Source organism: Nycticebus coucang, chromosome 13 (genome assembly GCF_027406575.1).
Source record: "Nycticebus coucang isolate mNycCou1 chromosome 13, mNycCou1.pri, whole genome shotgun sequence".
Taxonomy (NCBI): domain Eukaryota; kingdom Metazoa; phylum Chordata; class Mammalia; order Primates; family Lorisidae; genus Nycticebus; species Nycticebus coucang.
This window is the reverse complement of record NC_069792.1, coordinates 7,384,545-7,506,440: the sequence shown is the minus strand read 5'-3', so window position 1 is coordinate 7,506,440 and position 121,896 is coordinate 7,384,545. Positions and strand designations below refer to the sequence as shown.

The 121,896-nt window shown below is 39.1% G+C and overlaps 2 protein-coding genes across 5 annotated transcripts; one reads left to right on the top strand and one right to left on the bottom strand.

Moving 5' to 3' along the window:
• Positions 1 to 19,722: 19,722 nt before the first annotated feature.
• On the bottom strand, positions 19,723 to 24,943 carry CHCHD7 (coiled-coil-helix-coiled-coil-helix domain containing 7). 3 transcript variants are annotated; one of them, XM_053559365.1, is made up of 4 exons: positions 24,873 to 24,943; positions 22,240 to 22,309; positions 20,650 to 20,748; positions 19,723 to 19,856 (listed from the first exon to the last, which is right to left on the bottom strand). In XM_053559365.1, the coding sequence occupies exons 2-4, from the start codon at positions 22,291 to 22,293 to the stop codon at positions 19,752 to 19,754; spliced, it is 258 nt and encodes an 85-aa protein (XP_053415340.1). In that variant the 5' UTR covers positions 22,294 to 22,309; positions 24,873 to 24,943; the 3' UTR covers positions 19,723 to 19,751. The 3 variants fall into 3 exon arrangements, with proteins under 3 accessions (XP_053415340.1, XP_053415339.1, XP_053415338.1); XM_053559364.1 differs by lacking the exon at positions 24,873 to 24,943 and adding an exon at positions 24,415 to 24,861; XM_053559363.1 differs by lacking the exon at positions 24,873 to 24,943 and adding an exon at positions 22,003 to 22,082 and having other exon boundaries at positions 20,650 to 20,790.
• A 465-nt stretch (positions 24,944 to 25,408) lies between these two features.
• Positions 25,409 to 68,382, top strand: PLAG1 (PLAG1 zinc finger). 2 transcript variants are annotated; one of them, XM_053559361.1, is made up of 4 exons: positions 25,409 to 25,588; positions 63,576 to 63,674; positions 66,093 to 66,451; positions 66,970 to 68,382. In XM_053559361.1, the coding sequence occupies exons 3-4, from the start codon at positions 66,210 to 66,212 to the stop codon at positions 68,225 to 68,227; spliced, it is 1,500 nt and encodes a 499-aa protein (XP_053415336.1). In that variant the 5' UTR covers positions 25,409 to 25,588; positions 63,576 to 63,674; positions 66,093 to 66,209; the 3' UTR covers positions 68,228 to 68,382. The 2 variants fall into 2 exon arrangements, with proteins under 2 accessions (XP_053415336.1, XP_053415337.1); XM_053559362.1 differs by lacking the exon at positions 66,093 to 66,451 and having other exon boundaries at positions 25,416 to 25,588.
• Positions 68,383 to 121,896: the final 53,514 nt, after the last annotated feature.

Sequence of the window (121,896 nt, the reverse complement as noted above, 5' to 3'; positions counted from 1 at the left end):
TTCTTATTCTCAGTTTTCAAGTGGGCAAAACAGCTGGGATTAAATTATTTCTAAAATTACCTTGAGTATTGAAAGGCTATGATTCTATGATTCTATGATTCTATAACCAGGAAAAGGAGAAATAATCGTACACAGTATAACAGGAAATCAGGAGTGGAGAAATTTTGAAACTCAACGGAACGTAGGGACGATGCTCATGAATAATAAATAACATGGGTTATTTTAGGGTTTCGATGCAGAGGACAGAAGAATAAGACTCCCTTCATACTAACTGGTGGGATAGAAGTCGATAATCACAACAGGCTGGTAGTTGTGGAAGACGATAAATGAGTTAATAAAACAACCAGGACTCGTACCAGCTCTGGTTGAATGACACATCCCCAAATGCTGTAATTAAATACCTCTGAAATGAAATTCTAGCAATGAGTAAGCTTTTCTTCCTTTATACTTTCAATAACTTAAGTATAGTAGTTGTTTAGGTTACTAGATCAATGGTTCTCAAAACATGGTCTACCAGTCTAGACCAGACATCAGAGCTTTTCAGAGTAAGAAGGGAAGGGTTGATGAACAAGTCCAACTTGAGAAAAGTAGGAATCCAGCTGGTTGAGTGGCTTGTCAAAGGTCACATGAATGGCACAGGGGGCTCACTCCTGGGACTTCCAGCTAAGTATCTCACCACCAGCTGGTTCATCCATAAAACCCTTCTGACATACCAGCCAGCAACGAGTGGGTCTCTGGTGCTCTTTTTGAAGCAAGGGCCATATTTTACTTCCTATTCATGCCTCTGAGACGGCTGTCACCTCAGGCAGGTCCTGTACAATGACACCCTTTGCAGTACTAGAGTCATTTTACCACCCTGGCATGGGGGCCAGGATGGACCCCGTTCCTCCCTGGTATGAGTCCCTCTCCAAATGCCCTAGTGAACTTAGTCTCAGGCAACTCATCAGACACGACCATTCACTACAAGTGTTGTCTATTTTTTGAAATGGTAGCAGGAGAACAAGGCTACATATTCCTCCTGGGGCTTCTCTCTCCATCAAAGTATTCTCTGGAAATTTGGAAAACGAAAAAGTCCTTGCATTATAGCACCTTGGACATGTTCTGAATTCAAACTAATATGGAAAAAAAAAAAAAAGCCAATCCTCCTACACAAACACTCAACAGTCTGTCTCTTCTCTGGACTTGCCCAGGTAGAGAACATGAAGTTAAGGGGTACTTACATGATGGGAGATAACTCCCTTCATCCTAGCTATTGGCAATAATAAAGATAGGACTTACTGCCCGACATGGTCGTGGTGGTTTTTGTTTCACTGTGTTGGAGCAGAACAAACATGCCATGCCTTTGTTAGCCTCTTGGGTTAACCCTTCAGACCAAAACAGGTGAGAGCTAAACTTTTGCATTTCCCTCCTCCTCTGTATAAGACCTCTCTCTCCAAAACCTTGTGATTCAGATAGACAGCAACAGAATCTGTGGTCACAGAACTCTTGCCATATTTTTTATGAAAATAATACAAGGATTTTTACCCAGTATGAAGTAGTATCTTCTGGACAAACGAGAACGTGATTTCCCAGATCACAATGTCAGTAAGTTCTTGCTAATCATCTGGAAAATTCTTTAAATGTGACTCCAGGCTTTTCCAGGTCTCACAAGTTCTTTTATTGTCCATAGTAGTCCCAGGAAATGAAAGGAATTCCTCACCAATTCAAAAGTTTGAGAATTCCTGACCTGGAAATTCGGATTTAGAAAGACATAACATCTTAGCCCTTTTTTCTAGAGAGTCAAGACCTATAATTTAATTTGTGAGATCACTCACAGGAAGGAGAAACGGTAGAGTCGTGGTTTTTGTTTTCCTGGTTGGGAAAATCAGACTATCTGAATCTGGCTCCCTATTTTTTAACTTACTAGCTGTGTGAACTTGGGCAAGTCACTTCGTCTTGAAATCTCCTTTAGTGTGTTTGTGAAAATAAATTTGATAACCGATTTAACAACAAGCAATCAATATATTTCAGCTATTATTATAAGTTCTGCTGGGAAGGTAATGTCACGTAACATCTAGGCTTGAGAGTTGTGAAATTATATGGCTTGAGTTAAAAATCCTGGCTTCATCTCATACTAATTATGTGACTACGGGCAAATTATTTAACCTCAAAGTCATGGGGTTTTCTTCCATAATATGAGAATAAAGATTGTTATAAGGAATAAAAAAGAAGAAAAAGCCATGTATCCACAGAAAGTATGTGGCACAGTACTTGGTGTCTACCAAGCATTTTTAAAATATTTGTTATTGTTATTAATATTAATGTAGTAACAGCAGTAACAGCAGTGGTAGCAATATTGCTCTACTTGGTAGACAACTCGTAATTATTAACTGTGGAATATCTCTGAAAAATGTTCTTGGTAGGATTAATGCTCCCATTCCTGTGTAGAGGTCATTATAAATACCCATCTTCACTGAACAGGGCAAGTACCTTTGAAAAAATGTTCTGGATGAAACGAAAATGAACCACATTCAGTAATATTCCACTTGGGGACACATTTTCCCCCTCTGAGTTGTTCCATTTAATTTATTAAAAATCTTTTTTGCGCTGTTTTAATAGTTGGGATAATTCAAAACAGCAATTCCTGCCAATATTTCTCATTTAAAATTTTTCACTGGCCTAATATTATAAACTTTATAGTATTTGCCTAAAGTCGATTTATTCTTAAGAGGGCTTTTATATAACAGATGTGCACTGAATTTGAAGTCAAAACAACATGAAACAAAATATATGTTAACATCTCTTCCATCTATTATCTTGGGAAGGATATTGTGGCCCTGGGCCATTGCGGAGTAAGTTTTTAATCTCAAATTTCCTCATCTGTGAAAATAGGGACCTTAGTATCTTCCCTGTCTGTCTTCCAGAGTTATTAGTGGAGATCAGATGAGGAAAACTTGGATTGAATTGTAATTGAAGTTGGTATACAAATTTAAGTTATTCTTATTTCAAAATGTGGGTTCCCTCATCCACGCAAACGCTAGTTCTTAGATTTTGTTTGCACTAACTGAAAAACAACTTACTTGGTTATTTTGGTGTAGTACCTTTACCTTCCTCAGAGCCTGAATTTGCTTTTGGGGGTTGGGGGGCAGTTTCAGAGTATGCCTTAAGGTATTTGGGATACAGATCCAAACTCTGAAAAATAGGGGCTGTGCTCCCATAGGGAGCCTTTTACAGACTCCTGTAAGGAATGTTCCTAGGCTTCCTCAGAGCTGTGCACTCACCAAAATACATATTAATATGATAAACCACAATGGATTTAAGTGTTTAAAGTCAAAAATACACTTTTAAAAATAACTACTGAAGTTGGCCGATTGAGTAATAATACCTAGACGCTGAATTAAATTTGTTTAGAATAAAACACAGAGTGAACTTTTTCATTTTAACATCATACACTAAAGCAAGGAAACCAAAGAGGAAAAATACTATTCCATGAAACATTTCCTCCTTTCTGCATTAAGGAACAATTGCAACTTGTAGCCGAGTTACACGGGCAAACCAACACACCCTGAAGTCTCCGTGAAAATGTTTAGATTCAAATTAAAATTAAATATACTTTCTTTGCCCCTGGCTCTGTCTGCTTTTTTCTTTCACTTACTTTTTTACATCTCCTATAACCTGGTGCCTAGAAAACCTTCTGCCAAAGAATCCTCCAAACTTGAAAAACGATTGCAAAAGAAGTCGGGTGCCTATTTTCCACTTTATTTTTTTTTTGTAGAGACAGAGTCTCACTGTACCTCCCTCGGGTAGAGTGCCGTGGCGTCACACAGCTCACAGCAACCTCTAACTCTTGGGCTTACGCGATTCTCTTGCCTCAGCCTCCCGAGCAGCTGGGACTACAGGCGCCCGCCACAACGCCCGGCTAGTTTGTTGTTGCAGTTTGGCCAGGGCTGGGTTTGAACCCACCACCCTCGGCATATGGGGCCGGCGCCCTACTCACTGAGCCACAGGCGCTGCCCCCTATTTTCCACTTTTTCCCCTGTTTGCTTGTCGCCGTTGAGCGCAGACTCTCTTCCTTTGCTGATGCACAGTGCCTGGTGCACTAGCCAGGTGTCTCCACTGTTTTAATTCGAGTGGAATGTTGTGAAAGATTTGGATGTGAGCAACTTCGTGTGTGGGTGGACTATGTAGGGTGAGCTCCAATATTGTGAAGTGTGGAGGTGACGTTGTCTCACTCACTTCATTCAGACATAACTGCCTCCAGCGTATTCTGGGAAGCAACATAATACACTGTTCAGTTATTTGGTAAGCTTGCAAGCACCACCTTGGAGCATCACAGGGGAGAAACCCTGTTTAACTAGACAACTGGTTCAGAGAACTCTTATGGGAGTATCGTGTCTTCCCATGTTCACAGTGCTCAGATGAAAGGCTGACTTCCCGGGTAGCACCTGTGGCTCAGCAGGTAGGGCACCAGCCCCATATACTGAGGGTGGTGGGTTCAAACCCAGCCCTGGTCAAACTGCAACAAAAAAAAAAAAAAAAAAGAAAGAAAGAAAGAAAAGAAAGGCTGACATCCCACCACGGGCAGCCAAGGGTCCTGGTTCCTCCTGCACTGGGTCTTTAGTCCAGGGGTGGGAACTGGGGACAGTACCCCAGTACGGCATCAATTTATAGCAGTAGATCAGAGTTCGACACCTTCTCCCTGTGACTGAAAGGGGCCATCCATATTTTGAAACTTGGGCTCATCGAGCATGTTTGTCTCTGTGGAGGTAAAGGTCTCCTAAATAAGGGGGTGGCCTCCGGCAGCTGGAGCAATAAGTGGCATGTTTCCTATAAAGGAGGGAAATATTTCTTCCTTTCACCTAAAACTGCATTACTCCAATTTCAAACTAGTGTCTTCATTAATTCACACCAGCCCTCTATAATCACACATGCAAGCTTGATCCTGAGTACTGGGGACAATATCCTGAAGAAAAGTGAGAAACAGAGGCAAGAACTTGACATCATAACAGAGAACAAACTGGATTCTTTACTTAGGATCTTAGAATCCCCTGTGGGAAGAGATTATTCTTCAACGATATCTGATGTTCTATAGATTCAAAATTGAAAGTGTTTTTGAACTTCACGCTCAGTGTTTACGTCTGACAATACACCTGTTCATGTCCTGCTATCTGCTGTCTGTAGATTTAAAGTTCATTGCACTTTCTTGGTCCTGACATCCCTCATGTCTTTTGCTGCCTGGTTCCTGGAAAGTATTGACACTGCCATTTACTGGTGCATTTTCATTACCTCAATAAATCTGATTTCCAAGTTTTGCTTTACTTTTTTTTTTTTTTTTTTTTTTAGACTGGGTCTTGCTCTGTTCCCAAGCTGGAGCACAGTGACATGATCATAGCTCACTGTAACCTTGAACTCTTTGGTCAAGTGATTCTCCTGCTTCAGCTTTCTGGGAAGTTGAGACCACAGGTGTGTGTCACCACACTCAGCTAATTTTTTAAAATTAATGTTGCAGAGAGGGTGTCTTGCTATACTTCCCAGGTTGGTCTTGAACTCCTGGCTTCAAGCAATCCTCCCTGTTCTCATGTAGATATTCATATGACCTCTTTTATTTCCACATCCTAAAACCCAGGAGACATTCATTAGAGAAGTAAAATCAGAATAGTAAGACGCAAAATCATCCATTCAGGCAGAGACCCTAAGCACTACTTCCAGGGAGGAATGAGCTTTGCTGTTCAATACAAGCAACCACAACCCTCACCCCAACACCCTCTAAGCATCCACCCCAGATCCTAATATGTTATTTAGCTCATTTATTGTGTCTATTGCAAATTATCCATCTGTCCTCTATCACATAAGTTCCACAAGGGCAAGGATCTTTGCCTATTTTGTTTAGCAATAAATCTCAGTTCCAAGGTTGGTGAAACACATAGCAAGTACTCAATAAATACTTGTGCACAAATGAATAACAGGTGTTGAAAGACAGGTGCTCTTCTTACCCTCAGATTTACCCTGCTGACTGCTAAATCTTTTCCTTGGGTGCTTGCTTCTTCATCTATAGGGGCAAAGTTGTGGCAAAACTTTAAATTTTGTCCATGTCATTCTTCTCTCTCTCTTTACCTTCTTCCCACATTCCCCATTGCCCAGAACTTGATTTAATCTGAGCACACCCATTTCCTTGGCCCACCCGAACCCCTACTCTTCCAGGTGCCCTCATTTCAATATATAATGCGTTCACTCTCTTGGTTACATACGCTTGCTAAGTAAATCTATCTCATCATTTATTTTATCATTTGGAGAAGTATTAAGAACCTCATTTCACTTATACACTGTTGATGGGATTGCAAACTAATACAGACCTTTTGAAAAGAAGTCTGGAGAATCCTCAAAGAACTAAAAGTGGACCTTTCATTTGATCCCTTAATCCCATTACTAGGTATCTGCCCTAAAGAAAAAACTCATTTTACCATGAAGACATTTGTGCTAGAATGTCTATTGCAGCTCAACTCACAATCACCAAGATGTGGAAACAACCCAAGAATCCAAATGCCCATGAACTTACAAATGGATAAACTATGGTATGTATATATCATGGAATATTACTCAGCCATAAAAAAAGATGGTGACTTTACATCCTTTGTGTTTACCTGGATGGATTTGGAGAACATTCTCCTAAGTAAAGTATCACAAGAATGCAAAAGCAGCATCCCATAACATGAAACTAGTAGATAAGTAATTACATTCCCATACAAGAAAAAAAAAAAAAATTAAATTCAATGGGGTGGGGAAGGAGAGGACACAGGGGAGGAAGGAGGGAGTCTGGATGTTCACAGGGTAGCGGGGCATATGGCATACCTCCTGGGTGAATAGCTCAAATACAACTTGGACTTTACCTATCAAACAAACAATATAACCTAATCGTTTGTACTCATACATTAATGTGATAATTTTTTAAAAAGAACCTCATTCAAAAGGAAGATCTCTTTCAAATTAATTACTACCTTTGGAAATAAACTGCTGTCTTCTTGAGGATTAACGAGCTTCCAAACCATACAATCGTATCCAGCTCCCCTCTCCCTTAGAGTACTCACTCAGCACTTAAGAATTCTAACTCCGAGGATGGGAGGAACTCAACAACACAGAAGAAGGTGGTACTGATCTACTGTTTCAGCAAGTAAAAAACAAAATATAAGATCCCTGACTTTCCAAATTCGAACCCTCCTGTTATTCAAACAGACATTTCATGAGCATCTCACCATTGCTGGCCAGTGTGCCCTGGTGCTTACTAGGGTCCAGCCACTGTACTAAGCATTTTACAGACCTTATCTTACTCAATGTTCACAATCGCTCTCCGAGGCTGGCATTTTATAGTTGCCAAAACTCAAGACTTTTCAATGTAATGAATTCATTCAAAGCCGACAGTAAGAAGTAAAGTGCAATCAACACTCTAGCCAGAAAAACACCAGTGACACACCTCCTATGTTATACCTTCTGTCCTCAGCTTTCCACATGCTCCCTCCCATCCCTCTGCGCCAAAGTTAAAAACAATTAAGTCATGGAATTAAAAAGGGAACCCGGGAAACTGACCCCAGCACGAATCTATTTTGTACCAGGTCTGAGGCACTGTGAGGGCTGGGAGGGGCTGCAGGTGCACAGCCAAAGGTCAGTGGGAGTAGAGAAGAGCCACCGGCCTGGGGTGCTGGTGTGGTGGTGGTGGTTTGGATCTGCTTCCCGGAGAGGTAGAGACTGTAGTCTATTAGAGTTGTGAAAGACTTTCTTCAAAAGTGGGAATTATACACAGAGGCTGTCAAGGGTTTGGAATGCTGTTCTACAAGATGTCAAACTATATATTCACAGTGAGAGGAACAGGGAGACAAGGTAACACTCAGGTTTACAGTATAAACCCAAACCCACCCATGTAGATCCACAACTCCCCAGGTCTTTAAGGTGCTTGGGTATGTGTGAGGACGCTTTTTAATAAACGACAATGACAAAAACCAACCTTTTTATCCAGGAAAAAAGGTCCACTTTGTAGATGATCAAGGCCTTTTGCCCTATGTTTTCTTGATATTTCATGACAAAGATTCTGTCATCCCTCACTAATTCATGTCTCCCAATTACTTCAGTAGCAGAGGATTGGGGTGGGAGGGTTGACAGGGCTCACAGAGTCAAACATTCTGAAAGACTTCCTAGAGTCCATGGAAAGGTTTGGTGGAGAATCAGTTACCCAGTCAATCGTACTGGTTAATTTGTAACTTCCTCCTAGAGCAGCTGGTCATGGTGGCTCATGCCTATAATCCTAGCACTCTGGGAGACCGAGCCAGGTGGATTGCTGCTCAGGACTTGAAACCAGCCTGAGCAAAAGTAAGACCCCATCTCTACTAAAAGTAGAAAAAACTAGCCAAGTGTGGTGGCCCACACCTATAGTCCTAGCTACTCAGGAGTCTGAGGTAACAGGATTGCTTGAGTCCAAGAGTTTGAGGTTGCTTGAGCTCTGATGATGCCATGGCCCTCTCTACCCAGGCTGACAGAGTAAGATTATCTCAAAAAAGAAAAAAGAACCTGACTTCCTCTTGGTTCCTTTAGGAGGACTCCTAGGGCTTGGGGGAGGAACGTGAATCCATCTCAAGCCTGCTTGTTGTGGTCACTAAACATAGCGCCATCAGAACCAGAAACATTGAGCACAAAGCCCTAGGTGACTTTTGTAGACTGGCGAAAGTTTTTGTAAGGGAGTAGATCTTTACATGCAATTTAAGAGTTTTTTAAGGAAAAAAGCATGTATTCCAAAATAGACGTTGCATTTGCTTATATATAACTGGATGTGATAAAATTAGACAAATCAAGTTACTTAAATGGACTCTTTAATTTTTCACCTTCAGTTTTTATTTTGCAGAGGAAAAATAAGAGAATATCGTTTTTGTCAATTGCTTTGTTACAAAAAGGAGATGAAAAGAGACAGGCTTATTTTACTTTTCAATTATAAACGCGGTAAAACTCTTCATTGGGAAGTTTCCATATTACCAGTGGTTTCTGTCATGGTTACTCATATCCCTCAGCTTGTGACAGCCTGGCAACTGTGGATGGCGGTGTCTGTGAGTTCAGAAGTAAGCCCGCCTGCCAGGTTCAGACTCCGGAGCCCAGGAGATTTTTCTCAGAGCTGCTGGGCTTTTTCTCTGACAACTGGATGGTGCTATTGCACAAGCAACCTGTGGATTGCGACCCCCTTTTAACAATGAAAATACATTGCGGCATTAGGAAAGTTGAGAACCACTGTCCTAGAGTATAAACTTTCTTGCTTTTCCTTCTCCTACAAAAGCCTTTTATAATACAGTAGAACCTCCATAGTTGACCACCTCTCTACACTACCATCTCCTTACGTTGACCTAATTTTCATGGACCAAACGTGCACCACACAGATGTATGGGTACGGGAGGTCTAGTTCCTTATGCTGACCACCTCCATATGTCGACCAGTTTGTTACAGGCCCTGGGTGGTCAACTGCATTTGTGTACAAACTGGGTAACAAATGGTGTAATAAACAGTAATTTGAATTAGCAGCCACAGTCAGGATCTGCAAAGGAAATGAGAGCCATGGATGGCGCCTGTGACTCAGTGGGCAGGGTGCTGGCCCCATATACTGATGGTGGCGGTTCAAAACTGTGACAACAAAAAAATAGCCGGACGTTGTGGCCTGTAGTCTCAGCTAACTCGGGAGGCTGAGGCAAGAGAATCACCTAAGCCCAGGAGTTGGAGGTTGCTGTGAGCTGTGTGACACCACAGCACTCTACCGAGGGTGATAAAGTGAGACTCTGCCTCTTAAAAAAAAAAAAAAGGGAAATGAAAGCCATAAGGGGATAGTCTCCGGCCTGAGAAAGGAGGGAGGCAGACTGCAAGGGCATCCCATAGGCAGGCCGTCTAAGCTCTGGGAGTCACAGTCTTGCATCTGCAAAGCAGGAAGAATACGGACTGCACGGGTTGTGGTGAGTTTTTGACAGGTTCATGCTCCTGACGTCTTATCAAATGCTGCAGGTACTACGCAGCTATGAAAACCCTAACAGCCTCTGCTTTTGCAATTTAATAGGCGTAACAGGTAGAGCCCGTGTCCACATGCGGAGCAAAATGACAGGGGCCAAAATGAGTGGCGTCACCAACAGTTCTCTGTATTCAGTGCAAGGGCGCAGGGAAGCGGGAAGGTGGGGAGAACTGAGTGAGGCTGAACAGGCACTTCAGGAACTGGCCCGGGACAGGCAGAGTTCACACACAGAGATGTCAGGGGGACTGGTAGACTGGAGGGGATTTCTGAAGAGACCGAAGCTCAGCTACTGCAGAAGAGAGAGGAGAGGGCAGGGGTGGGGGGACGGTCTAGCCTAGTTCGCCTTAGCTGTGTGTGTCATGCCCTGAATGTTGATGGATAACACTGAGGTTCTTCTCAGTGACTTGGTGAACGGGTCCAGTTCCTTTGATAATCTCTCCACCACCCCTGCGAAATTTTTCTCACTTGTCACTGGAGACTTCAAGAGTATATGAAGGAACTGGGATAATGGAGCGTGGATGAGGGGAAAATTATAAGGGGAGAACATTCAAATTATATAATAAACTGTGAAAGTAAAGTAACTATAAAATACAGAACAATCAATCTAACTTTTTTATAACCTTTCTTAGCAGAGGTGGAGAGAGTTTTTTAAACTGATTTTTTGGGGACAGGAGGAGGCTTACGAGGGGATTGAGTAAGAAGTTTGTAGTAGTTGATGTTCTGATTTTACCAGAGCTAACCAAGAATTACCTGAGACTTTCACCTATTACAAACAAATGCAGTATCTATCTAGACACATTTCAAACATTAACAATATCTGCTTGCACAACACAGGGAAACCTTCTTTGGGTTTCACAACAACCTACAGGTTATTTTTTAAACACATATGTCCCAGAAGGAAAGGAGCTAAGTGATGTTTACTCAAGACCATCCAGGTATTTTTTAATAACAGGCAGGACCAGAGCCCACACCCAGAGAAGTGAGTTGCAAGCACAGCACTCTGTCCACACCCTGCTGTGTCTTACCTCTGTGTCTGAAGGGGGACTTTTGGTTTAGGTTCTGGCATCAGGATTTTCAAGTTCATTGTGAGTGATCATCTATCCTTCAGGACGCATTGCCATCCGCAGCCACGCCTGGCACTCCACTGGGCCACACTTTCTTTTTCTCAGTGTCTCATAAGTCTCTATCATTTCCTCTCCTCTTCCTTAAACGTTCTCATAACTTGCTACCTGTCCCTCAACCCACCATTAATGAAGCACAAGGCTTTGAATAGAACCTGACTTCCACCTGGTCATGGTGGCTCATGCCTATGATCCTCGCACTATGGGAGACCAAGCAAGGTGGATTGCTGCTCAGGAGTTGAAACCAGCCTGAGCAAAAGTAAGACCCCCATCTGTACTAAAAATAGAAAAAACTAGCCAAGTGTGGTGGCCCACACCTATAGTCCTAGCTACTCAGGAGTCTGAGGTAACAGGATTGCTTGAGTCCAAGAGTTGGAGGTTGCTGTGAGCTGTGATGATGCCATGGCACTCTACCCAGGCTGACAAAGTGAGATTATCCCCCCTCCTCCCACCAAAAAAAAAAGAACCTGACTTTCTTTTGGTTCCTTTAGGAGGACTCCTAGGGCTTGGGGGAGGAATGTGAATGCATCTCAAGCCTGCTTGCTTGTGGTCACTAAACATAGCGCCATCAGAAGCAGAAATACTGAGCACACAGCCCTAGATGACTTTTGTAGACTGGCGGAAGTTTTTATAAGTGAGTAGATCTTTACATGCAATTTAAGAGTTTTTTTTAAGGAAAAAAGCATGTGTTCCAAAATAGACTTTACATTTGCTTGTGGAATAGCACCATCCGGTTGTCAGAGAAAAAGCCCAGCAGCTGAGAACAATCTCCTGGGCTCCACAGTCTGAACCTGGCAGGTGGGCTTACTTCTGAACTCACAGATACCGCCATCCACAGTTGCCAGGCTGTCACAAAATGCAAGGTACCCTATAGGTTTTTCTGACATGAAAAACCATGACAGAAACTACTGGTAATATGGAAACTTCCCAGTGAAGAGTGTTATTGCGTTTATAATTGAAAAGTAAAATAAGCCTGTCTCTTTTCATCTCCTTTTTGGAACAAAGCAATTGACAAAAACTACATTTTATTCTCTTATTTTTCCTCTGCAAAATAAAAACTGAAGGTGAAAAATTAAAGAGTACATTTAAGTGACTTGATTTGTCTAATTTTATCACATCCAGTTATATACCCAGCTATTCGAGGTATACAAAAGGAGTGCCACAGCAGAGAGGGAGGGGCATGAATTCTGACCCGAGATTCTAGGAAGGTTTCTGAGAGATTGATGGCACGGAGGTTGAGCTTGAACAGACCCAGGGCATTAAGTTACATGGGGATGAACAGTCAAGGTCAGAAAATAGGCTACATTAGGAATGGTGTATATACATGCAGGGGTATACAGAAGGAGCATCCCAAACCCGAAACCCAAAATCCAAAATGCTCCATTTTGATGCCAACGTGATGCTCAAAGGAAATGTTCATTGGAGCTTTCTGGATTTCAGATTTGAGGTGCTCAACTGCTAAGTATAATGCAAATAATCCAAAATAAAAAAAAAAAATTCAAAATATGCATAAATACTTCCAGTTCCAAGAATTTCAAATAAGGGACACTCAGCCTATAGTTATATATTTTTATTTCTACCTGCACTGGAAGTTGAGGTCACGGAGGACAGGGGCTGAGTCTTGTACACCTCAAAACAAATCCCTCCAAACTTCCTCAAACTTGTTCCCTTCATAAATGTGCCGGGAACTCAGAGGACCTTGTAAGCCAAGAGAAAGAATGTAGGTGTTAGCCCGACACAGCGAGCAGGTCTTGGGAGTTTTAGACAGGAGAATTATTTCATTTGCATTTTCTAAAGATTTGCCTGCCTGTAGTATAGAGAAGGAATTGGCATAGGGCAAGAATTTGATAGGGGAAATCAGGCAAGATGGTTGTAGCGTGATCCAAGATCATTGTAATAACCTGCCAGCCTCAGTGCCTCCAGAATTTTTTTTTTATTTTACTTTTTATTTCAAAATATTACGGGGAAGAATTATTTTTCTAAATACAAAATAGATTGACACTGTCCATCTTAAAACCCTTCATAGCTTTCTCTTACAGAGTCTAAAATATCAAAGAGCATTCAGGGCCCTTCATAATCGGAACCTGTTCTACCTGACTAGGGTTTTTTTCCCTCTTCATACCTCTCTTCGCACACTCTGGCTTCAGTCTGTAAGGACGGCTCCTCCCTTGTGGTGGGCGTATATGCCCCTTTGTATTTATGAAGGCTCTCAGAAGTTTCCTTTTCTTCCTTGGAGCATAGTGGAGGGCAGTGAGGGTCCAGACAGTGACACAGTCATTCGTGTTCCTCCATGGTGGTTGTCCAGCATTGTGCATAATATAGACATTTGGCGGTATTTGTTTAGCAGAATTGAACTGTAATAGCAGTAAATTAAATTCTTTGGGTTTCATTTAATATTTATTGAGCACTGTAAGCAGAAAAGATTGGTTCATTTAATTCCATTGAAAGGTAAAATGCTGCACAGAAATTTTTAAAAAGCCAAAACAAGCTAAAAGATAAACTAGGGAAAATATACAGAATATATGACAAGAGGCTGTTTATGTGAGAATAAACTGACCTGCTACTCTTCAGAAAGATACTGCTTTGTCAATATCTGCAAATACAGAATCCTTTAATCTAGAAATTCCACTCTGATTGGCCAGGAGTTCCTGGCCCACTCCTGTAATCTCAGCACTCTGTGAGGCTGAGGCAGGAGGATCACTTGAGCTCAGGAGTTCAAGACCAGCCTGATGAACAAGAGCAAGAACCTGCCTCTACTAAAAATGGAAAAATTGGCCTGATCATACCATATGCCTGCAGTCCCAGGTACTCAGAAGCGTGATTGCTTTCAGCCCAGGAGTTTGAAGTTGCTGTGAGGTAGGCTGACACCATGGCACTCTAGCTCAGGAGACAGAGCAACTCCGTCTCAAAAAAAGAAAAAGAAAATTCCACTCTGAGAAATTTATGCTACATATAAAAACATGCACAGGCAAAGACCCAACTACAAAAATTATAGTTGCCACCATGTTCCTAACTGTATGCTCATTACCAGATTCCCTCAAGGATGGTGTACCACACAAGACGAACTGTAGCCGCTGAAAGAAATGGAGTAAATGCACAATTGTAGACAGAAAATTATTCCACATTATATCATTAAGTGAAAAATGCAAGGTATCCTATAGTTCATGTACTATGGTGTTCATTTTGTGTAAAACAAGTACACACGGACAGGCTTGTAAACACATGAAAAATCTTGACAATGCAACATTGGCTGTTTCTGGGGAAGATTTATTATACATCATATATATCCTTTTGCATTGTTTGAACCTGGTTGTTTTTCAATGTGTTCAGTGTTTAAAAGCCACCACCTTTCCAAACACACACATTTTTGGATCATTAATTACACAATAGAAGCATACCAAACATTATGCCTATAACCAGGAATGCGATGGCTTACGTCCTCCCTAAGTTACAAATACTGTACAAGATATGATTCTCAGAAGGGCTGCTTTTATGTGCAGACACAGTGCACTGCCCTTCCCTGTCCCACTGAGAATCTAACAAGATGCTTCCTACAAGAGAGAGAAGCCCTGGACACAGTAAAACACCTTCTGCATATTTTACTAATTGATAGCTAAGATCCAAGGCTGGGTAGGGCCTGTGGCTCAAAGGAGTAGGGCGCTGGCCCCATTTACTGTAGGTGGTGGATTCAAACCCGGCCAAAAAAAATCCAAGACCTATCTGATACCAAAATTTCTTATGGCACCCACTACCATCTATTTTTTTATTTTATATCACCCTTGGTAGAGTGCCGTAGCAACACAGCTCACAGCAACCTCAAACTCTTGTGCTTAAGCGATTCTCTTGCCTCAGTCTCCCAAGTAGCTGGGACTACAGGCGCCTGCCACAACGCCCGGCTATTTTCTTTTTGTTGTTGTTACAGTTGTCATTGTTGTTTAGCAGACTGGGCCGGGTTCGAACCCCCCACTCAGTGTATGTAGGCGGTGCCCTAACCACTGAGCTACGGGCACCAAGCCCCACTACTATCTTTAATTATCAAGTCAATCCACTTCATCTCTCCTAGAATAGAATCTTGGAAAGAGAAATATCACAGTGGCAAATTTAACAGTGATGAAAAGAAAAACTCCTGAGACTCTGCCCCTCAAAAGTGGTGCAATAAAATCTTGAACCATCAGGTTGTAAGAAGAGCACACTGAAGTTGTCAGCATATGTATAAAGATGCAAACTAGGAATTAGAGAATTACTATAGACAAATTTAAAGTTGAACCATTTTGCCTGGTGGAGCCATTACATATAAATACACGTCCAGGATTTGCTGATCAAAAATCCCCATTAATCAGTTTATCATCAAAAGCACTTTATAATGGTTTAACAAAATCTGGCATATGTACACCATGGAATACTACTACTCAGCTATATATATATAAAAAAAAAAATGGTTGACTTAGTATATTTTGTAACAACCTGGATGGAAATGGAGACCATTTTCTAACTGAAGTACTGCAAGAATGGAAAAACAAACACCACATGTACTCGATACTAACTTGGAACTAGTTTATTAACATTTATGTGCATATAAGGAAGTAAAACTCAAAGGAAATCAAGTCAGAGGGGTAGTCACACTTACAACTATGACTTACAAAGTACCAAAGCAAATTATGTAACCAAAATGTGTGTATCCCTGTAATACTCTGAAATTTAAAAATAAAAATAATTAAAACAAAATAAAACCAAAAAAAAGAAGCACTTCATAGAAAAATCACAGACACCAATCCTCAGAGAGCGTTGCCATTACTACAAAGCTACAGAAATTAAGACAGTGTGGTGCTGACCTAAGAATAGATACGTATAGATCAATGGAATAGAGTTGCAAGTCCAGAGATAAACTCTCCCAAATATAATCTGTAGATTTGCAACATGGGTGCCAAGATAATTCAACTGGAGAAAAGAAGCCTTTTTCAGTAAGTAGTGCTAACTGGACAGCCATATGTACAAGAATGAAGTTGGGCTCTGACCTCAATACACCAAAATTAACTCAATAGAACAGACATAAACGTAAGAGCTAAACAGGTGCGAATCTTTGTGACCTTGGATTAAGCAATGCTTTCTTAGATAGGACACCAAAAGCAACAAAATAAAAAATGAAGTAGAAACAAAAGTTTCACACAATTTGTGCTTCAAAGTACACCATAAAATAAAAATACAAGCCACAGAATGAGAGAAAAGTTTTACAAACCGTGTATCTGATAGGAGACTTGTATCTAGTATGTAGTTTACAATTCAATAATTAAGTAACCCAATGAAAAGCAGGCAAAGGATCTGAATAAACAATTCTCCAAAGACCATTCACATGTACAAACGGCCAAGGTGCTGGGCGATGTGCATGTTACCATGCTCAACGTCCTTAGCCCTTAGGAGAAGGCAAATCAAAACCAAAAGGAGACGGCAGCCACACCCACTAGGATGGCTATAATCAAAGGCAGGTAAGTGTTAGCAAGGATGTGGAGAAACTGGAACTCTCCTACCCTGCTGTGGGGACTGCAAAATAGTGCATCAATCTTAGAAAACTGTTTATTTCGCAAAAGGTTAAACGTAGTTACCATATGATCCAACAATTCAATTCTTGGGTGTATGTCCAAAGGGAAATGAATGTCTACATAAAAACTTCTACAAAGTGTTCAAGAAACAGCATGACTCTTAATAGTCAAAAGGTGGGAACAATCCAGGCGGCGCCTGTGGCTCAGTGAGTAGGGCGCCAGCCCCATATACCGAGGGTGGCGGGTTCAAACCCAGCCCCGGCCAAACTGCAACAAAAAAAAAAAAAAGAAAGAAAAAAAGTGGGAACAATCCAAATGACCATCACTGGATTAACTGATAAATAAGGTGTGATATATACACACAATGGAATGCTCTTCAGCAAAAAGGAATAGAGAACTAATATGTGCAATGACGTAAATGAACTGGAAAACATTAGGCTAAGTGATAGAAGCCAGTCACAAAAGACCATGTATTATGATTCCATTTATATAAATGTCCAGAATAGGCAATAACATAAACAGAAAGTAGATTAGTGTTACCCATGTGTTGGGGGGTTGCTATGAGGACAAAGTGGAAAGGGCTCATGGCTGCGCAACCTGTGAATACACAAAAGATCACTGAATCACACACTTTTAAATAGATGAGACAGGTATCTATAGTATATGAATTACATCTCAATGAAGCTGTTATTTTTTTTTAAGTTTTTTTATAGAGTCAAGTAAAAGACCAGTCTGTTTGTGCGGACTATTGTGCGCCATAGTCCTAAGAGTTGGGCTTTGGTGGTAGCTTGAACCCTTGGTCTGAGCCCAGAAGCTCCAAATCTACAACTCCCTGCACAGCCACTGGTCAGTGAGCTACAGTCTTTGAACCTAAATCACCCTCCACCCAGAAGCTAGTGGGCAGGAATACCTGGTGGTAAGGCAGGCAATGAAACAAAGATGGTTAAAATAAGTAAAACATTTGAAAAGCCAGGCGTGGTGGCACGTGCCTCTGCCTATAGTCTCAGCTACAGGGAAGGCTGAGCCAGGGAGGATCCCTTGAGCCTAGGAGTTTGAGGCTGCTGTGAGCTGCAATGAGCTTCAATCCTGTCACTGCACTCCAACATGGGTGACACAGTGAGACTCTATTTAAAGAAAAAATTTAAGAGATATGTGAGGACAATTAGTCACAGGATAAACGTTGATACTGGTATGTACATTCAAAGACATAACATTAAAATTCCTAACATGGGTTAGGAATTCGGTTTTCACATGGTTATATATTAATTCTTTTCAGTCCTATTTTAATCCATCATATTTATAGCAATCTATACAAATCAAAAGAATTTCTGAAATAATTCATTTTTTATTCAAATAAAACCAATTTAACAATTCAGGTCGTAAGGCTTAAAAACTTCTGAGCTGGGTTCTAGACTCATAGATAGTTTACTGTCAGCAGCCATTAAGATAATAAATACTCTTGGGGGCAGCACCTGTGGCTCATGAATAGGGCCCTAGCCCCATATACCAAGGGTGTCCGGTTCATATCCGGCCCTGGCCAACCTGCAACAAAAAAAATAGGCGGGTGCCTATAGTCCCAGCTACTTGGGAGGCTGAGGCAAGAGAATCTCCTAAGCCCAGGATCTGGAGGTTGCTGTAAGCTGTGACGCCAGCGCACTCTACTGAGGGTGACAAAGTGAAAAAAAAAAAAAAAAGATAATACTCTTGGCTGGGTGCAGTGGATCGCTCCTGAGATTCCAACCCTTTGGGAGGCCAAGGTAGGAGGATCACTTGAGGCCAGGAGTTTAAGACCAGCCTGGGCAACAAAGCAAGATCCCTGTTTCTGTAAAAAATAAAAATAAAATAAATAATACTCATGATCTAGGACCAGATAAAATGGAGGAACAGGAAGCTTGTTTTCAAGTACACATTGTTTTGTTAAATAACATGTCTATATAAAACTATTTTGTGAATAAAATAGAGCTGCATTTTAAAACACAGTTGGCACAGGATAAATTTACCCACAATTTACCCCCAGTCATCCTATAGAATATTGTCCTTGTTTTTATGTCATAAAGTGAAGTTAGGCTCTGGTCTCATGCCAGTGCTGAGTTCACCTGATGAAGCCCCCCCTCCCCACACCCTTCCTTGCTCAACTCATCCTGCAAATAGAAATCCTACTTCTAGCAGTGGTGTCCAACCTTTTTTCTTCCCTTTCACACTCTAGAGGAAGAACTGTTGGGGGCTACACATTAAATACACAAACACCAAAGAAACCTGCTGAGCAAAAACAAAACAAGGTTTGTGCATAATTTTTATGATATTCAATACCATGTAGATGGCCTACGGTCACAGGTTGGACACCTTGTGAGGGAATCATTTTCTCTTTTTCACATTAATATAGCTCAAGGACTGATATTACGGCTTCAGAAGGCTATCCATTATTCAAGGATGTTAGTCACAGAATTTTGTAACTAAGCCCCTTAAATAAAGAAATAAAAGAAAACCAGTTCTGTTTCAGGCCATTTATTTTGGATAACACATTCCCCATCCCCCTGTTCTTCTGCATTAGTGAATGTACTAACCTTACTTAAACAAAGTTATGTAAGACGGGTTTGAGGAATAGGCCTGTGATGTGAGGCCCACCACACAACTTACCTTACCTTTCCAGTCTTGCCCCATCACTCCAGATCAAACGATCTACAGGCTATTCTTAAGCATGATTCAAACTTTCCTTCCATCGCATTATTGCTACCACCATTTCCTTTAGTGGAAAGACTGCCCTCCTCTCAGCCCCCATTCAGGCTTGTTCACATCTTACTCTTCTTTTGAGACCCAGTAGAAAAGCTCAACTCTGACGGAGCCTCCCCTACTGCTCCCTTACCTCTGGAAGGCGTGTAGGCTCAGTGCTGCAGCCCTGCCCGGAGTGCCTACCATCGTCCTGTCACTGAGAGCAAGTGCCCAGGACACCGGCTGACTTAACTCCATCTCTCCTTGTACAACACAGATCTGCATGGGTGAGGCCTGTAAAGTCTTAAAAGAGTACCTCAATCATTTATTAAAAATATTCATCTGCTTCTAAGTTACATAACCAATTTTAATGCAACTTCAATAGGGCATCTTTCCCATTGCTCCCAAGATTTCGTCCCTCTCTGCTGCTGTAGGCATAGATGGCTTCACTCCATCCTGTCTTCTCTGGACCATGATAGAATTCTGCGTATAGGCATAAAAAAAGAAGAAACCAAAATCAGTCATGTATTAAATGCTAGTCATTTGCCAGTAATTGGCTATTGCTTCCTCAAAAAGGAAATTCTAAAAACCAAGTTAAAAAAAAAAATCCAAAACCTAATTATAGACTGCAGATAAATGTTTTCAAACGACTGACAATTAAATAGAAGTGGTTATTCCCGTAGGAACACACTAATAGTAATTGGGTTGAGGATATACTACTCAAGTACAAAGCACAAGAATATATAGATTCCACTAAGAAGTGTCACTAAATAATTGCTAAATGAAACCAACAGTGCGTTTAGCAAAGAGAAAGGAAATTGCTGGGCACAGTGCTCAGGGAAACAGGAATTATATACCAATATCTTAAGAGAAATGGGACCATTGTAACTACCATGATGGCAGAGGGAAAGGAGGAGGCAGAAATAGAAGTCTAACATGGTATGTTATAGCAGAGGAAATTACACGTTCTGTTCATCTCCAGGAAAACTAAATTCATAGCCAGGCTATAGTGATAATACTACAGATACTTACATACCTAGAAAGACCCACCTATGTCAAAATTGCATTCCTGTAGCTTAGAGTAGGGTGAGGCTGCTAACAAGAGCTCTTGAGGATCTTTAAGATTTAGAACTAAAAGAATACACACAGGATAAAGTTGAAAGGTTCAGTTTCCCCATGGCCATCACTGGGAACCGACTGTGGGTATTGACTAATTTCAGGCCTCAGTTTCAGCCTAAGATGGGTTTTAACACAAAGCTAGTCAAGCAAGGCTTACCCAGAATTTCCGACAGTGTTTGTATTTCAAGAAGTAAATGGAACACTTTTCCCGGTCATAGTTATTTTCATCCATACATCTGGTAGAAGCATCAGATTCCTTAAATACATGAGAGGCATCATTTAAAAGGTAGAATGAGGTCTAAAAGAAACAAAAAACTGAAGTTGCTTCCCCCCATAGCAAATAATGTGAAATAGTTCACTTTTGTTCATTTTATTGGGTAGACACTAACAAAAACTAAACAATCCTGCCAACTCACTCTGCTCAGACAGATGTCTCCCTTTTCATCTGAGCCAGTTTTCTGAACATCTGATCCAAACCATTGACTGAGATCAATTAATCCAGTAACTGTTTAATAAGAAACTGAGACGGAGTATATTATGTCCAGAATCACCGCTGTGCAGCTAGACCCTGTTTCCCGACTCCCAGTACAGCTCTCCCACCTTTCCAAATCCTCACTTGTACTTGAATGTTTGATTGCAATGCTTGTTTCAAGATTCTAAGCAAATTGCCAGTAACTGGTGTACAACAAGGCAACCTACATTAACACCATTCATCTCAATGAATTTTTGGCTTTCATTTACTCATTACACAAGTAAATACACTATTACATAAGCAAATTTTAAGAGACATCATTAATATCTCTTCAAAATAAAAGTTAGCAACACAGGGCTATGCATTCAAAAGGACGGTAGGTGCCACCCGGGGATTAAACTTAAGCTGTTTGAACTGAAAGTAGATTGAATAACTAACTTCAAAGTGATAGGTAAAACTCTGAGTCATCTAAAGGAAAGCTTTCACTAAACAGGTAGGCAATGGCTTGACAGATCTAAGAACATTTTCTAAAGAGATTTATTTACTAAAGGTAGCTGTTGAGGGCGGCACCTGTGGCTCAAAGGAGTAGAGCGCCAGCCCCATATGCCAGAGGTGGTGGGTTCAGGCCCAGCCCTGGCCAAAAATTGCAAAAAAAAGGTAGCTTTTGAAAACTGACCTAATATGCAGAACAAAGCTAAATTTCTATACCAAATATTTAATGCTGAGATAATGGCTGCGAATTGGAAAATGTATATGAGATAATGGAGCGTAATTTTCATAGTACCAATATAATGAATGCATTATTCAAGTTCAGCAAAGCCACAGTAAGTATTGCAAGTTGTACCAAATAAATGCCAATAAAAGCTTGTTATTAAAACAAAATATTGTGTTGATGAGACACCTTTGTGAAAACCTTCCAGCTTTGAACAGGCTAATTCTATTATCAGCTCGTTGTTCTCAGCCGGGTTATCTCAAGGACACGATGAAATTATTGCTATTAAAACAATAAATTTCAGTGACAATATAAAAATGTCATACCTTCCAATTTTCCATGTTTGGACTAAAGATTTTCCTCAGTGTTACACATGCTTATCTTGTTTTACAGCGACAACTAGACACTTGCTTATTATACAAATACAAGAAATTAAAAGATGAATCTTTGTTAGCAAAATCATGAATATCTAAAAATACTCTAGTGAAATAACATGCCAACCAGCAATATTTTTTTATATAGAAATAAAAATACTCATGAAAATTAAAAGCAAATCAGCCTACCAACAAGCAAGGATTTACATCAGGATCTCTAAGCCTCCGAGTTACCATGGGCATCGTAACAGTCTTCTTACTGACGATAGAGAAAAAAAGAGTTATACGATGAATGACAAGAAATCAATAAACCTCGAAAGCCCAAAAAGTACTTGAAAATTTAATTTTGGCACAATAATCATTTGGTGAGGAACATGTATCCTCTGCATGTGAGAATAAAAACTTGGAATTTTTTTTTCCTCTCCTTGTCATGCTTCAACAGAAAGGCCATATATTGAAATTCACCTATAAAAATTTGATTATGATATCCAATAAGAAAGACAGTTCAACTATAATTCAGTTGTACTTTATTCTTAAGTTAAAGCAACTAAGTGTACTAATAAAAACTAAGAATACAGTGTGCATTCTAACAATTACTTCCTTATTATACACTGATCAATATACAAAATAAAAATGAAATAATTTAGGACAGCCCACATTTTGCAAAAGTATTTACCAACTAAAGTACACGAATGCCTACTATGTGGCCAATACTAGGATAGTCAATATGCCAAAAAGCCAACTTATTGTTTACTTGACATTTCAAAAAGCCAGATGACAGTTCCCAAAGAGCCGATTGGTTATTCCAGGTCAAGTCATATAGTTGGGTAACAGTATGCCAACTGCATCTCCGAATATAGTTGTTCTCTATAACGGAATTTAACTGAAATTGGTATGCTTATTGTCTTCAAAGGAATGTTGTGGAAAAGATAAAATTCAAAATTCAATAGTGGAATAATTATTTCAAAGTGACTTTTGTTTCAACATATTGGTATACTATTGATGAACCACACACAAATATTTTTAAATGCTCTTAACTAATATTAAGGAGCTGATCTAGCTTGTACTCCTGAATCCTGTTCTATTGTAATCATTCTTCTACCTAAAAAGATTAATGGTTTAAGTGTGACCTACAAAATCTGACTGAATTAAATTGGTCAGTGTAACAAGACAGAGGTCAGAATTCTTGTATGAAAGAATTCCTTGCTCAAGGAGAGACCACTGAAAAATGAGTCATGTTAATAGAAATGACGTGGGCGGCGCCTGTGGCTCAAAGGAGTAACTCAACGGCCCCATATGCCATAGGTGACAGGTTCAAACCCAGCTCAGGCCAGAAAAAAGAAATGACGCATATTCAGGAAAAACAACCAAACCTGGTAAAATCCTATTCAGTGGAGGTATTCTCAACCAGAATCACCCAGTCCAATTTCTTCTCTTATGGGAAAGAACAAGATGTTCTTTTATGATTTTCATTGAACAATACTTGATAAAATGCAGCCAAAAGAAACACGTTGGCAAAAAGGAAATTCAAGCAGTTGTTCAATTTTTATATAAAAGTTTCTTCCTCTCCCGAACTTAATTTTTTTGCCAGTTTGACTTCTTCTAAGAGAGATGATAGTACTAGGTAAATTCACAGCTTTCTTTTTTATGTCTGTCCTATGATGTGTGAACAGTGAACAAGTATCAGAGGCAGACAAACTTATATTGAAATTCAAGTTGCGTGCCTTACATTAAAATATTCTACCCTGTACTTTGTTATCATCATCAGTTAGAAAAACAAAACCTAGGGTAACAACACAGATACTCGGATCAGGCATGCTGCTTGAATTTATTGACATTTCCTTTACCTTCCGGATTCTAAACACAAGTCCCCTCCTTTGCATGAATTCCTCATGTATTAACTAGACATGAAGAGGAAATGTCAATTTACAGTGAAGAGCCAGGCTGAAGGACAAGATCCAATGCTCTGTTACAGAGGCCTTATCTACTTACTTTTTGAATATACTGAACAAATGTTACAAGATTCTACCACTAGCAGAGGAGAGCCAGAAAGAAAACCAAAGATCTGAGGCAGGGGCTACAACCACAGTACATTTGAGAAATAACACTAAAATCCACTCCACAGAGCAAACTGCTTAGTCAAGCAGTTCTTCATTTCCCATCCAATGGTTCATGTCCCCACTCTTTCAGCAGCTTAGAAAGGGAAGTGGGAAGGGAACGTAACTGACCACGTCCACGCCTACACGCCGGTTGGATCCCACACCCGGTCCAAGGCTCTGCTAAACCGGGAAGCTGACACACACCACGCCGTTAACCCACTGCTGGGGCCAGAGGGGCAGGGACAAGAAGTTAAGGGTGGCATACCGAGGGGGGAGGGGAGATCGAAGGAGAACCTGGAGAGAGGCGAATCCTAGGCCTCGCAGCCTTCCGCGATGCTGCCGGTCAGCGTCTAATCCTGAACCGCGGGCACAGGTGGACACACCTTGCTTTGCCCTGCGACGGTGCGAGAGAGGCAGGGGGTGAGAAAACGCGAGGTACTGGGGGTGGGGACAGGCGATTGTGCTTCAAAGGCTGGAGAACAGGAAGATGGAGGACAATCTCGTGGTGTCCGAACGAGGCAGGGGTCACCTTCCTCGCCCCCAGCCGGAACAGACTCGTATGGCCGGTGGAGGAGGTCAAGAAGGGCCCGTGCTGCGGCGGAGCCTGACAGGAGCGGCTCCACGCAGCAGAAGTGGATCCGGGCCCCGTTGCAGCCCAGGTGCGCCCGACTTTTCCCGCTTTGCCTTCAGCCGCCGCGGAGGGAGGGGAGGGGGCCCACTCACCTCGGGCAGCTGCTTCGCCAGCGCCCAAGCAGTCTCCAGCTCCAAACACGTCAATGGCTTGCGAAGCAGGACCTTAAGTACCGCGCATCCGAACATGCTGCCCCCGCACCCCGGCGGCCGCTCGCCCAATCGGCGCACACCGCTGCCAGACTGACAGCTGCGCAGGGCACTGCGCGTCAGGGGCGGGCGGGCCTCGCCCCGCCCCATCTGGTGGAAGGAGGACCGAGGAAGGAGGAGTGGGCGGGGCGGTGCCCGTGGCCCCGCCTCTCCCCACCCAGCCGCGCCCCCACACACACAGGAGCCCGCCTCTTAACACTTCGGTTTGACGGACGGCACGAATGACCAATCGTCTGGCCTTCTTCTAGCGGCGGCGTCACCTAGTGGCAGGCCCCAGGGCAAAGCGCGCTTGGGAGGCGGGCCCAATGGCGGGCGGGGGGCGGGGGGCGGGCCAACAGGAGGCGGGGGCGGTGGCAGAGCAGGCCGGGGGAGGCGGCAGTGGGCGCGACGTCGGCGGCGGCGGCGGCGGCGGCGGCGGCAGCTGCAAGTTGGGCTGCAGGGGCAGCGCATACACTACAATGGCTGCTGGAAAGAGGCGTAAGGAAACAATTTCCAGGCCCGCCGCGTCCAGCCCGAAATATGAGAAAAAAATTATTAGAAATTCCGCGGGCGGTGTAAAGGCGGCGGACGGGCCGGAGGGAGGATGTTAAAGCCCCGCGGTGAGTTCTCCCGGGGTCCCGGGCGGCGGAGAGGCGTTTAGCGGGAGAAATATCAGGGTTATTTAAATTATGGGACTAGCTGAGGGGGCAGAGGAGCAGCGGCGGCGGCAGGAGGAGGAAAAGTTTGTGCTACTCTCAGCCCCTGCTCAGGACCCCAGAGAGAAAAATAATAATAAAAAATAAAATAAAATAATTAAGTGGAGCTGCGAGGACTCCTGAAGTGGCTTCTGACAGGGCAGGGGGCGATGCGGCTGGGGACCCGAAGGTGAGGTCGGTGGGAAAAAAAAAAACACCCTTTATTCAGGGTCTGGAAAGTTTGAAAAGTTTTCCTCCTCCTCCTCCTCCTCCTCCTCTCTGGTGCTGTGAATATTGTGACAGCGGCAGCGGCAGCAGCGAGAGCGGAAGACATTAGAGACCCGAAAAATAAGGGAAAAATTAATATAAATTCAGTTTTGAGAGTAAACTCTCCGCATTTTCCACCAAAACATCCCGGGGGAAGGTCTCTTCCCAAAGGGCCTGGCGGAAACCCGCAGTCGGCAATATTTGGGGGGCACTTTGAGTGACTTGGGGTAACTTTGCCCCTTTTTCAAAAGAGGTTTTTCTTTTCTGGAGAAATGAATTTGTTTTTGCCTTTTCCTCAGGTGGGCGAGTCGGGGTCGGGGTGCGGGGTCTGCGGGGAGGTGTGAGCCCGGGGTGTGTGGCTGCGAGGGGGGATAGGGGGAGGGGGTGCTAAATGAAAGCAGGAGATCGGCACAGAGCAGGGACAGCTTGTTGTCAGTATCATAAACAACCAAAATGGAGGGAGAACTCAGGCATATAACCAAATAAAAATTTTTTAAAAATCGCAAAAAAATCCCTAAAAATCCGGGATGCTCCCCCTTTTCTCGCTAAAGGTAAAAGTATGTACCGCCTTTCCCCTGAAGTCCATTTTGACTTTGCAGGGACCAAGGAGTTAATATTTATTTATTTTTTAAAACTTTCGAAGGGCAAAAGCCTTTTATAACTCAACCGACAATGAGAAAACGTGAAAATCCGATGCAAGCGAAGCAGGGGGAGGGAGGGGGGAGGTGGAAGTGCAGAAACTACTAAACTTATGGGTAATGTGGACTGATCTGAGATAAGGTAAACACTATATTTGCTATTTTATGACTCTTTTTTAATGATCTTTGCGGGGTTTTTTTGGTTGGAAAAGAAGTGATGCCATTTTCTTAATAGAGTTAATGTGTGTGATTGGAAGAATAAACCTTTCCGGCTTTAGATTGCATTTTCGTCGCATTTATGCTTCAGGTTTTGTTAGTGGCTCCCTCCTTTCTTTAAACTGGGCTCTACAGAGGAGGGGTGGCGAGGTGATGTTGCACAGAGAGACTGGAGTGCAAGACTGGAGTACCTTTTGGGGAGGGGTGGGGAGTTGCTTGGTTTCGCCCTTCCTGACACGTTTGCTTCACCTGTTCGTCCTTACTAAAGAATGTTAAGCTGAACTTTTCAGGGTTTATGTATATAAAAGGATGGTGCCTCTTGCATCACATTGATGTTAATGGGAAAGTGCTGCTGATGTTGGTTCCACGTGGGATATGGGACAGAGCAGGGCATTTTAAAGGGACAGCTTCTCTTTTCTTATGGTTTTCATCACCTACCCAGAATCACTGTCTGAGGACCAAAAGCAGAGGTGCTGGGGGGGGTGGTGATGGAAGAGCCTTCTCTTTCCATTATTCCAGTGCACCCACCTTTAGGAGTGATGGAGGGAGATGAGGGATAAACAGGCTCCACAGGAGATGGATATGTGTGTAGATTAGTTGTTCCAATCTGTTCTTTTGTGTAACAAGCCCTCCCAGGAATTTTTCATGTTACATTGCTTTGCTTTGGAAGCTGATTTTGGAAGGAATTTTGGAAAAATGGAAATAGTTTAAGGTGTGTAGTGTGATGGTATAGCACTATTGAACAGTTATGAATTTTGTGCAGTGAGATCAAAGAGATGTGTATGCCCATAATGTGATTTTACAGCCATTTTGCAGAAGCTGTAAAATACCTAATATTCAGTTTGGTTTAAGGTATGTTGAGGGCTTCTGGTTGAAAATTATAGACAGATTTCTTAACATTGTAAGCAGTAGGCATTTCTTTGGAGGGAGGAATCACACACACCAACATGAAAAAGTTTATGTATATATCCATTTTTAAAGCCCATCCTATACATGTGGTGTTGCACCTTTGAAATGAAAAGACTTTAAAATCCTGAGACCTATCAGTTTGCATCTTCTCAGCTGAATTTATTTGTGTTATTACACAGAAAGTGTTTACAGATCATAAACTACTATTGGCTCTTATGTTTTCAATTTTCACAGTATTTTTAAAATTTAAAATGTATAAGTAGTTAGCCAGTCTGAGAACAAGGTTGATCTTGAGTAGAAATTAATGTTCCATTTTCCACAGGCATATGGAGTTTCTGAAATAAATCCCCATTTTTCTTTGCTTTTATGATTTTATAGAACTGGATTAAAATGAGAGCTGAATTTTTAGACTTCTTATACTGTTTTTCCTGTCATACTCTACAAATTAATTTGTAGTCTATTGTATGTTGACAACTGAGCTCTTCTCTTCACCTTTCTGTAAATATCTCCATAACAACATTATGTTGGCATAGTGTTTGAGTACATCATCTTGTGGTTTCTGATTTTGGAAGCAATTACAACTTTCTAAGAACTCATTAAAAAGTGAGTTAATCCCGTGACCCACACATAAATCAAAATCGATTGAACTATCAATGGAAAAGAGAAACTACTCCCCCCCAAATAATCTCCAGTCCAGAGGATTCAGAATACTGTAATACTTAAAAATACTTGGAAGTTTATCTTCCGTTTTCACTGTGTTTTGGCTCAAGACAGTTACATTGACTACAAATAGTCAGAATTATTCTATGCATTTAAAATAAATAAGTTTTAGATTTCGAATAGTTGCACTTTGGCAAACCAGATACTAATATTAATAAATTCAGTCTTTATAAAAAATGAAGGAAAAGTATTTCTTCTAGTTGTACTTAGGTCATTTTGTTATTCAGATTGTTCAGACATGATTGGTTTATTGTTAACCTAAATAAAAGTGCTGGTATTGTCATTTTTTTTTCTTACATGGGATGGTATAAAACTTCGTTCATGCTTGGGTGTTACACAACTGGCTACTTGTCTGTATTAGAAAATGCACTCAGAGTGCACAAATAGAAAATTTGTATTCCTCAGAGAATCTTAAGAGTACAACGCAATATCTAATTTGAATTGATGGTATTGAGCTTTTTGCTACCTTAGAAATACTACCTGTTAAACGTCCTTTGTCTAAAGTTTGCTATTAAATTATACCAATTTATAGAAATAATGTAATGTTGTGTACTTAAAAATCTCTATTTCAGTTAGAATCAGAGAAACCTCATAGATTAAGATTCTTATTTGAAACTTACATGCTTAATTTTGCTATTTGAAATTCTATAGAAAATTTTGCTGTGGAAGATAATGTATAACTGTGGTTTACTGCTGATAAACTTTTGTATCTGGATTTTTATACAACCAGAATATTTTAATAAATAAGGCATTTTACAACTAAATAAATTAGCGAATTTGCTTTTATCAATATAGCTTAAAATTTTAAGGATTTTTTTTGTGTGTGTGTGTTTTAATATTATACAAAGCTGGGGGTGGGGAGTTTCCTTCATTTTTAACATGATCCTTATATACATTTTGGTTTGGTGTTCTGCAAATTTTTCTTTCTGAGGATTAAACTGTTGTTCCCTAAATTAAATGTAATGCTCTTGTCATAACTGAGATTTGGAAAGCCAGATACATATCTATAGCTATCTTTGATGCTTTGTGTTAGTAATCATTTGCCTCTTAAGCTATATAAGCAAAATGATCATTTCATCTAGGAATATTTTAGTAAATTTTATTTAGAATCCTATTCTTGGGAAAATTAGGATATGTGGAAAATTACCTGTTACACTCATACACCTATGGGAAAAAAGTTTTACTGAGGAACTTTACTTTTACACTGCCTGGAATACTTAGTCTTTTGTATGTGTTTGCAAATGTATAAGAAATAAATAGAAATTTTTTCTATTTATATTGATAACGTCTCAGATTGTTTCGTTAGTTGAGTAAGGGAAGAGTTTCAAAAGGAGAGAAGTGAATTGGTTCTACAAAATCCAAAATAGTGAATGTGTTGAAGGTAAAAGAGCTGTAAATCATCTCTTAAGCCATTTTTAAATCTTTTAAGAACCTGATAAATGCCTTTTTTCAAACATAGAATGCTTTCAAAGTATATCAGTCACTTCTAAAAAACAAAGGAATTTTAATTTCTTTAATTTTAACAGGAATTAATATAGGTAGCATATTTAACCAATTACTAAGTGTTTAGGTAGCCATGGAAAAGTATTTACAAATAAGTTAAATGTGAGGGCAGGATACATCGGATTGATGAACTTTAAAGTTAACTGTGATTTTATTTGATGCATGAGAATTTATTTCTATTTTAACATAGGAACACTTTGGAGGTAACTATTTTTTTGCTTTTGGTGTTTATTTCATTACCTAAATTTTTTGAAATTCCCAAACCTGAAATCCACTGTTAATACTGTTCATTTTATATCAGAGCAACTTTTTTATCTCATTGCACATTTCATTTGAAAATTTAATTTGAGAAATTAAGTGAAAATTTTTAATTATTTTATAAAAGTATTGGTGTATAGTTATTAATGTTTGAAGTTAGGAGAAATAAATATATGTGTATGAAAGGCTAGAAGAAATTTTTACAGAAGCATAATATGAGTTTTACTTTTAAATCAATTAGCCTGCTGCCAGTGGTTTGCATTCTCCTCAGTGTATACAGTTGACCCTGCCTCCTCTTTACAAGGTGGTATTGGGCAGGATTTGATGATATGCTACTACCAAAGGCACTTGAGTGTTTTGTTTTCTGATTTTGTGGATGTATTGGTGTTTGTTGTTGGTAAGGATTTTGCTTCTTTAAAATAAATACTTGTCAGAATATTTAAAAAAATTATAAAACAGAAATATCACTTTTGAAAAGTGAGGTGGTGTGATCGATACTGTATTAAAATTGTTAGTATTTAAAAGTCCCTGGATATCTTATAAACAGAGTTAGTTACTGCTGGATCATGGAATTAAAACTAACCACAGTGTGTTTTGGGAGTTTGAGATGACTGCCTAAGAAATGTATATGAATATGTAGAATGAATAAACGTAGGCAGTTATGTCCTAGGTTAATAAGACAATTTGCTTAAAATATTTTCTTACATTCAAAAAGTGGAATCTTTTCCTAATCTAAAAACATAGAAAACCTAGAAATGTGAAGGTGTTAGAAAACAAAAATGGTTTTTTGGGTATCTTTTAAAAAAAAGAGTTTTAAAGATTGAAAATATATAACAACAACATCAGTGTGAACCAAAATGTGCAAAATTGATGGTAAAGAACTAGGTAGATAAGAATTTCAGAACAAAATAGCAATTATGATACATTCAGAATTTAGCTTATATGAATTAAGAATAATCAACTACAAAGTAAAAATTATAAATATACTTTTAAAATGAGAGTGATAATTGGGGGAACCTATCAGAATATTTTTAATACAAATTACTGGTTTTATAATAACCTTTAAAAAATAAGTCCCCTCCTTATCTTCTTCAATTTGGATTAAATTAATTTAAATTCTAAGAATAATTAGTAGTGGTTATTTGGAATTCTTTTTAAAAAATAAGAAAAAATCATTTTTTGCTATTTTTAAAAAAGATGTTAAAGATTGTTTTACAAGTGTACCTATGTGAAGTGTTCTGAGAATTTCAGAAACTACTGAACATTGCTTTCTTCATTGTTCATCAAAAAGCTTAAACTTTCCTTTAAGTTATTGATACAAATTTTAAAACCTCGTTCTTAGAATAATTTGCTTTGTGGAGTTTCTTAGAACAATTTAAATAATTTCTTACAGACTTGATAACATTTAAAAAGCTTTTCACAAGATAAAGATAACATTTCACCAACAAAGTTCTTAATTTCTGGAATGTTTTTTAGGTGTATGCTGCTGATAAAAGGAATTTTTCTTTTCCCTTCTGTTAATTAGTAATTGATTTTCTAAAGGAGAGTCTAAGCCTATGAGTGTTATGGTCAGGAATAGAATTTGCCTTTAGTATTGGAAAATCTTTTGAGAGTAGAGGAGGCATCTTTTCTTAAAAGGCAGTAATGAGTCCTCTCCCAATTGTAAATGATTGCCATTACAGAGTCTTCACTTATGCCTTTTCTGAGGGAAAGAGCCTCATTTCAGACTTTTAGTCTTTAAGTATTTGAGTAACTGTCTCACCCACCTTTGGAATTGCACCCATACAAAGTTGCTATCTTTTAATTTCTGAATATGAGAATATTCTCTGAATAAATACTGCCATTAAAGGACTGCCATCTGACTTTAAAAAGACATACGTATCTCTTTAATCAATAATTAGACATTAAAACCTTTAACTTTAATACACCTTTTGGCGACTGTGAAACTAGAAATCAATTAGAAAATGAGGAAGTTAGCCCCTGTAGCTAAAGGACAAAATTAGAAAGTGTTATCAATTTTGTTCCCTTGAAGATACATTAATAACTATTGATTTAATGGTTCTTGATCAGAAAAATTTAGGAAATTGAACCTGGAAGCTTAAGATAGTTCAAGTGTGCAGGTTCAAAGTAGCACCAGTTAAATTTTAGTCTGCCAGATTTTCCCCAGTAACTTAATTTTATTCTTTTGTATTATCTTAGTATTAGTATTACATAGAGCCCACAACACTTTTCATAATACTCTAAAAGAGTTATAGTAAGTTTTATTTTTATCAACTTTAGGCAATGGAGTGGAAATACTGTTTTGTATGAGAGTACATTTCCTTTCTCAGGCTACTTTTTGTATTTCCTAACATAATTTCTCTTAATTATTGCATTCCAATGAAGAGAAATTAGCTCTGTTACTTTAAAACTAAATTTGTTATTTGCAATTTATGAAAAAGTTTTCATTTTATGTATTTGTGTAAGATCTATTATAACTTTAAAACTAAATGTTAATATGACTAGGGTATCTGGTGATAGGATACATCCACTTTCCTGTACCTTTAAAATTGTTTTCGAAATAAGTCTGAGAAAATGTTTTTCATGTGTTACGCTAATTGCTATTCTCTGAGGTAATTTAATTGAGTAAAATTTCAATCTAGATTATGTTTATCTTCTAAAAATAGTAATAGTGTCTTTGAAAATCACTCTTGGAATTCATATAATAAAATAGGTTAATTATACCAAGAGCAGCAGAAGCAGCCCTGCTGGTTATTTAAAGTGTATCAAAGAAGGAAAGTGCCGGTGGGAACAGGGCACTGCAGACAGGAGTTAGTGGCATTTTACGCTTTTCTTTTTCTTGCTTCATAAAACTTGAACATCCTCAAAGCTAACACGCAGACAGATAGCTGTCTTAGCTATGCTCTGTGTGAAGTACCTGTATCATGTCCAGCTTTTGATGGAATTTACTTCAGTTTACTACTAAAAAAATATATAAAAGAAATATTTTTCAGCAACAACTTGGCATGTATCACATTTTAAAATATACTATATGTAAAATATTTTACCATAATTGTTTACCCAAGTCCAAATGAAAGTAAATTATCAAATAATAAATTTAATTAGATATAGAATAATAAAGGCTGTAAAAATTTAACTGAATAACTTGATTCGCTATTGAAATACATGGAATTTTAATTGAAATAGTTGTTTTTGTATGTGAATCTATTTTGTGTGCCCTGAAGTTTGTAAACAGAGTTAATGCATATAAATCGGTGTATAGATGTTCTTAAGCATCTTTTGACAGTTAACAAAAATATTATTTTTCAAAAGCATGGCCAAAATTACTTCAAAGATCATAATATCTTCAGTTATTTTAGTTGTTTTTCAAAGACAAATGGTGGGGGGAAATGTGCTAGTTACTCAGTTGACTATTGTACTTGAAAATTTTAATTGCCAAGAATTTAATACTTTTAGTGATATTTTACTTTTTCCAAGTACTGTTACAGATAGTTTTCCTTAAAAAGCCTTTCTTTTTGGACATTTTAACCTAATGCCTGCACTTCCTATCCCATGATTGCTCTTGTGAGATTGCTAGTAATCAGACAGTTATTTTAGAACTCTTAACTCTATAACTGCTTTTATTTAATAGGAGAATTCCTGTTCCCAAGATCATGTTATTCTTAAAAGAAATTCCTATCTTGGAGCACTTTTAGTAAAGCTTGGGTTATTTTTTTAAAAATATACCAGAGATACAACTGCTTTACTTAAACGTTGGATCTGATGTGATGCCTGAATTTAATCATACCCAGGTCACCTTTTATTGGTCAGTGCAGAAAAAGGAAGAGAAAGCAATTTGTTGTGAAAGAGGTGCAATTGATCACATTCCGAGGCTGACTCACAATAACTTTTCTACAATGCCTGCTACCTCTTCCAGAATTCAAAGGAATTTCCTAATTAAAACCAAAATGCCCATATGTCTTAAGAAGTTGTTTTCCTAATCAGGTTTCAGGCACACTGGTGTGCCTCCACTGGCCCTTCCCAGTGTCTTTGCTGTCTGCGTGTGTTTGGTTCTCAGTGCTGCCACCCTGTGTTTGGCAGTGTCTCTACCGCATGTACTAATTTCGTGTGCTTTTTCATCAAGCAGTAACATCCCAAACCACTTGTGGAAAATGAGCAAACGTATTAAAACTAACATAGAAGCTATTGTGGTATGCTCTGCTTCTGTGCTTAATGCTATACTAAATCTAGATTTTTTTTTTTATTGCACAGTTCGAAGTGTGGTATTCAACATCCAAAGGTGAAATTTGGACATTTTTAAAGTAAATCTCTTTATCTGTTTCATCCATCATTTCTCTGAAATAAAGTAGAATTGGACTAGTATTTTAAATCTAGCTTGAAATTGATCAAAATTAAAGCAGATGTTATGATCCTTTAAAGATGAAAGATGTTACAAGATTTTAATTTTAGCCAAGTTTTAGTTAAAAGTTTTTCCTAGTAAAAACAAAACCAAAAATGAGCACAAAAAATAGACTGTTTCTGTTTAAAAGAAAAAGAAACTTAACTTGATTGGTTGAATTTTCTCCTGAATCATTAGCCAACATGACTTTTAAATTATATCACCCAAAATATTTTGAGTACTAATGCTATGCTTCAGCCATAAAATAAATACTTTAACTGGATCTCAGTCTTTTCTTTTTACCTATATTATCTCATTTAATTTTCACAGTAATCTTGTGAGACAGGAAGTGCAGGGATAATGTGTATACAAGAAGCAGTAATTTCAGAAATCAAAATTCTGTTACTTTTTTATACATAAATCTTTAGAATAGACAGATCATAGAATTATTATAAACTAACATGCTAGCACAAACCTAAATTATATCCATATTAAAGGTAATATATCTATAAAGTAATACATTTGTTGCAAAAATTAAAAATTCAGGCATAATGTTGACAGTAACTCAAATTAGAAAGTACTATATGTCTACTTATTTTTCAGCTATACAAAAGGAATTAGGGGAAAAGTAATAAACTTATTAAGTTAAAGGAGATTTTTAAAAATATAAACCTAAACTTTGTTTTGCAGTGAGGACCTTAAATAGGCACAATTTTAATTTTTGCTTTATGCAAATATATAGCAAAGCTATCTGATTTCAGAACAAAGAATAAACTTTTTTCCCCTAATTTTTGAATAGTCTTCATTTGATAAACAATGTAATTCTATATGATGATACCTGAAAATATGCTTTGGTTAATTTTAGATGTTAGGCAAAAATATCACTGATGAACTTCCACCTAGGAGAAGTAAAAAGAAATTAATGTAGTATATTGTCCTGATTACTATAAAATTCCAACTTCAGGATCTCCATGTTATTATTCATGTGATTATTTTCTTAGGTTTGGGGGATTTAGAGATTCTCTCTCTTTCCCTTTATGTCACCCCCACCACACACACAAATACTAGTTTCACATTTTTTTATACTTGATTGACATGAGAAATGTAATTAATTATTGAATCGAGAGAAAAGTTGTAAAAATTTTTCTGCTTTCTTCCATTATTTAAGATTAGATCTGCTAAACTTATTTTGATAAATAAAACAATATGAGAGTTGTAAGAACTTGTCTAAAATCTTGTGACAATTACAGCCTCCAAGTTTCTTGCCTGTGCCCACCTCCAGAGAACTATGCTGCTACTTAGAATGATGAGTAGTTATTTTATCAGACATTGATGTCTTCTGCAATAAGACAGAATGTCGTTTGTTTTTGTTCTGGGTCCTGTTTATTAAAGCTTCAAATTTCTCTGTATAGGAGCCAGAAGTGGGAAAGAGTCCTTCATGCCATTCTAAGTTTGTTTATATTTGCCCTCTACTTTTTCCTGGCCTTCTTTTATGCTTTTTTAGATGGTGGGCTAATATACAGAAGAGATCACAAAGTAGTATACAGTAGAACCTCTGTAGTTGACCACCTCCTTAAGGTGATCTAATTTTCCTAGAGGAGACATGCATCACATGGACATGTCAGTACAGCAGGCCTAGTTCCTTAGGCTGACCATCTCCATATGTGGACGGTCAACCTACAGAGGTTCTACTGTATTTTAAAATGCCAGATGAATGGCACAGATAGTAAAGTCTATACATACTTAAGGGAGACCGAGGTGGGACTTGAGATGGACTTTGAAAAAGGTGTGGGTTAGGAATATGCATAAAGAAAGGGTATGTTCAAGACAGGTGAAAGGAATGGTTTTAGCAGAAGTTAGGAGGCAGAAATATCCTGCCACAGCCACCAAGACGATTCTAACAGGAGAGGATGGTTCATAAGGGAATAGTGCAAGGGCAGCTCGAAAAGTATGCTGAGGCTGATTGTGAATGAACCTGGATTGCCAGTCTGGGGAGTGTGCACTGTGTGCTGTAGAGGACACCTTAGCTTTTTTGAGCAAAGGCAGATGAGTTAGGAAAATTAAGTGAATCTAGAATTACAGAAATGCGAACATATTCCACATTTGACGTGGTGGTCTGCCGCCACGAGGAGGACCCCGGTCTATCATAAGCATTCTCACTCGCACTCTGGACTTGATTTTCAAGTGCCTGTTTGGCATAGTCTCCTGAATGGGTGATTGACAGCTCTAACCCTTAGCATCCCTACAACTAGCAATTCAGACTTGGTAATTTTATAAACAGCCATTTCATTCTTTTAGGCCCCCAGTCATGAAACCGCCTCTTCTATATTCAGTTGGAACTTTGGTCGTAGGTTTAATACTACTGCTATGGAGATATTAACAAATGGGACACGTAGAAGAAGGGGACAAGACTGAGCGGATAAAAGCCTCGCGGAAGAGGTGCGGGGAGAGCAGGGACCGGGAAGGGCAGGGTGCGTGGGCCGAGCGTGCGCAGGTGTACCGCCTTCTGTCCTCTGCTGAGCGGCAGGGTGTCCGGGGCCACAGTGATGGCAGGGAAGGCTAGAGACGGGGTCCCCAGATACTGGACTTAGATGCCACACTGGAGAGGTCGTATTCTGTTGAGAGAGGAACCCCCTGAGATTCAGGGTTGGGTTTCTAAGGATGTAAAGCCATCTTTCCTTGCATCTCCATTTAATCCCTCTTATTATTCCTCTTACCACCATATTCTCAGCAGTTAATGTTCTCTTGAAATCCTCCTCCCCACTGTCTCATCAAATTTTTGCCTAGTTCCCAGAGAAGCCTGGGGCTGCCCAGTGCCTCCTTACCTCTGGGTTCTTCATGGAGGTGCCAGCCCTCCTGTGGGGGAGGGTGGCAGGTTGGACTAGTTGGGAGTCAGCTGGTTACTCCAGCCCCTCTTGGGTCTCTCTGTTGTCATTCATCCCCCATTCTGCGGTTTCCCATCTCTTCCTCTCTACCTTCTTCTCTCACAAAAATAAATAAATAAATTTAAATATACCTTTGAATTCATCCTTCTCTCTCCCTGAGTATCTTTCTCCCATTGGGGCAGACTTCCTGGAAGAGTGGTCTGTGTGCAGTTTGTTCCCTTTGGCCTCCCTTACTCCTTAACCATCCCGTACCCTTATTTTGAGCCTGCATTTGAAGAGAACATCTCCAACAGTCCCCCCCACCAAGTACCAAATCTAATGCCATTGTGCCATCTTCCCCTACTCGGCCTTTCTGTGGTATTCTGCACAATCTTGCCTCTGGTTTTTCTGGCTGTGCTGTTCCTTCTCTGGCACTTCCTTGACCCTTTCCTTTGATCGGACCCTTTCTTCCACCAGTCCTCAATTCCCAGCATTTTGGCATTTCCCAGGGTTGGCCGGGTTCCCTGGTCTGCATCTTCTCTCAGACTTCCACCCAGCCACAGCGCACCGACTCCCATCTCCACCGTGCCTTTAACTTGTAGCTTTGTGTGATAGCGCCTCAGTCTATACCTCTCTCTAAGGCTCCCATGCCTCTTCTTCTGTTTACACTAACTTCTCCACACTGTCTACAGGGCAGCTTTCCTTCCATCTCTTATTCACTCAGCAAACTTTACAAAGTGCCTGCCACAAGTCAGGTACCATGCCAGTTACTAAGCCAGATCCCACCCTCACTGCACAAAGCAGACAGTGGTGAGCAGAATTCTCCCACATTGTGGCAGGGGGAATGAAGGAAGTAAGAAGGAATGCAAAGATAAAGAGTTCTGTGGCCCTAGGGGGTAAGCAACCCCAAGAAACAGTGACTAGGAAGACCTCTTGTTAAAGGAACCTTTGTGTGGTGCTCTGAATGTTAAGGAGCTAGCCAGAAACAACCTGGAGGGAAGCTTCCTGAAAGAAGCTCTGACCTGCAGGAGGAGCTCTGCATACTGAAGGCCCAGGGGGGAGGCAGGGGGTTGGGCCAGAGGGCCAGTCTGTGGGAACGGCTTGGGCTCTTTTCAGGCCCCCAGCCCAGAGTGCTGTAGAGCTGCTGAGCAGAGCCTAAGTTGTCCTTTGTGGGCTGGCTGTCACCTCCAGCCTCATCCTTATCTGTGCCATCCTCTGCATGTGGTCCAAGGGCCTGGGTTACCCCTTTTCTTTCCCCCTTCTTTGCTCCTTGGGGAGCTCTGTTGCTGGGGTGTTCCTTGCCTGCCTGCCTTAGCTGTGGTGACACCTCCATGCCTGCACAGCCACGCCCTTCTCACCTGCCCTGGAGCTCTGCTCTAGCCTACTCTGATCTGGACTGACCTCTGGAGGGTAAGGGCCACATGCTGTCCTCCCCACTCTATCTGAGAATGGGCCACCTAAACACTTGGAGAGGAGTGTTCCATTTTCAGGGGTGATCGAGAGAGCCAGCTGTAGTGCAGGGAGGCTGAAGGAAGCTTGGAGCAGCAGTCAGGGCTGTGTGATGAGAGTCATCCATCCCAAAGGGTGTTCTAGGAAAGCATTAAGCCCCCCAGAGAGGGCAGCAAGAAGAGGCCATTTGGCGGCAGCCAGCCTTCTGCTAGTTGGGATGTGCCGGACAGCAAGGTGAGGAGGTGTGCGCGGCTCAGCTTGTCCCTGCTGCTCCCCACCCACCCTGCGCCTTCCTCCTGTCATGGCTGAGCCCTGTCCACCACCTGGCGAGCCAGCCCTCCCCCAGCAAGCCTTGCGATGTGGCTGCAGAGAGAACTACACATCCCTCCAGACACAAGAGGGGAGAAGATGCACGTACCCAGAGCCTCCAGAGCCTCCAGAGCCAGGAGAGACTCAGGATCCCAGAGGAGGTAATCATACTCACAGTGCCGCTGACAGGGACGTGCACCTGGGGACCGTATGTGTCTGTGCAGGTGTTTGCCCTGTGCTCGTGTTCGTGTTTCAGGAGAGAGACGCACCCCCACTCACACCCAGAGAGGGGAGAGAGAGAGGTACAAACAACTCTGAGTCTCTCCCCTGCCTGGAGGGAGATCCCAAAGCAGGAAGGATGCTGACGTGCTCACTGGGATGGGCTGGAAAGTAACGTCAAGCCCTGGATGAGGGTGAGAGAGTGAGTGACACACAGCTAGAAGGAAGAAGGTGGGAGAGACACAGGCAGACTGAAGAAGGGCAGGAGAGAGTTACACTCACACAGGATGAGAGGGATGCCACTGTCACTCGCAGTGGAGGAGAGACTCTTTAGGCTCACCAGGATTGGGAGAGAGAATGCACACAGAAGCATTCCAGAGGTGGGAGAGACACAGACGGCCCCTCAGAAGAGAAAGCCTCCCAGAGAGGAGGAGAGAGGGATACGCAGAGCAGGGAGGAAAGACTGAAATACACACCAGTGTGGTGGGCCCTCCGAGCACCCCCCATGTGTACACACATCCTAAAGGAGAGGGATGTGTAGCCCCGTGGGAAGCAAGACAGCAGGGCAGTTCAGAAGGGGGTTGGCGCGTGTGTGCACACACAGCAGCACCCACTCCTGTCAGTGGAGGAAGGCGTGCATGTGTGCACACGTGCTGGGGGGAAAGGAAGGCAGACAGCAGGCAAAGAGGCCACCCCCCCATAAAGGGGAGAGACTCGGGCCATCAAGGGCAGTCGGGGAGACATTTGCACACAAGTCACCATGCCTGCGGTGTTTGCACGGAGGCACCTGTAGCTCTGGACTGGAAAATGCCCACAGTGCTATTTATTTCCTGGCTGTGATGTGTTCTGAGTCTCTGCTGGATTTAGAGAATCCTAAGACAGAAGTCAGCAGTTGGCCACTGAGTCAGCACGTGGTCTCTGCCTAGCCTCACTAAGTCACATATCCAGACAGAAGGCCACTTTGCATTCCTTCTGTCCTGAGTAAAATGCTGGAAATACGCCCTGTAGGTATCTTACATTCAAAAAGAAGAGTTTTGTTCTCAAAGTATAATGTGCACGTGAATAAATCATTTGAGAAAAATGATAGTAGATATAAGAATTCTTTGTTTCAACCAACACAGTAGGTTATTACCAGGAACACCAATACTCATACACCACTAGTCGCTGAACTTGTCACCATAGTGACTAGTCTTGTTTCTTCTGTCTTCTGACCATGCCTATCCCCTGTCCTGGGACTGTTTGGATACAAAGCTGTTTTTGTGTCGTGTGTGCTTATGATTATGTGCCTTTGACTTCCCAGTGCCCTACTTGGGATTCTCTCTTCTCCCCAGAAGCATCCTTGCAGGCCAGCTCAATGGTACCTGATAGCCCTGAGCACATGTCTGTCTCCTGTATCCACGGGACTAGGTCTTCCTGGCTTGGTATCACCCCTCACCTGCACGCAGCAGGCACTCAGAAGGTTTTGTGAGGCTTAAGCGGCCTGAGCTATAGCAGTTTGAAGGAAAGACTTGCATTGCCGGTCCTGTCTTCTCACCAAGCCAAGGCTCCTCGGGGGCTAGTTCCCTCGCACTGTCTTTTGTTCCCCACAGAAGTCAGGTCCTTCAAGCTTCAGGATCTCGTGTTCCCTTGGAGTTGGGCTGTGGTAGCTACAGGCAGGGGAACCTGCTCAGCGCTGTCTCTGGCCAATAGGTGAGGATGTGGGGCCTCCTCTGTCTGTCTGACCACCTGCAGCCTTCACCAGCCCCCGACACTGGCTCCTGAGTTATGGCTCCACCCGTCTACCCCATCCTCTCTGGCCACCTGTCCCCTGCATGTTTCCCCCCCACACTGGCCCAAGGATGCCGGTTAGCTTCTGTGAAGAGTCCAGGTGGTGTGCCAGCTGGCTGTGACTGACCTGGTAAGCGGAAAAGCAGGGTTACCTGGGGCAGTGTGATGTGCTGCCCTGTGCTTGCTGTCCAGGGCACTTATGCAGTGATGCCTTTACTCCTTGCCTTGGTTCCCTAAAATGAGTACTATCGTTTCTTTCTGGTTCACAGAGGAAGAAAGCAAGGCATAGATAATTTAAGGCATATGTATTAAAGGAGATAATGCCTGGGAAATATTCTCCGTGTAGCACCTTGTTCATTTAAGTGCTCAGTCAGGGTTTTGTTGTCTGTTCTAAATACCTCTGTTCCCCCTATTTTATGAAATTCTAGATAATAATGATAATGGTGAAAATGGTTCTCTAATAGAACAATCTCTGATATTGGGTACCTTTGCCCCAAGTTTGCTGAGAAGATTGAGTCTATCAGTGACACACTGACAGCAGTCAGCTCTCTGACCAGCCACCCTGTTGGCACGTTCACCCCTACTTTTTTGGCTGCTGAGCAGCTCTGCCCTCCTGCCCGAGGGTCATCCTCTCTTCCCTACCCCATAAAATATGAGGCTGTGTTTGGCTCCACTAGCTTTCTCCCTTCATCTAGTGGAGATGTTCAAGATAATCCAGATCAAAACAGCTCAAAGCCTTCCCTTGACTTTGCCATCCCTGACCAGCCATCCTGTTTCTCCTATAGTCCTCCAGGTGTTCATCTCCTCCTCCCAAACCACACCAAGTCACTCCACCGAAGCAGCTTTGGCAGTGGTCCCTTGGTGGCCCCCTGCCCCACACGTGCACACACACACCCCGCCGCTGAGGACAGCACATGCCTTGCCTGCTCCGTGACCGGGCCCCTCCCTCTGTATGGCCACTGCCCCACGAGCTGCCACGTTCTGTCCCCTCGCAGCCTGACACAGCTTCTTCATCTTGTCACGCTTGTTTGTTCTCCACCTTTATTTCAGTTAAAAAATACTCAGTCCCTGTATGCTAAATAATTGCTTGTTGGCCTAAAAGTTAAAAGCCCACTCTGAGAGTATTTTTTCAGTACAGTAATTTACATGCTGAAAGGCCATGACTACTAAAGATATTTTTTACTGTGTTACTTGCACATCAGTCTTGAACTCAAAGAATTAACTGGCTTCAGTGGTGTAGACTGTCATTGATAAGCTTGTGGCCTTTGTGGTATAATCAAGGGTTCAAAAGTTCCCGGAAGCTGAAAGCATCATAAATTATATGTAAATCGTTTCTGACTGTGTCACTGTCAACTACTTTTTATTAAGCACCCACAGAGTTTATAGTACATCTGTGTATTAGTTAACTGTAGGGTTTAGTGTAGTGCTACATGTAGAAAATTTTCAACCTTTTATTATAGAATATTTTAAAGATATACAAAAGTAGAGAAAATAGTAGAATGATCCTCATAGCCCTCACCAGTTTCAACAGTCCTCACTCGATAGTCTTATCTGTCCCTTACTCCTTCCCATCCCCTCTCCTGTAGACTATTGGGCTATGAAGTTATTTTATATCATTTATATATTTTTTGGTATTTCCAAAAAGTACAGACTCTATTTAAAGATATGTTCTCATACAATATAATTATCACACCCCGAGAGAGCTGTAGTTCCTTAATAACATCAAATATCTGGTAGTGTTCACGTCTCCACAGGTATCTCTTAATTTGTTTAAGAATTTGCATGATCCAAATCCAATAAGCCCCATGTCTGTAGTTAGTGTATATGTCTCTTACGTCTTTTTTGATCCACAGGGTACCCCTTCTCTCTTTTACCCCTTAAAATTTATTTTTTGAAGAAATAAGATGTGTTTGGGGCTTTTTTTGTTCATTTTAGTTTCTGTCCTGTAGCATTTTCCACAAGTGTGAGTTTTACAAATTGCATCCCTGAAGTATTTTTGGCATGATCTGATGGCCCCTCTGTGTTCTGTAAGATTCCGGTTCTTGTTTTTGTCTGCACATGTGTTAGAGTCTCCTAGAAAGAAAAGTTGGAAAGATTCAAAGTGGAAGAAAGTATTGAATTCAGTATCAGAAGTGATCAACATAATGTTGATCCAAATATAGTAAATAGAGCTATATGGTATCTTATTTCTGGTGTAGTATTAGTGTTCCTGTAATAAAAAACACATTAAATACTAACAGATATTTCCTTCTGGAATTTTCTTCTTTAAAATTCTGTAATACTGGCTAGGCACAGCCAGTGCCTGCAAAGTGCAGCCCTAGCACGTTGGGAGAAGGAGGCAGGACACAGCCTGAGCAACAAAGCAAGACCCCATCTTTACAAAAAAAATTTTTTGAAATTAGCCGGGCATGGTTTTTTTTTAAATTAGTGCACACCTGACGTCCCGGCTACTGAGAAGGCTGAGCAGGAGGATCACTCCAGCCCAGGAGTCTAAGGTTGCTGTGAGCCCTGACTGTGCTACTGCCCTCCAGCCCGGGTGACAGAGCGAGGCATTGTCTCTAAAAAATAAAAATAAAACGATGTAATACTTTCAAAAATTAAATTGGGTTCATCTTTGTTTTATATTCTACTTTTTAAAAACAGCAGTGTTTAAAAGTTTGTTTATTTCCCATGTACTTAAATGTCACTTCAGTGACAAGCTAGACCTTGCACGAACACTGATGTTATTTAATAGCCTTCCCCAGTTTTTGGCCATGTAGGTTGTTTTCAGTTTAATCTTTTAGTAATGCAGTGACGAATGGCCTTGTGCATGAATCTTCATGTGTATCTCAGGTTATTTTCTTCAGTTAAATTCTTAGGTGTAGAATGAATGAGCAAAAAGGTCAATGCCCTTCCCCCCCCCCCCCCCCCCCCCCCCCGCTTTGGCTTAGCAATTGCCAGTTTGTCCCCAGGGAAGGCTTCCAGTTGCCAGTCGTACTCGGGAATGCCCATATCCTTAGCCTCCCCAACATGGGCCATGATCACTTAACACAACCTTGCCTCTTCTCTATGCTTTTTGATTTCTCTCTTATGGATTTGTCTTTCATATATTTTCGCCTCTTAGCAAACACCCCTTGTTGGCATCATTACATTTGCCTCTGACAACTGGGGCTGCTAATCTTTATTGCAGCAAAAATTCCAATAACCCAGCTTGCTATCGTTTTGCCCAAAAGATTGGTACCATGTGGGAGCCCTTGGTTTGCACCTGGCTATAAAGTACATGGTATGTGTGAATTTGCAGCATGTACTTTGGCTATTCAGAACCTATGCTCCTCCTTTGTGGTTTTAACCCCTGTGCTATCGGTCACTGATAAGTTGCCAGATAAGTGGAAGATCATTGTACATTACTACTACAAGCTCCCCTTGAGGTGTGTGGGGCCTGGGAGCGCTTGCTTGCCAAACTCTGAATTAACCAGAATTGGAAAAGTGGTTAAATTAAAGAGGTAATTATTTACATTACCCAACTATTTGCCTTTTTTAAAAAATAAGACTTTCAAACTAGCACCTCTTTTTGTACCTTTAAGTATTAACTATCAGTTGAGAAATCTGAAGCACTGAGACTATGAAAAAGTCATAATCAAGATAGTCTGAAATTACAGTACATACTAAAAATACCTCATGTTTGCATAATGCTTTGCAAAGCGCCATCATCGCTGTCACTCAGCCACCCCACCCTATGAATTTGAGCCTTAAAATGGACCTTGATGACCATAGCCTCTATCCTCACCTCCTCTTAGTACTGCCCTCCTGCCATGACTGATGCCTTCTGCACCCCCTTTTCTGTTGCTCTGGGCCCTCTGGTCTCTGTTGACCTCCTCTGCCCTCCTGCCATGACTGATGCCTTCTGCACCCCCTTTTCTGTTGCTCTGTCCCCTCTGGTCTCTGTTGACCTCCTCTGCCCTCCTGCCATGACTGATGCCTTCTCTGTTACTCCGTCTCCTCTGGTCACTTGTTCCCTGCTATCACGCCTGGCTCCTGCTAGTGCTCTAGGATGTTCTGCTCCACCAGCCACCTGCTATACCTGCCTTGCAATGCCCAACCCTGGAAGAATCCTCCTTTACTGGGGCCTCCAGATGACTGAGGACAGTGAAGTCGTGCATGTAAAGTACACTTGAAATGACAGCATGATGGCAGGTTCGAATCCAGCCCAGGCCACTAAACAACAATGACGGCTGCAACCAAAAATTAGCCAGGCGTTGTGGTGGGCGCCTGTAGTCCCAGCTACTTGGGAGACGGAGGCAGGAGAATCACTTGAGCCCAGGAGTTGGAGGTTGCTGTGAGCTGTGATGCCGCGGCACTCTACCCAGGGCAACAGCTTGAGGTTCTGTCTCAAAAAAAAAAAAAAAAAAAATGACAGCGTGAGTCCAGGGCCTTTGATTTGGCCCTCGTTTACTCTTCAGCTCTTGGGAATGTTCCCTCCCCTCACCTTCATGTCACATAGCACTAAACTCCTGAGTTCCTCAAGCACCACAGTCTTCATTTCCCATGCTGTTTCCTCTGGTGGAATGTTCTGACCTGTCGTAAGCACTAGGCCAACACCTGTTCATCCTTGAAGACTGTGCTCAGATGTCACCTGCTCCTTGAAGCAAAATTAATCACTCTGTCCACCTCCTCTGCCGTGAGCGGTCTTTGGCTCTGCATCAGCACAACCCCAGCCTTCAATAGCTCTTGTGCCCTGGGTCCCCCTGATCCATTATCCTTTCTCAGGCTTTCCCACTCCTCCAAATCCTTCCTTATCAGTATTTCAGCATGACAAACCTTGGGGAAAGAGGGAAAAAAAACAGTGACAGAGCACTTTGCTGGGGTGTGTACTGGGTGCTTCAGCTTTCCTACAGGACAACCTTTCTTCAACCTCAGGCTTCTATTCTGGTTCCCCTAAAGTAGTTCTTTTCAAGATTACTAAAACTTACATATTACTCCATCAGAAGGGAGAAGGGCCTAGTGCTTACCCTGCCACAGCCTCCAGGACACATCCTCATCCTTTGGCTGCCATGACCATCGCATGTCCTGGCCTTTCCTCCTTGGCAGGGGCATTCCTTCCTCCTTCCTGCTGGCCTCCCTCTTTTGTCCACTCTCCTTTCCTCTCTCCACACCCCTGCCTCACCCTGTGGCATCTTGCCATTGCCCTCACCCTACTCCTCAGAACTGTGCCGGTTCCCCACTGACCTAAACAAGCTGCTGTCCACGGTCTTCCCAGTAGTGGCGGTGGCTTAAATTCTTACTGAGTGCTGCTCAGTGTGGTATGTGCTTTACACACAATGTCAGTTATTCCTCATACAAATCTTTATATCCTCGTAACAACCCTGCAGGGCTTGATTATCTCACTTTATAGCTGAAGAAACGGAAGCTTAATAAACATAATCATTTACCCAAGGCTGCAGAGCTAGTCCACTTGGCCTGTGGTCACCAGGAGTGATTGCTTCCACACACCCAGCTGAGTCTGACCTCGCCACAGATAGAGCCACAGCCTGCTCTCATCTTCCAGTCTACTCCAGCCTTGCCTTTCCACAACCCTACTCCAGCTTTTTTCCTCAGGATACCAGTCAAGGGAAGAGAAGCCATTCGCACCCTAATCTGTGCTGGTCCTGCCTCCTCAGCCCTCCCCGCGTGGGTTTTCATCTAACCTCCGTCCATGCCCGGTTCAGTGGGCCTTTTCTTCCCCAATTCACATCACCAGAGCTTACAAGAATCTTTATATTCTGTGAATTCCCATTGTACCTAATGTATTTTGTGGCATTTTCTACTTTCTATTTTGTATTACCAATAATTATAAATTATGAATATCTTTTTGCGATACTTCCCTTACTAGATTATGGTTTCTTGACAGTAGAAATAGTGACTGTTTAATCTTGATAGTTAAACAAAATGATAGAGACTTATTTATCCATAAGTTTGTTCATATAGCCCATTCCCAGACCCTCTGTGCAGGTAGAGGGGCCTCTGCTGGCCTCCAGAGGAAGACGAACTTTCTAGATACGACCACAAGATGGCAACAGTGACTACGGTGTCCTGGTATTTGTTGAGGGTGGACCAAGTCAAGAAAGAAAACATCATCCTGATTACTGGATACTTAAAGAAAATTTACAAGAATTTCCAAATTTAAAGCATTTTGCCAATTCCTAGTCATCCACAGAGGTAATCATACAGATTGGACAACTCTTTTCTCCCATGGATCCCTTTGGCCAGCGGGATGGAAAGCTCTCCTCTTCATTCAGCAGATATTGGAGTGCCTCCTGTGTGCACCCACTATTCTAGGGCTTTGGGATACAGAAACGGGCAACAAAAGGCAAGATCCCTGTTCTGATAGAATTTATATTCTGTGGCCTTCATTTGGACCCAATGGAAGATATTGGAGACAGAACCAAGAATTTCTTTGCTGGTTTTTTTTTTATTTCATTTCATTTCATTTCATTACTTCTGAAGTCATCTTTTCCCCTTTCCCCCAGCAAATGGTTTTCATTTCAACAAACAAAAGGACCATTGACGAATTTTATTTAAGCCGTGATTATCTGTGGCCTTTTCCCTGCTTCCCACTTACCCAGAAGTGGGTAATCAAGAATTGACTGTGTGTTCTCTTTATAGTTACAGATATTAAGGTTCTGAAAGGTCAAAAATCCTGTCTAATGTAGCACAGGGAAACATTTGAGAAAGTACATACTCAGGCCTAGGTATCATTCATTCCTTTATGAGCAAGTGCAGAAAAAAATTTAAAGCAAAAGAAAAAAAAAATCCAACAGGTGCTCATAGGTAACTTTGACATGCTTTGTGTTGGTGCTTAAAGGTAACCATTTGACGAGGTGTACCTCATGTCGATTTACGTAGTTAAAATTATGTCTAGTGTTTAGACACGTTTCTTCAAGAGGTAAGCAAGCTGTGTAAAGATAATACATATATAATAATTTAGAAGTATCAAATATCACATGTTGCTTATTTTAAAACTATGACAAGTATGGCGGTGCCTGTGGCTCAAGGAGTAGGGCGCCGGTCCCATATACCAGAGGTGGTGGGTTCAAACCTAGCCCTGTCCAAAAAAACTGCAAAAAAAAAAAAAAATCTATGACAAGAAACTGTTAGAGCAACCCCCTTGTAGTATGAGTCTTCGTTGAGTAGTCATTTCTTTCCCATGTTGGATCCCTATCTCCACCCTGTGCCTTGCCTTCAAACAGAATCACTCCTCCAGCCGGGATCTGCAAGGAATTGATAGTTCCACACAACCTCTTGCCAAATTTCTCTTCAGTTTCAGGGGGATGAGGATGAAGGATTAATTTGAAAGGACGGAATGGAGAAATCCCATGTCGTAAAACCCAGTGTAGAATTTTGGAAACTACGTACTCAACAGAGTTGTTTTTGTTTATGTTTTTTTCTCTTATTTAACTGTTTTGTCTGATTTTTTTGTAGTCATAATATTTTCACAGGTGCATTATAATCTTGTATCTACCACAGTTAATTGACAGAGGTCAGTCTATCCTTGGATGGTCAATAATCATTTTAGCCAAACTACTGTTCAATTTAAAATCCAAAATGATTACTATTCCACATGGATAAGCTTTATTTTTAGCTGTGATTTGGGTTTGTGTATGACTGTGGCCACCATAAAGTTTAAGATAAACCCTGCCTCTGCCACAGAGACAAAAAGATGAAAAGTCTGCTACTTTACCCGTAGATCTCACATTATCTATGAGTGCATGCATAATCTTCTTCACGTGAAGTATGTTCATTGTGTATCCTTTAAAGATTCTAGTGACTATGATTCCATATAAGAACCTGTGCTGGGGAAAAAACATATTTTATTTTTGTAAGTCCACATCAGGCCATTTCTGGACAGCACTTATTTCTGAGTAACACCCTGAATAGAATAGCTTTGTATTTTGGAGCTCTCAGAAGCATGCTAGACACTTCATACATACATTCCTTTGTTTAATTTGCATAGTACTGCAGAGGCAAATGCTCAGGAAAGATGAAATTGTCCAAAGTCACACTGATAGGGTCAGACAGGATTCAAACCCGGTGCTGATGATTAAAAAGCAAGTCCTTCACTTCTGGGCTGCTCTTTCCCTGCACTTCAGGCTCTGAATCAGGGTAAGGATTTGTGTTTTGAAGCTCTCTCCAAATTAAGAGTTTTGAGAAAACAGTGCAGAGGTGATTTCCAGAATAGTATAGCCTAAGATTGTTGAAAGATCCCTCTGTGACACGTCTCTGTATCACAGGGAAGAGGACCAAGATCTGGGGGCAAACCAAGGATGTGTCATGTAGTAGAGAAGGGTCTGCCTAGGTTCTGGCACTGAAGCTTCAAGAATGAGAATCTTGGAACTTCTTATTGATGGAAGCTTCAAGAATGAGAATCTTGGAACTTCTTATTGATGGATTTGAACCCCACTTTGTTAATTACCTGTCAGCAAACATTGCAAAGGCTTAAGTGACTATTTAATTTAGGAAGGTCAGGTTTTGTTTTAAAAAATACTAACTTCGCCTGCAAGTGGCTCATTCCTGTAGTCCCAGCACTTTGGGAAATTGAGATGGAGGATCTCTTGAGTCTTATTTTAAGACCAGGCCCAGCAACATAGTGAGACCCTGTCTCTACAAAAATAAAAATTAAATTAGCTGGATGTGGTGGCATGGCTACTCAGGAGGCTGAAGCAGGAGGATATCCTGAGGCCAGGAATTGGAGGCTACAGTAAGCCATGATTCTGCCACTGTACTCAGGCCTGGGCAACAAAGGGAGAACCTATCTCTTAAAAAAAACAAACAAAAACAACAACAAAAAGCAAACAGTTTTTCTTAAGTAAAAAATGTTAAAATGTTAACCTAAATAGAAATTGAGAAGAGACTAAGCATTTAATTCTGTTTCAGAAAGCAACAAAGGCACACAAAGATTTTCTAAATGATCTAAAATTTAGGTCAGGTATGGGACTAAGGGGAGCAAGTTGATCGTCACCTGCATTTAGGACAATTTGTACATTATTAGAATAATGCAAAACTGTCACCCCTGGTGGTATGACTCAGACAAGGCTCCTCCATCCATTTCTGATCTCATAGCTCCAGTTCTTCTCTCTTTTGATCTTTGCTCCAAAAATAGCACAGCTCTTGAAGTTACCCAGACCCACCAAATAGTTACTGACTCCCTTTGCCTAGAATACCTGCCCATGCGTGGCTGATAGTTAAGTGAATTAATCAAAGGCAGGCCTACCAGGTAGCACAGGACTTCTTTCTTTTTTTAAGGTGACTACTAATAAATAAAAGGGCTATGCAGAGATTGAACTGTACTACATTTCAGTAGGTACCTTCTTTGGTATTTGATAAATGGAACTTACCCCAGAACTATTTATTATCTGTAGGTCTCAGTTCCAGTCAGAGTGTATTCCTGGAATCTTTAAGTCGTGTAGTATGATATGCCAGTCCATAAAGTAACAGGTGAGCTGCTTGGCTTCTTCCAAGTTCAACAGCTGAGAATGTAACTCTAAAAGCCGCCTCGATATTTATCCTTCCTACTAAGGATTGGATGCAACTCAACCTTAGGCCCATATTCCTCTCATCTTTTTTTCTCCCTTTTGAATAGAAAGAAGCAACTTTGGTCACTGTCCTTAAGATTTCGGCTTATCAGCTCCCAGTAAGTTAGAGTGTATACTTCAGTAAATTCATACGAGGATTTGTATCATCCTCATTAATTTTTTCTCAATATGAAAACTGCCATTTTGTGGGCTTTTTTTTTTTTTTACAGTTTTTTGAGGTATGATGTTTTATAAATGACATAAAGCATAGCGTTTGCATAATGGCAGCATTTTTGTACATCCTTGAAGTAGTCATCACAATCCACACAGTGAGAATTTCCATCATCCCAAAAGTGTGCTCGCGTCTTTTTATGATTACCTCCCTGCCCGGCCTTTTGTACCCAACCACTGATCTGCTTCCTGTCACTATGGAGTAGTTTATGCTTTCTACACATTTATATAAATGGAAGCCTGCAATATATACGCTTTTTGCCTGACTTCCTTCGTTCAGCATAATATTTTTAGTTTCATCTATATTACTGTGTGTATCTATAATTTATTCCTTTCACTGCTAATTGGTATCCTATTATATGAATCTACAACTTTTACTCATTTACACACTGATGGAAATTTGGGTTGTTTCTAGTTTAAACTATTACAGACAAAGCTGCTGTGAATATTCATGCGCAATATTCATGTCTTTGTGAAGACATGAATAAATACATAGATGGGAAATGGCTGTTCATATGGTAGGCATATGTTCAGCTTTATAATACATTGCCAAGCTGTTTTCCAAAGTATTTGTACCGTTTTTAACTTTTCTGTCCATGGTGAATAAGAATTTCATTTGCTTTACATCCTCACCAGCACTTAATGCAGTCAGATATTTAGTCTTTTTAATTTTGGTCTTTCTAATGGATGGAGAGTATTATTTCATTGTATTAATTTGCATTTCCTAATGACTGTTGATGTTGAGCATCTTTTCATGTGCTTTTTGCCATCCATATAATTTCATGGGTGAAATAGCGACACGGATCTTTTGTTCATTTTTTAATTGTATATTTTATTTTCTTATTGTGACTTTTGAGAGCTCTTTATATATTCTGGATACAAATTCTTTATCAGATAGATGCTTTACGGAGATGTTGTTCTAATCTTCCAGTGGTTTGTCTTTTCTTTCTCTTAACATTGTCTTTTGAAGAGCAGTTTTAAATTTTGATAAAATTCAGTTTATCAATTTATTTTATGGGGTGTACTTTTGATGTTGTGACCAGGGAATTTTTAACTAAATTTTTGAATGTCGCAGTGATCTTTCCTGTTTTCTTCTAGAAATTTTAAGTTTAGGTTTTACATTGAGGTTCATGGTTTGTTTAGAGTTAAGTTTTGTCTGTGGTGTGAGATATGGTTTCAAGTTCATTTTCTTGGTATATGGACTTTAAACTTTTCCAATAGCATTTGGTAAAAAAAAGTATTTTTTTTTTTCCTGAAACAGTGTCTAGCTCTGTTGCCCAGGCTAGAGTGCAATGGTGTCATCATAGCTCACTGTAGCCTCAACTTCCTGGGCTCACACTGTCCTCCCACCTCAGCCTCCTGAGTAATTGGGCCTACGGCCTGCATCACTATTCCTTTATAGAGGTAGGTCTCACTGTGTTGCCTGTGTAATCCCCAAAATGCTGGGATTACAGTCATGAGCCACTGTGCCCAGCCTAAGAAAAGGCATTCTTTTAGGTAAAATAATTTTTTCTAATTATAAAAGAAAACATTTGTGTAATACAGAAAAGTATAAGGTCTGTATCTTGCTAATCTTTTATACCTTACATTGTAGGGGAAGGGCTAGTTTTTGTGCATACTATACAAAGTTGGATCATAGTATATACCCTTATTCTGTGTCCTGCTTTATAAAAATTTAACAGTCTGTTTTCCCAGGTAATTTAACATTCTTTAAATGCATGGTTTTTAATGGCTGCATAATTATTCTATCATATAGACATTATACTTTATTCCTTTTATTAGACATTATCAATTTTTATTCTTACAATATGTTTTGAACATCTTTATACTTAATTTTTTTCTGATTTTTGCTTAAATTTTAAAAATAAATTATCAGTTCAACATATATGAACTTTTAAAAGGCTTTGATTACATATTTCCATAAAAGTTTCAACAACTGGCTCAGTGCCTGGAGCACAGTGGTTACGGTGCTGGCCACATACCCTGAGGGTGGTGGGTTAAAACCTGGCCCAGGCCTGCTAAACATCAATGACAACTGCAATAAAAAAACAGCTGGGCGTTGTGGTGGGTGCCTGTAGTCCCAGCTACTTGGTAGGCTGAGGCAAGAAAATCGCTTGAGCCCAAGGGTTTGAGGCTGCTGTGAGCTGTGATGCCACAGCACTCTACCCAGGGTGACATAGTGAGACTGTCTAAAAAAAAAAAAAGTTTCAACAATTTACTCTTCTACCAGCAGTAACTAAAAGGTTTTTTAATCCTTTATGGCAAAGTTTGTTAATTTGCCCCTGGGACCCCTCTTCTAGTGGCTCCTGTGTTCGTTCCTGGCCAGGCGCCTTGCTCCTTTCTCCTGCTTTCCAGATGTAGGGCCCTTCTACCCAGCATGGGTCAAGGTGAGCAAACGCCTTGCATTTCTTGCTTCTGTTATCAAAAAATTTATCAGGATGAACATACATCCCTCCTAAGTCCAGGTCAGTAAAGAAGCCCCTTTTCTTATTCAAGGCAAAAACTTCCCTTTTCTGGATCTTGTTCCGCTGTGTTTCCTCCAGAGTACTCCACTTACTTCCTTACCTCTTTATCCTGTCTCATTCTCTTTACCTGTCTTTTTTTCTTGCTTGCTTTAGGTACCAAGTTCTTCCTTTGGAGGAAAGGATCCACTTGCTAGAAGTCATTTCCTTGTCACCCAGTTAGCTGTCTTCATTTACATTTCTCTCTCTTCCTCCCACCCGGTCCCTTACTCTTTCTTGCTGAAGTTTGGTGACCTTTCCAAGAATTGTGGGGTAGTTTTCTCGCTCTTAGCAACTTTATCCTTGTGTGTGTTTTATGCTGCCTTCTCCTTCCTCCCTGAAGGTCTATCTCTACCCCTTCTCCCTTTTAAATTACCTGGTTTTGTCTCAGAGTGGTAGTCATGAAGCTCCAGCACAGTTAACCAGTACTTTGGTTTGAATTTGTCTCTAGGAGAGTAGGCTGTATAATTGCCTTTGTCTTCCTTTTATCTCTTTCTTTATTAATACTGTCATGCACATAAGTGGCCTTTCTTCTAGGAAATCTCGTTTTTGCTGGTTTTCAGCTCTGCTTTGAATTACTCCAGCAAGTACCTTTTGTGTCTCTTTTAAACATGCCCTCACTCTTCCCTTCTCCCTTTCCACCTCCCCAAGTATTTGTTGTTCTCAGTGCTTTCGATCCATTCACTGTTTTACAGTTGCCCCACTTAGAATGAGCACGTGAGTGTGAGATGTCCAGGCCATTTGGCTTCAATGTGTTTTTTTTCATCTGAATTCACAACGTCTATAACCTATCCTAGAATGTATAATAATCTACAGTTTTAACCTCTGAGCTCTTCTGGCCCACTCCCAGTCACACAGACCTGGATTGTTTTTGTTTGTTTGTTTGGGATTATTTTGGCTTCTCTTGTACATTCTTCATGGCAGAAATGACCAAAAACCCATAGTATTTTTTTTCCTTTTCTGAATTTCTATGATACTTTTTTATACCTTCTAATATTGTTTGTAACAGGTGTATTTCTTAATGTGACAAAAGGCATATATTCTGTAGCCACATTTAGCTTGTGTGCTCCTAGAGAACAGGGATGGTGTCTGTTTTCACCCATAGTAATTTAGATCCATGCATATGCAATAAGTTGTTGGTAACATTTATCCCATCTGTGTCATACATTTATCTTAACTAGAGTAGTAACCATATATAATTGAGCATTGACTCTCCTTTAAGGAAATAAAGCAGGTGATTTTCTGCTTAGAATTTCTGGTTGTCCCTTTTCTCTCTTGGTTAATGTCCCTAGAGGTTGGTCTTTATAATCTGCACAGAACAGAAGGATGCTGAGGATAACCCAAACATTGAGTACGTTTTGCTTTTTCTTTGTGTGTTGCTGAAGATGGAACTGCCTTTGGGAATTCAATGGAAAACAAATAGTATTGGTTCGGCACCTGTGGCACAGTAGTTAGCATGGGCCAGCTAAACAACAATGACAACTGCAACCATAAAATAGCTGTGCAGTGTGGCAGGCACTTGTAGTCCCGGCTACTTGGGAGGCGGAGGCAAAAGAATTGCTTAACCCCAACAGTTTGAGGTTGCTGTTAGCTATGATGTCACGGCACTCTTCCAGGGGTGACATAGTGAGACTCTGTCTCAAAAAAAAAAAAAAAAGAAAGAAAAGAAATAGTATTTACAGCATAAAGACTAACCCCCAGGAAACCAGGAATTGTCCCCGGCTCCTTTCTTCTGCTGCTTCTTCAGGGTACTCAATGACCTGTTCGGGCCACTTTGGACAGATGGCCTGGTCTGTGATCCAGGAAAGAACTCACGGGGCAGAATTTCCAAAATAAAGTGGACATTTTACCCAATAAAAATAGGTAACTGTTATTCAGGGAATAAATATGTAATGTAGGGCTGTTGATTTGTTTATTTTTCATTTTTCAATGTGCTATAAATATTTTGTTTGTAATGGAATCTAAGATAGATTTTTCAACAAAGTACAAAGAATATGAATAAGTGCTACTGAATAAAAAACAATTTGGTTCGTGTACCATTAACCAGATTGGTCTGACTTTTGGAATTTCACACTAATTCTTCTTTTCTTTTTAGGTTGCCTCTTGGTGCTGCCTTGGCCGTATTTGGCACCCAGAATGCTTCATTCTGTGACGGTCTATTAATAAGGTTGCCTTGCTAGAGTTTGGAGCAGGGCCTCAGGTAGGCGGCTTTTATCATTATATGGCATGACTTTCAAAGGGATCAGTTATTCCAGTTTCTAAGTAATGTGAGATACAATACTAAAAGCTTTGAAAAACATGCCACATAATAAGCATGCCACTTACGATCTTAGGGTCTGTCACTGTGTACTGCCATCCACAGGACTGCACTCGTAATTACAGTCTGATGGTAGGCTTGGAACACTGACAAGGAGCAGTCTTCCTCACTCTTTGTACAAAGTGCATAACTGCTATGGAAGCTTATTTGCTCCTGTTTCCCAGATAGCCCACAGATAAACCCTTACACTCTTCCTCCGCTGAATCTTGCTCAGTGATAGACTATCCCATGTTGCCACTATTTTTTTTCTATCTGCTGGGAAGGATCTGATTACCTATGGGCAGGTGGAGAATGGGGCTAGATTTGCTCATGGTGATGGGGCAGATACTAGAATAAGGAATCCAGTGCAGCAAGAGTAATTTGCTAGTGTTGACGGAGAGACAACACATACAATCATCTAGATTTCCCAACCTGTAGGTGCGCAGTGGTACAGAATCAAGGTGTACCAATACTTGGAAATCCAGGCACACGTGGATTTGGCACCAGGTAAGTCTGTCAGCAAGACGTTGAACACAGGGGTCAGAGGCAAGGACCTCCAGCTCTAGGATGGGGAGATTGGACAAACATGGCTGTACCAGAGGATGGGCTCAAGCTTCTAACTTCTCCATTTGATGGTAGACCAGGGCCCTTGCCCTGGGTCAAGAGGACTTGAGTAAGCCCTCACAGTGTATGTAGAGAGGGCTTTACAATCGAATTAAGAGTACACAACTTAATCTGGTTAAAATTTTCCAATAAGCATAACATTCTATGGAGTGTAAGCATTAACATCAAGTTAGTATAAATTTTTAGTCATTTGTATAATATAAATATTGTTTTTAAATAAATAAAAAGATGTTAGTGGTTTTTTATGGACTATGAATCTTCTATTTCACTGTAGTTTTTAAACTTATTTTTAATGAGGCTATTTTTAGTAGCTAGAAAAAGGACAAAAAATTAATTACTAGACCAAACTACATTTATGTAAGCAGTCAAAGCTTTTCTTTGATCTTTTCAACATGATTCTCACATTTTAACTTCACTTGAAAAATGTCCTCTTTAAAGATCTTGAATTTTACTTTATTTCTTTTTCCTTTCCATTGAATTTCATTGGCTGTGTCTAAACAATAAATCTGACCAATACAGATTCTGTGGAGCCATGGAATAGGACATCTGAAAGCAGAAGTGTTCTGAAAACCCAGGCTGGCTGAGTCAGCCCAGGTTTGTCTGTGAGCTCATCGGTCCTGAGGCTTCCTGGCTTTCCAGGTCCAAGGAGGCAGGTGCTGCTTCTACCAGGGCACAGAAGGAGTACAGACTCCCAGGTGGTTATGTTGCTTCCTTAAGTTCCTACCCATCCTCTAAAACAAACCAACCATTTAATTCTGTGGGTCTTGTCTTCTGTGCTTGCTTTATAACTCATTTGAGATTTCAGGAGCCCTGAAACATATTTAAGTACTAGCTTTGATTCTTGAAATTCCCTTAAAAGGACTACAGTTCTGTTTAACAAATATTTATTGAATGTTACATATCAGGGCACTGACCAGGTGCTAGGGTTCCAAGAATAAATAATAGTCTCCCTATAGATGAATTTATGGTCACCAAGGGAGAGACAAGTCAGGCATGTCCAAAAAAAATTCTAAATTTCAAGAAGAGTTTACAGTCCATATTAGAGATAAAATGTTTAGAGAGGTTAAGGGTTTTAAGTTCATTCTTGCTCAAGTAGAATTAGTCAAGGAATATGAGTATCAAATGTCTTCTGATTGTGACAGCTCGGACAGTGCTTGGGTTCCACTCAAGGAAAGAAGAGAGTGGCCACCCCTGACTTGACAGTTTTGCTTAGAACTGATCCTGTTTACTTTCACCTAGGTGGGAATAAATAAATGTAAGTGGTTGTTTCTAGAAGTGATTGTATCCTGGACAGCCACCTTGGCACAACTTGGGGAGGAGAGATTGATGACACATGCAGACTGAGACCTAGCTGTGAATTCTGTTTCCATTACATTTTTTACTATTACTTACAAGCATCAGCACCTACATTTAGCAACATTTATACCACAACACAAGCCCATATTTAAAGTGCACTTTCCTTTGAGATAGCTTAAAACTAACTCTCTGCTTTAGCTTTTTTAGCTAATTGAAACTTCCCTTAGCACTTTTCTTATATTGCATGTAAGTTCTCCTTTTGTTTGAATTTATAGACAGATTTAGTTATGGATGCTTGAGAGTTCAAAGGTGAAAACTGGATTATTCTGTACTTGTGATTTTAATATTTAAAGCATTAGGCAACTAATCATACATGAATGGAGGTATATTCTCCAAACACTTAGGGTCCTTTGCCATGAACATTTTTATAGTTGGTGTCAAACATGTTTATTGCAATCCCAGAAATTTAAGGAGTTAATAGTAATAAGATAAAGAATTCATCACAATTTGAGATATATGCAGTCTTCAGATCATGCTGACCTCTAGGCTACCTGCTTTATTAGTCAGGTCACTAATATTTTGAAAATGTTTTATGCAAAAACAGCATAGTTGAAGTATTGGTTAAGTGCTTTATATTCAAATATAATCGCGGTTCTTTGCTTTCTGTCGGGCATCGTTGCTTCCCTTTTGCACAACTCCTCTCCCCTTTCCTGTTTGCAAATACTAATTGCCCTGTGTGAAGACTATGAAAACACCCCAATGTGGTACTATCCATCTGTATTCGTTAGTGTGTTTATTTTGATGAGAATATACAATAATCGGTACACCCATCCTCTAAAGTGAAAGTTCTACCTTACAGATTATTTAAAAAGCTTTTAAAAGAGAAGAAAAACTTTTTAACTTAACTTTAAATTTTGCTCCATAAGATAAGTAAATATGGAACATATTTCTGAATTGGAAGATAAAATGTATTTGATATTCCATCTCCGTGGGGTTACCTGTTCGTTTTGTCTGGGTACTCTAGAAAATGAGTGGCTTGAAAAGGAATGTCCTAATTGTATAGATACAAAAACTCATGTTGGGATTTCCTGCTTCCACTTTGGAACTTGTTGGGTTTTTCATATTGGTTCTTAAAAACAAATAGATCTGCTATTTCCCTTCACTTCTCTATTAGTTATTTTTTTTAATTTGCACTTTAAATATTAGATATTTCTAAACATCAGAAAGGCTCATTTTTATGGTAAATTTTATAAAGATTATCTTAGAACTACATTTTAATAAAAATACTAATTCAGTAACTTAGAAAGGGCATCCTTTTTGATTAATTTTAGTTAACTGTTAATATATGAAAATAAATACCAAGGTTTTCTCTATTCTGGTTATAAAATGAGTTCTTTGGGAGCCTACAGAACTCGGGCGAGTTGGCCCACGTCTTGGCTGTGTCCCCTGCCTCTCAGGGGGGCTCCTCCAGCTCTCTGCTTCCCTCCGTGGAGATCAGCCCCATTCAAGGGGCTTACCGTCCTTCCTGCTCCATACCAGGCACACCAGGCGTGTTTTCACTTTGGGAATTTTTCTTAGGAATTTGGGTTTAATTAATATTATCTACTTGTTGATTCCTTAATAATAAGATCAATTAGGGAATGCCTGTTCTCTGAAGCAAAAGTAACTATTTTAGATAGCTTTCTATTATTTTAATCTAAGACTTCAAATTAGTTTCAACCAATAACATTATTTGGTTCAATTTGTTGAACCAAAATATGTCCATACTACATATTGTCTTTGACTTGAACATATGTAGAGTAATTCCTTGGTATCCATAGGGGATTTGTTCTACAACCTCCCTGATAACCTGGGTTACCAACCAAAGTCTGAAGATTGTCAAGGCTCTGAAGTAAAATGGTGTAGTACTTGCATAGAACCTATTCACATCCTCCCCACATAGTCACATCATCTCTAGATTACCTGTAATACCTAATACAGTGTAAAGGGTTGTTATTGTGTATTCTTTTGGGAATAATGACCCTCCCCCAAAAGAAGTCTGTACATACTCAGTACAGATGCATTTTTGTTTTAATGTTTTACTATTTTTGATCTGTGGTTGGCTGAGTCCACAGAAGTGGAACCCTACGCATATGGAATGTCCGCTTAAGTTCTGTGGAGATTGAGCAAACCTGTCATTATGTTGCCAGAAAGCACTTGCCCTGTTTTAATATTTTCATTCATTCAGTGGTTAATAATTGCCTTTTATGAGAGACATCAGTGAATAAAACTGACACAGCCCCTTCCACTGTGCTATCTTTAGTTGATTTTTCATTCTCTTGTAAGTTTTTATAATTACAAGATAGATTTTTTTCTTTTACTACTAATACCATTTTAATAACTAGTAAGTGATTTTATAGACCTATGGAAATTTAATACTATAAAAACTTCCAAATTATCATACAGGCTCTTTGAAGTTCTATATTTTTTGAATGTTCTAAGTATGCTGTTGTCCTTCCTTCAGAATTGACTATCTCTAGTTATGTTAACTTGTTAGTAGTTTCTTTCACATCATTCAAAGCTCTATTGTGTTTCATACACATAAAATATTAACAACTGGTAAGCTTCCTTTTGCAACCTACCTTATTTACCTTATATGAAAAATGTGTTTTAAGGAAATTTTGACATTTTCTAAATTGTTTTTTAATGACATTTCATGATCAGCGTAAGGCAGAATAAAGCTTTGATGGCTGATGACATTTTCCCTGAACTAACAAAATCTGTGTTTGACTTTTAAATATGAAAGCATTATTGATGTGCAAGGTAAGTATAAAATTTCACAGCTGTTAACAAAATGATTGTCATAACTATGGAATTTTAAAATATAGAAACAGTTTCAATACAGGCCTCTATGTTGGCATCTCATAGGAATTGGGATTTAGAGGACTCTGATGACTGATTCATTTTTGCTTGTCTTTCTGTGTGAGTCACTGTTTTAGAATAATCTAAATGTATGAAGATCAACTTGTGCATCTGTGCACACAAACATTCCACATTCCCTCTGACTTTTGTTTCTACTTAGAAAAGTCAAAGTTGTTCTGGAAACAAAGTATCTCTTCTAATACCAACAGAAACTTGAAGGGTATTCTAAAATGCTGTTTCGTCCTACAGCAATTTGAGATGGCTATATGTATTAATTTTTTTATGGGTCACAATTCTTCAGACCAAGGCAAAGAATTTTTATCACTTGAAAAGCGCAGTAGTCAATGTTTAAGATTTTTTTTTTTTTAAGTAAAAAAGAAAAACCTGGGTACATTTTCACTACAGACTTTTCAAAATAGTTAATAGTTTCAGTAATTTAATATTTTTAATACTATAAAAGAGAAAACACAATTTTAGCTAACATTTCAATTAGTATTACATAAATACATGGGGTATATTTATGTTTATTATGTCATTCCAAATAAATATTAATTATAACCAGCTTTTAATTTCCTTTGGAGAAATATTTAGCAGTCCTTTGAAATTATTATATTTGGTAACTTGTAAGAACTCAAAATAGGTTGAATTGTGGGAAGTTAACCCAAACTCTTATGTTTTGTGATAAAATAAGTTAAAATGATGGCCTTATTTGTTGTTTTAATTCAGACTGTAAAATATTATATATAGCAGGGGTAATTTGTAGACTAGTCAAAACAAGAGACATAATTTTTTTTATTTTTGAGACAGAGTCTTACATTGTTGCCCTCTGGAGAGTGCCATGGCATCATAGCTCACAGCTGTCTCAAACTCTTGGGCTCAAGTGATTCTCTTGCCTCAGCCTCCTGAGTAGCTGGGACTATAGGTACCGGCCACAGCACCTGGCTGTTTTTAGAGATGGGGTATCTTGCTCAGTCTGGTCTTGAACCTGTGAATTCAGGCGGTCCACCTACCGTGGCTTCCCAGAATGCTAGCATTACAAGCGTCAGCCACCACAACCGGCCCCAGGAAACATAATTTTAAACTATATTGAAATATTTAGATGCTCAGTTGTAAAATGTCATTGAACAGTAAACATAAATATTTTATAAATGTATTTTAGATGCTATAAACTTGATATTGATTAGAGAAAGAAGGAAAATACATAAATTTACTGTTCGCTAATCAACTTTGGTTTTATATTTTTTCTTCTTAAATAGTTATACAGTCAGATATACTCATTATTATTTAATATATGTTTAAATTATATACAACTTTTTTGTAAACTCTTTAAACGTTTTGAGTCTTAAATGTATTTCCTTTTGGAAATCATATTTGGTAGCTCTAATAGAGAAAATGGGCACTCTTCCTCTTCTGATCTTTTATGTATATTGACAGGATTTATTCACTTAGTAATTGGTTTGCTAACCTGTCTTGTCGTGGAGTACAGTCAAAGTGAAATAGAGGTTTAGGGCATATACCCCTTTTTTGACAACACCTGTGATGTCAAGTTGTTCAATTTCTATGGTCCTCTTCCATTATTAAAATGGCAATGATGAAAAATGCATCCACCTCTCAGGGCATGGAATTCCAGGGAGATAATAGAGATGAAAACACTCTGAACTTGTAAGGTATTTATATTATTAAGATAACATAACACACAAAGTGGTCTTTCATATACTTATACTATCAAAATCTCAGTATGTGCAAGTAAGTATTACAAAGTTAATTTTCTTATTTTGCAGTTTTGATATGCAGAATTCAGTTCTTCTATTGATGCATGTCCTGTGCTTTATAAAAGAATGGAGCTTTTGCTTTAACTTTTAAAATATCTTTTGTAGGCCTGAATTTTTATTATCTTTTACACTATGAAAATAATGCTGCTTTCAAATATACCTTTAGTATTTTTGTAATGATGCTTGAATGCCTTCTTTTAAATACTTTATTTAGACACCTTCAAATTCTTAAATTATGTTAAAATTTTATTTCAGGAGAAATTATATTTGTGTGTAGGACTTTAAACTTATTTTATGGAACCTGTCATTGATGAATCCTTTTTTCTTTGTATTGTAACTATTTGATTTATGCTACTCCTCAATTTACATTATTCTTATAATCGTGGTTTATAAATGTTCTTCTTTAAAATAAGAGTTTACTAATCTCTCTATGCCTTGTACTCTATAATAATAGATAATTTTAGATTTTTCTGCCTTTTTAACATTATTTTTACATTTATTTTATGATCAAGAATTATTAACAGTATTTTTTTCCATGCATGTTCTCATCTACTAATTATAATGCTACTAGGTAGACATTTTGAATCTATTTGAAGGTTTTTTCAATAGTGATCTCTTAAAGCAAATGATGCTTTCTTCCTAAAACCCCCTTCTCCTGTAACAAACTTATATTTAACTTCTCTTTCGTGCTTTTAAAGTCTTAAAAGTGCATACATGCTACTTTTCAGCGATCCTTGCAGCAGTCAAAAAAATAATTTGGCAGGTATTACAGGTAGCAAAATGTAGCTCCAAGAAGCCCCAGTTGCACAAGTGTGTGCAGTGTGGGTGTGAGTGCTTTCATCAGAAGCCTGTTCTTTGGTGACGTTCCTGATGTTCTTCCCAAGAACTAAGTGTCACATCGATAATATTATAAAGCATAATGAAATTTTGATCAGTTTGGCTTATAAAACGTAACCCTAATATCCATTTTTCTCAGCAAGTAAGTTAGATTTTTTAATTAAATTAAGTCTGGGAAAGACGTGGGGAGTCATTCAGCATCACGAATTGCCATTTATCTAGGTAATACTGTTTTACTTTTTATTTCTGCATTTATTTGGCCATGTAAATGTGCTTAAAACTAATAAAAATTTGCAGTTGATGAGAATTAATGCATGTCTTGTCCGCAGAGAATGGAATGTAAGCATGTGCCATGAAATTGCGATTCTTTTCTGTCATTTACACACTGATTGCATTTAGAGGATAGTCCATTTTTACTTTTTTTCCATAGATTGGCCAAAATGGGAAGGATTGGATTCCGTTCTCTTCCACGAAGAGTCAATGGGACTGGCTAAGATCAAAGTCTGAGGCTTTTTCCATCTGTAATCAGGTATGCATTGAACAAAAATCACTATAATTCTATGCATGTGCCTTTAAAGTATTTGATATGCATATTTTGAATGTGGTCCTTTATTAGACGTTGAATGCACAACCTTATCTTATGCACCTGTTATAATTAATTTGAGTTATGTAACATATTGAAATAAAAAAGTATTATTAGTTGTGAAAAAATTTTCAGCTGGTCTTAGAAAAGTGTAATATTTGAAATCAGTGCAATTCTTCATTGCTCAGTATGTACATCCAAAGATAACAGAATTAATTATAAATAATTTTATTTTAAAACAGTCAAATGTTTATATGTTATTTCATGGTATACTTTTAATACTTTTTCTTTAACTTAGAAATTAATTTTCTTAGCTAAAATTATCTGCCTATTGCTCTTGGATCTTGTAACAGATAGCAAATATGACCAGTCTCTGAAATATTTCCAGATACTAATTATTTGCAGGGAATTGGACACTTTGCATTCCATTTTAGTTTTGGAAGAGGAAAATGATCAGCTTGTTTCCCACAGTGTTCTAAATAGGTGTATTAAAGCATCATGTTAGCAAATCAAACAGTGAAAATGAAATTTTTTTTCCTGCCTTGGCAGAGTGCTTTATAACATCGTTACTGGTTACAGCAGAATAGCTGCTTAGGTATTTCTGAGGGTGGCAGAGGAGTTGTCTTCTAAATGAGAATAAGGAAAAGAGCAAGTCCTTGAGTTGTAGAAAATCTAAAACCAGAGGGAACCTATTAGGTTAGCGTCGGTAATGTCAGTTGCATTGTTAATGTCACTTTTAAGCTGTAAGAGGGACTTTTAGGCAATTTGATCAACACGAAGTTGATAAAGATGGAAGGACACTGATGACCATACGCACGTGCTTTACAGCTTTAACCAAATGAGTGGGTAATTGCTGTATTTTGCCTATTCAGGAATAGCCTCTGCACTAAAATACAAAAAGACCTATCATATCATGCACTTAATTTTACAAAAGTAGGAATTTAGAGCTCTTACAAAAGTATTCCTAGAATCTATGATAGTCAGTATAATAGACCAAGCTTGTGAAGGCAGAGGTCAGTCTGATGCTAAAACACAAGTGATATAAGGTAGTTGGTTTTTAAAATATGTAATAGGATAAAAACTTCAATTGATTAGTTGATAAAGTCATTTAGCCACATTTCAACTTTTTAATTAAAACTTTATCTTACCTTTTTAAAAGAAGTAGCAAGTATTATCATTTCTGTGGCCTCTTAACGTGAAGTACATAGAGCTTAGCAACCGTTCACAATCCTTGAAGAAGCTTAACTCTTTTGTCTATTACATCTACTGGAAGTTGGCTTTCCTACTGTGAGAAATAAGAGTAAATAAATGTACTATGTATTGTGTGTACATTTTCGAAGTTCCGTTCTAAATTTTTTGTTTAGAAAGACAAATTCTTTCCTGTCCAATATATACATTTCATACTTTCTCACAGCACCAATAAATTGAAACTCTGACCACACCTTTTTACTAAGCTAAAACACCTTTTTAATGATATATTGCTGCACAGGTATTGTGTACTAAGTCAGACATCCCAACAGGTCTGCTGCACACAGGTTGCAGGTATGTCAAAAGGCTGATCCCCTCGGCTCTCGGGGAAGCCTAATGACTCCAGCTGATCTACTGACTTCTGTGTGCCTAGGGAACACAGTCATTTTCTATGAGGTGAAAAGCGTTGAGGAAAATTACTTTAGGTATATCTTTCCCCATGTTCTTTGTCTACTGTAGCATCAAAAGATTTTACCATTTCATGAATGCATATTTGTTAGGAAAGTAAATCATTTCTAGTTTTGGCCCAGAAATCCTTCCAAGTATGATGACACAGGCATAGAGAGTAAATTTTCACCGTAGGTGGTGCATTCAACTCTTTCAGGCTTCTGGTGTCTATGCATGAATTGCTTCGTCAATGATTCAGTGGTTCACAAGGTGCCTAAAAGAGTTTTCAGTTGTTTATCTCTATTTTCTTACCATTCAGGGTCTCAATAGAGCCGATGTGCACAATCAAAATGATCTTTAGACATTGAAGTATTTGCTGAAACGTTGTTTTTAGTCACATTTATGTTTTCTAATTCCTTGTGAAAATTGAAGCTTGATAATGCCACTTTTAGAGTTATATTTGATGTTTGGTGAGAGTTCCTGAAATCACTACTACTATGCCTAAGTACATTTGTCAGGTGGAATTTCAGGGTATGCATGAACTGTTCATTCTGAGCAATGCATTTATATGTGTTTTGACAAATATAAAGAAACCTACAGATATTACATTAGACCAGCTGAATCCATTTTATTGGTTTCTTTTTTAATTCAAAAGCATCACGTAGCAAATAAAATTTTTAAAAATTGAGTTTAGTTACAAACTAGTTGTTTCTTATTTTTTTTTTCCAGTCCCTTTTTGCTTTCTTTTACGACCACATGAAACTTGAGAAGCCACCTAAAGCTATATCATTTAGTGGAGTTGGGCAGTTCCCAAGTGTCCAACAAGAAGGCCTGGTTTAGGCTGCGATGGCCACTGTCATTCCTGGTGATTTGTCAGAAGTAAGAGATACCCAGAAAGTCCCTTCAGGGAAACGTAAGCGTGGTGAAACCAAACCAAGAAAAAACTTTACTTGCCAACTGTGTGACAAGGCCTTTAACAGTGTTGAGAAATTAAAGGTTCACTCCTACTCTCACACAGGAGAGAGGCCCTACAAGTGCACACAACAAGACTGCACCAAGGCCTTTGTTTCTAAGTACAAATTACAAAGGTATTAAACTTATTTGTCTTTCAGATTATATTTTCTCTTATGTTGGCTGTTTGAAGCCATTGTAAACGTATGTATCTGTATACACATTTTTCAGCTAATTTGCAGAGAGGAAATGTTAAGTAGATTAGACATTGGCTAGCTTTTAATATTCTAAATCACATACTTTTATGTTTTAGTGTCTTTGGATTTTTTAAAATAATGTGCTTAATGAGAATAGAATTTCCATTTGTAGAAAGAAATTGCAACAAGAAAAGGGTATGGACGTTTACGTGAGTATATTCAGTCTTGCTCATTTGCTTCTGTAACAATAGCTAAAAACCAGCAAAAACTGAAGTGGCAACATAAATGGCTCAAGTTTTGCAGTGTGTAGGTATATTAACTATCCTTGTGGTATATATTAAGTTAAACAGTTTCCATTATTAAGGGAATTCTGTGTTAGCATAATAGTTTAGCATTAAAAGTGAATACATGCCATTTTTGTCATGGTAATTACTTACAGAATATATCTGTGTTTGAAGGCACATGGCTACTCATTCTCCTGAGAAAACCCACAAGTGTAATTATTGTGAGAAAATGTTTCACCGGAAAGATCATCTGAAGAATCACCTCCACACACACGACCCTAACAAAGAGACGTTTAAGTGTGAAGAATGTGGCAAGAACTATAATACCAAGCTTGGATTTAAACGTCACTTGGCCTTGCATGCCGCAACAAGCGGTGACCTCACCTGCAAGGTGTGTTTGCAGACTTTTGAAAGCACAGGAGTGCTTCTGGAGCACCTTAAATCTCATGCAGGCAAGTCATCCGGTGGGGTTAAAGAGAAAAAGCACCAGTGCGAACATTGTGATCGCCGGTTCTACACCCGAAAGGATGTCCGGAGACACATGGTGGTGCACACTGGAAGGAAGGACTTCCTCTGTCAGTACTGTGCACAGAGATTTGGGCGAAAGGATCACCTGACTCGACATATGAAGAAGAGTCACAATCAAGAGCTTCTGAAGGTCAAAACAGAACCAGTGGATTTCCTGGATCCATTTACCTGCAATGTGTCTGTGCCTATAAAAGATGAGCTCCTTCCGGTGATGTCCTTACCTTCCAGTGAACTGTTATCAAAGCCATTCACAAACACTTTGCAGTTAAACCTCTATAACACTCCATTTCAGTCCATGCAGAGCTCAGGATCTGCCCACCAAATGATCACAACGTTACCTTTGGGAATGACATGCCCAATAGATATGGACGCTGTCCACCCCTCTCACCACCTTTCATTCAAATATCCATTCAGTTCTACCTCATACGCAATTTCTATTCCTGAAAAAGAACAGCCATTAAAGGGGGAAATTGAGAGTTACTTGATGGAGTTACAAGGTGGTGTGCCCTCTTCATCCCAGGATTCTCAAGCATCATCATCTAAGCTAGGGTTGGATCCCCAGATGGGGTCCCCTGATGATGGTGCAGGGGATCTCTCCCTGTCCAAAAGCTCTATCTCCATCAGCGACCCCCTAAACACACCAGCATTGGATTTTTCTCAGTTGTTTAATTTCATACCATTAAACGGGCCTCCCTATAATCCTATATCTGTGGGGAGCCTTGGAATGAGCTATTCCCAAGAGGAAGCACATTCCTCTGTTTCCCAGCTCCCCCCACAAACACAGGATCTTCAGGATCCTGCAAACACTATAGGGCTTGGGTCTCTGCACTCACTGTCAGCAGCCTTCACCAGCAGCTTAAGCACAAGCACCACCCTCCCACGTTTCCATCAAGCGTTTCAGTAGGATTCCAGGATGAAGATTTATCACAGAAATGTCTGTGTAGCCCTGCCCTAGATGACCGTTTTTATTTTAGTGCCTACTTTAAGGCAGCATAAAGATTTCTGCTTTTGTATAATAACAGTTTTCGTTAAGCCAGTATAAAATAGAAACTAGCTTTTTAAATGAGCTTTGGAACCATTTGTGTTCAGTTATGTTTACCTGGGTATTTTGTCCTGATTCACTGCCAATTGTCATATTTTACAAGGTTTTTTTCATATAGGAAAGCCATTATTATTAGGAAAGTTTGATAAATCCCATGTTTTACTTTTAGATCTTAAAATTTTCATTTTTGTCCAATAACAATGGCTCTATCTTTTGACATTTGGCTCATTAAAAAAAAATTGCACCAGAATGTAAATTTTATAAAATATGTATGAGTTAACTTAAGATTTTTTAAATTTTCACTAGCCTCTAAGTGTTTCACTAGCCTCATACTCAAGTGTTTCAAATGAATTGAGAATCCGTTTTGGGGAGATAACATTAAGTTTCTTAGCTATACCACAATTTCAGGTCAGTATGTTTTGAAGACTCGCTATTGTCTGGCTAAAATATTTGCTGTCTTTATTCTGAGCATATACAAGGAAAACAAACCCTAACACAAAGTACCAGTATTTATAGCAAAAGAATTCCTAGTAAGGTGACACAGCATTTTGTGTTACTTAATAGTTGGCCCTAAATTAGTATACAAGGTGTTTTGCCATTTTTTTTCAACCTTTTTAACTTGCTATCTTTCCATTTAAAGACATTGATAGTATATGTCATCAGCGTCTTCAGAGTCAGCATATAGATAATCTCTCTTTCATATTCCTCTCTTTCATATTTCTACCTTTCACAGCCAAAGGGTGGGTCAAGTACAGCCAGCAATTTCATGTTGATTGTTGGTCCATGTTTAGTCCAGAATCTAGAGCTGTTGTAGCACAACAGACATTGTGTTAATGCCAGAGTGGACTGTCTCAGTTTCTATGCAAGGGCCATGCCCCAGTTGTCAGAGTTAAAAAGTAGATTCTTCAGGAGTAAAGAAAAGCATATCACTTATGTCGCTTCATGATGAATTTGACACATTTTTCTTTTCTTTAAGAGCCAAAAGCAGAAAACAAAAACAGTCCTACCCCCAGAGTATCTGGCTATTCAGTGTGAGTCCATCTTTCCTTGTGATTTTTGGTTGGAGAATGTCAATTTAAATGCATTAGAAAACTATTTGAGGAAGTACCACAAAGTTTTAAGTGACTAAAAATATATACAGTAAAACCCCACTTGTACGCATCCCTGGGAAATGGGGGCTATGTTACAACTTTGTATTTGTCAAGAGAAATGAAGTAAAGCAGAATAAGCACTCTCCTGCTATGAAAATAGCAATCGAGAATATTGTATACACTGAATAAAACAGTTATTATAGGCTTTCCTCACATTAGACAACCACCATAATCTTCTCAAAGGTCTAATTACTGTATTTTTCTAAGCGTCAGTTGCGACATTGACCTATGGAAAATACCTATTAAGCACTTGTTAACACCTTATTTTGGGACCCTATCTGCTGGGGCAGGGAGGAGGGTGGGAGGTTTATGAAAGAGTATATCTCTTTAAAATATATATATATATTCTGAGCACTCATTATAGCCCTGTATGGAAGCTTCTTTTCCTGTTGTAGGGCCAGTTTTTACTGCAGATTGCAATGTTTACCAAGAATTTCTAAAAATGAGTGCAGATTACTGAATATGATACATTATTTAAAATATTTGGGAGTAGTATAATTTGTGGAGAAATGTAAATTGTAATAATGTAAATGGGGGTTTCACTATATATATTATATACATACACACACATATATATCGCACTTCATAGAATCAAAGTTGCTCTCTGAGGGGGGTTTGGCTCCTGATGTTTTTATCATGCTCCTATTTTTTTTGATCCTAGGAGCAGTCGTTTTTATACTTATGTATTTAAATTTTATTATGAAAAATTACATTTTATGAAAAAGTGTGTTCCAAAGGCATTAAAATTATATATGTTAATAAGGAAATACATTTTTAAATTTTTCAAACTGCTCCTAAGCTTTTGGTTAGGAGCATTTTTGCTCTGAAAGTAGGCTTTCGCTCTGCTTTAGCACTGCTAACGTTAGTTTCTGTGAAACAGATTGCTTACCTAAATCTTTAGTTGAATGATTAGTGTTCAATATTGCTTTAATCAACACATAAAAGGAAAAAAGAAATTTGGTAACAGCACAAAATAAATATAAACCTATTTTTAAATAGAAATCACCAATAGCAAGTGTGGAAGCACTACTTTATTGTGTAAAATTTGCTCGAGAAGTCATCAATCTAATGAACTGAGACATTGGCCTTAGTAGGCTGTATTTCACTGCTAAAAAAAAAAAAAAAAAGGGAGTACCAGCATTGATTAAATAAGGCATTTTGGAAATGGGGAATGGCGCCATATATGTGTGTATATATCCACGTTTTTATCCTAATTGTTGCCCTGCTTGGACTTCAGAGGCGTCTGTCAGGGCACTAGTATTAAAACTGTAGAGTCTTAATTCTCATATGTACACCACTTTCTTTTCAAGTCTGCCCCCACAGACTTGAAATAACATTTCAAAGTAAGAGGGATTTCAGCTAATTTGCTTTTAAAATTGACTATAGTGGTCACTAAACCCTTTTTGATAGAATTTCTATCTAAAGATGAGGCAGACTTGTTTATTGTAATTGCACAATGTTCTAATAAGGGTGTAACACAGAATTGGCTTTTTTTCTCCCTAGAAAAGAATTGTTTCTATATCAACTAGATGTGATTAAAAATAATTATTGTCAATGCTGTTTTCATTCTTCAGTGGCCAGAATCATCAGCCTTGAAATTTCTGGTAGTGCCTTAACTTGTATGAAAAAAAGGGATTAACATTAAATAAAATATATTTTAGTTTAGAAATTTGGACCTCAGACAAGATATTGAACCTCATTCAGTTTGACTTCCACATGTGTGTACGAATCAGGGCACCCGACACTGAAGTGTGTGTGTGGAAGGATCTTGACACTGTAAGCAATATTAGCCATTAACATACACAATTATCTTTCTAGTTATTGGTCACTGTCAAATTTTTCATTTTAAAATCCTATACAGAGTGCAGTTTTTTAAAACTTAACAATTGTCCTGGCTGATCGTGCACCACTCTTTGTGCAACTTTTAAATTTTATTTACTGTTTCCTCCAAGCTGTTTTGCCTATTTGTTGCTTGTGCTTTATTTTTCTTAGTAATTTGTGGAATATAGTGATATATTGTGTTAATTTGGACAGTAGCGGTTTTTAAAAACCATTTACTGACTGAAACATGAGCCAGAGCTGATTGCTTTATTAAGCTAATAATGAATGTTAAAGAGTACATATTTTCAGGATCATTCATCTAGTGAGCAATACACATAGGCCAATATTTTTTTTAAAAAAATAGAGCTTGGTCAACCTCTGTACTACACATATTACAAGATATAGCACTTTCAAAATGAATCTAAACCTTTACAGAAACTTTCTTATAGGTTATGCCTTTTATTTTAAGACTTATTATAATTTGTTTTCAAGTGCCATTAGATGATATATATGTAGGCCTTTGATATATAAATGCTTTGTGTACAAAAATGGTAGATGGTATTTTAAACAGGTACATTTTTACAGTGTTTTCTTATCAATTTGCTATATTGCACAGAATCAGTGTGTGTCTTTTCATAAGGTTTTACAATGGTTTATTTTTTTACAAGGTTTACGTGTCTCAAAGCACACTGTCTTCCCAGTATGTAAGTTAAAAAATACCAGTTCACCCAGGTTACTTCTAGCCTACTGAGATCCATGTGACCTTGGAGGAGATCTTTTAAACGTTGTTGAGTCTTCGACATTAGCAATGGCAGACTGTTGTCTCTGGCAGATGAGTGGCTAAGTTGAATTTGTCTTGTTTTTCCTCACACTGTCTCAGCAGCCATGTCTCCAACACAGATAGTCTGTTGTGATTACGGAGCTCTGCGTAAGTTGTATCCTGTAGATTTATGCTAAAAACCCATACAGAGCTCTTTGGGGATCACATAAAAGAAGATAATGCTACCAACACTGACAAAAGCACACTTAGATCAGCCACCCTTAGGCCCTTCTGCATGTTACCAACCCTCTGAGGATGGAATGCACTGTCTTTCAATAAGTCACCTAGCTCTAGAAATGACACAGAACTGTTGCTAGTGTGTACAACACTTCATTGTATAAGCTTCAGTGGTACAAATGAACCAGAATGAATGTTTATCTTCTCAGAAACACTCCTTCAATATTATGTTGGATCATGCTGCTAATGTAACTTGGGACACAACTCTTCATGGTGCTACAAACTTCTCTGTCTCGTTCAGTTGTATTTTTTTATCCATAGAAAAAGGACTACGTTAGGTGTAAAGGTGTACAATATATTTTTATACTGTGACTTAATTTGTCATTAACAAACTTTTACACCACCACAATGTATTCGTGTGCACTTGCAAAAGGAGTTCTTGGATGTGCAAATGTTACCAGAACAAACCCAGCTTTTGTCCACAAGGTGACTGTCAGAATGGAAAGTGGGCTTTATAATAGGGTGTGGAGTGAAGAACACACTGTATGTTACTAACAGCCCTTTGAATTTAACAAAAACTGGGAATCCATTAGGAAATGGATTGCATTATGCCTGAACATAAGTTGGACTGCTGAAATTGTATTTTTAGCTAAAGAAAAAGTGTTTGGACTAGTACTCTAAAAATGTTTTAATGATAAAGTTTTGAGTCAAAATAGAAAGGAAAAAAATCTGCATTCCAGGCTGAATTTTGTATCTTTTTATTGCATTTAAAATTGCTATTCTGTAATATTGGGAAATCAAGTGGCTTATCCTGTATATCATGTACTTAAAATGTATTCACAAACTACTGTTGTATTTGTATAAAATATAGACAAAGATCATATTTTTTGTGTGTGTATAAGCTCTGTAAAATAGCAATCACATTATGAAGCTGCAGTGATACTACATTTTAAACATTCACATCCAAAGAAGCAGGCTATTTATTTATACCCAGATTTAAAATATTAATTTGCTGCTAATTAAACAATAGTACTGCAGCTTCTCTGGCCTACAGTGTTATGTTTGCTGTAAGAAAAAGATATGTGAATTCCACAAAATATATGAATAAAATTATAGAATGGCTTTAGATAATGAAGATCTTCTTGAAATTTTAATAGATGATACCTTTCTATTTGCTATAATATTTTTAACGTCAAATTATAAATAGTTTCTCATTTGATAAATATAAGATTCATAAATATGAATAGCTGGCTCCAGGTCAATACCTCTTGAGGGTTTTTGTTTGTTTGTTTGTTCTAAAACTTTTGTGCCTTTAGGGGAAGGATAGAATTGTAAATAAAAATGTCAAATGATGATGCATCAAAACTTTAATTGAGGTGAGTTTAAAATTCAAGAAAAGGCTATCAGTTTGTTCCTGTGAGACAAAATTGGCATTTAGCATTTCTTTAACACTTACTGTCTGTCGGTACTATAAACAATCCTTCCAGAAGTTCCACTTGGGCAGTTTGCCTAAAATTTTGCTGAAGAAAGTTCCCACAACAATTCATGTAGGCAAAAATGGTGATTACACGTGCATCATTTCAGCCAAAACTTGCCAGTTAAACAGCCAGAAATGCAGCTTCCAAGACATACTAATTCTAAAAATGCGGTTAATACCTGTCCAGGAGCCAGCTGTAGAAAGGATTGGTTATGTATCTCAGAGCACCTCTTTCCGGAGGGCAGGAAAAATTCTTCCTTTCCCTTTGACTTTCCTAATTTTCAGAGGGCGAAGAAAATGACCAGCAATTCCAAAATTGGCAGTTCCTTTTCTCACATTTTAAATTCCAGCAAATGAACACAGTATTTATTTAAATGCATTCATATGAAATATTCCAAGGACTTGGTAGAAGGAAAATGCTGTTACTCTTTACTCAAGAATAGAATACTCTGAAAAACTATGGAATTAATTCACTTAGGGTAAAATTTTATGGAAAAAAAAACACTTCTTTTTCTTAATTGAACATTTATGTAGCAAACATTTTTCTTTTCTTTTGGAGACAGAGTCTTAGTCACACTGGGTGTCATAGGTCACAGCAACTTCAAACTCTCAGACTCCTGGGCCTACTTGCCTCAGCCTACCAAGTAGCTGGAACTACAGGTGCTCACCACAGTGCCCAGCTAATTTTTCTGTTTTTAGTAGAGATGGGATCTTGCTCAGGCTGATCTGGAATCCCTGAGCTCAAGCAATCCACTGCCTCAGCCTCCCAGAGTGCTGGGATCACAGGTGTGAGCCACTGTGCCCAGCCTGTGTAGCAAACATTTCTTAGTGGAGGGGTAACACTTTGTGCTAAGTCCAAGGGGTATTTCAAAAATGTCAGCTTGTCAGCACTTTTTTTTTTTTTTTTTTTGAGACAGTCTTATTCTGTCACCCAGACTGGAGCAGCACTGTGGCACAATCACAGCTCACTGCCACCTCCCAACTCCTAGGCTCAAGTGATCCTCCTGGCTCAGCCCCCCAGATAGCTAGGGGCTACAGGCACATGTCACCATGCTTGGCTAATTTTTTAATTTCTTGTAGAGATAATGTCTCACTACGTTGTCCATGTTGGTCTTGAACACCAGGCCTCAAGTGAGTCTACTGCTTCAGCCTCCCAAAGTGCTGGCATTGTAGGGGTGAGCCACCATGCCCAGCCTAAGAAGTTAGCTTTATTGAAAGAAAGAAGTCTGTTTCTGATCAAGCATTTAAGTGAAGATAGTAACATCATCTCACTGTGGGGCAGAAGCCTAAATACTGCATCAAAACATATCAAGTCAACCTTTTCCGTAGATCAAAAATCCCAAATATTGGCAATTTCAGCCTGAAACAAAAATCTAGAATGGCTTGAGTTCAACTGCATTCTATTCCACAAAGAAATAGTATTTGATAAGTATCTCAACTCTGAAGATGCTGGCTCTTAGTTAGGGTGATGGTCAATTTCATCTTCAACTCGGGGAGGCCACAGTTCACAATTTATGGCCAAACACCAGTCTAGATGTCAATGAAAATAACTTTTTTTAGATGGGATTAACATTTAAATCAGTAAACGGAATAAAGCAGATTACCCTCCATAATGATCACCCTCATTCAAGCAGTGAAGGCTGCTATCCCCATCAGAAGAGGGAATTCTGCCTCCACACGGACTTCAAACTGGCAATATCACCTCTTCCTTGGGTCTCCAGCCTGCAGACCTGCCTGCACATTCAGACTTTCTAGTTCCCACAGTTACAGGGGCCAATTGTTTCAAATCAATCTCCACTTCGTAATTGTTCTGTTTCTCTAGACAATCATAACTAATATAGCTAGTTTCAACTCTCATTCTTTAGAGGAGCTGGTTTTACTTTAAAGGAAGTGGAAACATCTTTCTCTCTGATAATACTGTTAACAGCACATAAAAGCACATAAATTCCCAGATTCTGTCTGCTTTAGAAAAAGAATGGTAAGAACCCAATGCTAGATGGAGACGGTATCCATGAAGGAGTTCTCAGAATATCCTTTTCTGTACTATTACCTTCGGCTGCCATTATTGCCCATGAAAACTGTTCCCTCCCAATGAACAAGTCTTCAAAAAAAAAAAAGTGAACAAGCTAACATTGCATTACTGTGCAGATTCATACTTGAAATGTAAACTGATAATATAAATGCACAAATGAAAATTTCTGTAAATTGCTTCTTTTTTGAAAATAAGCAGATAGTCCATTTATATATGCCTCAGTCAAGGCCCTGGGGTTTTGCAGAGATGAGAGTGGGGAGTGTAATGGTCCTCACAGAAGGTATGTATGTTTTCTGCTTTGTGATACTAGAATTTCGGAAAGGTTTTACTTTTGGTTTAATACATTTGACATTTTGGGAACTTTAATCTTTTTCTTGAAGTTTCTTTCAAAATGTGGCTAGTTGGAATGATGTAGTAAACCGAATGATCTAGTCTGGTTAGAATGATGTAGGTAAACCATTCTGTTTCTGAAAATACAGTCTGTTACTAGTATTCACACACACCTGATAACTTTTTTTTTTTTTTTTGTAGAGACAGAGTCTCACTTTATGGCCCTCGGTAGAGTGCCGTGGCCTCACACAGCTCACAGCAACCTCCAACTCCTGGGCTTAAGCGATTCTCCTGCCTCAGCCTCCCGAGTAGCTGGGACTACAGGTGCCCGCCACAATGCCCGGCTATTTTTTTGGTTGCAGTTTGGCCGGGGCCGGGTTTGAACCCGCCACCCTGGGTATATGGGGCCGGCGCCCTACTCACTGAGCCACAGGCGCCGCCCCTGATAACATTTTTTAAGCAGGTTCTTATAACCAGATTTTCATGCCCTAGCAATGTTCTTTGCATAAGTAGGTCAATAACCTAAGTCATAGTGCCCTATTTAAAGATTTTAATTTATGTTAGCTTTTCCCACCCCAGAATTAATGGTGATCAGTGGCTGCAACAAATATAAACCGGTAAGCATCTGGAAGACCATTTTGTTTGAAGACTTCCAGCAGGTGAGTTCAGTTCATCCCCAGTTCTCTAAATTACCTTTTGCAGTGATAAAGTGCTACTTACTGTTGTACTTTCTGTCATAACTTCTTTCCGATAATATAGTCATATTCCCAAATGCTGGCTTTGCTACGGGAGCAAATTAGTCAATGATTTGAAAGACACCTTCCCCCCCCCCCAAATTTTCTTCCATTCTGCACCTGCCCATTTCCCCCTCTCCCTTTTTCTATCATCTCCATTTGGTATGCACCCTTCCTTATGTGAACACCTGTGCCAGGAGGCAAGCCTGGGCAAGAGGAAAAACTCAGCTTAAAGTCTTACCCATCTTTAAGCCTTTTTTTTTTTTTTTTGAGATAGAATCTCACTGTGTCTCCCTCGGTAGAGTGCTGTGGCATCACAGCTCACAGCAACCTCAAACTTTTAGGCTTAAGCGATTCTCTTGCCTCAGCTTCCCAAGTAGCTCGGACCACAGGCGCCGGCCACAATCCCTAAGTCCTGGCTATTTTTTGTTGCCATTGTCTGTTGTTTAGCTAGCCCAGGCCAGGTTCAAATCTGCCAGCTTCGGGGTATGTGGCTGGTGCCGTAACCACTGTGCTGTGGGCGCCAAGCCCTTTTTAAAATGATCTCTGTTCAATGAAATTTTCTGTGGTCTCAGGAATGGTAACTTCTTTTCTCTCTGAACATTTATGACATTTATTAAATCATCTAAGGGTAATATATCGTCTACACACTTGAGGGCGAAACCCTGTCCACATAGTTCCAAGGACATATGAAGGGCAAATACAGCTCTTAACCTAAAAGACTCAGCCATGTTAATGTTTAGGACACATTTTTTAAAAAAAGAACTACTCTTTCAAAATCTGACACTAGAAAATAAAGTAATTTTGACAGTTGGGTTATCTCTATTCTACATGTATAGAAAAGTTTAGACACTAAAGATGGTGAAGGGGCTCGGCACCTGTAGCTCAGTGGCTAGGGCACTAGCCACATACACCAGAGCTGGTGGGTTCGAATCCAGCCTGGGCCTACTAAACAACAATGACAACCATAACCAAAAAATAGCCAGTGTTGTGGTGGATGCCTGTAGTCCTGCTACTTGGGAGGCTGAGGCAAAAGAATCACTTAAGTCCAAGTTTGAGGTTGCTGCAAGCTGTGACACCACAGCACTCTACCCAGGGTGACAGCTTGAGACTCCATCTCAAAATAAATAAAGATTGTGAAGGCCATTTTGTTCTGGTCTTCATCAAAGTAAGCAAAATAGTGCACTATTTCTTCAGAAGTAAATCATTCTAAATGCTTTTACTGCCATTGTCCAAAACTATAGAACCTTTGAGGACTAATTCCTGCAACTTTGTACTTCAAAAGCTCTAACCATGGAGTCTAGCTCTGAGTTAAGAGGACAAAGGAAAAAAACCTAAGTCCCAGAGACCTACTGCTTGAAAGAAAATATGGACTGATCACCAACTTACCTGAACCACTGAATGACAGAAGCCGGTGGAGCCACATCAAACCAAGTTGTCACATGGGAAATGTTCAAGTGGAAGATAAATCAGAAAGCAAATTGTACTGTTTATCTTTTTAAAAAATTACAAATAACCCAGAGAAACAAAAGTTGAATCAATATGGACATCTCCAGAATGCAGAAAATAAACAAATGGTGCACGGTGATACTAATAACTCTTGCTTAAATCTAAATTATTGATAATTTGCCACTGAATAAGCCTATTTGAAAGGGACAGATCCTACTGTGCCAATGTTCTGAAATAGGTGTGAGATACTCAAAAAAGTGGCTAGGGTTTACCTATGAGGTGCTGGTCTCTCTCTCAGAAAAACAAAGTAATAGATTTCTGTTCAGGCTTTGAAGGCAAACGCGAAGCTATGTAACACTGTACAGTGTGTGTGGAGTTCAAGTGGGAAAATCCAGTTTGGTTGGGAGCAATTTAGAGCAAAAAAAAATATTTTCTAACGTCCTTACCAGTCAGTTCATGTCGTTTCTTTACATTTACTAAAATCTCTGAGAAAATAATCATTGTGGGAGGCATTCCTGATGAGAACCGAAATGGCGTTAGTTTTTTGATAGCGAAGGGATGTGCTGATAGTTTGGGGGAAATCCGGGCATTTCTCCTACAAACTGACATGTTCCTGAAGAACCTTTGATTCTGTAAACACCGCACATGAAAATAACAGGGCTTACCGGTCAGGAGCGCCAAGACCAGCAGGGGCAGACGCCGGACCTGGCTGGGGAGAGGTGGCAGCGCCGGGACCCTTCCAGCTCCCTGCTAAGAGATTTGAGACTGGGCGCCCGGCTCAGGAACCTCAGGTCCACGGAGCCATAAACGTGCCGGGGGTCGGAGACAAACGGTCCTCGTGTCCCCACCCCCTTCAGCCCTAGGGGGTGCGCAACTCGTCCTGCGTGGGCCCTTCGGCCTTGGGGACAGCCTGGCCCCACCAGCCGCCGCTCGCTGGGCGCGCAGGTCTCGGCTGCCCCCGGCTGCGAGCTCTGCGCTCGGGGACCCCCAGGGCCAAGGCCTGCGCGAGCGGGTGAGCGCAGCTCCCCGAACCGGAGGTCGAGTCGCTGTGGCACCTGCGTCAGCCCCCTCCTGTTACAGACCCCATTTCCAGCAGTCAGAAAGTCATCTTAATCATATGCAGCAATTAACACGTTTGGCTGCTGACTTCCAGCATCTGTTGCTACGCCCACATGGGTTTTCTTGTTTAGTTTATTAAAAACCTTTTCATCTTGTATTGAAACACCCTGGCATTCCTGCAATAATCTCTGCCTATTTTTGATACATTACTTGATTCTATACACTAAATTTTGAGATTGGTGCAGTTTCCCTTTTACTGAATTTATTCCCTTTTGGAACTCAAGTCATTCTGGCTTCGGAAGGGGAGGAGAATGGGGCTCATCCTTTTGCCCATTCTAGACTAGCTTAACTACCGGTCGGTTCCCTAAAGAGTGGATGGTGTTGGGGGCGCCCTGAAGCCTGGGTGGTTCCTACTAACCTTCCCAGTTTCTGGGGCATTTGATTACTCACTTCAAAAGCGCCACTTGATCTTGGGTCAATTTGGGGACTTAGAATTGCCAGGAAGTCACCCATTTCCTGTAGGGCTTGGCGTTTGGCCTGTAGGACTTGAATACCTTAGTTCTCATGTCCGGGAAGCCCTTATTTCTACCGCTCTCCCAGTTTGGCCTCAACCAAGCCCACACTCAGCACTGCCTTCTGTTTGCCTTTCTCTGCTTGAATGTTTTGTGGAATAGTTTACTGTTCGTTTTTAATTTTTCCCCTAATGTAACAGTCTTTGTTTTTTAATGGGTTAATGCACTGCATTCATAGATTATTTGACTTTATTCCTCTATCTTACTCTGTATTTACTACTTTAAGTGTTGTTTCTCTTTTTCTTTCACCTTATTTTTTTTTTTGAGTATCATAGAATTGTTAGCCATTCTACATCTTCTCCTTGTTAATTCTGATGTTCCTTTTATGTTTTCACTCCATCCATCACTATGCCCTTTCCCTACTGCTTTTTTAATTGTTCACACACGATTCTCCTTTTATTTGTACACAGGAATACAAACTATCCCTCCCCCCTCCCAACACACGCACTCCCTGCTAGGTCCCTCTGGAGGTGGATTTTCCCTGGTTCTCAGCTTCCAGTGCCAAAAATGAGGACTGGAGCTTAGCTGATGATGGAGTGTCACAAAAACAAAACCAAACCATGAGGAGAATAGAAGAATACATCTCCAGGAAAGAGACAGGTCCCTCCCCATAAGCAGAACAGGGACCTGAAATATGACCACACTATCAGATGTGACATGGTATGTGTTGAAGTTTGTTTTGCAAATGGATGTTCAGTTGTTTCAACACCAACTGTTTATTTCTGGCTTCTGCATTCTGCTCCATGGATCTGCGTATTTACCATTTCACCGGTGCACTTTAATTCCTGGAATAGTCTTAAAATCAGGAAGTGTGTCTTCCAAGTGTATTTTTATTTTTCAGAATGGCCTTGGCTATTCCTTTTGTTTTTGCATACATCATATAGAGGCTATATATTTAGAATTTGCTTGCTGATATCTATTAAAAAGTTTGCCTGGATTTTGGTTTGGGTTATGTTAAACATATAAATCAATTTGGGAAAAATTTACACCTTTTAGATATTGAATCTTTCAATCCATGAGCAAAGTATCTTTCTCTGGTTATCAAGATCTTCTCTGATTTCTTTCACTGGTGGTGTATAGTTTCCTGCATATAAATCTTGCACATATTTTATAAGACTTGTATCTAAGTACTTTTTTAAGTGTTATTGTAAGTGGTATTTTTTTTAACTTTCAAGTTCAGTTGTTTATTGGTGTGTCAGAATACAGTTGATTTCTGTATATTAACCTTATATCCTGTGACCTTCCTAAACTATTAGTTTCAGGAGTGTGTGTGTGTGTGTGTGTGTGTGTGTTTAGATTTGGGGCAATGTTCTATGTAGAAAATCATATTGTTTTTGAAGAAATACAGTTTTATTTCTTACTTTCCAGTGTATATACCTTTTATTTCTTTTTCTTGCCTTATTGAACTAGCTAGAACTTCCAGTATGATGTTAAATAAAGGTGTTACCTACAAACATCCTTGTCTTGTTTTGTATCTTAGAAGGAAAGCATTCAGCCTCTCACCATTAAGTAGGATGCTATAAGTTTTTCATAAGCATCCTTTATATTAGATAAAGGAAATTCATTTCAATTCCTAAATTATGTGAGTTTTTTGTCATGAGTAGATCTTGAATTTTGAGGAGTTTTTTCTCTGTTCAATGATATAAATTTGTTTTTTCTTAGTCTTCTAATATAGTAAGTTTCATTGATTGAAAGTAGAACTAGCTGTACATTCCTCGGGTGAACCCCACTTAATTGTGCATTGTTGTTTATATATATGTATAAATATACTGTATATTTGATTTGCTAATATTTCTTTCTTTTTGTTTTTCTGGCCAGGCTTGGGTTTGAACCCGCCACCCCCAGTATGTGGGGCCAGCACCCTACTCCTTGAGCCACAGGTGCCGCCAGATTTGCTAATATTTCTTCAAGGATTTTGTGTCTGTGTTCATGTGGGATATTAATCTGAAGTTATCTTTCTTGTGAATATGTGACAAAAATTGTGTGTGTGTGTGGCTATACACACATACACATCTCCATGATTTCATAGTTATGCATCCAAAAATTTCATCTAATAACTCAGAGTTCAGTCTAACATTCCTCCTTTTCATATATCATCAGAACTGCCTTCTCCAAGAGTGAGCAATCTGATTCTCATTTCCCATAATATGAATAATGCACAGTTTTTGCTCTAATTTTTGAGGGAAAAATAAAGTTGAGCATTATATATGGTGGTACTAATTCATATCTGTATAAATGCTTTAATTTTTATTTATGCTATGTATTAAAATGTAGCAATAATGATATCCATCTGCAAAATAATACCCTATAATACAGTGATCGGTTTTGTTGAACTTACAATGACCTTGCAACCAAGAACGACATATTTCTCTTTGTATACTGTACGTAAGAACTAGAATCTAGCTGATTTTTTTTGTAGAGACAGAGTCTCACTTTATGGCCCTCGGTAGAGTGCCATGGCCTCACACAGCTCACAGCAGCCTCCAACTCCTGGGCTTAGGCGATTCTCTTGCCTCAGTCTCCCAAGTAGCTGGGACTACAGGCACCCGCCACAACGCCCGGCTATTTTTTGGTTGCAGTTTGGCCGGGGCCGGGTTTGAACCCGCCACCCTCGGTATATGGGGCCGGCGCCCTACTCACTGAGCCACAGGCGCCGCCCTCTAGCTGATATTTTTATAAAAATTATTGGAAAATGTCAAGATGGTTTTTCTACACAGCAAGCTTTAAGCTAACAGTTACTAAATATGCTAAAGAGCATATTCAAAGCTACCAAGAGACACTTGGGACCTTGCACAGCGATGTCATCAGACTGTGGGGGCAACAGGAAGAAAAGCTTCTTCAGATGCCAAGACAGACCAAGGTGACGAGAGGGAAACCTCCAAAGTGGCCGGAGGTGGAACAGGAGGTGAAGACCTGGATTCTAGAGCAGCATCAAACTGGGATCTCTGTTTCAACCAAGATGATACAAGCAGAGGATAAATGGACTGCAGGAGAAGAAACATTGCATTAATGATTTCTCAGGGACAGCTAACTAGTGCTTTTGCTTTATGAAGAGAGAAGTTTTGAGCATGAGGACAAGAACAAAACTTGCCCCGACTCCCAGCAGCCTGTGAGAATCAATTTTGTAATTTCATTCCTATGCTACCAATATTTGAAAGACTTGCAACTTTGAGCTATCTTAAATCACCAATACCGATGAGGTCCCCCTCACAGTTGATGGGCCATGCAACAGAACTGTGGACATCAAAGGGGCAGAGACTGGCTGTTAAAACTATTGGACATGAGAAAACACATTTCTCTATTATTCTAGCCTGTTGTGCAGATGGGACAAAGCTACCACCCGTGATTATCTTTAAAAGAAAAATGTTTCTGAAAGAAGATTCCAAGTAGAGTTATGGTCCATGTGCATAAAACAGGATGAATGGGTGGGGAAGGCATGAGGATCTGGTTTAACCAAGTCTGGTCACGAAGGCCTGCAGCAGGGGTCCTCAAACTGCAGCCCGCGGGCCACACAACGCCGTGTGATTGTATTTGTTCCCATTTTGTTTTTTTACTTCAAAATAAGATATGTGCAGTGTGCATAGGAATTTGTTCATAGTCTGTTTTTTTTTTTAAACTCTAGTCTGGCCCTCCAACGGTCTGAGGGACAGTGAATTGGCCCCCTGTTTAAAAAGTTTGAGGACGCCTTAAAAAACCAACTTTGCTTGCTTTTGATCACTTCAAAGCCCACATTACACAAAGTACAAAAGCAATTGCAGTGGCCTTGAAAACCCAACTTGCTGTGGTACCTGATTGCCTAACCAGCCCCCTGGAACCAGTTGGTATGTCAGTCAAAAAGCCCTTTAAGGCCCCAGTGAAGAAAGAGTGGACAACGAATACCACCGACAGGCAGAATTAAGAAAGCATCCATCACCCAGGTTTGTGATGGGATGCAAAGATTGTAGAATGGCATCAAGAAGGAAATGGCTGTGAAATTGTGTTTAAAATGTGGCATCAGCAATGCAGTGTATGAAACTGAGGATGATGAAATTTACTGGGATGAAGAAAGTGACTCTTCAGAAGACAATGTACAAATTGAAAAGGTGATACTTCTACTGTCAATAGTGAGGAAGAACTCTTGGCTTTCTATGATACAGAAATGTCATAAATATGTTCATAAAATTTATTGTACCTTGTATCTGTTCTTGTGTTTCATAATTATTTTTTATATAAAATTTCTTATACTATGATATGTTTAAAATAAATGCTTAGATTCTTTGATAATAAAACAACAATTGCTAGGCTCGGCACCTATAATTCAGCAGCTGGAGCGCCAGCCACATATACCTGAGCTGGTGGGTTTGAACCCAGCCTGGGCCTGCCAAACAGCAATGACAACTACAAAAAAAAATATCCGGGTGTTGTGGCGGGTGCCTATAGTCCCAGCTACTTGGGAGGCTGAGGCAAGAGAATCACTTAAGCCCAAGAGTTTGAGATTACTGTGAGCTGTGATGCCATAGCAGTTTACCAAGAGCGACAGTGAGACTCTGTCAAAAAAAAAAAAAGTGCCTAAATATAAACAAAAAAAAATTGAAATAAAAAATTAGAGTGAGGACTTAGAGGGTACAGTGGCTTGTGCCTATAATCCTAGCACTCTGAGAGTCTGAGGGAGGAGGATCAGTAGTTTGAGGTCAGGAATTTTAAACTAGCCTGAGCAAAATGAGACCCTATCTCTACTAAATATAGAAAATAGTTCCAGCTACTTGGGAGGCTGAGGCAGGAGGACGGTTAGAGCCTGAGTTTGAGGTTGCTGTGAGCTTGGCTGAGGCCATGGCACTCTACCTGGAAGACACAGCAAGACTCCGCCTGAAGAAAAAAAAAAAATTAAAAGTTACTTTCCTAAAAAGTTTGGGGGAAAATATGGGTGCACGTTAACACAGGAACACATTATACATGACAAAACATGGTATACATGTTGTTTTCAAGAACCACACTTAAAATCAAAGGATAAAGTAAAAATAAAAATAATCTTCCCTTTTTTACTATCTAGAAGGTAGATATGAAACTAAGAAGGAATTAGATTGTGGATGTAGAAAGGGGCCAGGGACAAGGTAGAAACATGGCAAAGGAAGAAAGGACAAGCTTTCTTGAGTCTGTAATTTTATCTTTTTTCAACTGCATGGGGACCAAGTAGAAGTTGTGCTGCCCATGTTTGGTTCTGTGACTGTTACTTTATTGTGGTTTAGGGACCAGTTTTTAATCCTGCCTCCTCTCCTTAAAGCCCCTCCTGAGTATTCCTTATTTGGTGTTTCACAGTAGCTGGTTTTCGTGAAACCCTGCATGTGTTTTTAGGTAACGATGGTAGGAATAAAAAGAAACATTTTTATTCAATACTTTATGGGTTCCAAAATAGTAATAGTATAAATATTGTACCTGGTGTTGGCAATGAAAATGGGCAGATGCTTGATATAATTATATTGGAATAGTAGACACAGTCTGATGGCTAATGAATACGTTGATTAGAATGATGATCAGAATGTACAGCAATAGAGTATTCTGCCTTTGTGTTCTTACTGTTACCAGTAAGTGGTATACCTTCAGAAGATTTCTTATTGCTCATTAGTGTCCTTTTCTTTCATATCAAAATACTCCTTTTAAGCATTTCTTGTAGGATACATTGGGTGTTGATGAAATCCCTCTGCTTTTGTTTGTCTGGAAAAGTCTTTATTTCTCCTTCATGTTTGAAGGCTATTTTTGCAGAATATAATATTCTAGGGTTAAGGATTCTTTCCTTCACCACTTTGAATATATTATGCCACCTTCTCCTGGACTATGAGGTTTCCACTGAAAAGTCTGCTGCCAGACATACTAGAGTTCTTTTATGTGTTACTTTTTTTCCTTTTTTCTTGCTTGCCTTAGGATTTTTTCTTTATCCATGACCTTTGGGAGTTTGATTATTAAACACCTTGAGGCAGCCTTGTATGGGTTAAATCTGTTTGGTGTTCTGTGACCTTCTTATATCTGCTTGTTGCTATCTTTCTATAGTCCTGGAGATTTCTCTATTATTATTTCTTTGAATAAACTTTCTACCTCAATCTTGTTCTCTACTCCTGTTTAAAGAGTAATGATCAGGATGGATAAATGGATGATGGATGATGGATGATGGATGGATGGATGGATGGATGGATGGATGGATGGATGGATGGATGCAGAGAGGGAGAAGGAGATCTGAGTCAGAAAGCAGCAACTGAGACAGCTTCATAGACCCCGGAGGAGGAGGAGCAATTGTACTCATACATGTAGTTATTTCTGGTTTATGAACACTCCCTTGGCCAGTATCTTCTTTCATCCCTGCAAAAGGCAGGGTATATTTTATTATCCTCATTTTATAGCTAGGAAGTATAGCTTAGAAAAGAATGCTTCAGCAAAGAGCGTCTAAATGAATACTAGCCAAAAAGACAGGGCGAGGTGCAGTGGCTCACCTTGTAATCCTAACACTCTGGGAGGCCGAGGCAGGTGGATGGCCTGAGCTCAGGAGTTCGAGACCAGCCTGAGCAAGAGCAAGACACCATCTCTAAAAATAGCTGGATGTTGTTGCAGGTGCCTGTCGTCCCAGCTACTTGGGAGGCTGAGGCAAGAGGATCTCTTGATCTCAAGAGTTTGAACTATGATGCCATGGCACTCTACCGAGGATGACAAAGTAAGACTCTGTCTCAAAAAAAAAAAAAAAATCCAATAATATAATCAAAATTATTGTATTTACTAGATAAATTATTGTCATTTGAAAAAGGAATACACACACACACACATATACTCATGCATTACAAAAATCCCTTATTCATTTGGTCATAAATAAAATGTAAACACTTTTTTTTTTTTTTTTAGTAGAGACAGAATCTCACTTTATGGCCCTCAGTAGAGTGCCATGGCATCACACAGCTCACAGCAACCTCCATCTCCTGGGCTTACGCGATTCTCTTGCCTCAGCTTCCGGAGCAGCTGGGACCATGGGCGCCCGCCACAATGCCCGGCTATTTGTTTTGGTTGCAGTTCAGCCGGGGCCAGGTTTGAACCCGCCACCCTCGGTATATGGGGCCGGCGCCTTACCGACTGAGCCACAGGCGCCACCCTGTAAACACATTTTTTAAAGTATAAATTTTAGGGCCACATTCTCTTAACTAAACTAGAACTACATAATAAAATATGACTTTTTAAAATGCATAACTACTTGAAAACCAAGAAACATCATCCTACATATTCCTTGGAGTAAAGAAATCCAAAATGAAAGTACTAACTAGTGGAAGAACACAATGAAAAGGAGATAGTATAATACCAAACCCTCTAAGTCAAAGTTTACATTTTTCTGAGAAAAACATGAATTGTTTGAAATGGCTTCACTATTAAGGGAGAAAGAGAAAATACATGAACTTTATGTTTGTCTATAGAGGAAACATCACTTTTCTCCAAAATCCATTCTCTCCTTTTACCACAGGGAAGAATGGTAAGTGGGCATACGGCTTGTGCTGCCCAACTCTACTATGTTCCCCAGACTCCCTTGCGGTTTACCAATATAATGCAAGGTGCAGGGTATGTGCCACTACTAGGCACAGTGGCCAAGACTTCTTCACATTTCCTTTTCCTTCCCCACCAATTAGAACCAGAGCACATTGGTGACCCAACTTTTCTTTTTTTCTGAGACAGAGTTTCACTTTATCATCCTTGGTAGAGTGCTAATGGCATCATAGCTCACCGCAACCTCAAATTCTTAGGCTCAAGTGATCTTTTGCCTCAGCCTCTCGAGTAGCTAGGACTACAGACACCCACCACAATGACTGGCTACTTGTTTTTTTTTTTTAGAGATGGGATCTCACTCTTGCTCAGGGTGTTCTTGAACTCACGAGCTCAGGCAATCCACCCACCTCAGCCTCCCAAAGTGTGGTGACCCAGTTTTGATCATCCAAAACCAATGTTTCCTTAGGATAGTATCAGCAAACTTCTTGGGAACAAGCCAAAGAGAAAATAGTTCAGGTTCTGTGGGCCATCTGGTCTCAGTGGTAACTACCCAACTCTGCCATTGTACATCAAAAGCAGTAATGGGCACTATGTAAACAAATCAGCATGATTGTACTGCAATAAAACTTGATTTGCAAAAGCAGGCAATAGGTAGGATTCGTCCTACATGTTGTGGTGTGCTGGCCCCTATCTTAGAGAGTGGCAGCATCCTCCTGTTTGCTCATGTTCCCGAGTGAATGTGTGGAATGGAATAGACCACTTACCTATCCTGAACTGTTCTATGAAAGAGACATAACAAAGAGGTTTGGGGATCCCTTTGACAGAGGAACTTAGTCTTCACTTAAAAAAAAAAATCACCTTACAAAATTAGGAAAAAGTAACAATAAAATTAATCAGAATAAAGTACAGGTGTATAGAGAAAATAAAGGTGAATTCAATGAGGTAAAAAAAATGAAAATAAGCAAAATAAATGAGAATTAATGCATTAAAATAAAAGGCCAATAAAGTGGATAAACCCCTGGTGATCTTCATTTTTAAAAAAAGATATAGTTTTTTTTTTGTTTTTTTTTTTTTGAGACAGAGTCTCACTTTGTTACCCTGGGTAGAGTGTCATGGCGTCACAATCCACAGCAACCTCAAACTCTTGGGCTCAAATGATCCCCTTATCTCAGCCTCCTGAGTAGCTAGGATTACAGGCACCTGCCACAATGGCTGGCTAGTTTTTCTATTTTTAGTACAGACGGGCTCTTGCTTTGCTCAGGCTGGTCTCGAACTCCTAAGCTCAGTGATCCACCTGCCTTGGCCCCCCAGAGTGTTAGAATTACAGGCATGAGCCACCACACCCAGCAAAAAAGATATATATATTTTAAAGGAGAGTAAAAGAATTACGAGGGACTGCTGCCTCTAAATCTATGGCGATTATTTTGAAAATTTGGAGAAAATTAATAGTTTTCTAGCAAAATATTAATTACCAAGACAGAAGAAGAAGCAGAAATTTGTACTAAATTACTACAGATGAAAAAGGAAAAGTAATTTTAAAATCTATTATTTCAAAAGACTAGGACCCCTGGGAAAAACTCTTAGCTGAGTTCTATCTAAACTTGCATAAATGTTTACTATCTGGCAGGCATACTTCCAGCCCTCGTGAAAAAGCAGGGTACAAAATCCAGTCTCCACCATGTGGAGATTATATTTTACTTAAGGGAGACAAACAATAAATAAACACACAGATAAATGTATACACATTGTGAAAATAAATACTGTAGGTGAAGGCGGTGCCGGGTATGGGAAATACTGAATACTCCTAATGATAATGGTCCTTCTTGGCGTGTGATTGTTTGCTATCTGTATATCCTCTTTGGTGAAATGTCTCTTCTTAGGTCTTGCCCATTTATTAATTTGTTTTCTTTCTTTTTTTTTTTTTAAGACAGAGTTTCAAGCTGTTGCCCTGGGTAGAGTGCCATGGTGTCACAGCTCATAGCAACCTCAAACTCTTGAGCTTAAGCGATTCTCTTGCCTCAGCCTCCCAAGCATCTGGGAACACAGGTGCCCACCACAATGCCTGGCTATTTTGTTGCTGTAGCTGTCATTGTAGTTTGGCAGGCCCAAGCTGGATTTGAACCTGCCAGCTCCGGTGTATGTGGCTGGTGCCCTAGCCGCTGAGCTACAGGCACCAAGCCTGTTAATTTTTTTAAGAGACAGGATCTCTCTCTGTCATCCAGGCTGGAGTGTACTGGCTATTCACAGGTGTGATCACAGCACACTGCATTCTCAAACACCTGGCCTCAAGCAATCCTCCCACCTCAGACCCCTGAGTAGCTTGGACTACTGACATGTGTCACTACACTTAGCTAATTTATTATTATTATTTTTTTCTACATACAAAGTCTTGCTATATTGCCTAGTCTGGTCTTGAACTGCTGGCCTCAAGTAATCCTCCCACCTTAGCCTCCCAAAGTGCTGGGATTATGGGTGTGAACCATCATGCTTGACCCCATATAAATTTTAGAACACTCCTGTTTATATCTACAAAAAAAGTCTTGCTTGAAATTTGATAGGAACTATGTTATACCTGAATATCAATTCAGGAAGAATTGACATCTTTACTATGCTGAGTCTTCCAATCCATAAACGTGTTATGTCTCTCTAGTTTTTTGGTCTTCTTTGATTTCTTTAATCAATATCTTAGAGTTCTCAACACACAGGTCCTATACATGATTTTTTAAATTTATATTTCAGTATTTTTTTTGAATGATTGTTAAATGGGACTGCATTTTTAATTTTGGTTCCACATGTTTGTTGCTAGTATACAGAAATAGAATTGCTTTTTGTATGTTTATTTTGTTTGTGTGACCTTGCTGAACTCACTTATAGTTGTAGTGTTTATTTATTTTTTGTAGAGCGGGGAGGGGGTCTCACTATGTTGGCCAGGCTGGTCTTTAACTCCTGGCCTCAAGTGATCCTCCCACCTTGGCCTCCCAAAATGCTGGGATTACAGGTATGAACCACTGTGTCTGGCCTTATTTTTATTTTTTGTAGATTTCAGGGGAGATGTTCTATTCAGATAAGCATGTCATTAGGAAATAGAAACCATTTTACTTCTTCTGATCTCTATGACTTTTCCTTTTTTTTTCTTGCTTTATCACACTGGCTACAACTTCCAGTGTTTGTTGAATAAGAGTGGTGAGAGCATCGGTAAGGCGCGGGCCCCATATACCGAGGGTGGCGGGTTCAAACCCGGCCCTGGCTGAACTGCAACCAAAAAAAAAATTAGCCGGGCGTTCTGGCAGGCACCTGTAGTCCCAGCTACTTGGGAGGCTGAGGCAAGAGACTCGCTTAAGCCCAGGAGTTGGAGGTTGCTGTGAGCTGTGTGATGCCATGGCACTTCTACCGAGGGCCATAAAGTGAGACAATTGTTCCAATATTTTCCTCTTATCTTTCTGTTATACTTTTTAGTTTAATTCAATTGTGAGTAGAGAAAACACTAGTTTTAGTTCTTTTCCATTTGTTGAGTTTTGTTTTGTGGATTTGTTCCTTCTTGGAATATTCCATGCGTGCTTGAAAGAATGTACATGCCACTGTTGTTAGGGAAAATGTTGCATCAATATTAATATGATATTTTGAATAATGGAGGACAAAGGAACTGTTGAATTACATCATGAGTATCAATCAGTAAAATCTAGACTGGAAAAAGTCTACAGATAAGGCTCAGCACCCGTAGCACAGTGGTTACGGTGCCAGCCACGTACACTGAGGCTGGTGGGTTTGAACCCAGCCCGGTCCAGCTAAACAACAATGACAGCTGTAACAAAAAAAAGCCAGGCATCATGGTGGGCACTGTAGTCCCAGCGACTTGGGAGGCTGAGGCAAGAGAATCGCTTAAGCCCAGGAGTTTAAGGTTGCTGTGAACTGTGGCACCATGGCACTCTACTGAGGGTGACACAGTGAGACTCTGTCTCAAAAAAAAAAAAAAGTCTACAGATAAAGTAGTCCGCATGCATCAATGAATTAAATATAAGGAAAAGAAAAGGTTAGAAGGGAATTCTATAAACTACAGGCCTTAAAATACACATCAAGGTAAAAATAAGGTAAGATATTAAACCATGTTATCTAGGGATGGACACATGGGTGATAAAAACCAATAAACACACATGGCTAGGTGCACTGGCTCAGGCCTGTAATCACAACACTTTGGGAATCTGAAGCAGGAGGATTGCTTAAGGCCAGGAGTTCAAGACCACCCCTGGCAATATAGTAAGACTCCATTTTTACAAAAAAATTTTAACATTAGCTGGAAGTGGTGGTATGTGTCTATAGTCCTAGCTACTTGGGCGGCTGAGGCAGGAGGATTGCTTGAACCTAGAAATTTGGGCTATGATCAAATTCAGTGAGTTGTGATCATACCACTGAACCCTAGCCTGTGCAACAGAACAAATCCCTGACTTTAAAAAAAAAAAAACAGTCTCTCTCTCACACACACACACACAAACACACAAAGAAGTGATATTAGGGTGCTGGCTACTTTTGGAGAGTGGTGTACCTGAATGGGTTACTGAAATAGCTAGCAGTTTCATTTATCATTTTGTGGTTTTAGATCTTGACTTGAACAGTAGTTGGCAAGCAATGGTGTGTTGATATTTAGTAACTAGCTCTCCAGGGAAACAAGAAAGCCCTGATTTATAACATTTCCTGATTTCTATCTTGTGAATACTATCACCATAGACAAATTTGAGCTACAAACATGATGTCACTGAATGTGGAATTGGGAAGAGATTGCTTTTAGGAGCCTGAGTGAGCCAACTCTAGTACAACACTATAAGGGTGTGTTCCTTATAATATTTTCTGAGCTATACATTTAATCTTTTTGTTTATCTTACAATTAACAATGTAAAATATATATATATATAAACTACAAAATACAACAACTAGTGGCACTGGGTAAATAGCTGATTCTAAAACTGGGGAAGAAAATTAAAAAAAAACCTAGAATATCTTTTATTAGCAGAGAGTAAAGAAGTGCTTAAAAACAGAAATAAAAAGTCCACAATGATAGTGATATGTCAAAGGGATATAGGAGCCAACTGAAAGAGCTCTCAATTGCCAAACCTAGAACAATTTGAACAAGAAGACAAAAAGTATTAGTGGCTAATAACCCAAGATAAAAAGTAAACATCCATAAGTTCATACTAACATAAACAAATGAATGAGGAAGAAAAAGCAAATCTTCTGTGTAGAAAAACTTCAAATAGTTCATGTAGATACTTCACCTTAAGTGATCTGCACTTAGTGACTTCCCTCTGGAAGTAATGGTACGAAAAAGAGGAAAAGTAACTTTACAGTGGAGACATCTGACAAACCTACCTCAGGTAGGTAATCAAGGTCAACAGTGATGGTCACTGTTGATGTTTATACTGATGATGAGAATCATTCATTATGATGAAATAATTACCTGTGTGGTCTTCCTTCCCAAAAACCTATAATCCTAGTATAATCATGAGGAAATGATCAGACAAATCCCAAATGAGAAACATCCTACAAAATACCTGACCAGTACCTTTTAAACTATCAAGGTCATCGAATACAAGAAAAATCGGAGAAATTACCACAGCCAAGGGATGCCTAAAGAGACTTGATGACTAAATGTGATGTGTTGTCCTAGATGGGATCTTGGAAATTAAAAAAAAAAAAAAATAGGTAAAAACTAAGAAAATCTGAATAAAGTACATGTTGTTGTTAATAACATATCAATTTTAATTATAAGTGTGCTGTTAAGAATAGGGGAAACTAGATGTAGAGTATTCGAGAATTCTTTTTTTTTTTTTGAGAATTCTCTTTACTATTTTTCTGTAAGTCTAAAACTGTTCTAAAATTAAAAGCTTACTTAAAATTCTCTGTTAACTCCTCACATTTTCCAGTGAAAAACACACAGTCAAGCTAACTAACCTCATATAACCCTTCTGATCTTAAATCTTATATGAATCCTTAGCATTGTCTGGAAATCTTTCTACTTTGTCCTAATCAATTTTTTTTTTCACTTTTCAAGTTACAGCTCTTCTCTCCTTACATCTCCTACTAACTCCTCCCCAGCCCAGTCCCAGTTGGTGATCTTGCTTCTTATTTTACCAAGAAAATAAAACTTTTTATTTTTGACGGTCAAATCTATCTGCATCTGTACTGTGCCTTCCTTCTTATTAAAATAAATAAATTATATATACACCTGCTCCGTTTAGCATGGGATCACATCCCTTGCTCTGTTACCTTTTCCACTTTTGATAAGATCATCACTATCAGCATATGAACATACTATATTATCTTAATCTCATTCCCCACTCCAGCTTTCCTCAGTTTTATATTCCACTTCATGGTAAAATGCTACAAAAGACTTCTCTTTACTCACTAACACTCACTGTATTAATAGAAAATTTGAGGTATAGTAGATCAGCAGATTAGGAGACAATTGCCCTTGAAAAGATAGTTTATTACTTACAGTTCCCAAGAGCAGTTGGCACACCAGGCCATGCAAGGCCACCAGGGTTGAAAAGGAGGCAGAAAAAGTGGGACACTGTGGGAAAGAACCTCTATTGTGGTTTCCATGGGAAGATACAAGCAAGGCAGAATAAACAGGCTCAGGACTGGCTGGCGTGAATAATCTTAGCAGGCCCTGGGGCTTAGGCAGCTGTCCCTGGCTGTCTATTACCTGGACCTGCAATTAGGGCAGGGGGATGGTGGTCTGGAGGGTGAAAGTTGGGGGCACAGGTTCTGGATTGACTGTGCTGGTTTGCAAAGTTTACTTAAAAGCAGGTCATTTAGTTTCTAGGACTTGACTAGCCCTAGGAATCTTTCCAGAGTCAGCAAGACACCAGATATCAAAGCATCAGAAAATAGAAAAGAAAAGACATGGTTAATACAACCATGTCCTCACTTAGCTGTTTTTAACACACTTGCCTGCCACTATTAATAATGTCCTTGTGCTTGCAATGACACTTTATTCCTTTTGGTTCTCTTTTTACCTTATTAGCCACTTCTCAGTTTCCTTTGCTGGAACTTCCTCCTCTATTCAACCTATAAAGATTGAAATATTTCTAGGCTTAATGTTCTGCTCTTTTCTGTCTTCACCAACAACTCCCAAAGTGTGATTCATGAGAGGCACAGGCATCCCTCACCCACTAGCCAAGGCTGTGGCCACTGGGACCAGCCCTAAATTCTCCATGACTTAAGAAGCCCAAGTGCCCATCGACCCACGAATGGACTAGCAAATTGTGGTACATGTATACCATGGAATATTATGCAGCCTTAAAGAAAGATGGAGATTTTACCTCTTTCATGTTTACATGGATGGAGCTGGAACATATTCTTCTTAGCAAAGTATCTCAGGAATGGAAGAAAAAGTACAATGTACTCAGCTCTACTATGAAGCTAAATTATAGCTTTCACATGAAGGCTATAACCCAACTATGGCACAAGACTATGGGGAAAGGGCCAAGGAAGGGGAAGGGAGGGGGGAGGTTTTGGTGGAGGGAGGGTAATGGGTGGGGCCACATCTATGGTGCATCTTAGAATGGGTACAGGCGATTGCACTAATGTACCCAGCTATGATTTAACAATAAAAAAAAATAAATTAAAAACAAATTCTCCATGACTTCAGCTCAGCAGCTGCCACTCTTTAGCCAAGCATTCTGCCAGAGGCTAAGGATTGCCCCACTCCCACCTGTCATGATTGGTGCAGGCACTTGCCATTGGGAGCCCTGAGCATAAGTTTCACTGGCTTCACTCTCCTCCTAAGACACAGTACATAGTCTAGAATCTTGGGTCTTGCACACCCAATCCATCATCTGGGGCACTCAAGCACACCTCCTGGGGACAGAGTTTGGACCTAAACAACCTATAACTACCACCTCAGCTGGCTCCTATCTGCAATCATCACCTACTGGCCTGGAAGACAGCCCACATAGCCCATCACAACCACTACTAACACCAAATGCACAGCTCTTGGGACCAAGAAGATCATCTCACACTGTTGCTACTATTTTCCATGTGTCATTCCTACTGCCCAGGGATTTGAGAGCCATCTCACCCACCTGGTCCATCACTACTACAACTGGCATCTGAGAATTCCACCCAAAGGCCCAAGAATCAGCACACCTGAAACCACCAACACATGTACTAGTGTATACTGCCCCGTGGCACAAGAATAGACATGCTTAGCCCACCACCTCTACCACTGAAGCCTAAAGATGGGCCCATGTGACATTCCAATCCCCAGCATGACTTCACCACAGCCTCCACTAATAACTGCACCCATAGATACTGAGGAAATGACAGATATCACTAACATTGTTCGTAGCCAGAGAAGTCATACAGAGATTTGATGACTAAATGTGACTAGTGAATGCACCCGGAAGCAAAGCCAAAGGGCTTAACCCAAGCAACATCATAGACATATGTCCAAGAAAAAAGTCCCATTACGTCAATGAACATAAATTCAAAAATTGGAAGAAATAACTATTATACCAGATGCATAGGTATCAATGTAAAGACACAGGAAATGTGAAAAAGCAAGGAAATAAGATGCCCCCAAAGGAACACATTAATTTTCCAGAAATAGATCTTAACCAAAATGAAGTTATCAAAATCCCTGATGAATAATTTAAAATTTTTACTGTTTTAAAACCTCAATGAGATGCAAGAGAAATCCAAAAGCCAAAACAAATGACTTAGAATAACAATGCAGGATATGAATGAGGAATTTACTAAGAAGATATATATTTAAAAAAAAAAGACAAATGGAAATTCTGAAATGGAAGAATTTATTGAAGGAATTACAAAATATATTTGAAAGCTTTAGCAATAGACTAGACCAACCAGAAGAAAAACATTTCAGAACTTGATGACAGGTCCTTGTAAATAATCCAGGTAGATACAAATCTAAAAGAATAAAAATTAACAAAGCCTTTAACATATTTGGGCAACTTTAAAATGGCTGAAGATTTCGAAAACCTATATAGCAAAATAATAGATAATAACTTCCTGAGTCAAACAAGAGATATATATATCTACATACAGATTCTTAGTTCCCAAGAAAATATAATGCAAAAATGTCTCCATGGCACATTTATAATCAAATGCAGGGGTGTTCAACCTGTGGCCAGGGGCCATATGCAAATTATATGAGGACCTTTTTACTATCTGTGGTGGCTGACATCACAAAAATTATGCATGCATCTCTTTTTTTCTCATCATCTTTAATTCATGTTTGTGTATTTAATGTGTGACCCAAGACAACTCTTCTTTTTCCATTGTGGTGAAGAAAAGCCACAAGGTTGGACACCCCTGAAAGTCAGAAAAGGGTGAATTCTACAAACAACTAGAGAAAAGCATCTGTAAAGGATATCCCATCCTACTAGCAATGAATTTCTTCCCAGAAATTTTACAAGCCAGAAGAGAATGGAATGATGTACTCAAAGTGCTGCAAGAAAAAAACCTTGCCAACCAAGAATATTATATATAGTAAGTTTATCCTTCATAAATGAAGGAGAAAAACTACTGAGAGAATTAGTCACCATTTGACTAACCCTACAAAGGAGATATTCTAAGTACAGGAAGACCTAAACTTAGAAAGGATTGGATGGCACTTACCATCAAGAAAACATGAGAGTATAAAACTCAGTGGTAAAGCAATCCCATAAAAGAGGAAAGAAAAAGAAAACAAATGGCACCAATACAGAAATCCACCAAACTACAATGACAAACAGTAAGGGAATAAGAAACAAAGAATTTATTTCTTTTAAAAAACCTGGAAAACAATTAATATGACAGGAACAAAACCTCACATATCAATAACAACCTTGAATGTGAATGGATTAAATGTTCCACTTAAAAAATATAGATTGTCCCAGGCCAATGTTTTTAAATTTATTTTCACATATACATGTGTTGTTAGGTTTCCATTTTTTGCCTTCACAAAATTGAAGAGGCTTAAAATTTAATAACAATAACAATGTTTAAGATAAGGACTAGAAACAAAAACCTCATAAAGAATGAACGAACATAAATACATGCAGAAAAGAAATCAGAGAATTGCTGCATCGAAATATTAAGCAATAATAGTAATGCAAAGAAAGTAACATTCACATTGTCAAATAAAAGTATGTCTATTATAGAGTGCTTTGACTCTGAGATTCAGTATGGAGAGTCATCAGTTAACTTCTTCTTATTATTATTTTTTTGAGCCTTGAAAACCAGGCCAATTTTTTCAAGTGTTTCCCTTGCATTCCCTCCAAGAATTCTTATAGCTTCATGTCTTAAGTCTTTTAACCAGTGAGAGTCTGTTTTTTGGTAGAGGAGAAAGGTGTGGGTCCAGTTTCAGTCTTCTACAGGTTGCCAGACAATTCACCCAGCACAATTTTTTAAATAGGGAATCTTTTCCCCAATTTATATTTTTGATAGACTTATCAAAGATCAAATGATGATAAGTGTCTGGGTTCACTTCTTAGTCTTCAATTCTGCTCCATACATCTCTCTATTTTTGTGCCAGTACCATGCTGTTTTGATTACTATCAATTTATAGTATAGTCTGAAGTCTGGTAGCATGAGTCCTCCTGATTTGTTTTTATTTATGAGTAATGTCTTGACTATTCAAGGTTTTTCCTGTTTCCATATAAAATGAAGTACTAATTTTTCCAGGTCTTTAAAGTATGACAGAGGTGCTTTAATAGGGATTGCATTAATCTGTAGATTGCTTTAGGTAGTATAGATATTTTAACAATGTTGATTCTTCCCAGCCATGAGCATGGTATATATTTTTTATTTGTTAACACCTTTAGCTATTTCTTCTCTCAGAGTTTCATAGTTCTCTTTATAGAGATTTTTAATGTTTATAATCAGTCACACTTTCATATGAAAGATGAATCACAACTATAGCCTAGGATGAAGGAGGGAAGGGGAGGGTGAGGAAGGGGGATGGGTCAATAGAGGGAAGGTAAATAGGGGGACCACACCTCTGGAGCATATTGCAAGTGCAAGTTGGATCTATCAGGTATAGAACACAAATGACTTAACACTGTAATTGGCTAAATGAGGTGAAGGCTATGCTAATTAGTAGGATATAAGCACTCCAATTTGTACAAATAATCAACACATTGAATCCCATAATAGCATAAATGTATTCATGATCTATGTACAAATGACTTAATACAAATAAAATAAAATATATAGATTGGTTGAGTGGATTTAAAAAAAACAAAGATGATTCAATTATATGCTGTGTACAAGAAATTCTTCTTCTCTATAAAAGTACATATAGATTGAAAGTAAAGGGGGGAAAAAGATATTCCACCAAATGGAAACCAAAAGCTAGCAGGAGTAACCATATTGAGATAAAACAGACTTTAAGACAAAAATAGTATGAAAGACAAAGAATATTATTATATAATGATAAAGAGATCAATTCAGCATGAGGATATAAGAATTTTAAATATATATGCACCTAACACTACAGTATCCAGGTTCATAAAACAAATATTACTAGACCTAAAGAAATAGACTGCAATGAAATAATAATAGAGGATTTGAGCATCTCCCTCACAGTATTAGACAAATGATCTAGAAGAGAAACATTGCTCTTAAATTGGATTTAGAACAAGCGAACCTAACAGACATTTATAGAACAGTCTACCCAAAGCAGAATATACATAGACTATATGTTAGACAAAAAAAAACAATAAACTTTTAAAAATCAAAATCATATCAAGTATCTTCTCAGATCGCAGTGAAATAAAACTAGAAATCAATACCAATAGGAACTTAGAAAACTATAAAAATACATGAAAGTTAAATAACATGTTTCTGAATGACTACTGAGTTAGCAAAGAAATTAATTTGGAAATAAAACATTTTTTGAAACAAATGAAAACAGAAATACAATGCACCAAAACCTATGAGACACAGCAAAAGCAGAGTTAAGAGTTGATGTACACATTTATTGATGTATAAATGTGTACATCAACACAGTAGAAAGATTACAAATTATCAATCTAGTGATGCACCTCAAGGAACTAGGAAAGGAAGAACAAACCAAACCTAAAAGTACCAGAAGAAAAAAAAACAACAAAGATTAAAGAACTACTAAATTAAATAGAAACTTAAAAGAATACAAAGGTTCAAGAAAATGAAAAGTTGGAAGAGGGGTGTTATCTAACAAATGCAATCAGTGTAACCTAATTCTTTGTATCCTCAGTGAATCCCAAACAGTAAAGAAAGACCCAGATCATACCATGTCAAAGAAGTAGGTTTTCAATTAGAAATCATTGTGTGTATGGTGCTTCGGTTTAATATACATAGTAAAGAGATATAATCATAAAAAAATGAAAAGTTGGTTCTTCAAAAGGATAAATAATATTGATAAATCACTAGCCAGACTAACCAAAAAAAGAGAAGATCCAAATAAACAAAATCAGAAATGAAAAAGGAGACATTAAAACTGATACCACAGAAATACAAAAGATTATCAGTAACTATTTTGAACTATACACTGACAAAGTAGAAAAGCTAGAGGAAATGAATAAATTCCTAGAAAACATACAACTCCCAACATTAAATCAGGAAGAAATAGAAAAACTGAATAGAACAATAACAAGTAGCAAGATTAAATACGTAATTTTAAAAATCTCCCAATAATAGGAAGCCCAGGACCAGATGAATTTATAGCCAAATACTATCAAACATACACAAAAGAATTCATACTAATCCTCCTAAAACAATTCAAAAAATTGAGGAAGGATTGGGCGGTGCCTGTGGCTCAAAGGAGTAGGGCGCCAGTCCCATGTACTGGAGGTGGTGGGTTGAAACCCGACCCTGGCCAAAAACTGACAAAAGAAAAAAATTGAGGAAGGATTCGCCTTAATTCATTGTATGAGGACTGTATCACCTTGATACCAAAACTAGGCAAGAACACACACACAAAAAAACCTACAGATGTGAAAATCCTCATCAAAATACTAGCCAACCAAACTGAAGAACACATTAAAAGCATAGTACACTATGATCAAGTGGTTTTCATACCAGAGAAACAAGGATGATTCAACATATGCAATAAAGCTTAAGTACAACAAACCCACAGCTAACATCTTACTAAATGGGGAAATTTTGAAAGAATTTTCTCTAAGAACTAAAATATGAGAAGCCCAATTTCACAACTTGTATTTAACTGGAAGACTTAGCCTGAGCAGTCAGGCAAGGGAAAGAAATAAAAAAAAATTTGAATTGAAAAAGAAGAAGTCAAATTATCCCTATTTGCTACTTATATGATCTCATATCTAGAAAAAACCAAGAACATCACCTAAAAACTCTTATATTTAATAAACCAATTTAGTAAAGTTTCAGGATACAAAATCAATGTGCAAAAATTAGTAGCATTTCTATACAATAACAATCCAGCTGAGAGAGAAATCAAGCAGAAAATGCCATTTATAATAGCTACAGATAAACAAAATATATAGAAATACATTTAACCAAGAAGGTGAACAATCTCTACAAAGAAAACTGCAAGGCTCAGCACCCATATCTTAGTGAGTAGGGCACCAGCCACATATACCAAGGCTGGAGGTTTCGAGCCCAGCCCAGGCCTGCTAAACAACAATAACAACTGCAACCGAAAATTAGCCAGGCATTCTGGCAGGCACCTATGGTCCCAGTTACTTGGAAGGCTGAGGCAAGAGAATCACTTAAGCCCAAGAGTTGGAGATTGCTGTCAGCTGTGGTGCCATGGTGCTCTACCAAGGGTGATATAGTGAGACTCTGTCTCAAAAAAAAAAAAAGAACTAACAAAACAAAACAAAAAAAGAAAACTACAAATATTGATGAGAGAAATTGAAAATAACACAAACAAATGGAAAAACATTCCATGCTCATGAATTAGAACTAATATCTCCTACACTCTGGGAGGCCAAGGTGGGTGGATTGCCTGAACAAAAAAACCCCAGTTCTAAAAATAGCCAGGCATTGTGGCTGGTGCCTGTAGTCCCAGCTACTGGGGAGGCTGAGGCAAGGGAATGACTTGAGCCCAAGAGTTTGAAGTTTGAGGTTGCTGTGATCTATGACCCCATGGCACTCTATCAAAGGCAGAAAAGTGAGACTCTGTCTCAAAAAAAAAAAGAAGAAGAAGAATTAATATCATTGAAATGAGCATAATGCACAAAACAATCTACAGATTCAATACAACTTCTATCACAATACCAATGTCATTGTTCACAGAATTAGGAAAAGAAGTCCTAAAATTGATATGAAACAAAAAAGAGCCTGTATAACTAAAGCAATCTCGGGCAAAAAGAACAAAGCTGGATGCAACACATTACCTGACTTCAAATTATATTGCAAGGCTCAGTAACAGCATGTTACTGGTGTAAAAATAAATGCATATATTAATGAAACACAATAGAGAACCCAAAAATAAGCCCACATATTCATAGCCAACTGATCTTCAACAAGCCATCAAGAACATTGGGTAAAGGTGCTAGGAAAATTGGATAGCCATATGCAGAATAATAAATGGTGCTAGGAAAATTGGATAGCCATATGCAGAATAATGAAACTGGATCCTAGTCTCTTAACATATACAAAAATTAACTCAATAAGGATTAAAGGCTTAAATGTAAGACCCTAAACTATGAAACTACTAGAAGAAAACCCAGGGAAAACTCTTCTGGACATTGATCCAGACAAAGATCTCAAAAGCACAGACAACAAAAATAAAAATAGATACATGAGACTCAATTAAACTAAAAAGCTCCTGCACAGTAAAAGAAATAATTAACAGACAACCTGTTGAATGATGGAATATATTTGCAATCTATTCATCTGACAAGGGACTAATTTTCAGAATATGCAAGGAACTCAACTCAATTAAAAAGCCCAAAAAATTCCATTAAAAAGTAGGCAAAAGATATGGATACACATTTTCCAATAGAAGACACACACATGCTCCACAAGCATAAGAAAAAATTCTCAACATCACTAATCATCAGAGAAATGAAAATCAAAACCACAGTGAAATACCATCTAACAATCAGAATGGTTATTATAAAAAGACAAAAACTAACAGATGTTGACAAAGATGCATAGAAAAGGGAATTCTTTTTTTTTTAATTTCAGATTACTATAAAGGTACAAATGATTATTTACATTGTTTTTGTTTGTTAAGTAAAGTACAAGTTGTAGTTGAGTCCTTCACCCAGGAGGTGTGCCATATATGCCTACGTTTTGCCCATCAAGTGAGAGTTTACAAAACCCCCTTCCTCCTCCCCTTTACTTGAGTTTAATTGTGTTTTTCTCTCCTGTGGGCATGTAGTTATTCATCTACTAGTTTCATATTAGTATTGAGTACATGGGATGCTTGCTTTTCTATTCTTGTGATAACTTTACTCAGGAGGTTGTTCTCCAAATCCATCTGGGTAAATACAAAAGAGGCAAAGTCTCCATCTTTTTATGGCTAAATAGTACTCCATATGGTATGTATATGCCATAGTTTATTTATCCATTTGTGAGTTGATGGGCACTTGGGTTGTTTCCACATCTCAGCAATCATGAATTGAGCTGTGACAAACATTCTAGTGCAAATATCCTTGTGGTAAAATGATTTTTTTTTTCTTCTGGGTAGATAACTAGTAATGGGATTGTGGGATCAAATGGAAGGTCTACTTTCAGCTCTTTGGGGATTCTCCATACTTCTTTCCATAAAGGCTGTATTAGTTTGCAATCCCACCAGTAGCATATAAATGTTCCTGAAAAGGGGGGATTTTTATGCATTGCTGGTGAGAATGCAAATTATTATATCCTCTATAGAAAACATTGTATAGATTTCTCAAAGAACTAAAAATAGAAGTACTAATTGATCTCACAATCCTACTGCTGGTGTCTACCCAAAGAAAAGGAAACCAACTTATCAAAAAGAAATCCGCACTTCTACATTTACTATAGCACTATTCACAATAATAAAGATACAAAATTAACAATACAAAATCAATAATAAATATTACAAAATTAAGTGTCCCTCAATGGATGAAGGGATAATGAAAATGTATACATAAACAATGGAATACTATTCAGCCATAAGAAAGAACAGAGTTATGTTTTCTTGTGGTAACATGAATGGAACTGGAGGTCATTATCATAAGTGAAACAAGCTAGGCACAGAAGAAAAACATTGCATATTCTCATTCATAAATGAGCTTAACTATGAGGATTCTACAGATCCCATAATGCTTTGAATTGATGAAGGATCAGAAAACCTACTGGCCAAAGTCTGCTGAGACATTGTCCAAGAATCCCTCCACTTTCAGAATACTTAGTGGAATGATCTGACAACCAGCATGGAAGAACATGGGTCCTCCAAAAGGTGACTCTCTCAGGCAATGTGTTTGGGACTCAGGGATGCCCTGTCTGTATTCCTTTTCAGGACTCAAGACTTCTTTATCTAGGTAATGGAGTGCTGCTGGCAGATAGTCATCCATGGTCAGCCTTCTTTGAAAACTGCCTCATATGAAAAGTGACATCTTGGCGGCGCCTGTGGCTCAGTCAGTAAGGTGCTGGCCCCATATACGGAGGGTGGCAGGTTCAAACCCAGCCCCGGCTGAACTGCAACCAAAAAATAGCTGGGCGTTGTGGCAGGCGCCTGTAGTCCCAGCTACTCGGGAGGCTGAGGCAAGAGAATCGCTTAAGCCCAGGAGTTGGAGGTTGCTGTAAGCTGTGTGATGCCATGGCACTCTACCAAGGGCCATAAAGTGAGACTCTGTCTCTACAAAAAAAAAAAAATGTCCATACTACCAAAGAAAAGTGACATCTTGAGTAAAGTCACACCCTGTTCTGTAGGGACAGTCCTCAGTCAATGACAAATCAGTTTAGTTCTAAAAACTTCTTGGCCCCTTTGACTCAACTTGAGACACTTTTGAAGGATGACTGCAGCTCCAGAGCCCTCCATGGTATTGGCAGAGGCCTTCTATAATACTGCATCCTCAAAGCCCAAATTAATTGTCTGCCAAATTCTGCTTCCTTCCATTTTCTTCCCTTCCATGGCTGTTAATCCCAAGAACACTTCTCAATGAACATCCTCCATAATAATCTTCATGTCAGACTGTTTCCCATGGAATCCACCTGCTACAATGTCAAATCAGTATTGAAAAAACAAATGTTCAGGTGTGATATTGGAGCTGGGTCACCACTACATGCTGGCAATGAAGATCTCTGGTTAGAGATGAGTATAGTTGGGTTCTGGTATGAGGTAACAGATAAATTATTACAATTCTTCACCCATAATAAACTGGAATGGGATGACATAATGCATCTCATCGGGCATTTGAGAAATATAGGGGAAATAGTAACAATAAGAGCAGTAGAACTGGATGGCTGTTGCTAAATACATTAGAATCTTTGACAAAAGATGAAGAAAGTCTAGAAGTGATAAATCAGCAATTAAAAACTAAATGTGAAAATCAGAAGGCCAGCCTCCTTGGTAGCATATATCTAGAAAGACACTTATTTCCTGCAGCCAGAGTAATATCAAATATATGCATTACAAATCTTTTTTCCCAGTCTATCACTTACCTCTTCATTTTCTTCGCAGTATCTTTTGAATTGATTCATGATTTCCATGTCTAATCTAAGAAGCCTTTGCCTATCCTAAAACTGTGAAGAATTTAATCCTACATTTTCTTTCAGATATTTTATACTTTTATTGTTTATGTTGAATTTTTTGGTTCTTTATATGAATAATAATGATTCATTTTTATTTTGTTTTTGTGGATGGTATAAGTATCAAAGTGATTCTTTTCCCATATAGATATGTAGTTGTTCTAAAACCATTTTTCAAAAGACCACCTTTTTTATCTTTTAATTATCTTGACTACTTTGTCAACAATCAATTGACTCTCCCTATATATCTATACTATACATAGTCTGTATGATACATATATTATATAGATATAGATATCATATATATATATGCTAATACTTGAAAAATTTTGTGTTTGTGTCACCAGATAGCCAAGAAGAGTACTTTGAAGGTGATTGTAGTAATATTCAGGAGGTATGTAGTACTTTTTGTAGCATAAGTTTGCAAACTTAATTGTCCTACCTTATATGTGATTATTTTGTACAAGAATAAAGAAAGTTTTACTTCTTCCTTTCCAATCCCTCTCTCTCTTTTTCTCGCCTTATATTTTGCACTGTCTATACACGTCAGCACAATGTTGATTTAAAGATGGAAAGCAGATATCCTTGCCTTGTTCCCAGTCTTTGGGTGAAAGAATTTAATGCTCTTTATCAAACTGAGAAGTTCCCTTTTATTATTATTTTCTGAGACATCTTAAAAGGGTTTAAATATTGTCACATGTTTTTTCACATTTACTAAGATAATAAATTGGTTTGTCTCTTTTATTCATTAACTTAGTGGCTTAATTGCTTGACTTTTTAAAGCTAAATCAACTATGGATTTCTAGTATAAACCACACTTGATTATGATGTAGTCACTTTTGTATATATATAGCTAAATTTAATTTGCTAATACTTTTTTAAAATGTTGTGTTTGCGTTCATGAGAGATACTGTTTACTGGTCACCTTCTTTTCCCCACCTCTCCCTCTTTCTCCTCCTCCTCATTCCTCCCTGCCTTCTTTGTCTGGTTTTGATATTTGAATGATGCTGTCTACTAAAATAAGTTGGAAACATGACTCCTCCTCTATTTTCTGAAAGACTATGAACGAGTTTCATTTTTTTTCCCCTTAAATGTTTAATGCATAACACAGGTGCAGGTGACCTCACTTCTCAGTCTTTAGCTGAGATCAAGTGAAATATTTCATACAATTCACCAGTGCAACCACATGGTCCTAGAGGATTCTTTATAGGAATATCTTTAATCCTAAACAAAAATTACAATAAATATAAGGCTATTCAATTTTTCTATTTTTTCTTGAGTTGTTTTTTTTTCCTAAAGAAATGTGCTGGGTGGCGCCTGTGGCTCAAAGTAGTAGGGCGCCAGCCTCATATATCAGAGGTGGTGGGTTCAAACCTGGTCCTGGCCAAAAACTGCAAAAAAAAAAGAAAGAAATGTGCCTACTTAGGTTGTCAAATATATGAGCATAAATTTGTTCATGCTATTTCCTTAATGTCCATTTAAGTTGTTTAGGCTCTGTAGTGATATACCCTTATTTATTCCAAATATTGGTAATTTATGTCTACCTCAATTTTTCTTGATCAATCTAGCTTGAGGTTTGTCAATTTTATTGACTTCTAAAAATGTAACAAGTTTTTACGGACAATTGAAAGGAATTACTAGAGAGAGTACACATGAGCTTGACAAACAAGGATTTTTAGGTAGATTTTATCATTATTAAATGAACTTGAAAGGAAGTTTGAATTGAAGAGCCTACCATTGTTCCTTATCTGGTTGTTGTTGTTTATATTCCTTTGTTGAGCCTACAGCTCCATAAGTTTTTTAGTAGATATATGTTAAGTATTCCTGTTTCTTTCTTTCTTTCTTTCTTTTTTCTTTTTTTTATTTGCTGTTGTTGTTGTAGTTGTCATTGTTGTTTTTACCTGGCCCCAGGCTGGGTTCAAACCCACCAGACTTGGTGTACATGGACAGTGCCCTACCCACTGAGCAATGGGGGCCACCACTCCAGTTTCATAGTTAAGACAGAATCAGATGGATACTAACAACTGACTTGCTGTTTTCTTCTTTGTCCTTAAATATATCTATTGCCTTGGTTTCATTTATAAGCAAAACCTGAAAAATCTACAAAAATAAATGTTTTATTGTTTACCTGGAATTAATATATAAAATATTTCTGTCATTTTTGATAAAGAAAATCAATTTTGCGTCGTTTATTTCAATCTAAATAAAATGTGAATCTTGTTTAAAAAATAGCTTTTTTGTTTCATTGATTTCTCTTCTATTGGTTATCTTCCATTTTTTTAAATTTCTAATCTTCTCTTTAATATTTACTTCTGTTTCTCATTCATTAAGATGAAAGCTTACATAAATGACTTTAGATCTTTCTTTTTTTTTCTAACATAAACATTTAAAATTACATACTTTTTTCCAAGCTCTGCTGTAGCTGAATTCCAGAAATTTTGATGTATTGATTTTTCATTTCTAGTCAGTTAAAAATGTTTTATAACTTTGAGATTTTTTCTTGGATTCATGGATTCTTTAGAAATATGTTGTTTAGGGCAGGGTAGGGTGGCTCATGCCTGTGATCCTAGCACTCTGGAAAGCCAAGGCAGGTGGATTGCCTGAGCTTAGGAATTAGAGACCAGCCTGAGCAAGAGTGAGACTTCATCTCTAAAAATAGCCAGGTGTTGTGGCAGGTGCCTATAGGCTCAGCTACTTGGGAGGCTGAGAAAAGAGGATCTCTTGATCCCAAGAGTTTGAGGTTGCTGTAAGCTATGATACCCTGGCACTCTACTGAGTATGACAGAGTGAGACTGTGTCTCAAAAAAATAATAATAATAAAGGAGTTGTAGCTCAGGAAGGACAGCAAGGAGATAGCGAGCTGGATATAGTATATGATCCAGAGCAATGGAAATCTGATGAATTAGACAAGTGACTATGACCCACTGGGATCAGCTGGACCCCCACAGAGCTCCTGTATGGAAAGAAGCCTTTCCAGAGTTTTCAGTTGTTGTGGGAAGTTGGATGTTGAGTGGAAACCTTGGAAGAGTGGGTGGATTCGAATAGTATACAGCAATCAGAACTGAATACTAACTAGTTGGAGTGGATTTACCATAGGTTTAGTGGCTGGCAAGGCAGCAATACTGAGAAGGTCTGGCAGCCAGGGGGCTGCCATGTGGGAAGGTCATGCGAAGGTCTTAGCAGGGGCCTAAAGCATGGACATCATAATTCTGCCTGCGAGGATCACAAGTCCACTCTTGGAATAGGTTGAGGGACTCCTATGCCCCACAGGAACTGGGTCTGGGGGCACTGTGAGACCTGCCCCTGAAGGATTCTTGTGAGCTTTAAGATCCCAACCAACGGAGAGATGCTGAGGAAACAATCAGGTGATTAATGAAGGCAACTAAGTTAGAAATAAGAACCATAGAGGTTGCTGGCTGTGATCTCCATTTCTGAAAAAAAAAAAAAAAAAAAACAGTGACACCTGGTGTCCTGGTGACATATTGCAACATATTGTCATCAAGAGCAATAACTTTTGTTTTTCTGGCTATAAGGAAGAGTTTGGCTTTGCTCAGGCTGAGGTCACTTCAGTACCTAAGCTGTGAGACAAGATAATTTGAAGCAATACAGGAAATGAGAAGGAAAAAGGAAGACAAGTAGGTAAACAAGAAGAAAGAACATATGAGGAGGAACCAACAGAAAAATTTGGGCAACATGAAAAACCAAATCAGAGCAACTCCCCCAAGGGACTATAAGGCAGCTACTACAGAAGACTCCACCTATAAAGAAATAATGGACTTGATAGAAAGAAAATTTAAAATATGGATGACAAAGACAATAAAAGGAATGAAAGAAAAATGGAAAGACTGAACCAAAAGTTGGATATGAGATATATAGAATAAAGAAAGGATATGGTGGAGCTTAAGGAAATGAAGGAAAAATTCAAGGAATATAAAGATGCAGTAGAAAGTATCAAAGTAGGTTAGACCAGGGAGAAGAAAGAACCTCAGAGCTAATGTTTTCAAGTTAACCCAGGTAGCTAAAGAGGCAGAGAAGAAGAGACAGCAAGCAGAATAGGCACTTAGAGAACTACAAGACTATGAAGCATTCAAACATGAACAATAGGAATTTCTGAAGGGGAAAAAGATTGTCCCAAAAGAGTGGAAACCCCACTGGAGACTATCATAAATGAAAATTTCCCAAGTTTTACGAAAGACCCCAACACACTCCTTTCATATGGATATCAAACCCCAGGTCATCTCAACTAAAACAGAGCCTCTCCAAAACACAACGTAATAAACCTGATGAAAGAAAAAATTTTGCAGTCAGGAGTAAGCGCCAATTGACCTATAGAGGCAGAGCCATTAAGATGATAGCAAACTTTTCAACTGAAACTTTCCAAGGCAGAAGAGCATGGTCACCCACCTTCAACATTCTTAAGCAAAACAATTTTCAGCCCAGAATTCTGTATATTCCTAAAATACGCTTCAAAATTAATGGAGAAATCAAATCTTTTGTGGAGATACAAAGACTGAGGAAATTCACCACAAGACCAGTGCTACAGAAAATATTTGACCTATTCTCAATGCTGACTATCACAATGGACCACCAGCAAAGTACACATCCAGAAGCTAAAGGTCAAAACTTAGCTTCCACAATGGCACAAAGGATAAAACTACACAATGGACTTTCACAAAATAAGATAAATAGAACTTCACCACACTTATCAATTCTCTCAATAAATGTCAATGGACTGAATTCCCCATTCTATAGCCAGGCACAGGCTGACTGAATAAAAAAGCACAAGCCAAGGAGGAAGATACAAGATAGCTGACTGAAGCCAACTTTCCACAGAGGCTCCCAACCAGAAGGAGAGTTAAAGGACAGAAATTTAGCAAGTAACCTGGAGGATTAGAGCTGCACCAAGAGAGAAGGTTGAAGAATGCGCATCAACCCTGCTGAGTTGAGCTGCGACCACAAGGATACAAACAAAAGGTATAAAATCCATCACTAAGCGGAAGGGAATCCCCTCCCCAATGAGAACAGCTCGGAGTACCCCATAAACAAATGAGCAGAGTTCAAAAGTCCTCCCATTATACTTCAAGGGAGAGACCTTCTAAAAAATGGAACTACTGCTCCTACTAGGGTGCCATGGCACTCTCCTGCCAGGCATAAAACTGCATAAAATAGTATATATTCTCTATCTGCAATTCTGAGCTCCCAGCACTCCCTTCCACACTCACTCTGAGGTCTGGAGGCCTGTTCCCCAGCAGTCTGGATTCTTGGGTGATTTCTCAAGGGGCGCGGACAGGGCCTGGACTGCAGCTGGTCAGTGCTGATTCTGCAGCATGGGAGTGAGGAGAGGATGGTTGGCTGAGAGGGAACCAAACCGGAGTGGCGGTGCCCAGAGGCGCAGAGCAGCAGCCGTTTTTGGTAACAATAGGGCTCACCCCTGGATATTCTGGAGTCACACCCCCGTCTCTCTGGGCAACCAGAGGATGCTGGGCATCTTTTCAGGTAGCAACCACTGGTGGAAGATCTGGAATGAAACGCAGGCCCCGTGAGTAAAGGGTTTCCCTGAGGCGGTACCAGCCTGGGTGGAGCACAGGGACTAGAAAATGCACACATAGTGCCACAGACTCCCAGGGCAGGGCTGACCCAGAGGACTGCTTTACTGAGCCTAAGACGCACTTGGCCCTTAGGGGATCATCAGCCTAGACAAAGGATCATCAGCTAGAACTGACACCTAACCAAGCTGCGAATACAAACCTTTGCAGTAGCAAAGACAGGGCCTGAGGGGCAGGTTCTGTGAACTCAAAACAGCTTATCTTCTGCAAGGGAATTTAGCTGGGACAGAAACAATTTCTGGAAAGTTGTTCTGTTCAGTCAGTAACATCAATCATGGGTGGGGCTGGAACTGAGTGAACACCCCCCAGTCTCCATCAAGACCGAAGTTGTCAGGCTTCACCTTCCCCTGTTGGATAGAGGCAGAGAGCAGTGGCCTGGCTGAGGAGACATAGATTTCCTTGTGCTTCAGGCAGGTGCAAACCCCTGGAGTATCTGCTTATTGGATGCAACTGGGTCACAGCTCTGTGGGATTTTCAGTGACTGGGTGTGACAGAGGTGCAAGGTGGGGTGTGACAGAGGTGCATCAACCTTCCCAGACTAATCTATTTGCTGGGTGGGTCCTCCTGAATCACAGAGCACCAGAGCAAGTCATATTTGAGTTGTCAGCAGACCCCTGCAATCTAGTTGCCAGAGACCTTTTAAACTCTTCCACCTGAGACAGGTGCTGACTGAGACAATTGATTTGGACCTTTTAAACTGAGCCAATTGCCCGAGGACTATCCAAATGGTGCCCTGGGTGTGTAGTTGTAGGAAGGTTTGATTTTCCTTTTCCAATTGTTGCCTGTGGGGGCTGGGGTGACTTAACAGCTGGTATTTCTCCACAGCTGAGACTTCAACCCAGAGTAACTATTTCACTAGGGTCAGATAGAGACCAGCTTAAAACAAGACAGAGCCACTTAGCCCTATTACACCAAACAGATTCCCAGTTTCTCAGGTCGTAGCAATGTACGGGTCCTTGGCAAAGTTCCAGGGGAAAAGTCAAACAGTGTAAAATAATCATGGGGCAGAATCAGCGGAAAAACTCTGGTAACATGAATAACAAGAGTAGATCAACCCCCACCCACCCACCCAAGGAAAGATATGGCAGTAGTAACTGAAGATCCCATTCATAAACAGATAGCTGAGATGTCAGAAATCGAATTCAGAATTTGGATCACAAACAAGATTAACAGAATGGATAAAAAATTGCAATTAGAAATTTGAGGAGCAATTCAAAAGTCAGAATTAGAAATTCAAGGAGAAATTCAAAAGTTGTCTCAAGAATTCAACAAATCTAAAGACAAAACCACCAATGATTTTGACACATTGAAGCAGGAATTTGCAGCCCTCAAAGATCTGAAAAATACAGTAGAATGCCTCAGTAACAGAGTGGACCAAGAAGAAAAAAGGATTTCTGACATTGAAGACAAATATTTTGAACACTCCCAAACTCTCAAAGAGGAAGAGAAATGGAGAGATAAAATAGATCATTCTCTCAGAGAGTGCTGGGATAATTTGAAGAAGGCTAATATCTGCCTCATTGGAATCCCTGAAAGTGATGAAGTACTTTTGCAAGGCACAGAGGCCCTTCTCCATGAAATTATGAAAGAGAATTTTCCAGACATGCCAAGAGATTCTGAAATTCAGATAGCAGACAGCTTCAGAACCCCAGCACGACTCAACATGAATAAGATATCCCCCAGGCACATCATAATTAATTTCACTAAAGTTAATATGAAGGAGAAAATTATGAAAGTAGCCAGACGTAAGAAAACCATTACCTACAAAGGGAAGAATATTAGATTGACTTCAGATCTCTCTGCTGAAACCTTTCAAGCCAGAAGAGGGTGGTCATCGACTTTTAATCTCCTAAAACAAAATAACTTTCAAGGCCAGATCCTGTATCCAGCTAAACTGAGTTTCATTTACGATGCAGAAATTAAACACTTTAATGACATTCACATGTTAAAGAAATTTGCCATAACCAAACCAACTCTTTAGGATATTCTCAGACCTATTCTTCATAATGACCAGCGCAATCCTCTATCACAAAAGTAAACTCACTCAGAAACTTTTCATCAAATTCCACCTTCCACGGTGGCGAAAAGATTAAAAATGTCCACTGGACTTTCAAAAAACTCAATACCCAAAATTATAGCAGACTTATTTACATTCTCCATTAATAATAATGGCTTTAACTGTCCTCTAAAGAGGCACAGGTTGGCAGACTGGATACAAAAACTCAGGCCAGATATTTGCTGCATACAAGAATCACATCTTATCTTAACAAATAAATATAGACTCAGGGTGAAAGGATGGTCGTCCGTATTTCAGACAAATGGTAATCAGAAAAAATCAGGTGTTGCAATTCTATTTGCAGACACAATAGGCTTTAAACCAAAAAAAGTTAGGAAGGATAAGAATGGTCAGTTCATATTTGTTAAGGCTAATACTCAATATGATGAGATTTCAATTATTAATATTTATGCACCCAACCAGAATGTAACTCAATTTATAAGAGAAACTATCAGACATGAGCAACTTGATTTCCTCCAGCTCCATAATAGTCAGAGATTTCAACACTCCTTTGGCAGTGTTGGATAGATCCTCCAATAAGAAAGTGAGAAAAGAAATTCTAAACTTAAACCTAACCATCCAATATTTGGATTTTTTTTTTTTTTTTTTTTTTTTGGTTTTTGGCCGAGGCTGGGCTTGAACCCGCCACCTCCAGCATATGGGACCGGCGCCCTACCCCTTGAGCCACAGGTGCCGCCCCCAACATTTGGATTTAACAGACATCTACAGAACATTTCATCCCAAGAAAACTGAATACACATACTTCTCATCAGCCCATGGAACATACTCCAAAATTGATCACATCTTAGGTCACAATTCTAACCTCAGTAAATTTAAAGGAATAGAAATTATTCCTTACATCATCTCGGACCACCATGGAATAAAAGTTGAACTCAATAACAACAGGAATCTGCATGCTCACACAAAAACACAAAATTTAAATAACCTTATGATGAATGATAGCTGGGTCATAGATGAGATTAAGAAGGAAATTGCCAAATTTATGGAACAAAATGACAATGAAGACACAAATTATCAGAACCTCTGGGATACCACAAAGGCAGTCCTAACAGGGAAATTTAAAGCACTGCAAGCCTTCCTCAAGAGAACAGAAAGAGAGGAAGTTAACAATTTAATAAGACATCTCAAGCAACTAGAAAAGGAAGAACATTCCAACCCCAAACCCAGTAGAAGAAAAGAAATAACCAAAATTAGAGCAGAATTAAATGAAATTGAAAACAAAAGGATTATACAACAGATTAATAGATCAAAAAGTTGGTTTTTTGAAAAGGTCAATAAAATAGATAAACCTTTGGCTAACCTAACCAGGAAAAAAAGAGTAAAATCTCTAATGTCATCAATCGGAAATGACAAAGTTGAAATAACAACAGACTCCTCAGAAATTCAAAAAATCCTTAATGAATATTACAAGAAACTTTATTCTCAGAAATATAAAAATCTGAAGGAAATTGACCAATACTTGGAAGCATGTCACCTTCCAAGACTTAGCCAGAATCAAGTAGAAATGTTGAACAAGCCTATATCAAGTTCTGAAATAGTATCAACCATACAAAATCTCCCTAAAAAGAAAAGCCTGGGACCAGATGGCTTCATGTCAGAATTCTACCAAACCTTTAAAGAGGAATTAGTACCTATAGTACTCAACCTGTTCCAAAATATAGAAAAAGAAGGAATACTACCCAACACGTTCTATGAAGCAAATATCACCCTGATCTCCTAACCAGGAAAAGACCCAAAAAGAAAAGAAAATTATACACCAATATCACTAATGAATATAGATGCAAAAATATTCAACAAGATCCTAACAAACAGAATCCAGGAATACATCAAACAAATTATACATCACAACCAAGTCGGTTTTATCCCAGGGTCTCAAGGCTGGTTCAATATACGTAAATCTATAAATATATCAGCACTTAAACAAATTAAAAAGCAAAGACCATATCATTCTCTCAATTGATGCAGAAAAAGCTTTTGATAATATCCAGCATCCCTTCATGATCAGAACACTTAATAAAATGGGTATAGAAGGGACATTTTTTAAACTGACGAAGTCCATCTACAGCAAACCCACAGCCAATACCGTATTGAATGGAGTTAAATTGAAATCATTTCCACTCAGATCGGAAGCAGACAAAGTTGCCCATTGTCTCCACTGCTCTTTAACATTGTAATGGAAGTTCTAGCCATCGCAATTAGAGAAGAAAAGGTGATCAAGAGTATCCAGATAGGGTCAGAAGAGATCAAACTTTCGCTCTCCACAGATGATATGATTGTATATCTGGAAAACACCAGGGATTCTACTACAAAACTCTTAGAAGTAATCAAGGAATACAGCAGCGTCTCAGTTTACAAAATCAACATTCATAAATCAGTAGCCTTTATATATACCAACAATAGTCAAGCTGAAAAAAACAGTTAAGGACTCTATCCCATTCACAGTAGTGCCAAAGAAGATGAAATATTTGGGAGTTTATTTAACAGAGGATGTGAAAGATCTCTATAAAGAGAACAATGAAACTCTAAGAAAAGAAATATCTGAAAATGTTAACAAATGGAAAAACATACCATGCTCATGGCTGGGCAGAATCAACCCATTGTTAAAATGGCCATATTAACCAAAGCAATATACAATTTTAGTGCAATCTCTATTGAGCTCCACTGTCATACTTTAAAGATCTTGAAAAAATAATACTTCATTTTATATAGAATCATAAAAAAACCTCGAATAGCCAAGACATTACTCAGAAATAAAAACGAAGCAGGAGGAATCACGCTACTGGACTTCAGACTATAATATAAATCAATAGTGATCAAACAGCATGGTACTGGCACAAAAACAGAGAGGTATATGTATAGAACAGAATAGAGAACCAAGAGATGAACCCAGCTACTTACCGTTATTTGACTTTGACAAGCAAAAACATTCAGTAGGGAAAAGGTTCCCTATTTAACAAATGGTGCTGGGTGAACTGGCTGGCAACCTGTAGAAGACTGAAACTAGATCCACACCCTTTACCATTAACTAAGATAGACTCTTACTGAATTAAAGATTTAAATTTAAGACATGAAACTATAAAAATACTAGAAGAGAGTGCAGGGAAAACTCTTGAAGAAATCAGTCTGGGTGAGTATTTTATGAGGAGGACCCCTGGGGCAATTGAAGCAGCTTCAAAAATACACTACTGGGACCTGATCAAATTAAAAAGCTTCTGCACAGCCAAGAACACAGTAAGTAAAGCAAGCAGACAGCCCTCAGAACGGGACAAGATATTTGCAGGTTATGTCTCCAACAAAGGTTTAATAACCAGAATCCACAGAGAACTCAAATGTATAAGCAAGAAAAGAACAAGTAATCCCATCACATGTTGGGCAAGGGACTTGAAGAGAAACTTCTCTGAAGAAGACAGGTGCATGGCCTACAGACATATGAAAAAATACTCATCATCCTTAATCATCAGAGAAATGCAAATCAAAACTACTTTGAGATATCATCTATCTCCAGTAAGATTAGCCCATATCACAAAATCCCAAAACCAGAGATATTGGCGTGGATGTGAAGAAAAGGGAACACTTCTACACTGCTGGTGGGAATGCAAATTAATACATTCCTTTTGGAAAGATGTTTCAGGAACACTTAGAGATCTAAAAATAGATATGCCAATCAATCCTATAATTCCTCTACTAGGTATATACCCAGAAGACCAAAAATCACATTATAGCAAAGATATTTGTAGCAGAATGTTTATTGCAGCCCAATTCATAATTGCTAAGTCATGTAAAAAGCCCAAGTGCCCATCGATCCATGAATGGATTAATAAATTGTGGTATATGTACACTATGGAATATTATGCAGCCTTAAAGAAAGATGGAGACTTTACCTCTTTCATGTTTACATGGATGGAGCTGGAACATATTCTTCTTAGTAAAGCATCTCAAGAATGGAAGAAAAAGTATCCAATATACTCAACCCTAGTATGAAACTAATTTATGGCTTTCATATGAAAGCTATAACCCAGTTATAACCTAAGAATATGGGGAAGAGGGAGAGGGAGGGGAGGGCAGGGGAAGGATGGGCAGAGGGAGCGTGATTGGTGGGATTATACCTACAGTGCATCTTACAAGGGTACATGTGAAACTTAGTAAATGTGGAATATAAATGTCTTAATAACTAAGAAAATGCCAGGAAGGCTATGTTAACCAGTGTGATGAAAATATGTCAAATGGTCTATAAAAACAGTGTATGGTGCCCCATGATCGCATTAATGTATACAGCCATGATTTAATAATAAAATAAATAAATAAATTTTCACAAGCTATCCATATAATGTCTTTAGGAGACTTACCTAGCCTTGAAGGACAAATCAAGACTCATGGTTAAAGGATGGAAAATAGTATTTCAACCAAATGGATATCAGAAGGAGGGGTTGCAATCTTATTTTCAGATACAAGTGGATTTAAAGCAACTAAAGTTAAGAAAGACAAAGATGATCACTTTATACTGTTTAAAGGAAAAAGGAAAAAGAGATTTCATTTTTAAATATTTGTGCACCTAACTTAAATGCTCCCAGATGTATGAAACAGACCTTGATGGGTCTGAGCAATATGATATGCCATAACACCATACTACTGGAGACTTTAACACCCCTCTGACAGAATTGGACAGATCATCTAAACCAGTTGTTCCCAACCTTCCTAATGCCACGACCCTTTAATATAGTTCCTCATATTGTGGTGACCCCCAACCATAAAATTATTTTCATTGCTACTTCATAACTATAATTTTAATACTATTATAAATTGTAATGTAAATATCTGATAGGCAGGATGTATTTTCATTGTTACAAGGGGTTGCAACCCACAAATTGAGAACCACTTCTCTAAACAGAAACTGAACAAAAATACAAAGAACTTAAATGTGACCCTACAACAAATGAGATTAATAGGCATATACAGAAAAAAAATCCCAAAGCTAAGGAATATACATTTTTCTTATCAGCCCACAGTACATACTCCAAAGTAAACCACATTCTAGGATACAGATAAATCTTCAGCAAAATTAAGAGAATAGAAATTATACCTTGTATATTCTCAGACCGCAAGGCAATAAAATTAGAACTCAACTCCAGCAAAAATGTTCAACCCCACACAAAGACTTGGAAATTAAACAATCTTATATTGAATGATAGTTGGGTTCAAGAAGAGATAAAAGAGGAAATTGTTAAATTCCTCAAACATAACAACAATGAAGACACAAGTTACCAAAACCTATGGGATACAGCAAAAGCAGTCTTAAGAGGGAAATGTATCTGCCTATATTAGATGTCTGTATTCAAAAAACAGAAAGAGAGCAAATCAAAAAACTTATGAACCATCTTATGGAACTGGAAAAAGAAGAACAATCTAATCCCAAACCCAGCAGAAGAAAAGATATAACCAAAATTAAATCAGAGATCTATGAAATTAAAAACAAAAGAATCATTCAGAAAATTAATGAAATAAAAAGTTGGTTCTTTGAAAAAATAAATAAAATCAATAAACCTATGGCTAGATTAAGTAGAAACAGAAAGGTAAAATCTCTAATATCCTCAGTCAGAAAAGATAAAGGAGAAATAACAACAGATGCCACAAGATACAAGAGATAATCTCTGAATACTACAAGAAACTCTATGCCCAGAAATTTGACAATGTGGAGGAAATGGATCAGTATCTGGGATTGAACCCTCTCCTTAGACTTAAACAAGAAGAAATAGTTCTCTTCAACAGAGCAATTTCAAGAACTGAGATCAAAGAAACAATAAAAAATCTCCCAACAGAAAAAAGCCCTTGTCCAGTTGATTTCCACCAGAATTCTATCACCTTCAAAGAGCTTATACTCATACTGAACAAATAATTTCAAAAAATTGAGAAAGAAGGAATCTTTCCCAACACATTCAACAAAGCAAACATCACTCTGATACCAAAACCAGGAAAAGACCCAACTAAAAAGGAGAACTTCAGACCAATTTCACCAATGAATATAGATACAAAATTTCTCAATAAAATCCTATGCAATAGATTACAGCTACACATTTAAAAAAAAATCATTCATCATGATCAAGTAGGTTTCATCCCAGGGATGAAAGGTTGGTTTAGCATGTGCAAGTCCATAAACATAATTGACCATATCAATAGAAGCAAAAACAAAGACCATATGATCCCCTCAATAGACGCAGAAAAAGCATTTGATAAAATTCAGCATCCTTTTCTAATTATAACACTTAGGAATATAGGCATAGGTGGCCTATATTTCCGAATCTGATCAAAGCCATCTATGACAAACCCACAGCTAATACTATACTGAATTTCACTTAGTAAAGTGAAAGCTTTTCCACTTAGAACTGGAACCAGACAAGATTGTCCTCTATTACCACTACTATTCAACATAGTGCTGGAAGTTCTAGCCAATACAATCATGCAAGAGAAGAATATAAAGAGAATCCAAATGGGTGCAAAAGAGGCCAAACTCTTGCTCTTTGCAAACAATATGATCTTATACCTAGACAACCCCAATGACTCAGCCACAAGAGTCCTGGAAGTGATCAAAAAATATAGCAACATCTCAGGATATAAAATCAGTGTCCACAAATAAGTAGCCTTTGTATGTGCTAATTACAGCCAAGATTAGAAGCTAATCAAGGACATAATTCCCTTCACAGTAGCTTCCAAAAAAAAAAAAAAGAAGAAGAAAGAAATACCTAGGAATATACATAACAAAAGAAGTGAAAGACCTCTACCAAAAAAAAAAAAAAAAATCGTGAAACCCTAAGAAAAGAAATAGCAGGGCGGCGCCTGTGGCTCAGTGAGTAGGGCGCCGGCCCCATATGCCGAGGGTGGCGAGTTCAAACCCAGCCCCGGCCAAACTGCAACAAAAAAAAAATAGCTGGGTGCTGTGGCGGGCACCTGTAGTCCCAGCTACTCGGGAGGCTGAGGCAAGAGAATCGCTTAAGCCCAGGTGCTGGAGGTTGCTGTGAGCTGTGTGATGCCACGGCACTCTACCAAGGGCCATAAAGTGAGACTCTGTCTCTACAAAAAAAAAAAAGAAATAGCAGAAGATGGGCGGCGCCTGTGGCTCAAGGAGTAGGGCGCCGGTCCCATATGCCGGAGGTGGCGGGTTCAAACCCAGCCCCGGCCAAAAACCACAAAAAAAAAAAAAGAAAAAGAAAAGAAAAGAAATAGCAGAAGATATTAACTGGAAAAACATACCATCCTTGAGACTGGGAATATTCAACATCATCAAAATGTGTATACTTCCCAAAGCAATCTACAAATTCAATGCAATCCCCATTAAAATACCATCATTATATTTTCAAGATTTGGAAAAAATAATTCTTCATTTTGTATGGAACCAGAAGAAACTCTCTACAGCCAAGGAAATTCTTATTAATAAAAACACACCTTCTGGCAGCAAGACATGATTGCAAGAGGGACTTTACCTAACAATGCAATCAGTGTAACCTGGCTTATTGTACCCTCAATGAATCCCCAACAATAAAAAAAATATAATAATAAAAACACACCCAGGGATATCACCCTACCAGACTTTTGCCTGTAATACAAGGCACAAAAATAGAGATATTGACATTTGGAACTGAATAGAAAACCATGAGTTGAAAATAACATCTTATAGCCACCTAATCTTTGATAAACCAAATAAGAACATACACTGGGGAAAAGAATCCCTATTCAATAAATGGTGTTGGGAGAACTGAACAACCACATGTAAAAGACTAAATCTGGACCTGCACCTCTCACCACTTACAAAAATCGATTCAAGATGGATAAAAGATTTAAACCTAAGGCATGAAATAATAAAAAAAATCCTGAAGAAAGTATGGAGAAAACACTTGAAGATATCGGCCGGGGGAAAGATTTTATGAAGAAGACTTCTGTGGCAATTGCAACAACAACAAAAATAAACAAATGGGACTTAATTAAACTCAAAAGCTTCTGTACAGCTAAGGAGACAACAAGCAAAGCAAATAGACAACCTACACAATCGGAAAAGATATTTACATATTATAAATTGGACAAAGGCTTGATAACTAGAATCTACAGAGAACTCAAATTAATCAACATTTAAAAAGCCAACAATCCCTTACATCAATTGGCAAGAGAGATGAATAGAACCTTCTCTAAAGAAGATAGATGAAAGGCTAGCAAACATATGGAAAAATGCTCATAATCCCTAGTTATCAGAGAAATGCAAATCAAAACCACCCTCAGATATCACCTAACCCCTGTGAGAATGGCCCATACCACAAAATCTCAAAGCTGCAGATGCTGGAGTGGATGTGGAGAGATGGGAACATTTTTACACTGCTGGTGGGGCTGCAAACTAATACAACCATTTTGGAAGGAAGTATAGAGAATCCTCAAAGAACTCAAACTAGACCTCACATTTGATTCTACAATCCCATTACTGGGCATCTACTCAGAAGAAAAAAAAATCACTTTATTAGAAGGACATTTTCACTAGACTGTTTATCACAGCTCAATTTACGATCCCTAAAATGTGGAAACAGTCTAAATGCTCAAAAACCCAGGAATGGATTAAGAAGCTGTGGTATATGAATACTATTCAGCCACTAAAAAAAGATGGAGACTTTACATCTTTTGTATTAACCTAAATGGAGGCGGAACACATTATTCTTAGTAAGGCATCACAACAATGGAGAACCAAGGATCCAATATACTCAATTCTAATATGAAGGCAGTATGTGATCTAATACAAGGGTGGGTAGAGGAATGAACAAGTGGGCAGGGGTGGAGGTGGGGGATGGAGGTCACATGAAGAAGGAATGTGGCTACCACCTCTTGGAGCCAAGGGGGCCAGCCTCAGGCTGTGAATTCTGTTTTGAGAGAAATGCTATTGGCAGGTGATTATTGTGAGGTTTCTGTGTTAGGACCCCTACTGCACATTCTTGGTGATCTGACACTGAGAGATAAAATGCATAGTGGGGATGGGGAGATGGAGGGAGAGTGCTTGGGACAGAGAGGATTGTAGGGAGAGT

Coding starts and splice junctions, on each gene's coding strand:
- CHCHD7 (XM_053559363.1), bottom strand. Junction 19,857..20,649: donor AACACTGTCGGAAATTCTGG/GTAAGCCTTGCT, acceptor GCCTATACGCAG/AATTCTATCATGGTCCAGAG.
- PLAG1 (XM_053559361.1), top strand. CDS start 66,210: ATGGCCACTGTCATTCCTGGTGATTTGTCAGAAGTAAGAGATACCCAG. Junction 66,452..66,969: donor TCTAAGTACAAATTACAAAG/GTATTAAACTTA, acceptor CTGTGTTTGAAG/GCACATGGCTACTCATTCTC.